At 39.2% G+C, this 137,066-nt stretch overlaps 4 protein-coding genes across 5 annotated transcripts; 2 read left to right on the top strand and 2 right to left on the bottom strand.

Moving 5' to 3' along the window:
* The first annotated feature begins 20,691 nt into the window (after positions 1–20,691).
* shroom1 (shroom family member 1) lies at positions 20,692–39,615 on the top strand. The gene is made up of 9 exons (XM_084729853.1): positions 20,692–21,297; positions 24,869–27,663; positions 27,772–27,958; positions 28,824–28,876; positions 30,088–30,744; positions 32,452–33,057; positions 33,870–33,978; positions 35,512–35,784; positions 39,087–39,615. The coding sequence occupies exons 2-9, from the start codon at positions 25,091–25,093 to the stop codon at positions 39,339–39,341; spliced, it is 4,713 nt and encodes a 1,570-aa protein (XP_084585979.1). The 5' UTR covers positions 20,692–21,297; positions 24,869–25,090; the 3' UTR covers positions 39,342–39,615.
* A 13,441-nt stretch (positions 39,616–53,056) lies between these two features.
* On the bottom strand, positions 53,057–55,076 carry sowahaa (sosondowah ankyrin repeat domain family member Aa). Its single transcript, XM_084730355.1, has one exon. It carries the CDS (start codon positions 54,974–54,976, stop codon positions 53,567–53,569), a length of 1,410 nt encoding a protein of 469 aa, XP_084586481.1. The 5' UTR covers positions 54,977–55,076; the 3' UTR covers positions 53,057–53,566.
* Positions 55,077–58,958: 3,882 nt separating this feature from the next.
* septin8a (septin 8a) lies at positions 58,959–112,884 on the top strand. 2 transcript variants are annotated; one of them, XM_084729851.1, is made up of 10 exons: positions 58,959–59,110; positions 74,584–74,698; positions 74,970–75,165; positions 78,986–79,172; positions 85,489–85,650; positions 88,001–88,097; positions 96,281–96,449; positions 96,620–96,752; positions 99,058–99,227; positions 112,602–112,884. In XM_084729851.1, exons 1-10 carry the CDS (start codon positions 59,081–59,083, stop codon positions 112,768–112,770), a joined length of 1,428 nt encoding a protein of 475 aa, XP_084585977.1. In that variant the 5' UTR covers positions 58,959–59,080; the 3' UTR covers positions 112,771–112,884. The 2 variants fall into 2 exon arrangements, with proteins under 2 accessions (XP_084585977.1, XP_084585976.1); XM_084729850.1 differs by lacking the exon at positions 112,602–112,884 and adding an exon at positions 101,756–102,368.
* Positions 112,885–118,757: 5,873 nt separating this feature from the next.
* On the bottom strand, positions 118,758–123,757 carry ccni2 (cyclin I family, member 2). The gene is made up of 5 exons (XM_084729852.1): positions 123,425–123,757; positions 121,732–121,888; positions 120,475–120,609; positions 119,656–119,730; positions 118,758–119,529 (listed from the first exon to the last, which is right to left on the bottom strand). Exons 2-5 carry the CDS (start codon positions 121,843–121,845, stop codon positions 119,311–119,313), a joined length of 543 nt encoding a protein of 180 aa, XP_084585978.1. The 5' UTR covers positions 121,846–121,888; positions 123,425–123,757; the 3' UTR covers positions 118,758–119,310.
* Positions 123,758–137,066: the final 13,309 nt, after the last annotated feature.

The following is a 137,066-nucleotide window of genomic DNA, read 5'->3' as shown; positions in this document are numbered from 1 at the left end:
ATTAATGCCATTATCGATTCAACTTATCGGTCCAGTTCGTTATCTACTCCTTTTATTGATTCCTGATAAAGTTAGTCTAGCCGACTGTACTCTAAATGAATACTAATGTTGTACTAATGTACTAATGTCTGCTGCTGGATTTTGCTAAATTGTTGCAATTGCAACTGTTTGCTAAAAGGTTTAGCATATCAACTTAAAGGTTAATATGTGAGTGTTGTGTCTGTAGGTAATTTCTGCTTCTCCCAGGTGATCATAAAATGCAGGTTTAAGTTGCTTTTTCTCTGTTACAAGTTGGTTTTATGCTTTGCTGTCAGTTATTAGTCTAAAGGGGAAAAACACCTGCATGTTCCCGTGAATTATTTCAAGGATGTGCTTGTATTCCCTCTTTTAGTCCTGACTTTTAGCAGCACCTGCATGTAACAGGTTGGATCTGGGTGCACTCTCTTCCTCCTCCTCCTCCTCCTCCTCCTCCTCCTCTGACTGACATTCCAGACATTGCGGGAGTCTTCCTCGCAGAGACAGCCAAGGCAGGAAACACACGAGTTGATTTCAAACATGGGCAAAACTATCTCCACCACACATTCACAGCCCTTCCAGCTGTCTTTCCCCATCTTTTGTGTAGTTTCGTCTTTTCAGTTGTTACTTCAGAGCTCTTTTGTGCAGGCAGGGCCAGGGGCCATTTCTTTTTTTCCTTTACCTGGGTTTGCCCACTCACTGGTCTGCAGTTGTGAGTTATTGTCAGACCCTCCTTCTTTTGTCAGAGGAACAGAGTCCTCTTCAGCTCCTATAGAGCAGATGGATGAGAAAGAGACTAATGGCTGACAGAGGTTATCGCTGGCTAATACGAGATCCCTGAGGGCAGGCTGAAAGTGTGTATGGTTGTGTTTCTGTCTGTCTGCCTATTCTGGTTATCTGACAAGACCACACCTATGCTATTGTTTGACCCTATAGGGGCACATTGGGATGTGGCAGTGTCATATGTCATGTGGGTATGTGTGTGAGTAACATATTTGTGTAGGTAGGCAGTAGGGCTGCAGGATATGGAAAAAAGTCATATTGTGATAATTTTGACAGACATTGCTATTAGAAATGATTCGCAGTTAGTGGCAATGATCATCACAATTTTCATTTTCACCGGAAAAAAACATTCAAGTTACGATGATGTGACATTTGCTGTGTCAACCAAACATGTTTTGTTACATCTGTAGAACAAGATTTGTAGGCCAGAACATCTCTCAGCAGCAGCACAGTACCTCAATATTTATAGTGCTTTTTTTTGTGACACATTTTATCTGGGGAAAAAACAACAACAACAACAACAACAACAACAACAAAAAAGGCTTCTGATATTTGGATATTGCACTTAATATTTTGATAAGTTGTGCAACCCTGCAACTTTTTCTGTACTTATAGAATAGGATAGACAAAACACAACTGTCAAGCCAATAAAGTCTTTAATGAAGACAATGTTTTTAAAAAGACTACAGTCATGGAGAAGATAAAGTTGTACTGTGGTGTTTTCTTATAAATTTCATATATCTACATTCAATGTTACATTATATCCTTAATTGTACCAAATGTGTTAAATTTTCTTTATTATAGAATATTTGCAAAGCTAATATTTTGAAACTTACATTGTTTATATGCATGTTTACTAGCTAGCAGAAGGACTGCATGATGATATCAGTATGTCGTCAGATTGGAATTGACCCAAAATAAAATTCTACCAATATGAGAGGCCGATAAGATGACACTTTAATTAAGGTAATGCGACTCAATTATATCTGCGGTGTGGAGGTTTTGGAGTGTCCCAAATGGATAACAAAGTTGCTGTTTGTAGTGATTGCTCAGTCATAACAGTCAAGTGAGGAGCAGAGTTGGAAAATATTGGCACATATTGAACATATATATATTTGAATATTGGCAAAATCCGGCATAGTGCATCCTTAGCAAGCAGTCTTCGTCCTGACTTTGCCGGCCCATTGGTGCATATTTTGCCACTGCCACCTGTTGAATGATGTGAAACTGCTGGCAAGACTGTACATGATGCCAAAAACAAAATGGGTATACACTCATAAAAAATCTGCTCCGTAGGTCTATTAGAGTCAAAAACTCCACATGGTTCCTGCTTTGTATAATTTGCCAGCAGAAACAACAGTTTGGTTTGTTAGTACAAGTTGCAACAGAATCGGTGGCAGAATAAGCTACCTGTGGAAAAATCCCATTTCAATCCTAATCCAAGCCACGCTGCTGGAGTGAAACACAAAAACATCACTACACCGATCACAAACTTTAAAGTTTTAAAATGTTGATGCTGAGATAATCAAAAAAGGAGGCTTTTACAGACAAGAAATCAGACTGTTTGGACTGTAGAGCAACCCTTCATCCTTTGTGTGTGTTTGAGAGAAAAAGGCAGACTGTGGGCTGTGTGTGTACTGTACCTATATAATACACCATGCTAACAGCTCTGCTGGAGGCCGTTCTCGGGTTTCATAGCCCCTGATGAAAAGGTGTGGGTGAGGGGTTGTCATTGAGACTTGAGCCAGCCATGGACGCAGTAATATGGCTGTGATATTGACTAATAAAAGAGGCATTTACAGCTGTCTGACATGGCTGGAAGTCGAGGCTTTATGTCTTCGTTGTTTTGTGTGTCTGTGTGTGTGTCCAGTTAGCGTTGCAATAGCTTCAAAACAGGGTTCATTATGTTGGACTTATACTGGGACTTTTCTTCTTCAGTTAAAGTTTATGAAACAAAACAGCAAAAGCAGCGAGTCAGGTAATTAAATGAAATGATGCAATTATGCATAATTTAGGGCTGCAGCAAAGGGCTGCAGGAGGTAGTCGAACCGGTGGCAGCTGGAGAAGACCAACAGCCACAGCACATGGGCTGCATGCTTCACCAACTGAGCCACAGGGCCACCCCATCGCCAATTACTTTGATATTCAGTTAACTGTTTAATTAATTTTCCTAGCAAAAATATTGTTTCCAGCCTCTCAGATGTGGATATTTCCTGCTTTTCTCTATTTTATATCATATTAATTATTATATAAAAATATTTTTCACTTCTTTTTGACATTTAACAGACTGTTGCCTGAACAGTTGATCAGTCAAAAACAGAATCTGCAGATATATCAATAATGAAAGTTAGTTGCACCCCTAAAGTAATTAAATGCATTCGTTCCAAGACAATAATTTAACATCTAGTCCGATTTCCACTGGATCTTTAAGCCCAATAATATACCTGCTTTGTAGAATGAGCCAAAAATCCACAAGAAAAATGTGAAAAAAATATAAAACATTCAGCCAAGACTTACATGCATAATTATTTAAGCTCAGTGAATTGAACACATGGCTATATTTTTCATTTGAACTGGCTTGGCATCATAGGAGAGACTAATGTTCCCCTCAGTAGTCGTACCAATGCTTCCTCCTCAGGCAGCACCACATCTGACTACCACACAGTTTTTTTTTTCTCCCAGGTTACAAAGTCCAGAGTCTGTTGCACTGTTTTCTGGTGAAGTTTAATCTCTGTGTGATTTATTTTACAGCCTCAACTCCCGCCCACCCCCTCCTTTACCACCCTGATCCCCCCCTCTCCTCCTCTTGCTCGGAGGTAGGAAACCTGCGCTGCCGGCAGTAAAAGGAGCCCATTGTGATCAGCTCCCCAAAATTAACCACGGTGGCAGACTCGGTGCCGGGAAACACAATGGAGATTAGAAATCACTTGACTCCTGAGCGTGACGATCACTGCTATTAGGTTACTGTATATGTTTCAAAAGCAGGACAATTAAAAGTGAACACAGAGAGGTGTTGAATGGGATATCATCTGCAGTCTATAGCCTGAGGTGTAGGTGGGACTAATTATCAGCACATTAGACACTTTTGTTCTTTCAATACACACAGACATGTTGTTAATTATAGTAAAGGTGGAGGTGGGATGACTGCAACATCACGATACACGTGGTAACAGTGCTGCGAGCTAACAAAGAAGCATTGTATTCTGGATAAAATAATAATTTTCTTTTTCATTGTTACATTATTTCCATTGTATAGCTTTCTGAAGCATAAAGCAAACTTCTCAGAGGAAAAGCGCTTACCAAGGATTACTCCGTGCGAGAGACTTATCAGCCTATTCAGGAAAAATGTGTTGGCCATGTTGCATTGATCATCTGCTTCATGATGGCCTGAAGGGTGACAGATCTAGCTAAATGTTAACTCAGTGTCCACCTGGAACACATTAATAAAATGTCAAAAGCTGTGGATGCTTCACGACAAGGCTGTTTAAAACCGTAACAGCATCAGTTTGCACAGCGTGTGCCAGCATGGAAAAGACATTGAGGAACATGTTGAAAGCTGAGATCTTTTGCACTCTAACATTTAAAACTGCAGTTTTGTTTTTCAAGTGCTAAGCTGTCCACTAAATCAAATTTATTCCAGGTTCATTTTACAGAAAAAAAAATCCCTCACAGACTTGATGTGGCAACTGAGAGGGTGAGAAGAAGCAGGAGAGAGGGAATCAATAATTTGTCAGTCAGATGTTTGGCTCAAAAAGAGCCTACTCACTCAAACTTTCCCTTTTTTTATGGGGCCCAAATGAAGACTTTTTATAGTTACATTGGGTAATACAGGGACTCTTGCAATAGATGTTCATTTAACAGTAACATCTAGAATGTTTTGCACCAGCTGCTAAGTCTTTGTTAAGACTAGGGCTGCACTAAAGACTATTTTTATTATATATATACCACAATTGATTGTTTAATTGTTCAGTCTATAAAATGTCATCAATTGTGAAAAATGCTCATCACAATTTCCCAAACAAGCTTCTTCAAACAAGCAAACAATCCAAAACCTAAAGACTCTTCATTTAGTGTCAGAAATAACAATGAAAAGCAACAAATCCTCACATTTAAGATACTGGAACCAGCAAATGTTTGACATTCTTGCTTGAAAAATGACTGAAACGATTAATCGATTATGAAAATAGTTGGCAACTAATTTTCTTTTGATTGACTGATTGCTACAGCTCTATTTAAGACACATCTTACTGTAGGTTGCACTAACCAAACTCAAGCCTGGTCTTAACTACACCTAGTCTTAGCAGTGCACAAGAATGCATGAATGCTCACACAACTATGGCTATTGCCCTAGCAGTGTGCGATGTGAGGATACATTAGATACAATCTCCCACATTATGGAGGATTGAAGAAAAAGAAAAAAAAAATTTAAAAATAAGTTTAAACGGTATTGCACAATATTTGGTGACCTGTCACATTAATACTGACACATATCTTATATCTCATTGGTATGATTAGTCTTTTATGTTGATCAGAGTTGTGATTAAAGGTTTGAGTGGGCCAAAAAGATTTTCAGATTCCAAATTGGGCCCTGGCATTCTTAAGTTTGGAAGTGTCTGGTCTAGAGTTTGACTTTACACCTGCCCCTCACTAGGAGCAAGATTTAGTCCCAGTCTTATGGAAAGGAACACTAGGTATAACTGTTATGCCAATTTAGAAAGCCAAGTTACATCCATCTAAGTGGAAGACCAGACATGAGCTCTATTGGTGCAACTGGACCTTGGTCATCTTGAGTAATTGACGTTCTGTTGTTGGTGCAGAGCTACTTCTTATTTGCATATCTTTTGGATAACATTTGGTGATATTTGTTTTTCTAAATGAGGAAGTCAGAATATAGGTGACAGTCCACCTAAAACCTGGAATTACTTGTGAGAAATTGACCTTGATCCAACGAAGTCCGTGTCAGTGAGGATATTTCACCTTGTGTGCACATAAATTTGAAAGCTCAGGCCATCAGAAAGGGCAGGTTTGGCGAAATCAGATACCTTGAGAGATGTGAACAAGCCATCTGTTATTTTGTATGCTTTGGGCTTTTTCCATATCAAATTGTGCCTCAACAAGGTAGGAGGCAAAATGTTGGCAGTGTTCTGCTGTGGAAATCTGCGACTGTCTGCAGGGTGAATTTCCCTTGTGTCTCAACAGTCTGTATGAACAAAAGCACTTGTTTAGACAAACAGAGAGCCAAAGTCAGACAGGAAGAGATCTCTGACCAGTAAGTATGATACCATGAGAGCAGTAAGTTGATTTGCCCTAGTTTTTTGTGTGTTTTACTGTCATGTTTCACATGAAACTGAACTGGGTAAATAAATGCAAAGTCAATATTTGTCTCAGGTAATTGATTAAGAGTATAAAAATGCAAAATAGATCAGGTCAAACTCAGTTGAAGCTGTCAGTATACCCCTTTAATGAATGAGTGGAGGATAGGCCTGCAACAAGTGATTATTTTCATTGTCAAATAATCTGTAAACTATTTGATCTTCTAAATTTAATCTTCTGCTGCCAAGGCCAATAAATTACTGGATTTTGAAGAAAAGTAATATGAGAATTATTCTGCATGTGAGAGAAACCTGTTACTCACAAGACGTCCTTATCTATCTGTTTAATTATGGATCATCACTTCCACTTGGATTAATCTGCCTAGTCTGTCAGCATGAAAACAAAAATCTGGAGAAAGTCAGACACTTAAATTTGCTTCATTTCACCTGATATTTGGAGTCTGTTGAGCAGACTTAAAAACAATGTGTTGTTGACGTCAGCGGTAGGTACCCATGTTGGGGTCAGTGGGGGAAGTGAACGTTAACCGCTCGCCCTCACACAGTGTCTCCGTCTGCCTGGCGGGTTCTTTTGCAATTCAAATCTCTGGTGCAACACGGAGCAAATGTTTCCCTGTTGTCCTGCCGCTGCTGCTCTACAGGGCAGCGTATCGTGTATCTTGCCTGTCCTTTTCATGCCTCTTAAAGCATCCTGGCAGGTATAAAAGGGGAGATTAGAGGCATGTCTGTTCACTTTCATCACGCCATATTAGATAGTGGACAGTGACCCAGTTTCTCACACTTTTGCCTCTTTATCCTCACATTTCTCTTTGTTTTCTGCGGTTTCTTCTTCCTTACCAGACATGATGTCACTGACGTGCCCATGTAACAGCAAGAGTGCCGTGCATGAATGACTCCTGCTGTCAATAGGCCTTTTTCCTCTGACGTCAGTGGACTTGTAGAATTTGTGGGTGTCTGCTGCTTCACGTAGAGCATGAGATGGTCATCCATTAAAATCCCTACAAGGATGCATGCATGACTGACATTTGCTCTGCTTATTAAACATTTTCTGCATCGATGGGAGGTGAAGGACAGGTTTTGATTGTATTTTAATCCACCCATGCAGGTTTTTTCAGTTATTCTGGTTGATTAGAGCACTGCAGGTTCATGTTGGGTGGAGCCCATGCTAGGAATCAGGTCACCAAACAAAGTAATCAGAATGATAAAGGTACAATACAAGTGAAGTCAATCAGACACAGTGTGTAACCATGGAGCAAAAATAATTAAAAACATCTGTGGTGGTGCACTATAGGTGTGAAGTGGCTTTATAATTCCTCTGTCAGGGAACTGTTCAACATTTTGAGAAATTGGTTTATTTGATTTTGAGAGTTATCAATTTTTGTACAGATCAGGCAAATAAGATAACAGACTGTTGATTTAGAGTCAGGTGTTTTTAAACTTTGGACTGAGTTAGCTGTTTCCCACTGTTTCCAGTCTTTATGCTAAGCTAAGCTAAGCATGGCATCAGTCTTCTGATCTAAATATAATACAACAAACCCTCAGCCACTTCCACCCTTTGTGGTACGCAACATATCATCAGTCACAATTTACACGATCAATAATTATTGATATCGACCAATATGAAATTTCGCTATCGTGATTTTTGGCCATATCGCCCAGACCTAGTGTCTTTATCAGCTGGTATATTTCAGTAAACTTAAAATACTATACACATTAAACAAAACCATTGCCGTTGTCTAAAGTTTCACTGTTTTCAAACTGTAAAAAGTAAGTCAACTAAAACTAGACTAAAACTAAATCAAAATTTGCTATTAAAATCACTTAGGAAAAGCACAGGTGTTATTAAAAACTATTAACAAAAGCTCCAGTCAAGTCTAGTCAAGTGTCTCAGTAGGTTGTGACAGTGAGCCAGAACAACACCCTGAAACCAAAGCAGCCAAATGGAATTCATCCATCATTAATGTTATTAGTCACACCTGTGCTTTTCCAACTGCGACATGTCAAAATGCAGCATTATTAGTGCAGAGAGTCCAATGACCCCGCATATTTTCCAGTTTAGATCAGTCCACCTTCTCCTCAGCAGGACCCTAATCAGTGAAGGTAACTGGAAACACCTGCAGGGTGCTTAACAAAGGCAAAGAGTGGTAGCACGGACAGGTGTACTGTCACTGCTTGATGTCTGAGTGTTTTTGGTAGCAGCAGGGGAGTCTATACTGTTAGAGACTGGAATGTGCTTTTTCCCTTCAAAACAGGTCCCCCTATAGGTTCTTTTACATTCTGTGGTCCAAAAATGTCCATTCATTGGCTGTAATTGCCTCATATTAGACGGGTCTTGGGGAGCTGTAAGGCCAGATGAGGAATGCTGTTGTCTTGGTGCTCAGCAGGTCATTTAGTACTGTAACCTGACTTTGGCCACTGCAGGAGGTCAAACAATTACAGGAGGGGGAAACACCCAGGTCGAATTATATAGTCTGAGTGTCTTGAAGTGAACAGGATAGTGTGTTGATGTAAAGACTCAGGATTCGTGTGACTGCAGAAGGATTGGGATAACGTTTTGTGTATTTTCCCACGAAATATGTGCAAATATCTGAATAACCCAAGGCTATAGCTTAACTTCCATCTGTTGCAGCTAAATGGATAAAATGAAGAAGGCCTTGATGAATTGGGCAACCAAATCTACTCTGTCACAGAGTGTTATTGCTAAATACTTATTGGCAACGCATGTGTTCATGATTGGTGCTTAGGCGTCTCTGCAAAAATCGCCCTTGGCAGATTATTACCTGGCACCTCTTCTCTTGCATATTCCCCTCACGACAGGATTAAATATCTAATGTCATTATGTAATGGGTATTGAAACTAAAACTTTGTCCTTGTGATATAATAAAGCCTCATGATATGAAATAATCAGGATGTTTTACGGAATATGACGTCCAGGCTGGTTTTTGCCGTCGTTACGTGACAAGCAAATGTCGAAAAGACAAAATAAAACAGAGCAGTGTTCCGGAATTTGGATGGAGTAAGGTGATTTACTCTGATAGTAAATCAGATGGACCTGCAATGATTAGTCTAGGAATCGACCAATGTTCAGCATTTTTACGATTATTGGAATCTGTTTTTTTTTTTTACCTGATTGCCTATAAAACAAATGAATTTAAAAATGCACTGCGTTGGCTCTAATGCATTCAAGCAAAAAATTGAAAAACTCAAGCATCCCTCAAATGTGAATATTTTCTCTGTCACTCTGCAACAAGTCACCACATTGCTTTATTGAATGTAACACCACAGGTGTGTATTCCTGTGATCTCTTCCTGTATGCGCAGTTGTTTGTTGTACCGGGAAGTGTCCTGCAGACTGTCCTCTTATCAGGTATATTCACCTGGTGTGTGCACAGGGCTTTATATGACTGGTGACATCACTGCACAGATGGGTATCGGTTACATAAGTGATATCTCAGCAGCAGTGTACTGTCTGTTTTAAGCACGAAAGACAATATTTGAGAGAAATAGTGTACAAAATAAGGAGGCAGGCTTATGTTTTGTACAAACAAACCATCCATTGCCTAATAACTACTTACCTAATCGAAGACTGAATACTGTCTGTAGATTGTGGTGGTGATATGTTTGATAAACTAGAGTATTAAAGCTGCAGCAGGCTAATTTTGATTGAAATTGATTGATTTGATTGAAATAACGAACAATATTCAAAGCTACTGAAGGGCGCTTTCATATTTTGCTGATTTTAGAACCCCCTGTAGGCAAAAGTGGTGGTGTTTCCACCATTGTAACCACAAAATATGTCAAAAATAAAATTATGTAAATAAAAAGCTCCTTAAGTGGCTAATGTGCTATTTTCTGTAACTAGAAGCCTAGAAAAGTGCATTTGCATGTTTGGTGCGTCATTTGGTGGGAGGGGCTTATCAGAGTGATAAAAGGCAGCAGAAATGAAAGGTGGAAAGTTTTTGCATTGTGTATGTTTGTCCATAGCAGCTTCATGTAATAGCAGGAAATTTGACTCTTTGAATAAGATTTGCTTATTTTGTTTTAAGCTGTCAAACTGACAGCTATGAATATAACAACCTGTTTGTTTTACCTGCTGTGCCTGTAGCTACTTATCAAGCACATTCCTCTCCATGTGCCTTTGTCCCACAGTGCCTTATCACTGATAGTTTGGCTGGTTTGGTTGTTTGGCAGAGCGCCATGCCGCCATAAAGTGTCAGGTGTTTGGCCTGCTTATAGATATTGTCAGGAGATTATTTTATGTTGTGGTTTTTATGTTGGTAGTTTTTTGAAGCTCTAAAGTTAAATTTCACTGTCTGTGACTTTCTCTTCTTTCCCAAAGACCAGAAATTGTGTGAAGAAAACACGAAGTAGTCAGTGTTATATTACCATATTATATATTATTTCCAGATAATTATTCCTGATGTAATAATTTGTAAGCAGCATTTTAATGTTATAGTTTGCAAAAGTTTGCAATTTTAACTAGTTTATATGCAGTTAGTTAGGTAGTTCTCCCTCATCAATGTATAATTTTAAAACATTACAGTAGGTTATCTGTGTAAAACCTTAATTTGAAAAGTAAACTAGCAAATAGATAAATGTAGTGGCGAAAAAGCACTTTAAGTAGTATGTTTTCCTCTTCAGATGTAGAAGAGTGGATGTAAAATGTTGCATAAAAGTTAAATACCTGCACTTAAATACAATGACTTTGTTACTGTCCACTGCTGATCATTACCAGATAACACCTAGAATGAAAAGAATGTCGAACAGTGATTAAATACAGTAAAAGAGAAGCTTCTTTGCCACTTTACACAAAGTGGTACATATATTTAATTTATCCGCATTGTCGTTTTCATGATATTTCTTTTCAACAATGAGAATATTAACAATAATGACAATTAACTAACTACAGGAATGCTACCTTACAAATTAAATACCTTTTATAAACAATAAATCCTCAGAGGGAGCAGTCGCTTTATGCAAACTCTGAAAAACTCAAGAAGGAAGCAGGTCGTATTGAGTGGTCTTTATTCCATTCTGTATAAGGTGTGATAAGTCCATTAACAGCTTTTGCCACGGATTTTGCCGGCATTAATACATTCCATGGGTAAAGATAAATACCTGGAAGGAGCGAATGTATACCGGCCTGCACAAAGACTTCATTGTTCTCAACACTGTAAGGTTTAATTGCTTGGATTTATTTCTTGACAGTCTGACATTTTGCTTACATTAATAGTGCTTAATCACTCATTTATTAATGCCATTTGTCCTCGTAGTTTTTCATATAATCAGTATTTGATCCATGATTTTGTTTCCTCTGTTCACTGGCGCAAATGATAAAGTGGGGTGAGTGAATAAAGATAGTTGAGATCATAAAATAGAAGTCACTGTATGATCGGTTACATTACAAGAACAATACATGGACTGTAAAGTCCCTGCTAAATCTCATGTGGTCCTGGTGAAGTCATGCAGTGTCGTGGGTGAAGCAGTACCAGCTCTGGGGCCACCGTGGGTGAATTCCTGCATCTGTTATGTGTCTGTGTGGTCAGCTGGTCGGACCACAGCTCGTTATATAACAGGTCAGAGATGTTACTGCAGCCTGGCAGGGCAGAGACAGCTATACGCAGGAGATGACACGGGCTGAGCTAACCGCTACGGACTCTCTGATGAAGGAGTGCCGTGGTGCTTTCTGGTACAAAGTGGTTCATACGTGTCTACATCATATCTGGTTTATCAGACACTGCTTTAGGTGTTCAGCACACACTGTTAAGTATAAACCAGACTTAAACATTAACATACACCATGCTTAGATGTCTTTGGTACATGATGCAAGATTTACTTATTGTTGTGGCTTTACTGACACCTTTTTGATTCAGTTGTTCAGTGTGGTATAATGAATATTTTATACCACTTGCTGCACCTATTTAGCTTCTCTGTATTAGATCTATGATGATAAGAAATCTGAATTTAACTTGCCATGATTATAGTTGTATTGTATACTGCAGAACTGAGCTTAACTGAAGCAATGAATACCTCAGTGCTGCTTTATTGACTGAGAAAATTGAGTTCACATGCTATAGTCCCATCTGTAGTTTTTTCTGCACCCACTGATGTCACAGTGATGCCACTTGATGCAGGAAGAACTACAGGCTATTTCAGCTTGAATTTGTAGTGTCCACATCTGGGTGGCCAGGGGGTGTCACCTATCACGCTGTTTTGACCATAGGCCATATAGCTATAGACTAGGGTGGTGATGATAGCAGCATGGCCATGGGAGTCACAAGCTTGCCTGCAATGCATCCTGGTGCATGTAGGCACTGCTGCACAGCTTCTTGAGCAGGTAAACCCAGTTTTTTTGTCAATATAGCACAAGCTGAAGCTTTAATTAAGTACATTTATCATCAACAGATTTTCCTTTAAGGACCTGCCATAGCTACAGTATGTACTTCTGCCCCAGATGTAAGACAGTAATGCATGTGTTACTGTATATACAGAGTGAAATGAAACACTTAATCAATTACTTGAACAACAGAAAATTGAATGGCAACAGTTTGAGGTCAAGTTGCTCAAATGGGAATTTTGTTTTGTTTTTTAGTACTCTGTGATGGTAAATTGAAATTTACCTTTTTTTCATTTTTCACTATTTTTGGACATTCAGTGAACTAAACAATTGACTGAAAACCACATACCTACAGAAAAAAACAAGGCTAAATTTCAGGTGATGATCAAACTGAGCTCTATATTATCTGTCCTGCTCTGACTGCAGACTGTGTGTCTGTAGGGGCTGTTGAGAGATGAGGCCTGAGCAGGAGTGAGAGTCTGGGGACCAAAGAACAATAGATATTTTTTTTTAAAGGATAACATTTTTCCATAATGATTGAGTCATTGAGACTTTTCCCACCTTTGAACAGGAAGTGGGTCATTTGTTATTGTGTGTTTTTTTTCCTGTGGTGTTTGTCCTCAGCTTCCTGCTGGGGCCGTCTCTTCTTTCTCACTTTCTGTTTTTTCTTTCTCTTTTCATGCATTCTTTCACCCTGGCCCTCTTTTGTCAGTATGGCTCCCTTGTTGGTGGTATCACACATTTGCTCTGAATAAGGTAATCTGCTGCTTTGTGGAGATGTTGCAAGATGCTGTTGAGCCAGAGAAAAATGTGATCCTCAAGCCTTGAGGTCGTTCGTACCTTGGGCACGGGGCTCAATATGAACTTTTTTCCTCTGTGTCCCGAATTCTACTTTCAACTGTCTCAGACTTTACAACCATTGTCCCTATTTAAGTTTTTTTTTAATTCTGCAATTGCTGCATATTAAACATTTCCTGAAGAGATCAGGTTGTACACAATTACAGAAATTTAACAGTGCAGTTGACCTCACCTACATCCTGCCCCTTTCACTCTGTGCCCCAATGACAGTTGAGCAAACATGGTACATCAGTCAAATTTCCTTCTTCTTAAAATGCTGTGTGCTAGGTTCAGCTTTGTTTAGAAGAAAACAACATTTTGAAGTTGGTTAAGACTTGACTGGGGGATCTGTAAAAGCAAGGTATATTCACATTTTAAATTAGTAAAATGTTAGCAAGTTAGCTAACGTTTTGGCAGTATTTAGTTAGCTGGTTAGCTAGTGTTTGGCTAGAGTTAGCTTGCTAGTTAGCTAATATTAGCTATTAAAGTTACTGCAAGGTGTTTCGACTTTTTATGAAACAGTCTGAATTTAATACTAGTGTCTCTGTATGACCTACATAAGTAAATAAGACCATCAGCTCTATTTCTGTATAGATATCCTTAATGCCTGCCACCGGGTCAGATTTTTATGTAGGCCTAGATGGTATTTATATTAGCATGTGCAGTTTGTCTGGCAGAGCTGTTATAAAGCAACATTGAATAATGCTCCATATTAACATTTTTACAGTGTTAAATTTTTGTGACCATTTAAACACAGAGCCAAATATTACATACCTCACTCCACTTACCAAGGGTGCAGTACGTGAGGAAAAGATTATCTATGAACAGATATCTGCATGTAGCAAAAAATACTGTCACACAGACGATGGACGTTGGATTAACAGTGTTATGAGTCGTGATAAATTTGGCATGTATTTGATCCAACAAACAGCACATATCTTAGTGAGAAATCTTTTTGAAACTGTGTGCCTCTCATTCGCACAATCTTCTCCCACTGAAATAGCACAGCTAACCAACAGAGGCTTGTAGGGAGCTGATGAGACAAAATCAAAAATGAAGAGTTTGTATTTAAATACAGGTTATCTTTATGGATTATGTTGATGCCAAATTGACTAGAAGAATGTCAGCATATGACGCCTTCTATCTTTTAGGACATTTGAGGGAATTGCAAATATATCATATTTCTTCAAGGGAGTTTGGCTCAATATTTTTCCCCAGAAAGCGCAGCAAGTGTCATTCAAACTGCTAATACTGCATTTTTTTTAACCTTTGCTACCATTACAGAGACACAAGGTAACTGCTTAAGTATGATAAGGCTGTCTGACATTGATTGCAGTTAGTAATTTGTTTGATTAATTTAATAATGTTTGTTTGTATTGATTACTGAGGGTTGCTGATAAGTCTAATTATCAGCTAATTGTACTGTTTTGTCTTCACACAGTGTAATCATCACTTATTGGTCTTGCAACATTGGCCTTGTGTTGTATCGGTGCTCTACATTTTGGCTTTGATGTTGCAATAAATTTGTATTTATCAAAGGTCAAACAGGCCTCGCCTAAAAATTACTTGATCCAGGTCTGTAAATGGATGGTATTTCTTCTGCAGGTGCTAGTAAAGTGCAAAACACATTGTTTGTTGCGTAAGCTTTATTTCACGTATAAAAAAGTAATGGCACTTTGGCAGCATTTATTTTGGTCCAGTTGCTTCCTCACTTGTCCCTTTATAATCATTTCACATCTGACTTTGACCCAGATCACTATGTTCTCTCAGATGTTAATGCACATACCAAAGCCTGAAAACGATATGCTGCAGTCATGATGAATTTGCACGGCCCATTTTCATCCCAAACACACCTACACACAAACAAAACTCCCATCGCCTGCAGCCTTGTACTATTCTAGTGCGGAGGAATTCCTACAGTATCCAGTTAAACTCACCATGACTAGATCATATTGCAGCGCCCCGGGGGGTCCTTAATACAAAAGTAATTGTCTCCTCAGAAACCACTTGCAAAGTAATAAGAAGTTTATCATTTGCAGAAGCCTGTGTTCATTTTTTTAAGCTTGATGCTGCTGGTATGCTGCAGTTCCTGGTTAATGGTTGACCATGGAGGATACAGAAAGTTTGACTGTTGTTTTTTTTTTTTATAGCAGAGAGTGTTATTAGTATACTCATATTGCAGGGTGCATGTTATGTTATCAATAATTGTTTAACTAAAACCCACATACAGATGGCTGGACTGTTAGAACTTTACATCTCTGCATACACAGAAGAAAAACTGTTGTAGTTGCAGCTGCACATGCATGCACCCAGTAGTCAGTTTCTTTAGATGCATGCAACTTATAGTAACAACATCAGTATTAAATCAAGTTGGTAAAACTGCAACATTTAATTCATTAGTTGTCACCTATGAATCACCAGCTATTTTGATGATTGATTAGTCAGTTTGAGTCATTTTTCAAGGGGGAATAGTTTGAAATTCGGTGACAGCTTTTTAAATATGAATATTTTCTGGTTTGTTCATGACAATAAACTAAATTTCTTTGGGTTGTGGGCAAAACAAGACATTTGAGGACATCATCTCAGGCTTTTGGGAACGCTGATCGACATTTTTCACCATTTTGAGATTTTATAGTCTAAACCAGGGTTCAACCTTAATATTTTTTTTTCACTTTTTTCACTATAAAATGTCAGAAAATAGTGAAAAAGTCCATCCCAGTCAAGTCCAAGGTGATGACTTTAAAAGTCTCATTTTGTTAGTCTAAAAGTTGCCAGATTTACTTTAGTGATGTGCCAATTTATTTGCCCTGGACAAGTGGGCGAGTCTTATTGTTGAGCCCTGTAAACAACTAATTGATTGATCAAGAAAATAATCAACATGTTAATCAACAATGAAAATAATTGTTAGTTGCAGCCCTAAATTCGACTTCACGTTAATATTGTCAAGTATAAAGGCCAGATCAGGGCAGGAATGCGGAGCTTATTAGAGTGTGACAGCTTGTCTTGGTCAGCTGTAGATTTTAGACACTGGTGTGAGCACTGCCCAGCAACACACGGTTTCTCTCCCCTGTCAGAACACAGACACGCTGAATCTCGTTGGTGATAACACTGCATGGCAACACAGCTTTCCCTTTCCCGCTGCCAGATGTTTTGCTCTGTCAGCGCTTGACACCCAGCCACTTCCACCTTTTGAAACACAGCTTCCTCTCCGTTTTCGTTTGATCAGGGACAATGGGAATGATGTGTTTTAGGTCCTGTGGGAGACGGGGATCATTTGTGATGCCTCCTTCATTCATTTAACCCTCACAGATTTTAAAAGATTTCTGATTTGAAGACACTAGGTGAAGGTCTTAAGTCTCTCCCACCTACTGGAGAGTTAAGGGAAACCTCAGTGGTATTTAACTAAAGACTATCTGTAACTAAAGATTGTAATGCTTCATAATGATGAAGGCACTTATGAGCCAAAAGGTCAGTGGAACGATTTTAATCCTATAGCGCAAGAAGCTTAAATCATTAACATGTACTGTAAGCAACGTGGTGTGTCTTGACTATGTGCATGTTTTTGTTTTTTGCTGCCCTATAAGTCACTGCTCTGCCCTCACAGTGTTTGGTCTGTTTTTTCTATGGTTGTACTTGTATTACAGCTCAAATATTTCCTAACACAATAAGAGTTGTGGCCCACATTCTGACAGTTGTCTTCAAGCTTGTTCCCCTTCAGCATCACTTTGTTCCCATCATGCATTGTGCTAGTTTTGACAGTACCACCCTTGTTTACATTTTTATAAAAAGTGACTGCTTTATATATATGTAATGATTTAAATATGAGGAGTTCATTTGCAATAACAGATGAACACCATTCTTAAAATGAGTGCACAAAAATAAATAAATGAATATGGACATATCTGTTTTGTGCAAATGAACCTTTCAGTTATTCTTCCTGCCTTGATAATTATTAGTTCTCCAAAAGTGTTTAAGTCAGAAGTAAAAACAGTTGTTTGAAATAAAATAGTAGATCTGATTCACTGTTTATGTTAGAAGGTTTTAAACATGTTTTATGGGGATAGCAGAAAATAAAAACACATTGTTGACCTTTTCTACAGCAGAGATTTTGACTAGGCATGAAAAGCACATGTGCAATTAATAATGTTAATGATGGCTCCATTTCAGTGCCTCAGAGGCAAGACATCAGATTGATATCTAAGTTCACGCTGCACAGTCCTTGACTTTTAGGACTGATTATGAGTGCTGACTATGAGTTCTTGGTAATATAAGACATGGCTGACGGAGGAACCACGTCAAACCACACAGCTACGATTATTAAAGCAGAAAATGTTTTCTGGAAGAATTTGACGGTTGAAGGGACACTTTACTAGCAAATTTCAGTGAGTAATAAGTGTGACAGCACAAAAAAGTTCCTTCAGTCACGCTCAGGATAGTTTCCGAAGGCAAATGAAAATGACTGACTATATCCTCACCAGTGTTGTCACGATACTGGGATTTTCTGTCATTTGCACATCAGTAGACGTTACTGACCGTTACCGTGGAAACATGGCCCTAAAAGTTAGCCCGGGGGTCGAGTGACTACTTTTACTTTTACTACAAATAACGATTATTGTCATTATGGATTAATCTAATTATTACTTAGTTGAGTAATCAATTTGTTGTGTGGTCCATAAAATTGTGAAAAATATTGATCCCAGGAAAAAATGTGCACAAACCAACATTATAAAGAAGTACTGTAGTGCTGTGGAGATGTTCTGACCTACAAGTCATGTTCTCCAGATGTAAAACAGCATGTTTGTTTTGGTACAAACCCCAACAAATGTCATATCATGATTTTTATTGTTTTTTTTTTCAGTGAAAATAAAAATTGTGGCACAAAAATGATAATTCCCACTAATCTTGAATCATACTGCAATCCTGTAATCTGTCAAAATAATCACAATATGATTTCTGTGTTTTTTGTTACCATATCATGCAGCCTAGTGTTAGTGTTTGAGGACACAACCAATCCTTTTAGCTCCTCAGTCAGAGGTCCGGAGATCCGTCAACCCATCATCATCTTAATCAACACACTAAGCAGGGCTAACAAGCTTATTGGTTTTGGCTTGCTAGTTGGTTGGCTGGCTACCATGGCATCAGCCACCGAAGTCCCTGAATTTCCTGTTTGTTTGCTTCCTCTTTCTCTCTGTCTCAAGTGTGTCTTCCCTGTTCATTCTTTCATCTTTTTTCTTGTGGTTCTGTTGCATCTTTTTATCATCCTGTCTCTTTTTCTCTATCTCTTAATCTCTTAATTACTGTCTTTTGCTTCTCACTCAAACTCCTGGTGGTCCGGTCTCGTGGCTGCACGGTGAAGGTCACGCTGGAACACATAATCGCCAATGAAAGACAAAAAAAAAAGAAAGAAAAAAGAAATCTGAAAGAATTTAACACCCCCCTCCCATCCTTCATTCCTCCCTCTCTCCATCAGCCCTCACCCCGTGTTTTATAAATCCAATCTTCTTTATGAAAATGTGTCCTTGCCTGACACCTTCCCTGACCACGCTGGATTTTTTGTATGGATTTAAAATTCTTGCGGTTCTTAAAGCATACTCTCTCCTCCTTCCTCCGCCATGATACAGTACTTAGCTCAGTTGCCGGGCAGAAACTGGTCATGAGCTTATCCTTGTTTACACGTCTCTATTTAATGTTGACCTCTGCTTTGGAGTTCTCTTGGAAGTTGTAATTATGTGTGGAAAGTGACTAAATAAATCCTGTACATCATTTTAAACACTACCAAGTTGGTGTTGATTGTCCCATGAAAGAATTTTACAACTTGCCCAATTCTTCTCCTTCTTCTTCTTCTTCTTCTTCTGCATCATCTTCCTCTTCTTCTGCTTCCTCTTCTTCTTCTGTGAGGTTTATTGGCACTTGGAAAACAACTGGTTTTGTTTCCAGTTGGCGACTCTCTACTTCTTCTACTCTGTTTATTACAGCCATGCCAAACATAGCCTTTATCACTGACTTCTGATGAAGTTATGCTTTGCAAAGTGTGGTTTATATGCACCACATTAGTTCATTAGTAAACCTAATCCTTTATTTTGCATCCTCACTGGTGACAGCATCATGAGACATTTTGTTTTTGGGTCGGTTTTGGCCTCGAGGATGAACTGATTCAACTTTGGTGGTCAAAGATCAAGGTCACAGTGATCTCATTTACGTTGCTTTTTGTGAATCTTGTATCTCAGGAAGGAAATTTTTTCAAGCTTGGTACAAACAACCACTTGGACTCAAGTCCAAGGTCAAGTCATTGTGACCTCACAAAATGCATTTTGGCCATAACCCAAGATTTCATACGCTAATTATGACAAAATTTCACACAAATGTCTTACAGGATGAAATGATGATGATGATGATGATGATGATGATGATGATGATGATGATGTGATGACATTTTATATCCAAAAGGTCAAAGGTCAGCTTCACTGTGTCATCATAATGTTCAGCTTTCTATCAGTGCTCTGTACTCCTCTGTTAAAATAGTCTGTAAGTGAAGACACTGGAAATTATTCACTGGAATCATAAACGTCAATGTAGTGATAAAAAACAAACACTTAATACCTTTTTTATTAAATTCTCTCAGTCTTCACTACATATTGTATGATTCTTGACATCTACATGGATGTAAACAACAACTTGACTGGCTGGTGGAGGCATACAAATCCAAGACGGTAATTCTAGTTATTTTTTGAGACATTTCTAAAAGTTTGCTTCAAATTCACTCAACAATTAGATGGAAACATGGCTTATAATAAAAGTGCTTGGCTGAAACCAACAACATTACGTCGATGCTGCTCTTTGCACCACTTTGTTTGCTACATAGTTGACCACTAGCACTGCCAGCCACAACAGAAAACAATAGAGAGGGAAACCAGGGTCTTTGTCTTATACTAGACAATCGCACAGGAGGTTTGAAAGCCAATGGTGTCACTGAGAGCGAGTTTGACTCATACAACAAACAGATCAGTAGTGTGAGATAGTGTATTTAAGTGCCAAGCATGGTTTATGGTCTTAGCAATTTGTTTGAATTTAGTGCTGTAGTTTTAGTTATTGATAACATACTTGTTACTACTAAATCATGATGTTATAACCCCCACCACCTGTCTATTAGACGTCCAGTTTTGCTCATTTATCATAATATGAATGTTTTTATCTTTGAACATTTGTAAAGAGACCAGTGATCACTGGTATGCCAATTACTGCATTAATTAAATTACAGTAATAATAACCTTCATATCTGCAGTAGGTTAACGATTAGCTGTGTAACATCTTTGTAACTGTTATTAACAGAAGCTTTAAAGAGTAGAAGAATGACGGACGACTAGTAGGTGTTAGAAACACGAGAGGAAGGGGGAAATGAGAGTGATGGTGGGGGATAGTTAGTCTTTGTGACTGTTTTTGGGGTGGAGGCTGGGAGGTCACCCGTCCACCCACCCAGCACCACCACCACTGCCCCCTCCCCTCCTCCGTCCTCCCTCCTGCCTTGGCTAGTCTCCATGTGCAGGGCTCAGGGCCTTGGGAATGAATGGCGCCCGGGCTCTGCTCTGTCTTTGAAGCCAGCCAGGAATGCGAGGCCTCTTTTTTTTTTTTTTCTCTCCCCTCTCTCTCTGTTGTTCAGGCGGCCGGCAGCACTAGCAGCTATCTGCGGCAGTGAAATATTCCCTCCGCTGCGCTCATTGTGCATCAGAGAGCCGGACGTCATCGGCTGGCCAATCAGTGGCTCCCGCTAGGCAGCCTCGGGTCTCGGTGGGGGGAGAAGGGACTCGCTAGAAGTCTTCCCTCTAATATCTAGCTCTCCTGGTTACTTGGTCCCTCTTTAGTGGAAGAAAGATGTTCTGAATGAGAAACAAGGACGGGAATCGTTCAGAAAAATCCTTATTTAAGTCGAAACTTAACGGAAACTATTTCTTTTTCAGATGGAAATCAGGAAGATCAGCGACTCAGATTCAAAGTTTGGGTGAGTTTTTTCTGTTTTTGTCTTGCTAACAGTGTTGCTCAAGTTGATGAATTTTCATTCAAACCAGTCTGCAAGTAGTCGATCTCTTGAGTAGTTCCCAGTCTGCCTTGTGACTGTTGATTCAACTTGTGTTGAGCTTTCCTGTTGTCATTGTTCACTTCTTCTCTTGTCTCTTGTTGTTGTGGTTTGCGTGTGAGGGTATTTGTCTGGGCCGGTCACCCTCTGCCTCACCCTCCCTCCCCTCCCTGCCTCCCTGCCTCTCTCCTCTCTGTACATTTTGTCACTGCCTGTCCCCTCCATCACTTCCACTTGAGCGCTCCCCTGTTTGGGAGCCTCTCTCTGTTCGCAGAGGGAAGAGGAGGGCTGCAAACCACACACACACACACACACACAGATGCACACACACAGACACACCACAGATCAGAAGGCCCTTCATAAACACATGGAATCCCCCTTAATACTGTAGTTTGAAAGGCTCTTGGGAGGTGGGTTTTGTGTGTATGCAAAACGACCACCTAGGATCATCTTTGATGCAGGTTTTTCAGCTCGGCCAGCAAACTTGGCAATACTGTGAAAATGTTGCTCATTGGAATTCATTATAAAGGAGTTTTCAGTTGTCCATCAAAGTTGCTAAGTGGTAATTTTTTGCAGTATTTTTATATTTATTGTTTAGGATAACTTTAAGCGGGTAAAAACACCAAATCAAATCAGCTGATTCATAGGGATGGGTACTGCACTTTGATACTTTTATGACACCAACCAAATTGCTCTACTGATTCATAATGTGGACAACATATCTTGCACTTCAGTCAGCGGTGCGGCCCAGTTTTCATACTGTAGTGTGAGAGTTGATTAACTGGTTGGTTTGTCTTTGTTTTATTGACCTTCTTGTCTGCATGACAGGTATGCAACTTCAACAGGTCATGGGAGAGAGAAGCCTGCATTTACTCTGTCATTAGAGGCAGCAGTAAAACTGAAACCTTTCATTAACTTGTACGGCCTGGTTTCTGTACTGAAGATGATTCTTGGGATAGCTGATGATGATAACAGGTTTCCTTGTGTCACAGAATTTCAGGAATGTTATCTCCTCAAGTTATTAAATTCTGTGTACCTTTACAGTGAATAAGGAAACTTGTGAAAAAAGTACTAAAGGATTTCGAAGAAACCCACCTTAATCTAGATCACCTAGCCAAGATTGAAGTTAATTGATGTCTGGTCATCAGTAGATTGGTCCCAGTCAAAACAAATGGAAAATAAGTAAAGTTTATTTAGCAGTAGCTTTTAAAACGTTTTGTCCACAAGCCAGAGACATTCAGTTTATTGTCATAGAAGAAGAAGAAGACCTAAGTGACTTACGGATGATATAAGGATGGAAGAGGTGAGAGATGCGTGCTGCAGCTGATTCAGTTTAAAAGGCCATATAATGCAGTAAGGCAATGTAATCAGCACAATCTGTAAAACCGTACAGCTCCTATCGCAGCATAATGGCCTTTAATGGTTTCCTGATAATGGTCTCAGTCATAGTGCTTGTGTAGTTAAGTAAAAGTTTAATCTCGCCCACAATTTAAGCAATTATTTGTCACGAAAAAGATAAAGCAAATGCTGATGCAAGAATAAGAGTAAAAGGTAGACAAGTCTTTACAGGTCGCAGTCCTGTATAACAATGCATTTTACTGTACATCTGTCACATTACTAATCCTCCCAGATTTCTATAGTTCCATATGGAATTCCTGACATTTTTTCATGTGTGTGCTGCAACGTGCACCGCCAACCTCAAGGCTCTTAATTAGAGGCCTTGTTGATGCAAAGCGGCAGACAGACTCCTTCAACAGGTGGTTAACTGTACTGACCTACAAAACCAAGCTGCAGTAAACTGTGTGAGCCAAGAAACCTCAAAACGACTCAGAACTGTATGCCTTGTACGCAAAATGCTGTTAATGTCTAACAAAACAAGGACTACAACCAGTGCTGTTTTTCATTATTGAATTATCTAAATATTTTCACAATTAATAATTATTAGTTAATCTTTTAGTCTATAAACTGTAAGACAAGTTTTGAAAAATTCAGAGTGATGTCTTTATATTGCCTCTTTTGGCCAACCAACAGTTCAAAACCCAGACTCTTCATTTTCCATCCTGAATGATAAAGAAAAGCAGCAAATCCTGCATTTAAGAAGTTTGACCCAGCAAATGTTTAACACTGTTGCTTGAAGAATGACTGAAACGAAAATAGTTGGCAGCTAATTTTCTTTCACTTGTCTTATCGATTAATTAACTAATCTTTGTAGCTAAAAACAAAACAAGAGAAAATGTCTTGGTATTTTCTGACATTTTACAAATCATTTAATCGATGATTGCAAAAAATAGTCAGCAGATCATAATCGTAAAGTTGGGCCTGTATTGTTCTACCTTGTTTGATTTCAAGGAGAAATCCCAAATGGATGAATAGTAAAATAACTCTATAGGGCTGCAATTAACGATTATTTTCAGTGTCCATTAATCTGTTGATTATTTTCTTGCTTAGTTGTTGTCAGTGATTATTGAATCATTGGAAACTTATTGATTAATCATTGCAGCTCTTAAACTTTATACAGCACCTTTCAAAATAAATATCAAATGTAAGTACTTTTGGAGACAGAATTAGGACAGTTAAATGGTTTTCCCCTGTGTGCTGCCATGTACCAGCACCTCCACCACCCTGCTGTTTTGGCATGAAGAGTTTTCTGCTGTGAAAAAGAAAAATTAACATTTTTTCAGTCATGGGGTATATGATTTGTCTTTACAACTTAATAACAGATGGAGCAACATTTCTCACAAGAGGAATTTGACCTAGAAATGCCAGGCAAAGATTTATCAGTGGATACTCACAGTTACTATTTTCTGGCATCTTAATATTATTGGAGCAGAAAGCACCCTGCAGAAATAGCCCCTTTGGAGAGTTTTCATCCACGCATACAGCAAAAGTGAAGTATGGAGATGTTTTGCTTTGATATGGTGGTGTGAGCTGTGCGTGCCATTAACCTAGTGGATTTGCCAAGCTGGTAATCTGACACAAACAGGTGTGTTTGTGTTAAATTGTCATGCTGTTGCAAAGCAGTCAAAAGAGCCATGCAGTGGGATGTTTGTCAAGACTACATCACGTGATGTACTGACAGTCACAAAGGGTTGATTAATCTGTCAGTCATTTCTCAATTACTTGATTAGTTGTTTTTGTCTATATAATGTTGATCACTGTCTCCTAAAGCCCAAGGTGACGTCCTCAGATGTCTTGTTTTGTCCACAACCCAAAGATATTCACTGTCATTAAGGAGGAAGGAAACCTGAAAATATTTACTTTAGAAGCTAAAGTAAGAGAATTTGGACATCTTTTCTCAAAAAATGACTCAAAACTTGATTGTCAAACTAGTTGGCAACTAATCAGTTAATTGATAAATTGTTGCAGCTCATGCTTGAACACATATTTTGTGTTACCATTTCATTCTTGAGCAGTCATTTGCCACAGATGTATATCTGGAGTTCTAAGTCAGGACTTCAGGCTGATAACCAGACTGTGTTTTTATTTTCTCCCCCAGGAGCTACTGAGCAGACCCTTTCAAGAGGCTTTGAACAAACACAAAAAGGAGGCCGGAAAATGACCTAATTAGCGACAAGCGTGACGGACAACCTGGTGCAGTTGTGTTGGTGGTAATTTCCCCAGTTTCACCCGCAAGGAATACACATGCATCAGCGCACATACTCGCACAACACATCAACAAACCCTGCCCTTCCCTTCCTGCCATCCGCCCCAGTCCTCCATGGATTCCTACAACTTCCACTTTGAGAGAATGAGCAACGTGGACCTGCATCCTCTGAGCCTGCCCGTCAGCCGGCTCTCCCCAGCCAAGTCCAACAGCAGCATCGCCGACCAACTCGCCCATCATCAACACGGCAAAGGAGACTCTGCCTACAGCTCCTTCTCCGGCGGGTCCACTGCCCCAGACTACCCATCTCCCTTCCTCCCAGACGACCTACAGTCCAGTTCCTTCAGCCACTATGCTGATCTTAAGTATGTAAAGTCCATTTACAATCCGACACAGGTTCTACAGTCTGACGCAAAAACCATGGACCAGCTCTATCGCTCTGTGGAAGCTATCTCACAGCAGTACCGCAACAATACTAACCTAAAAGTAAACCACCACAATGGCAATGACAATTTCCACACCAACAACAAAGCGCTTTCTAAACAAGAGGTGCCTTCAGGGGCTCCAGCCCAAGGTGTCCGTCCTCCTCCAGTCCCAGCACGCCTGGATAGTTTCATAGCCACGAAAAACTTGGAGAACAGCAGGGTCCACCGCCATGGTGCTGAGCCTCAACAGCAGCCCAGACCTAACAATCGACTCCAGGGTCTGAATACCTCAAGACTTGAAACGGCTAACCTAGATACAAACTTCAATTCTGACCCTGTATACTCAGTTTGGAGGGGCTCTCAACAGCCACAGGCCCAACAGCCACCAAGCTACCGCCCCCACCTCCAGCCTCATGATCAGACCAGGGTCCCGTTGAACCCTGAATACCTTTTCATCACGGATAACAAAGCTGCCTCTGAGCAGCAGAAGTCAACAAACATCTTAAGCCGATCACCTCCCCGAGGCACAAGCCAGCCTGAGCACCTGAAACCCAGACAGCCCTCGAGCAGCGGTGCGTGTAATGGAGACCATCACACCAACAAGCCCAGTGGTAGCAGTAGCCATTTTGAGAGTCAGCGCAAAAGGGCACACTCAGCTCATGATTGGGTTGGTCCAGAGCCAACCCGAGCCGCCAGCCCCTGGAATGCCAGTCAGAGTTTTATCAACAGCAGCATCCAGCATAAAGGTCAGTTCTACTTTGTCACGGGAGTGTGTAAGCTGTCTGAATCTGGAATGAGGACACACTCTGTATCTGTGTGCGGGTCTGAGACTGGCAGTGAGAGCTCAAACCAGCTCAGAGAGAAAGAAAGATGTCATAGCACAATGGATAATTTGTTTAAACCTCTGCAAGATGAGAGAGAGCTATTCACTGCTGTGCCCCAGGGCATGGACCTGTCCTCCAGGAGCCAGGATCAAGAGAATCGCAGACTATCCCTCACATCGATGCAGTCCTCTCGAAGTTTTGACGCCTTAGAAGAAATTGATATGATGCAAAGTCGAGATATTGGCCGCCACACTGCCAACAACCCTATATTCTACTGCGGACCTGAAAGAAACTGCACACAAACGAAGGAGATAATCAGTGAACAGCCCAACAAGAGAGAGGAGCAGGCAAAGAGAGGGAAACGGCAGCCCTTGGGGGATGTAGCCAGCGAGAGGATAAACAAAGAGACGACCCCACTTCTGTACCACCTCACTGGAGCCAACAGGGCAGCATTACAGCCTAAAAAGAATCCAGATTTCAGTGCAAAAGGCAAGGAAGCAATCCTAAACAAACCTGGTCACGGAGATGATAAAGAGAGGCCTCTAAAAAGTGACACAACCCAGAACGATAGAGGGGAAGCCTGTAACACCTTGGACGACTCCTTTAAAAAGTACTACAAAGAGAAATTGAAGGATGCCCAGACTAAAGTCCTGAGGGAGACATCTTTTAAAAGGAGGGACCTGCAGCTGTCATGGCCGCACCGCATCAGGCAGAAGACTGAGCTGAGGCCAACAGTGATTCACGCTTTCTCCTCATCACAGGACTCTGAGACGTCCACAGACACACTCACTCCCTCTGTGACCTCTGAGGAGACAGAGAAAGGAAGCATTAAAGAGGAAGTTGGGGAGAATCAGAGGGAGGTGGACAAAGAGACAGAAAAAGAGAACGGGAGACCAGCAAATATGGCACAGCCCCAGGTATCACGCATAGGAGGCAGGAAGCGATTGACCCCAGAGCAGAAGAAGATGTGCTACTCCGAACCGGAGAAACTCAACCAGCTTGGTGGTGGTGCTCCCATCCACTCTGCTTGCCGCTCATTTGGTAATGAAAGTGACAACCTGTTTGCAGTTGAATGTGAGGGAGAGGAACGTGTGCAGCAAGGAGAGCAGGGGCTGGTTGCATCACGGAGAAAGATGTTTGAGACAAGAGGCAGAGCACTTTCAGCCTCCAGCGCTTCAAAGACAAACTTAAAACATCTGCAGCACAAGGCCCTGGTGGAGTACATGGAGCGTAAGACAGGTCAGAAAGTGGCTGAGCCACAGCAGCCAGCGCCTCAGGTACCACCTTCATCCAGACAGAGACACTCTCTGGGGGAGAAACCGTTCGACTGGGGTCCCAGGCCGCTATCAGCAAATCCTGAAGGAAAAAACAACAAGAAGAAGCTCCACAGACCACACTCTGCAGGCCGCATCCTTGACTCCTCCACCAGCTCCATCAGGTAAGAAAAGACAAGCAGAAAGCAAGAAATTTGATTGATGTTTTTGTTGTTGTATGGATCAAAGATTTTAAGTACTCTGTGTTAATTTTATGCAACTTTTTTTTACAGGTATGCCCAGTTCTTCTCAGCTCAGTCTTGTTCAGGCCAGTATGCTGGACAGTCGAATAAACCCAGATGGAGGGAGAGCCAAGGTCCATCTCAGGGGAAGTCTGCCTCAGTGGAGAGTCTCTTGGACCAGCCAGAACCACCTAATTTTTTCAGGAACAGATCCACATCCACACCACATGCACTTGAGGTAAGTCGGATCAAACAGAGATACTAACTATACTTTAGAACATATATCTGTGACAATAATATGTTGCCTGACCAACTAATTGTCTTCTGTTAACAGGTGTGTAACAATGTATCACAGGAATAAAAATACCATAATGGACTTTGACAATATCTAGTGTGATATAACATGATTAATTGTTTTTATTTTATAAATTAATTAATAATTATTATATAAAAGGACTTGTACTGACTGCTACATTGCTTTTGTTTTGCAATTATACATATATAATTCATTGCAAAAGACAATCCCTGCCAATTTCTTGCACATAACCGGCCGTGGAGGCTCATTTTATTTTGTTTTGTTAGAGAAGGAAAGCAAAAGTCCTTTAAGTTAAAAGGACAAACTCATTTTATATAATGAAAAAATGTACATGTCAGATTTATCATTTCATAAAAGATGCTTCTAAGGAGGATGCTTTTAATGTTCACATCCTGCGCTGTCACGAGCACAAGCCTCTCCTCCATGAGTAGATGCACACTTTTTTCTGATGATGATTTTTGGAAAGAATCATTGCTATTGAGTTTTCCCATTTTTTTTGTGAGTGCCGTCTTGTGCCATTATATTGGCGAGAAGGCAGACATCTCTACGGCAGATATTGCCAAAACTCAGTAACTCACATCAAAACTATTTAAATAAAGAGCACTACAGGCCAGTGAAAAAATATGTGTTTTTTATTTTAGGGTGAACTGATAAAATACATAATTAAAATACATCTGGCTATTTCTGTAGTATTTCACACTTTTAAACATATTAAATTTAGACAAATACATTCAAGGGTGTACTGGTTCAAATGTAATTCCTCTGTTGCTTTTTGGTTGTTCTGCAGGCACATGACTTTGAAAAGGATCCATTACCAGTTAATACTATGGAAACCTCGAGGTATGTACCAGCACTGCAGACAAATTGGGACATTTTTATTGGTTTTAGGTCAGGAGAGTATTAGGTCAGTGATGTGTGCGCTGTGGCACAGACGATAAATCTCCTCTTGATTCATTGTGGCACTGGAAAGTCAACACCCACCTGCTCCAGCAAACCAGCATTCCTTCTAAAAGATTTATGCACAGACCGTAAAAGAGGAATCATTGACTGAGCCATTTTCAAAGAGCTGGCCTATTTCTCAAAACTGCACTGTGGTTTGTTGGAATATCAAATTATTGCTGCCAGTCCTGAGGTAAAATTTTCCAGAGCCCTTGTATAATGCATTTGTGTATGCCTTTGAATTCTTCCACTCTTGTTTTTTTTTTGGGGGGGGGGCAGGAGATCCTTAGGGGGAGATCCAGCAGCTCAGCAATATAGGCCATAGAAGTTGTATACATCATCTAAAAGCTGGGAACCTGAAGATACAACTTACAACTTAATTGAGATTTTGAAATTTAAACGTTAAAAATGATAATTGAAGTATATCATTATGTCCTATGAGGATTGTCTGGGTTAATGCCATTTATTGCACCGATTTGACATGAGAATTGCCTTAAATGGTCCAAAATCCCTCCAGAGTACTAAATTAAGACACCAAAACCTCATGGAACACCATAAAAAAAATCATGCTGTGATTTGGTTTAAAAACACTTAAGTGGTCTCAGGTTTCCAGTCAGACCCAATTTATGATTTTCAAAGACAGTTCAGGGACGCCAGTATACAGAAATATGCAAATAGAATAGATGGAAATTACATGTGTATACTGCATGCAAAAAAGGCATGCTCTTTGTCCAAAACTCTTGAGTACCAGAGTCAAGGGCATGCCAGTTTTTGCCTTGCTCAAACTTAGCCTAACTTTGGAGCTTTAATCAGCCAACTTCCTGACATGTTAGCGTGATGGGTGGGTGGTACCAATGGATTCCTTAGGGCTTCTTGATTAATATGATACTATTTGAACTGGCTTTACAGCCTTTGTAAGAGCATAATGTTGCCCAGGGATGTGGAGTTGAAGAGGTGAAAGAAACTGCATATGAAAATGTGACACCTAAAAGTGTTGATTTAATAGTTTTTGTTTTGATTTGAAGCCCACAAATTTCTGTTCTAAAATATTTGTAAGTTTGTATGAATCAAAGACATATGCTATGTATTTAAACGCTGCGTGTCAATGTCAGTCCCCAGAAAAATGCCACTGAGGACTTCTTAACAAAGCCAGCTCCTGAGGGCCAGCAGCGTGTCCGTGTGGTCGCACAGAGGGGAAAGTCCATGGAAGAGCTCGGGGCATCAAAGTTAACAAGACCGTCAGCCCTGAGTAAAAGTTCTGAGCAGCTGGATCAACTGGGGAGGTATTCTACTGGAGCAGGAGGACCAGACAGAGACAAGAGGAGTGTCTCATTCTTCGCTGAAGCCAGAGAAGCCCAGGGGCAGGATAGAGGGAGGAAGAAACAACATGTAACAGAGCACGCAGCAAAAGAACGAGAGATCATCGGTCAGAAGAATACTCAGGGACAGATGCAAAACCAAACCCAGAAAAGGTCTCTGTTGAAGCAGAACTCAGAACCAGCGGAGGATGTCACAGCAGGAACAAGGAACTCAAGTAGATCCACCTCTCCATCCTCTTCCTCCTCCTCCTCTCGGGCCCGGGTTCACTCTGGACCTCCTGGATGTCACGGCCCTGTCGCAGATGTGCTCAGGTCCAGCAGGCCGCCCAGTGAGACTTCATCTAACCCACCATCCCCCAGAGGTCAAGAGACCGGCGAGAGGGAGATCAAATCCACCTCGTCCACCCCCACCCAGACAAAGCTGCCTTGTGAAAACAGGCCGAGCTCCAGGTAATATTAGAGTCTGGACCAGTGTAGTGTTTGTTTTCTATGTGAAATTATTTGACTAATGGAACATGCCACACCAGTTTCTGCCACAACTTTCTGACATTCATTGTATCGTCATCATTTAAATACAGCTGTGTTTGAAATCACATACTAACACACGACCTGTTTCATACTCAGTCAGTATGTACTTGTTATGGCCTACTTAATGAAGTATGCCATTAATAGCAGACTGTTCACATTGACAAGTGTTCAACCAGTATGCCTTCTCTGCATCACAACATTATCAGTCCATCCTACCATTATATATGAAAATGGTACATCACAAATATAAACCAGTATTACCTCTTCCACTCAGAGTCACATTTTCCAGTATTATGGTAAGGCAGGTTAAATAAAAAGGTGGCAGTAAAGGCTTTTGTTTGTGGTGCATAAGATTAAATCAGACATGTATGGGGAATTTAGCAGCTACCGTCGGTATTCTTTACAGAGGAGCAGAAGAGGGGGCTGCCGAAGTAACCCTCTGCTTTGAAGGTATTTAAACTGGTAAAAGAGGACTGGATTGGTTATCATCTAAGGCAGAGTCATAAGGATAATTGCATGAGAGATCATTTCTTTATTTTATAACCTTAAAGGTAATAATCCATCTGTACATCATGTTTATTACAGTGTAGTTTCCAAATAAAGGCTTAAACAAGGGTAATAGACATACCAGATACATATTAACATGAGAAACAATACTATAGCATTGCCTACAGCACGTGAATGTCATGCCTGATTAAAGTTATGCTAGAACCTCTGAACACAATAACAATTACAATCTCATAAAAACATGGATTTTGCTATCACCACAGACATAAATTTATGTGTGTGCACATTATGACTATTTGATCCAGGAGAGGTTTAGCTTGCCTCTGGTTTTTCCCAGTGGTCACTCACAGTATTGCAGTGAAAAATCCCCCTGTAGCCCAAAAAGCATTTTTCCCCCATGAGCCACTATTATAAAAGAGACGTCTGTAAAACAGTTGACAGGACACCTCAAACTGCTGACAAGGTTCATTATGACTCCTTCTTTTTGTATGAATTTTTCTAGAACTGAAAAAAGCCTTTTAAAAATTGGTGGTGTCATTACAATTTCAAGGCTGAGCAGGAACTTGCAGGTGGGCATTGTCTTTGTGTAGTTATAATACATTATGACTGTAATGCACTACATGCTTACATCTGACCGATGATTATTTTCATTATCGATTAATCTGACACTTAATTTCATGATTAGTCATCAAGTTTATAAAATGTCAAAAAATTGGAAAAATGCTCACAACAATTTCCAGGAGCCCAAAGTGGCATCAAATAGCTTCTTTTGTCCAACTAACAGTCCAGAACCCAAAGACTCCTTGATTACTATCATTAATAAGAAAGAAAAGCAGCAAATCCTTAGATTTAAGAAGCTAGAACCAGAAAATCTTGCTTTGCCTGAAAATTGACAATGACGATTGATCGATTCTCAAAACTGTTGTCAGCTCTTTTTTTTTTTTTTCAATCGACCAATTATTGTGGCTTTAAATTTGACACCATACGTGAATAGTATGGATAGTGTGTCAGTAAGCGATTCTGAACACAGCCTGTATCACCATTCAACAATTAACTTGACTAAAACAAACTCTAAGAGGTGTTTGTGTTTTATTCTTAACCATAATTTTTATTCACTTCCAGTAGAATCAGGACTTCTCCTTCTGTGACTGGATCAGAGAGGGAGCAGTCGGTGGATGAACCCAGCGATGACATCCTGCCCTCTGATTCAAACCATGAAGTGTCTCTGAGCTGCGGCGTCACCACAGATCCATCGCTGTGGATTCTCCCTCCTGAAGATGAGATCAAAGAGGAAGCTGAGACCTCTCAGGTGCTGATAGACAACGTTTTTGATGACGAGTCCACCGGCTCGGCCCCTCTGGCACAGACGAGTGAAGCGTCTGTGTCTCCCTGCACATCCGTCTCCGATGCAGATGTCAGTCAGCAGGTGGACGAGGAGAAAACTCCAGAAACAGAAGAGGAGAAGAAGTCAGGAGAAAACCAGGAGATGGAGGAAAGGGGGGCACCAGAGGGACAGACGGAGAACCTGGAGAGGCCCATGGAGAGACCTCAGTGGGAGGAGCTTGTTGAAGCAGTGGTCAAGGCTGACCAGTCACTGGCCAGAGTGCTCTACCCACTGGCCAATCGTAAGACGGCACTGATGCTAATGGAGCAGCTGCTGTCAGAGGACACGCTGCTAATGGAAGAGCACTACAAGAAGAAGCAGGAGCAAAAAGGAGCCACAGAAAGGTGAATGTCAATGTCCTCAAACGGTTGCACAATACTCATTAAGTTTTCTCCTTAAGTATGACATGTAAGGCTTCAATTCTCCTCAGCTGACAGATTTACCTCAGTGTGTTGTATATAATCCTGTAAAAGTTTTCCTAAGTTAAGGAAAGACCTTAAAAAAATGAATTTTTAACAGAATGTCCTCTGTACAGTTTTTATTTACACCCAGAAAACTCAGCGATGTTGCTGTGAAGAGTCAGTCAGAGGTACCTTGCTAAGGTCTTTTTTGCGATGGCTTAACTAACTTCAATGGATTCCTCAATTCGTCTTGTGCAGTCAGATTTATTTAAAGGAAACCTTTAAGGAAAATAGTCATGGATAAAAATAGTCATGAATAAAGTCACACTAGTTTCCACTGACCTAGAATTGACATTTTTCTGGTTTATAGTGTTTTTACAGTGCAGGTGAGGACGAGTTAATTAGGATTCCTAGTTTAATGTTTCTCTACGACACTTGATACTGGTTTTTAATGGCCAAAGAACTGAGCTCCACCAGTGCTGTGTTACCTTTTGTTGCATCACATGCTCAGACACACCTGGCTATCTGCTTTCTGCTGTACTTGCACTCAGGTTTCTGCTGGTGTAAGCACACTTCAGATACAGAGAGAATGTGCAGTTGCATTTCAGTGTTTTGTAATATGTAAATAACAGTGGCACTTTGCTCTGATTATAGTCCATGTGTAGATGTGAGATGTGGCACAGTTGCAGTATTGTGATGACAGGAATCATTGCAAGAAATTGAGCTTGATCTAAACCCATGTTTCTTTTTTCTAGTGCTGAAACAGTCGAAGGGGCTGAACCTTCTCCTTGTCCTTCTGCTCCTGACAGCCTTAAACCTCAGTGTGCAGACCTGCAGAGCAAAGCTGACATCACTGAGAAGAAGGTAATTATTAATTTATGTCAAATAGTGGGTGGTTTTTCCTCTCACATCACAAGTCATGTGCATATTTAACCATTTTAAACAATGAAATCTTTTACTTAATTGACCAATCCGAAGAAACGCCCTCCCTCTGGTGACTGTTGCTATGTTGGTTTAATTCAGCAGTATGACATCTTAACCAGTGATACTCAACTTGCAGCAACCCCGATAAGGTGCAGGAGGCCCTTGACCACTTTCTAATTCACAATCGAAATAAATTCACCCTGTATTTCACAGGAAGAAGTGACAGATATGCTTTGTATGACGCGACAGGTGAGGCTGTTAGTGACAGAGACGGCTGATCTTTGTGTGACGGCCTTTCAGGCTCTGCAGAGTGCAGCAGGATCAGACTGTGAGCTGTGCAGTGGAAGAGCAGCAAAAGTTACACAGAAATTAGGATAATTCTTTTTGATATATACTTTTTATTTATTGGCATATTTCCGCCATTCATGTACTTTGTTCGCTGTGCTGCAAACTCAATATCATTGTGCAGTATCAGTTATATCAAGACAAAGAACATGAAGAAATATAAGCATCCTATATAGGTTCAATATCAATATTTTTTTAAGTGAAAAAAAGAAAAGAAAAGAAGAAGAAAGAGAAAACAAACACAGTAGTAGTAGTAGAAAAATATAATAAAATAATAATAATAAACGTTATAACAGCAACATTACAAAATATTATTATCATTATTAGTACCTTTATCACTGTGATAACCATCGTCACTAATAATAATAACAACAATAATAACTATAACAACAATTACAATAATGATAATAAAAAATGTCAGAAAATGCTGCTTTAGTCTCAAATATGGAGTTTTCCTGCTTTCCTTTTATTATCACATTAAACTGATTATGTTTGGGTTTCAGACTGACAAAACAAGATGTTTAACAACATCAGCTTGGACATTTTTCACTATTTCCTGACATTTAATGACATTACAGCCCTAGATTGAACATGACAGTCTTGAACTTAAGTCTGTGTTATTTGATAACCGCTTATAAAAACAATTTGTACAGGAAAAAACTGACTTCTGGCAAGTAGATTTCTGCTCCATTTACCCAACCATTGAAAAAAAAAAAAACATTAGCGTTGAACCCTGTTGTGTTGCTTTTTAAACAGGAACTGTGCTGGTGATTTCCTATTGATATCATCTCAGTGCTATTTGGCCTTAAGTGGACTCATTTCAGACTGAGATAGTTGTGTTTCTCTTATCACATGATGTACTGTCTACCTCTTATCAGTTTCTCCCACTTGCCTAATGTTTGGCTTAGCGCACAGCCTCCCCCTCCTCCTGACTGCCTTCCACATTCACCCCTGATACTGTGCACTTTTATCCATGATCCTATGACAGCAAATATGAAATAAATTTTTTTAATGGTTCATCTGCAAGCTAACATTATGTGGTCCACATTTTTTTGCGTTTGGCCCTGTTTCAGCGTGCGTCATTACCCAAAATCTCTCACACACCACCTGCTCTGCTTTAATCAACAGCGCCTGTTAGTGTCTTATATTGAGGCGCGTCTGCGCTCACTGGAGGAGATGCGTGGTCCCCTCCAGACAGAGATTCAGGAGAACGTAGCCCACGGGCAGGCCCTGGAGGCGCTGGTCCGTGAGCGCTGTCAGCCCGTGGAGCTGGAGAGGTACAACCTGTTCATAGGAGACCTGGAGAGGGTGGTCAGCCTGCTGCTGTGCCTCTCTGCTCGGCTCGCCAGGGTGCAGAACGCCCTGAGCACCGTGGACCAATACACAGACGCTGAGGAGAAGGTGAGGAACCAAAACTTTTCTCTTCCTTCTTTCTTTCTGAAATGAGTGTTTTGAGGTTCTGAGTAGGGCTGCTGCACCTAACTTAAAACAATTAATCTAACAATCATATTTTGATTTGATGACAAATTTATTGATTATTTTTAACTTATTTTTATTTTATTACTCAATAAATATAACAATTCATTTACCCCAAATAAATATCAATGATAACCTTTATTTGTCAGGTGCCTGAAAACAAATAGACCTATAATTGACAAGAATTGCTGTGATACGTATTAATTTAATCACTGTGTCATTTTCTTTCCCTTAACTATACTTTCATTACCAAAGACAACCCATGTCAGGTTTTTGCACACTTAAGTAATGGCTGGTTACATTTATTTTATTTTATTTTAATTTAATGTAAGTAGGAAAGTAAAAACACGTAAAGTTAAAAAGGAAAAACAGATTTCATACAAATAAAAAATGCTGTGCACATCAAATTTATTATTTAATAAAGGACATTTTTTCAAGTCACATTTTTTTCTTTGTTTTTAATATCATGATAAATATCATATTGTATTTAAAAACTTTCCCTGGATGAGTAATTTATTGCAGTTAAAGATTTAATGCTGTATTCTTTTATTGAAGCTGCAAAATGATCTAATGCTGGAACACTTGCCAGCAGGGACTGAAAACTTGTTAGTGCTTTTAATGATCTGAAAGCCGGTATTTCTCCAGGTAAAGAGAGAAACCTTTTTTAATGCAAGAAATAACCAAATTAGCATAATCATTTTCACAAACATCCTTTTCTTGCCTTTTGTTTGTCTTTTGGATTTTCTGTCTGACTCATGTAACTATTCACATCTTACATCACACAAGTAAGTAAAGCTGCATTATGAAACATTTTCACATTAAAACGTCTCAGAGAAACTCAGAGAAATCCGTAATTTATTCCATGTAACAGGGCAATTCCTCCTAACAACTAGTTGCTATAACTTCTTGGAAAATGCGGCGGATACACCAAAGAGTGAAGAAGGAAGTATGGGGATGTGATTAAATGTAATGTGAATAAAACTTTAATATCGCTTCGTTCACGAACATGATTTCATATCAAATTTTCATCGACAATGATGGTTGTTTAACAATGAAAACGAACGAAAAGTATTCCACACTTCTTCACGACATCATCATATCATGCATTTCATTTTTGTATGTAATGAAAAACGACATGCAAAAACTTCAGGATGAATAATTAACTGCTGCTGACTTCTGCAACTGTAGAGGGATGTTGTTAATGCAGCAAATAACAAAATTAACATAATGCATGTGTAATTATTCACATTTCACATCACGCAAAAGCAGGGAGCAAACAATGACTCACTGTCCATCTGTTTTCTGCTCAGTAGAGAGCACTAATATTATGCATGAATCTACTGTATGCTATTGTTCGGATTTCTGGGGTTGAAGGTCAACTGAATCGGTTAAATAAGATGTGATAAAAATCTACTGATGCACCATCATGTGCGCTGTGTCATGATACAGTTTGCCCTCTTTTCCCCCTGAAGCTGTTTACATATACACGCTAGTAAATGTGAGTAAAAGCATACTGCTAGCGACTGCTGGGGGGGGGCGGGGGGTAAGGTCATGTGACTTCACAGATCTCATGATTCATTGCAGCTCATTTGGAGCTTCAGGCGTAAAGACGGCCATGAGCGTTAGAAGTGTGCGGCTGCTCCCATGCCCTCAGCTATACTCTCTCGTTCTGTTTGCTTTAGAACAACAAACATGCCACTTGAAGCCAAAAGTTGAAGGGCGACATAAATGGAGTCAAGGTTTCTCACTGTGTGGAATGCAGAAAATGCCGTTTATCTGTGTTTAATGGCCAATTTTTAGCTTATCTGTGTTTGAGCCGAACGCATTATCGGACACTTAAAGATTATTTTTGATATACTGCAGCTTGATAGGACTGCACTTTCTGATCATGCTGCATCTGAAGTAGCTCTATTAAAATATATTTATTGTCAGTCCTTTAGGCCTTTATGACAAATATATTTTGATTCCTTTAATTGTGAAGTAGAGCCATGAATTTGGTCTCAAACATTATCATGAGTTCATGAGTAGTGTCACAGGATCTGACTTGAGCTCTGTGCTTTTCTTTGTTATCCCCTCTGAATATCTTGTTTCATTGTGTTTTCAGCATCAATTTATGTTTGCATGGATGCATTAGATTTCTAGATTTACCCCTTGAAAGGGCTCCTTGTTAGTTTGTCTATCTGCAGAAAGCTCTGGCCAGAACGCGCAGCATACTGAGGGCTTGTTAGAGGCTCATTTGTTTTCTTGCTGTTATCAGCAACACTGGTATTTACACTGACTCACCGAAACTCCAGCCTGGTTTCGATGACATTTGTATCTACCCTGCCCTCTGTTGACATAAGGAAACACTGCACCTCCTGTCCTGAAACATGATCACGCCACTTTCACAGCTCTCCTATTGCATCGGCCGACATATTAGCTTTCAATTAAACAAATGTATAATCCAAAATATGACACTTGGGGGTAAAAAACTCAAGCGTTTTCGGTAGTCTTCCTAAATTCTGCATTTGTATGATTTTCATTCATTTCACATGCACAAAATGTGTCTTGGCATTATTTTGTTGAAATAAGCTGGGACATCTCTGAAAAAGATTAATGGGATCTTCACATATGTGCAAGTTACCCATGCCATGGACACCATCACAGCCCCATACAATCACAACAATCTGGATGGTCCTTTCCCTTTTCAGCCTAGAGGACACGATGTCCATGATTTCCAATTGCATGTTGAGAAACATTGTTCCTAAACTTTTTGACTGTTTGCCCATGCAGTTTTTCACAAATTGGTGCACCTTTCCCCATCCTTGCTGGTGAATGGCTGAGCTTTTCGAGGATGCCTCTTTCGTATCCAATCGTGACACTATCAACTGTTAGCAGTTAGCATGTTTACCTGTTGGATGTCCTAAACGGGTGTTTTTTTGAGCAGTCTTTTGTTGTCCTTGTCCCAACTTTTTTGGACTGTGTTGCAGCCATCAAATTCAGAATGAATGTATATTTACAAAAAACAATGAAGCTTATCAGTTTGCACATTAAATATCTTGTCTTTGTGCTGTATTCAGTTGAATATGAGTGGAAAAGGATTTGCAAATCATTGCATTCTGTTTTTATTTACATTTTACACAACATCCCAACTTTTATTGAGTTTGTTGAGTTGTAAGATAGAGAGGAAACTTAACCTTTTAAATATATCAGATATAATTTATCTTCTTTTTACTCTCTGCACTCAGCAATCTCTGGACAGTCGCCACCGTCTGCTGTGCAAACAGAGGGAGGACGCCAAAGATCTGAAGGATAACCTGGACCGCAGAGAGAACATGGTCTCCACTTTCCTGTCTCGTCAGCTGTCCGCCGAGCAGCTGCAGGACTACCGGCGCTTCGTCCAGACCAAGGCCTCGCTGCTCATCCGGCAGAAGGACCTGGAGGAGAAGCAGAGGCTGGGAGAGGAGCAGCTGGAGGCCCTCAACAACAGCCTGAACCTGTGAAGGGAGGAGGAGCAACAAAAACGCTGATCGCTCCCTTTCTTTCTCTCTTTCATGACTTGCCTTGAAGGAGAATGTTTAAGAAAGACACATAGAGAGGATTTGTCTGTACACTTTTAGCCACATAGACACAGGAGACTTGGATTATAAGTGATCCAGCTGGAATCTCCAACCCTTTGCCCCTGTCAGGACTTTGTTTTGTCCTTTAAAAAAGTTTGACAGGACTACTGGGTTCATGAGATGAGCAATAAAGACGGTTAAGCCTTTCTGTCATTTACCAAGGGTGCCCAGGACGCTCACTCACCCACTCTCCGCCCATTGTCAGTGTGCAAGATCTGCAATGTGCATCTGAAGATTTTCCCCGACATGTTGTACGTGTTTCCATTGACTCTGAACAGACGACTGAACTGTTTTTCTGTGTGCCTTGATGTTGGTGTTGCTGTTTTTCCATTAGAGCTGCTGCTGGGTGGAAACTTTGCGTCCCCTGTTAGCAATTCAGCAACTGTCCTTCACTTTTCGTTAAAGGGAAAGTTCAGATTTTTGGGGGTAGGGTGATATTAGCTACTTATCCATAGTCAGTGTATTAGCCACAGTAAATGTTGTGCCGACCCATCCCCAGTTTGGAGAGGAGTACCGGTATAGGAAGCTAAGCAATGTACCGCAGTGTGCAGGGTCAGCAGCAAAATGTAGTTTAGCCACCTAAAAAAATCAGTATCAGTTTATATTAAGATGCTTTGAATATTTTCAACACTTTCCCTTGCCATCAGACAATTTTTTCCAGTGGAAAATTGCTGTTGAAAAAGTGAGATATTTCTCTCTCCAAACCAACCAAACTCCATTGGAAAAATCAGTAGTTTTACCTCACAGATCACAGGAGTTGCTGGTCTACTGCTGCCTCAATCTTTTAGTTTGCTTGTGTTATTGCGTGACTTCAGTTTTTTAAAGGGTTAGTTCAGATCACTAAAACACACAAACTAACCAACTGTGGCAGTGGTAAACCAGCAACTCCCATTGTTCTGCAAGGTAAAATAATTTCGACAATGGAGTTTGGTTAATTTGGAAAGTGCAATATTTAGCTTATATAACAGCAGTTTCCCTTCACAAAAAGCTGTTTGACTCCAAGGTAAAGCAGTAAAAATATTCTAAATATAGCATACACTTAAACTGAGATTTTTTTTTGGTATTTAAATTACAACTTCTTACATAGCTTCTTCTTCTTCTTCTCTGGCTGCTTCTCCAAACTGTGGGCGTACCGACCACCATCTGCTGTACGTAATACACTTATTTTAGATAAGTACCTCATAAAAGTCCATGTCAAAAAATCTGAACTATCCCTTGAAGATGGTAGTACTCCAGCCCTGTATCTGCACCTGTGGAAACCTGTTATAAGCTTTAAGATTGTATTTTGACCAGTGAGAAGGCTTCAGTGAAAGAGAGTAGCCTGAGAGGGGGGTGTACTGTATCATGTCAGTAAAATGTACAATAGATGTAATAGATTTAATCTTTTTTTTAATGTTCTTATTTTAAATATGTTTCAAATTAAGGCACTAAAAACCAAAAAGGGTGAATGAAAAAAAGCACTTTGTAATACATAAATGCACATTTCTTCGAATCAGATTTGTTTTCAAAATAATCTCAAGTGAAAAAGCCTTACTCCATCCATTTAAAAAATATTTCTATTTTACTTCTTTTCTTTTTTTTGTTAATTTTAAATAGGAATGTTGAAATAACATTTTTCAAAAGGTACATGAGCAAACCCAGCAACATTAAGGATTGTGTACAAATACTTTTCCAGCTAATTTCATACTTAATGTCATTACGTCTTGATGATTTCATGCTGGAATGGTTCCTCATACGGAGGTGCTAAACCTCTTTAAAGCAGATTATAAGTAAGCAATTATGTCACTGAGTATTTTCTCCCAATGTCCCTTTGTCACAGAAGTGACACGTGATACTTGAAATACTTTTTTTTAAAGAGGAAAGTCCACAATCTTCACTTCAGGTGTCTTAAACTAATTTTCTATTCTCTACCTCCACGGCGTAGACACTTTTAGACACATGTAGCCTTTAAGTTTATTTAAATCTACACAGCTTTTCTTAGGTAGCCTTGAATGAAAACATGCTCCTGAATCAAATGACCTTTCCCTCTTAATTTTTAAGGAATCTCACATTTTAAAAACTTTGTTTCTACATTAATATTCATCAGTAGTTTTTCTAGCTTTTTCTTTTTACTGAATCTTTAACCAGACACAGCAGAGAGTTTTGGGATGTGGAGTCATGGGAGAGCTATAAAAAAATCTCTAAATGAGAAAAGAAAATAACTATGGAAACATAAAGAGGAATAACAAAATAAAAAAGAATAATTACAAGCATTTTCTATATTTCCATATATTTATGTTTTAAACATATATATGTATACTATACACATAAATTACTTCATTTTTTTCTGTGTATTTTTAGATTGATTGATTTATTTATATAATGTTATTTATTTATTTTTATGCTTTTATTTTTCCTTATTCTTTTCTCTGTTGCTTTTGCAATTAAAGAGCAAAGGTGTCAAGCAATAAAAATAAATAAATTAAAAAATATACAGAAAGAAAGTAATTTATATGCAAAATTACATATAATTAAAATATATAAATAAAAATAAACATAATATGTGAAAATAAATGAAAATACTTAGAATTATTATTTTATATTTTGTTTTTTTATTTTATTTGTTTTGTTCTTCTACAAATTTATTATTTTTTATGGCCCTCCTGTGTCTCCACAGATGTGTGCTGTTTCTCTACATCAGAATAAATGCAGTGTGCTTGTGTGTGTGTGTGTGTGTGTGTGTGTGTGTGTGTGTGTACACTCAAGATCATGAATGTCTTAATTACTTGTACGTAGACATTAGCTGTTCAGCAAAAAGACAGAACTCCTCTCGGTGTTTGCTGTGTACGTTTTCAACGAAACTCCTATGAAGTCATGAAGTGATCAAATCGTTATCGTCCCTCAGGAAATTCTACCTGAAAAAAAAACCTGATCCAGTGTATTGGTTGACTGTTGTGTATATGATATTTATGTATGTAATAATGTCCGCTAAGAGGCGGAGCATCATTAGCAACCTCCGCACACAAAAAAAAAAACATTATTCACTAACTCAAAATGTCAAAAATAAGTGGAGTGTTTTTCTAAGAAAGTGGAATCCCTCCCCGGACAAAAGATATTTTCATGTTTTTTCACTAAACAGTTTCTCCACCTCTGCTGCCACCAGCCCTTAACTATTTCTCTGGAGATTTACGACTCTGCCCGCTTCAGTTTGCTAAACAAATGTATGTTTGTTTTGGCCTTTGTGCTGACGCAGGGCTGAAGGGTTAGAAAGACTCTCATGTTGTTCCCTGCAGCCTGCTGGAATTCCTAAAGTATGCAAAAGACCAACATTTTGGAGAAAGAAAGACATGAGGGGGGAAGAAAGAGTGGAAAACACTCCCACAAAGGAGCAGCACATGGATAAATACTCATTTTAGTTCTTACTATGTGTGCATACTAACAAAACAACTTCCTGAGTCATTTCTTGTTTCTGTCATTCAATCAAAGCAGTGTTTTTGTCGAGGTTGCAGGAAAGGGGGCCTGTGTTTTCTGAAGTAGGATTATATTTGTTTAGTTGAGGATTTTGTTTCACATTCTGCAGACGTGCGACATCGATACGGACAGAATGTGTTTAAAAGCCAAGAAGGAAAGACATAATTCAGTGAGTCCCAGCTGGTGGTATGACAGCGGAGACATTTCTCAATCCACTTTTTCTGCTATTTTATTTCACACCTGTTTTCGGTTGAGAGTTTGAGTTGTTTTATGTGCCTGTTTGGAGTTGTAAATTCCATTATGTTTGTAATATTGTGAATAAATTAAGCTCTCCCTCTCCTTCCTGTGTTGCATATGTTTTCCCCTCAATTAAAGTCAAAAGCATTTTTACTAAAACGACATTTACCAACATATATCCAACCTCAACAGTAAAATACAATTGGTACAGGAGCATCACTACATATGCAAGATACTATACATAGAGCGACAAATATAGGCTACATGAAATATTTATGGAAAGTATGTGTAGTATGTATGTCTTACAGTATTCAAGCTGTAAGAACAGGTTACATGGGGTATTTTGTCACATTATTTCTCGTGAACTTGTTTTATTCGGTTATTCATCTTATTTTGAAAGTAAGAAATCTGCAGTTTTCTCACTGGTTGAGGCTGTCCTCTGTTGGTTGTTCCTCTCAGAGATCATCTCTGCCCTCTGCAGGCACATCAACACACTGCTTCTGAGAGTTCAGTAATTAACTGTCACTGAACTGAGAGCAATAATTTACATTTTCTCTTTTGACACTGTATGGAAGCCATGGTGGAAAACAAAACAAATAATTGCAGCCAGGGATTTAATCTATGCTTTACTAGTGGGAGAGAGGAATTGTACAGAAAGAAGCTGATGGAGATGATAGAAAAAATGGGCCATCTGCCTGCCAATGGAAGAAGGAAACCTTTTTTTTGCTTCTTTTTTTGTGAACTGGATTTTGGGAGCTTTAAAAATGAATGTCAGCAATGTTTGCCTCTACAGTAATCCCAGTAGTGCTTTATATAAAGTGGGAAATTTGGTCACACAAGCGAGCCCTGCACTGCAATGAGTCAGTCCTTCTGTACTGACATGTTTCATCACAAAAGAAATGCTGAGTTTAAATTCAACTTGACTCCATGTGTAACTGGAGTGTTAAGACGACCATTAGCGGCTGGCGTTGCAGTAATGACAAATGAGGTCGAGGATCCCAAGCATCTGGTGTTTATTGACAATTTACAGCATCACTGATGGAATTACAGCAACCCAAGTGAGGTCTAACCAGCAACACAGATAGATGGGAACTGGCGCCTTAAATACTGCGTCCCTGGTAGACCTGATTGGAAGATACCATCAGCAGGTGCTATCAAAATCCTTTTGCTGTGTAAATGTGTCTAAACCATATGTAAACAGTGGCAAATTCTAAATATATACAAAATCCCATTAAATGTTGTTTAATCGATTAATAAACACCCAAGCCTAATTAATATTAATAAATATTTACAAATACAATCCATTTCCAAACCCCCCTCCCCTTATCTCCCTCCTTGGTTCCCTCCCGGAACGTTTAATGTGCCCCTTGTAGCCGGGGGGACTCTTTTGGCCGTGCACCCTGGAGCGGACACAAGGAAGACAGGTAAGTAAGACACAATGCAAACAATGTTTAAACTTATGCACTAGTGCACGCACTTGGTCCTAATATTAGCACATCTGTATTTCTGCACAGAACTCAGCACAGAAATATAATTGTTATTCGTCAACCAAAACAAACCGATGCACGATACTGTCGGAGCCTAATATCACTCCGCCCGTTCAGGTAGCGCCGCGTATCGATCGCCGCATCTGCCAGAAAACACAACAATCACTCATGGTTCAAAATGACAATAATACCAATAAATAGAGCAATAAATATGCTACCAAACGTGCAAATATGCAATGTGCAAATTACATTATTCTGTGCCAATTCTGCTAATATAGTGCAAATATCGCTGACAAAGTGCCAAGTGCCATTATAATTATGCATAGTTTCATTGTTTGCTAGAAAGTGCAATTAATTCTGACCCACATTGTGCCATATTCCCGAGACCAAAGTCATCTGTCCACCGTAACGAAGTGCCCTTCGTTACATGGAGTGTCAGTATCTTGAAACAAGGTGAAGTAACACTAGGAAATTATACCTGGGTTGAAAAATATTACCATATTTATGTATTACAGTATTTTTCAGGAATAGTTGGAGAAAATTCTTGCTTTTTTTGCCACAAGTTACATGAAGATCTGTGCCACCCAGCTAGCAGCCAGCTAGCTTAGAGAAGTTTATCATAAAGACTGGAAACAGGGGGAAACAGCTAACACTAACCAAAAACACTAACCCACCTACGGGCACCGCCACAGCTCACTAAACAAACACAAGTTTTACAAGAGATGATGAATAGGACTATTTTTATTTTTTTCCACAGCTTGTTGTGCAACGTCACAGTAATAACAGCACTCAAGAATGTCACCATTCCTAGCCATAACACTGCTTTTTGTCATTTTTATCATTTCTTTTTGTACAGATTAAACAAAGGAGATATTAAGTATTAATTTAGAAAGCCTTAGAGGTGTTCTGAACACAGCCAGGCTAGCTGTTTCCCTGTGCTTTCAGTCTTTATAGTAAGCTAACTGCCTTGCCAGCATCATATTGAACTGACAGGTACCACAATCAGGTAAAAGAAAGTTTTTGAAAATACACTTAAATGTTTTCTTGCTGAGATCTAGGTCCACTGTCATGTGCATTAAATGAGAAGCCGGAGTCACGAGGTTAGCATAGCAAAAGGACTAGTAACCGGGGAAACGGCTTGCCTAGCTCTGTCCAAAGTTATTACAATCTGCCTACCAGCACGTCTAACACTCACTAATTACTGTTATATAATTTTTATTATTATTTACAAATACCAGAAACAACAAGTCATAGTTTTATGGGGACTGTGTGTAGGATTACTTTTTGGAGACTCAGCTGGTTGCCTGGCAACATCTCAGTAACAACAGGATTCCAGTAAGCCAAGAAATAGTTTGGCACACCACAACTTGTTTTTACACTTTTTTGTACACATTAAATATAAAAATAAAATATTAAGTGCTAAGTGCTTAAGTCCTAATAGCCTCATACTTAATATAAAGAGATGAGATTCACATTTTAGGGCTAAAAACAGGACAAAATAATGTGCAGAGGGTGATATATTTCTGCAGCTTGTCTTCGTCTCTCTTGTCTCTTTCATGCCCTCGTTTGCTCACAGTGGAATGCCATCCATTTTGCTTGTCAGCAATAACAAATGCTTATTACACAGCATAGAATGGACTGAGACAAAAAAAAATACATTGGCAAGTGGCAGAGAAAACCCCAGGAGGGCAGTGAGAGACACCAGACAGCACTTAGTGTACTTTACAAAGTAAAAAACACTTTTAATCAGAGTCCCTCCGAAGACAGTCGGGACATAAAACACAACTCAGGGAATGCTAAACAAGTAAGATCTTTGTCAGACACTAATTGCATGGTAATTAGGTTTAGTGTCATTACAGAGACAGTGTATGTTTCAGTGCATTTGGTGGTGGTGTATGCTGCAGACAACAAGCAGGAGGGAACAGGACAGCCTGAACACTGCAGCAGCACTTCTGTCACAGTGCTGGGTATAATGAGGAGCTTTGCTGTTGATAATCACTGACTGTGTCCTCCTGTCTCAGAGAAAAAGAAAATGGTGGATGACGCATGAGCTCCAGTTGAGAATCAACAACATGAGGGGGCACAGACGTTTGTCTTCCACAACAGTTGCTAATTACCTGTTTGGTCAGCAACCTAAACCAACTACTTTATGTTACTTTTTGATTGCCTCAATACCAAATAATTAAGTTAATTGCTTGTCCAGCTATTCCTTCCTTTCTTATGTGTAAATGCACATTTAGATTAATAGCAGAAATTATGGGCTTTTAAACGTACTCTCAGTCTGGTAGCTAGCATTGTTAGCACATCGTTCTGTGCCACTGATGTGAGCAGTTGTTCTCTGTAGCTGACGTTAGCGGTTGTTCTGTGAAGCTAACATTAGTTCTGAGTAGCTAACATTCGTGGTCGTTCTGTGTGGCTAACATTAGTCATTGCTCCAAATAGCTAACATTAGCGGTTGTTCTATGTGGCTGCCTTAGCGATTGTTCTGTGTAGCTAATATTAATGGTTATTCTGGAGCAATGATGTCAGCAGTTCTTCTCTGTAGCTGATGTTAGCTGTGGTTCTGTGTAGCTAATATTAGCTTTTTTTTTGATTAGCTGTCATCAGCAGTTGCTCTAAGAAGCTAATTACTGGTTGTTCTGTCTAGCTGACGTTAGCGGTTCAAAAGAATGGTGAAATTCTGTGTTCTTTATTTTAGGATGTATTTTAAAATTGGAGTCCTGCTAATAATCACCATTTTCACCAAATGTATCTGTAATCTGATTATGTCTAATGTGTAATGTGCAATGGAATAACATTACATTTTTTAAATCATAATTACGTAATTCTGTTACGTGTAATCTGTTACTCCTTGAGCCTGCCTATGTCACTAAATAACCATCAACCATGATATACAGTGTCTGTATGGTTCAGCATGTCAGTGACTCAGTGATTACTGTGCAGGTACTCAGATTAGTGGCTTCGAAGCTCACTTTTCAACCTGAACTCTGAACTCTCCGCCCGCAGGAATGTTTAGCACACCTTAAGTCTCCTCCTCTAACCTCTGGCAGTCATTACACTGCTCAGTTATGAAGACTAACGAAGGCTTGTTCTCAAGCCAAAACACTGAGTTGTATTTCCATCACCATGATTTATCACCTCTTTGTTATAGTACATATCTGTTGAAGTTCCACTCCAATTAAGCTCATTTAAACTGTGTTCACAGCAACCTGACACATATAAGGGATAAATAGTTTACAGGGAAAATGCATTCCAGACATTCCCTGTTATACTGCCTCCTCCGTCGTGATAGGTCATCAAAAGAAATCATAAAAATAAAAATCATGACAGAAATATAGGCCTGTCTTCACCAAAATATGGCTGGCAGGCCTCACTTTTATCACCTATTGTTAGGTTTTACTTCACAAATACAGACATGGCAGATTTACACTGGACTGTGTCCAATACTTGAGTAAGACGAGCGGACAAGTTAAATCAAATCCTCCTCAACATCATATCAAAGGGATCGTCACTTTCTTGCCAAGAGTTAGATGACGTGATCAATACCACTCATGTCTGTAGGACATTATGAAACTATAGCCATGTGCCAGTTAGCTTAGCTCAGCATTACTGGAAATAAAGGGGCACAGGCTAGCCTGGCTTTGTCCAAATGTAACAAAATCTGCCGGTTGCCAGGCAACAACACAGTTCTTCAGGTGTTTGTAGTCAGAGCCTCAAGTTAGCTGTTTCACTCTGACCCAGTCTTTAAGCTAAGCTAGGCTAACTTCACATAACTCTCTGCTGCTTCCAGTTTCATAAGAGAACATCAAAAGAAATCATAAAAGTAATAATCATGGCTGAAATGTTTTGTAAACCAGCCATCATGTGGGCCTGTCCTCACCAAAGTAAGGTTGGCAGGACTCATTTGTGTTAATTTCACTTCACAAACATGGAGACCGCACATTTACTCTGGAGTGTGTCCAATTCTTGAGTAAGAGGAGAGGACAAGTTAAATCAAATTCCACTCAACATTAGCAGATGTTAAAGGGATGTTTCAACTTATTGGGAAATACACTTGTTTGTTTTCTTCCTGAGAGAATGAGAAGATTGATGGCAGTCTCATGCATGTGGGATATTTATGAAGCTACAGCCAACAGCCACTAAGCTTAGCTTAGTATAGCACGGGGACTGGAAACAAGCTAGCCAAATGTCACAGAGTCTGCATGTTGCCTGGCAACAGCATGGCTGTAGAGGTGTCGGTAGGCAGATTTCGTAACAGTTGGATGCATTTTTTTTTTTTTTCCCCACCAGCGTTCTGCCAAGACCCACCTAGACCAGACCCCTCTGTGGCTCTCCCTGAGGTTTCTTCCATTTTTTTTTCTTGTTAAGTGTTTTTTGGGAGAGTTATTCCATATTGAATACATTTGAGGCTCTAAAGGCCAGGGAGTGTTGAACAGTAAAGATTGTAAAGACCCTTGAGGCAAATTGTGATTTGTCATATTGGGCTATACAAATAAAATTTGTCTTGACTTGTCCTGCCCTATACTGCCTCTGATTGGCTTACCCTGATATTCTTGCTGTAACTGTAACCCAGTCTCACGCAGCTTGCCTTAACCTACCCAACCCAACCAACGAAAGAAAATCAGTCAAACGCAGAGTAGAGCAGGTCTTTGCGTAATGCCAGTGAGAAAAAAGAGCCAGGTTAGCTGTTTCTCCCTGCTTCCAGTCTTTAAGCTAAGCTAGCTGTGTATCATCACACTTGATAAATGAGTGTCTGAGACCTTTACAGCATCAATACGATTAATACTTTCCTGAATTAGCTGTTGTGTACATCCTGAGACACGCTTTCTGCCCTCTGGTGGATTATCAGTGCACTGCAGGCAGTATCCATCCTCTGAGTGCAAAATCCAAAATGGCTGCCTTTAGGTAGTGAGTCACACATTTTGGCAGGAAAATATTTGCTAATTTTGACAACATGATGGACTCCCTCGGTGGATATAAGGGGACCTTTAAACCAGTATCTCTACCTTTAAGTTCACCACTCAGATTTCCATATTTTCATTTTAACAAACACTTTACTGCACCAACAGTTTCCCCTCGATATTGTAATTTAACATAATGGTATTGCTGCTGCATTTCTCTAACGGGCTTTTTCCACCTCTCTGGCTCTTGTTCCTGACCTTGTGGTGGCTTTTCTCTTCACAGCAGAGGCTGCAGAAAAGAACATTTGCTAACTAAAACCCCCGAGGCTCGCAGATGAAACATCATCTTGACGTAAAGACAATGGATGCTGCTGGGGAAGTGACATCATGAGACATGAAAAGAAACAGAGGGAGCCAACTCGAGGCGGGGGACAAGACCAACAGTCAGAGAAACACTTCTTCTTTTTTTTTTTTACCCATTATTCATTTACCTCCCGAGAAAGTTTCAGTTCAAAAACTTAATTTTATTCTTCTGTTTTTGACTGAATTGACAACACACAGTCACATCCGTTGAGGAATATGAACCAGGACATACATGCTGTGATATCATTAACACACTACTGTCAGACACACACATGCACACACATGCAAACACACACACTCATTCCTCGTCAGCTGCGTATCCGGCTGAGTCACAGCTGTCTCAACAAGCCAGGAGATGGATCCGAGCCATATTGTCAGAGAAGTTTTGGCACGAGGGGGGACTGTAATGATTTATGAAACACCTGCACACTCCTTGATTGACACACCCCTTTATATTTTCTATTCAAATTTATTGTAATTCAGTGAAATCCGGCATTTGCCTTCTACAAGGGCATTTCAGTGGGCTGTTTGCTTCTCATAAATAATAATTTATTTAATAATTAATCTGTTACAAAGTGAAGCGATGATGAGGAGCCAAGTCCTTTAAATCCTCCTCAGAGGCATGAACATTTCTCAGGTTTTTATTTTTATTTAATTAATTTAATTGCTGCCAGATATTTGATTCACTCATAAGTCGGCACGTGCATCCTCAAGTTTTATTTTTGGCATATTTGCCTCTGGTAATCGAAAGGCCACCTCCCTCCTTACTCAGAGGTGAAAACGCATCAGGAAAGTTGAGTATGAAGAAAAACATGATATACTTCCTTGAACACGTCCCAAAATCCTACAAAAGGATGAATCATATCTCTTTCTTTTGGATCTTGAGAATTACAGTACTTAAACAAATAAGAAAAAAATGGGAACCTCCCAAGATAAACACACGGTTGGTAACAGTGCAGGATATAAAGTATGTGTATATGGAGAAGGTAATTTACAAAATCAACAAGAAGAAAAAGTTGGGCTTTCTGTAAATTTAAAGACAGAATATGAAACATTTTCCTAAAAATTATAATCTGTTCAATCACTTATGAACCACTGGAAGTGTGATGATGTATCTATCTGCATTCCCTTATTTTCTCATTATGTTGCTGTGCTTTGGGGCGATTTACCAACTCAAAATGTCGGTATCTGGCAGCTCTATACTGTGTTTACAAATTGCTCAGATTTATGTAATGGCAATTGACTGAATACATATGGATTATGCTATGATTTAATGAAACTGTAATAGAAACTGTAGCTTTCACTATTTCTTTTTTTAGTTAGTTTTTTTCCATTTAATTATGTATATGTTTATATATATGGGTAGATATGTGTGTGCTGTGTATATGTGAATGTGGACAATTATTCTGGTCATACTTTATTGTTTATGTATGCACTGTGTCTTGTGCATGGGTGAAGGATAACAAAAAGTAAAAATGTCAAAGTTTTGTGTCAAGACGTTTAAATAACAGGAAAGGTATCAACATTATTGACAAATTATTTTATAAAACAGGTGAAAACACAGGCAGGTGAAGTCTTGATGTCTCTGCTAAATGAGTCGCAGTAAATCAGATTGATTTCCTGTGATTCATTTTGATCAGACACACATTAAAAGAGGACATTTTTGAACAGAACAGAAATTAAAAAATCAAGTTCTTGATGCGTGCAAAACTGTAAAAAGAAGAGTTATGGAGTACAGTTCATTAAAAATCACAGTTAATGAGGATGTATGATACAACTTTGCAGGTAGTGGAAGCTAGATGACAAAAATTAAATTAACCTCATTTGTGAAGCTACGTTATTGGTTGTTAGGTTTTAGGTGCAGTTTTGTTTTACTTAATCAGTCATTAAACATGAATGGATATTCAAGGTACAAGGTAGATTTATTTATCATCATACAATACAGGTTTGTATGATGAAATCAAGTTATAGTTGCAATTTTTTGCTACTCATGAAATGTCATATACAAAAATTAAATACAGTAGAGTGGTTGAATAGATACAACATTGTATCATCAAATAAAATAAATGATTTTGCATGATGGAGTGCTGAGGAGGAATTAAAGTTTCACAGCATGAGGGATAAAGCTGCTCTGTAGTCTGGTGTTGTTGATAATGATAGTGTTCTGAGTCTGAGCCTCTCCTCAACGTGAACAGGCGGACAGAAGAGATGATCCAGACATCACAGACAGTGAGTAATCTGACAACTCACAGGACCTACTGGAATATTCTATGAATCATGTTTTATTCACCTGTAAACACTCCTTAAGATACCTCAAAAAGGACCAGTGAGTAGGATTGCATACACCTCGTCTCACTCTTCCCTTCCAAGTGTGTAGGACACAAGGTTTGTGGAGGTCACAAACTTGACGATAAAACAAACAAACAAACAAACAAAAAAAAAAAAAATGAAAGAAAGAAAAGAAGAGAAAAGAAATCTGTCTGGAGCTGCAACAATTAAATTCTCTATTTTCCTCTGTGACCTTTTTTTTTTTAAAAATTTAGCATCCAGAGGTAGCCTCAGGAGCATTAACACTAGCCACAGGCAAAGTTTAGAGGAAAAGACGCTGTGCCGTAGATGTAGGCTACGATTCAGTGTGTAGACCACACATTTTTACAATTGGATAATTGTTTTAGGCCTACAACAACGATACATTTAAAAAAAAAAGTTCCATTATTTATTTCCATTAATTTTTGTGTCAGAGCCCAGGGACCCTCTGAAGGGAGACAAAAGAGCCAGAGGTTTTTATCCCCCATTGCTGGAGAAGCTACATGTTTGGAGGGCCATGAAACGCACACAAAAATCAAACAGCTGAATCTAGAGCCAGTGTTTGGTTTGTCTGTTCTAGGCTACTGTAGAAGCGTGGTGGCACTTCCACTCTGTGGAAGAGGACCTGCGTCCTCTGTAGGCGGCTCATTCTAAAGCAACAAAAAAAAAAAGATTTTTATTTTCAGGTGATTATAAACTAATGAAAACATACTTATGAATATTATATTCCATTTGTCATAGTGAGGTCTCTCCATACTGTCTCAAATATAATGGAACTAAATGGCCATTGTGGTGCTTAAAATACAAAAACATACATACATACATACATACATACACTTAAATACCTGAACATTAAATGTCTCTTTGCAGAAATCATGCTCCGGTTCCTCAAAGTAAATTCACAGACTTTGTTGTAAGCAGTTTCATTTAGGAACTATTTTTTTCTGCAGTAGAATCTATTGGAACTAATGTCTTTCTACTTGAAAGAAAAGACATGAACTGCTCACAGGAAGGTCTGTAGATTATCGTGAATTACCAAGTCATGATCTCTGGAAAAGACATTGCTAGTGGGGTTTTCAAATGTATTCCAGTTCCATTATATTAGAGAGAAGTCAGACATCTCTACAGCAGGTATCTCCAAAACTCTGAAACTCGCACAAAAACAATTTAGATGGATAAATAGCACTACAGGGCAGAGAAAACTGTCCCGTTAAGTCTTTGATTGATTGTCCCTTTGACCACACAACCAAACTCTGCATATCATGTATGATAACAATTTAATCTTTTTTGATTTTTGGTGTTATTAAAGAAGTCCTGAAAAGGAGGAATGTCAGTTGATTTGTCATGAAAAACAAACAAAAGATCACATAAAAGCCTCTGACATAGTTCTCTGTCTGAAGCTCCTGTTGTCTTCTCGCTCCTCGCTGGGCTCATCGCTCAGGGAGTACAACGATGGCCTCTGCTTGTGCTTCTTCCTGTGGCCCGTCATGTGGGGCTGGAACAGCCGGCTTATCGAGTGCAGGCCCTTGGAGAGCTCCGGGAACAGGTCTACCTCGTCTTTCTCCTGCAGGCTCCTCTCCTGAACCTGCTGCTGGACTTTGGGTTCCCCCAGCATCTCCCTCACCATCCCAGAGATGCCCTTGTGCAGATAGTGGTAGGGCCTCTTCCCGCAGTTGTCCCTGATGCTTGGGTCGGCCCCGAACTCCTTCACCAGCATGGTTATGATGTACTCCTGGTCGTGCAGGGCGGCGATGTGCAGAGGAGTGTATCCACCGTGTGTTTTTGCGTTAATGTCGATGTCTACCCCTCCTTGCTTGGATAGATCGATGATCTTCAGAAGCATCTCGCTGTTCCCACACTTGGCAGCCCAGTGCAGGGCGGTGAACCCTGACATGAAGTCCCTCTTCTCAGCCAGCTGGCTGTCTCTCAGCAGCAGGCCGTACACCTGGCTCCAGTGGCCGGAGGCGCACTTGACCAGCCACTCATGCTCCGACTGCTCCAGGGGCACCAAGGAGGGGGCTCTCATCTCTTTGGGCTCCTCTGACACCTTCTTCGCTGCCCTCCTCAGCTGTGGGGAGCTCACGCTGCCGCCCGACTCCACTGAAGGAGTCCTCCTCTTGCTCCTGAAGGCGTCTGGCGTCGGACTTTCAGGCGAGTCTTTTAGTTTGTGGACCTCAACTCTGGTGGAGCTGGCAGGGATCCTCAGAGGCAGGGCATAGGGTTTGTTTTGAGTGCTTCTGGAGCAGTTTTGTTCAGTTGTTTCCGGCGTTTGGACCTCAAAATTCAGACTTCTTTTAATTCTAATATCCTTAATTTTGCTCCTTTGCAAAGCCAGCTGGATAGGAGAGAGTAATTCAGTAGGATTTTCATTACTTTCATTACTTTCCTCTTCCTGATCAGCTTCAGAAACAGCTGATCTCCCCCCTCCTGGCTCCTCGCAGCAGCTCTCTGTCTGCTCGCTCTGCGCAGGTGGGCGCTGCAGCTCACCTGTCAGCTCGGTCTCTTTATCCTCACTCTTTTCCGCACTCTTCTGGACACCGTCCACTAATAAATGCTGGTACATTTTCTTGACAACGACGTACCGGACACCGTCGATTTCCCTCACAAAGGCGACGTTGTTGACAAAGGTCTTGAACAGCTCTCTGTTCCGCTCTTTCTCCGCGGGATCGTCGCTTTCTATTGAACCTTTGAACTTCCCCACCAGGTCGGACTTCTTCACTTTGCCCCCCTCCGTTATCAGCAGAAACAGGACGGATTCCTGCGTTAAAGCCATCGTGAAAACTGAGGTCTGCACGCGGATTGAGGTATAAACTTGTCTCCTGGTCCACCTTTGTCCCGGTGACAGCACCTACAGTAGCCCTCCTCCACCTGGCCAGCCGATCACTGCTCTCCTCCCTCCTGGAGGAGTGTTTTTTTGCCGGGGAAAGTGCAGACGTGGATACGATTTGAATAATATATGCAGATGTTTCCCTGCAGGCAAACAGACTTTTCAAATGAACAGTAGAAATGCATCAAGTTGTTTATTGTTCTGTCATAATAAAAGTAAAGAATCAGGGGAGACCTGGGGCCAGTGTAACATATTTTTTTTTAAAAAAATCCTTCATAACTAACAAACTATTGAAGTGCACCATTCATTATTTGGTATTTGTTATAATTGTAACAGTGGTTGGGAGCAATTGTAATTCTAAAAAAAGGTCACATTAACTCAGTGTAAAAAAAAAAGTAATCATGTTCTTGCTGTAGCATCTAATAATGTTCCTCTTTTGTATTTATTTTTTTTTTGTGCTTTTTATTAAACAGGGATTAATCAGTGCACCTTAAAAAACATTATTGTGAATGTGACAGAGTCAGCCAAGAGGCCATTTTTCATCTGAAGTCCCTGGACAGATGTTACAAAGCCACCCTAAAAACAGAATATAGAATATAAGGTTAAATTTACAAAGTTGTTCATCATTTTTTATTTATAAGCACACAGAACAAAAATAAAAAGGAGAAAGAATATTAAAGTTGATAGAAGCATCATTCATGACACCCTAATACTGCATTGCCAAATATTATTTAATTTAATATATTTAAATATATCAGCACAGACAGACAGAGGACAATATGGTGCACTTCTGTTCTGGTGCTGACAGCCATTCTTTTAATGAGATTTAAATAAACTGTGTGCGTCCAGTTTTCTAACAGTTGCAGGATGGCGTTCGATTCCAGATAAAGAGAGAATGCAGACTGACTGAATGCACTTTTCCCGACTGGGATTATACAGTCCCCTCTTGCTGCACTTCTTGTGAACTGATATGCAGTTGTTCTTGTGTTGCCAAACTGTCTGAGTGGAGGAGAGGCCAAGCCACATCTTGTACATGAGACAAACATTCACATATTTAATCATGTTTTCCCAACTCAGTAAGTTATGTTTTTTTTTAAACATTGGTTAATGATGAGAGCAAACTGATTTTTTTGTTGAGGATTTTGGGTGTTCTTTTATGCGATGACTGAGTAGTGGTGCAAGCCTTTGACAAGGTTGTTTAACAGTAATTGATATAGGAAATGGGCTCTTTGTAAAATGTAAATAAAAGCAGGATGCAACTAGAAGAGGTCACTCAGTAGGGTGCAGATTAGTGTGAAATGTTATCATGATTAGCACATGAATTTGGAGTTTTAGCCAAAAAATGTGTTCAGTGAGGTCACCATGCTTGCAACATGTTTCAAAAAAAGTTGTGACGGGGGGATGTTTACCACTGTGATACATAACCTTTTCTTTTAAAAACACTCACTCAGTGTTTTGGAACCTAGTACCATAATTGTTGAAGCTTTGAAAGCAAAAATTCATTCCCAATTCTTGCTTGATTCATGACTTCAGGTGCTCAACAGTCCAGGGTCTCCATTGTACTATTTTGTGCTTCTTAATCCACCACACATTTTGAATGGGATACAGGTCTGGACTGCAGGCAGGTCAGTCTAGTACCTGAACTTTTTAACTACAGAACCATGCCGCCAAATTTGCTTTGGCTTTGTGTTGAGGAGTGTTGCACTTCAAAGAAATGGTACACAAAACATACATTGTCATGTAATGTTTAATCATTAACATCCCTAATATCAACACAGACGAACAAGGTGGCCATGTGGGGGCAGTTGTAACACAGTGTAACTGGCAGCAGATGGAGGCTGGCACAGTGAGCTGGGTGAGGTGGTCAGGGGTGCCTGTGGTCATTTCATCCTGTGGTAGAGGGTTTCTCAGGGATCGGGATGATTGTGGGGCATTTGAAGCCAGAGGACACTTCACACATCTCCAAGGATGTGTTGAAGACCGGCATGAAGACTGGGGCCAGCTGGTTAGTGCAGACTCTCAGACAGAAGGGTGACAAGCCAACTGGGCCTGGTCTTCTGTCTCTGAAAGAGCTGACAGATATCCTCTTCACAATACAATAATGATAACCATAATAACAATAATAATGCTACAACTTCTACCACTAATACTAACCATAAAATGATAAAAAATAACACAATAATGGTGGGCCTATTTGCTCTCACCTGTGACATGCAGATTGACACACAAAAATACTATTATGCTCACAATTAATATAATCTGAGCAGAACATTTTAATAAACAAACAGATTTTAGAATGATCAAAAAATGTTTGTTCGGCCAATCATTACCAGGCTTTTAAAACTCTAAAACAAGCCTATTTGATTGGCAGCCTGTGGGCTAAATTTCACCCTGTAAAAACCTCAGTCTGGCCCTTTGATCATTTATAAATATGTGAAAAAGTGTTAAGATTAATAATATCTTGGAATGAGAGACTGCCTAATTAGCTCATTATAGGGAATCTAGTAGAATCAAACTGAGCAAATGAAGATGCTGAATGTAACATTAAAACAATAAACTGCAATGTTTTTTTCCTGTGTCTTATTACATTGTTACCTTTTCCTATTATGAATGTGAGGAAAAAATAAAAAGGTTTATTGTTTTGCACATTTTTGGCCTGCTCCAAAGCATCAATATGACCCTTAAAATCCAAGGTCAGCCTCTAAAAACACACATATAAGCCTAGACAAATTTTATAAATGTTTAATGTAAACCAGATGCCAGCATAAAGCTGAAAACTACACATCCCCAGGGCACCTAGGCTACATACATGTTCAAAACAGTGTAATACATACAATATAGATACAGTGGTTTTATAACAAGAGTGAAATAGACGCAATATTGCAAACATTATCAGATGGCCTGCTCTGATTGGCTGACTCGCACTCTAGTAAAAACAATCTGTGACCTCATTAATGTATTTAAATATGAATGCCCTGTCTTGTAAACAGCACATCTGCAGCTGGCTACACTTGAAGTGATGTTGAGGTATTTTATGATCTCCGCTGCTGACACACATATTTCTGCTCTCCCCCTGTCGCTCTGCGTTGCTGCTCGCTCCTGTCCTGGCTTGCAAATGTGTGCAGCATGACATTCCTGGACTGAATGGGAGTTCCTGAGAAGTGGCCATATTGGAACGTATCTGTCCCGCCCAAAGATGCTACCTGAACGTCAAGATAGTTAACGTCCTGCTTTGGCGTGTCTACAAACGTTGACCGTTACACCACATATAAACGCTTCGATGCGACTTTAGACTGCTTCATATTCAAAATACACCATCTTTTATTTGGCATGTACGATTTTTAATTAACTGAAACATGTGCTAATTTAAAAAGTCGTGTGAATTAATTAAATGCATGACATCTGCATAGTGCGCCTGCGCAAAACTTGAGTCTCTACTGGACTCGTAACAGCTCTGTTTGACGACTTCTTTTTGTACTATCCCGTGCCACATAGGTAAATTAAATCGAACAGAATGTTTTGTACTCTCATGGAGTCGCAGCTAAAGTCGAAAGGAGGAAAATAAACGATTTATCCTGACTGAGCGAAACAGATGCGAAGTAACAGTGAGCCATCTTGTCGCCTGGCTGGTGGCCTCCCTGCCCAGTTACTGGCGTTCGTGTCTAGAAGGGATCCCCAGGTCCGCGAAAGAGCTCGCGAGAGCAATTATTTTAGCATAAACTATGGTCTTTTCCCTATCCACAACCAAATGTTTTCTGTTCCTAAACTTATTCAGATCTTAACCACAGCGTTGTCATATTATTTAACGCAATTAGGTTGTACAACACGCGCAAAGGAGAAACAACGTGTTGAAACATCGCGAGAGTTCCACAAGTCAACGGTTCCCCTTCAAGACACGACAGGTTACTAGCTCTTCTCCGTCTTGTGTCCCTCTCTTCCTATCTCTGTCAGCAGCTCAGTAGTTTAGCAGGCTAGTACGGAGAGACGAGGGCTGCTCCCTTTCGCCTCTGCTCAGTCTGCCCAGCACACCAACACCATACATTCCGCACCATGGCTGCCACGGACGTTGACGTATTTTCGGTAAGTAAAAACCACAGCCTTTCGTGTTTTTTTTTTTCTCTCTCTCTCATTTGGAGCTGAAAACATTGCAAGTGCAGCCACGGGAATGCTTGGTTGTGATTAGTAAAAGTGTGTGTGTGTTAGCTGGGTATAGCTGGCTAAGCCTCCCCCGCTTTTGAAGCCTGTAATGTGGGCTCAGCCGAGATGGTGGAAATGATTTGACTGTGATGGTGACTGGGTTTGTTTTAGTTTAAGGCAAATGAAGATGACGCTGCCATTGTGGAGTATTTTTTTGTCGTGACTTGTAACGTTTATTTTCTCTCGTAACGTCTCCAACGTCCCTCATGTGTGCGTTGCTGATGGGTGTAACGTATGGCACCATTCAGCTGCTCACTGTTGACGTTTTTAGAAGTGGCTGTGAACACTAAACATTTTGGTATCATATCCCAGTTTTGTCATTAATTTACATTAAAAACAATGACTATCTAGCAGATAAAAATGCCTAACAAACTTTTTCATGTTATGGCCCCCATCAATAGGTGCACAGACCACAATTTGAGAGACTCATCTCTGAGTAATTTTCTTTTCCTTTTTTTTTTTTAGGATTGAAGATAACCAAGTCGTCATTCTAAATCCATAATCAACTAGGATTATAAATTACAGTAAATCAAAATGACTAATCATGTTTCTTCCTTTGTTGTTCATACTTCCCAAAAAAATGTACTAAAACAACTTTCTTAAAGACAACTTTTGGTCCCCAGACCCCAGTTTGAAAACCCAAATTGAAGTAGGGCACCATTGCTTTAAAGTCATGTGCCACAGACACGCGTCAAGTGTGTAAAATTAACTTTTTTATCCTCTGGCTAAATGGCAAGTGAATGTTCAGATTTTACCAGCCACATAATTGATCAGCATTGTTTTTTTCTGGCTGGTGAGTGATAGGACTGCACAGTTAATCGAAATATTATCAAAATTGCATATGGCCAAGTGCAATGTTAAAATTGCAGAAGGAACGATAGGGTGATGAAGGAAAATGTCTGAAAAAAACAGCATTAAAATGAAGAACTGTAATGCTGCAGAGATAAATTGGACGACAAATGTAGTTTTCCTGATTTAGGAAAACATGTATTTGTTTCGCACCTTAACAAATGTCATATCATCATGATTTTGATTGTCTTTTCAGTGAAAATGAGATTTGTGATGCAAAAATGAGCATCCCTACTAGTTGTGAATCATATCACAATCCCAGTATCATTAAAAATAATTGCAATATGATTTTTTTCAAGTATCATGCAGACCTAGTGATTGCAGCAAATCTGTGCATATTTTACCTGCTGTAAGGTGCTTAACTCATGCTGCGTTCATATGTTCCTCGAATGGTCCCATTTCCCAAGCAGAGAAGTCGTTCTGACGATTTTGGTGTGTGCATGAGCTGTGAAGTTGCAGTGTGGAAACAGAATGGGCACTGTACTCATACATTTCCTTAAACCATTAAAATATTGCTTTACCTGACTTGTTATCAGACTTAATGCTAATAAATAACTTTTTAAACAAATCTAGGTCACTCTTCATGGACAGCAACTGAAAGCCTCAACCTAATACAATATTACAAATTACATGTGAGCCAAAAATCAATATGCAATACATGAATCAATAAAGAGTTACCCACCAAACATTCACTCTTGCGACTTGCTGAGTTATTGTTCCAACTTGAGGGGGCGTTCATGTGAGGGGAAAAGAAAATGTCAGTACGCTTGAGTATCATGATATTATGTTTTGTGACACCCCTAACCACTAGATAGTAGGGCTGCTATATATCTTCACTGTTCTGATTGCATAGAGAAGTAATTATTTAAACTCAGATTGTATGCATATGGTGGTATGTTCTTTATGACATGTTTTTTTTATGACATTTCCTAAAATCAGATTAAAAAAATAGCAATGTGTAATAATATATTGAATTGCAACCCCTGTATCTTGATTCAAATCATATTGCCACATTCTTACCAATTCACAACCCTAGTTCATGTGAATTTTTCCAGTGGGAAACACATTTCAGTGATTATTCTGACAGCACATGATTGCAGTATAATTTTTTGCAGTTCTGTTGTGTAAAACTGCAATACTTATGCATTTGGATAGCAATAACACAGTGACCTAAGTAAGTTCTAACAATGTGGTCTCATTTTAGTTTCCTGTTCAGGGCTGCAAAACTTAACTTGTGGTTCACTTTCTTGACTCATAATGTGATATTTACACATAAGGCCATGTCAGCTTGACCAACGAAATGCTAAACAAGCTGTGGAGTGTTTCTCTATACACCACCTTTGGGTATTACAGTAGTAGATTATGCGTACTTTGAGATGAGAGTGGAATGTATCCTGCATTTTTTTTCATAGTTACAAGCCCTGTCAGTCAGGTATAGGGGTGATGAAATACAGGCTTAAGAAAATACCAATAACATACCAAAGAATTTACACAACAGAGCATGTTAGGAATGGAAAACCAATATTATGGTGACGAAGCGATTGCACAGGAGGGGATTTGAATGGGGTGATTAACTTTTTGGCAGATGCTTGAAGAGATCCTTGCGGTGGTGAATTGGACAGTAAGCAGCACTGAGTTGCAGGGATAAAGAGATTAAGAACACACTATGGGCCACTCCTACTACCACTTATTGGTGCAACACATGTCTGCAAAGACAGGAAAGAATCCAAAAAGAGGGTGCACACAGTCACAGGATATTGCGCACTTAGCATTTCTTAAAGTTAGGAAGGTGTCCAAGAGGGGGTGCAGCAGGTTGCAGAGGATATTGCAGACTTGTGATTTGTAAAATGTCTCTTTTGGAATACAGAATTAGAGGATTGATTAATGAGAAAAATGCTGAAACAGGCTAGTGGATGGACATTGTTTGCAGCAGCACAGTCTGTTGCCTGACTGGCTGACTTCCTGTCCTTACTTTTTGGAACTAAGTGAGACCATATTGAACAAACTGACGTGCTCGTCTGGCAGTTTGTGTAAAGGGCACACTGTTAATTATGTGCAGCTATTGATAGGGATGTGTGGTTGGTTGCGTTGTTGGTCAATCCCATGCTGCTTTGGGTTAACTTTCTAGGCCAGAGCCACATGAAGCAATCAATGGAGCCAACTGTTGTTTTCACTCATTGATTGCATTAGAGTGTGTAGCGTGTATATGAAAAGATGTAGTTCATTTAAATGGTTACGTAATGAAATGCCCTGTAACATATTTTGCATGTACAGTGCTTACTGACCCTGAAGTGCATTGTCTTTCCCATGAGGCCTGCATGCATAAAATGAAATTAGCTTCATAAAGCGCTTAAAGGCAAGAGAAAGGAATGAGGAATTATGGGGCAAGTCACTTGCACTTTAAAACTGCAGCTTTGCTTGTTTGTGCAGATGCTTATGTTAACTTTTGAATACATTATCTATATATGCGCTCAAATTCAGTCTATATTTGTTCATTTTTAACACATTCTAGCACTAAAAACACCATTGCCAGTGCCTTTTCCGTGGTGTTCAGTTGTATGTGGCTCAGGTCAGCCCGCAGGTTGAGAATACTGTCTGTTGTGTGTCATCACCACTGATGTAAGCTGTATATAGAACATACAGGCCAGCACTGCCTAGAGGCAAACTTGTCAAATCCATTGTTGTAGATGAATATTTGACAGCTGAGCTGCAGCCCCTGTTTTGATGAGTCAATATATCCATCTATAGAATAGGTCAGGACTTCTCAAATACCAGTTCTGAGCCTGAATTATGATGCTTTCTAAGATTAAAATAGCTTCAAGATAATGTTGGCAAAAGCTGAATGAAGCGTTTGAGGCAGTAATGATTGTTTTGATGTTGTAATAATACACTATCAGCATGCTTCTGTTTGAATAAAGAATGGGAAGTTTGATTGTTGTAGCACCCAGTGAACCCATCAGCAGTCATGTGTTTTGTTTTAAGTTTGGCTCAGTCTGCAGCTCAAAGTACTCTAATTCTAATGTCTAATTTTCTTCACATGGGATATAGATGTGTTGTTTTATCGGTATGAACAGGAAAAGGGCTGCAGGGAGTCACATTTGTTCACGTCTGATTTGGATTCTGAACCATGCAGCTTGCACGAGGCATGTAAGCGAATGCTCAAATCAAGCTGATCTTGGCTTATTCACCCAAAACTAACTTGGCAGACAGCTCTAGTAAGGCGGACAACAAGAGAAGAAGACAGCAAATAGAAAGTAAAAGAAAGTGAAAGGCATTAATCTTGTACTTTGTACTTTACCTTGTAAATTCAGTCAGTCGTGATGCCTGTAAATGTCAATGAGAAAGTCACAGTGCAAGAAATCTCTCCTGTTACTTTCTCTGATTAGTGAGTCCAACACATGAAAACAACACATTTACTGCATCCAACAGGTCATAAAATAACAAATTTAATCAGATCTCAGATGTACATGTCAGATTTCAGTTAGTATCCATTGTTCCATTGATGCCCCATAGTAACCCACATAAGATTTTCTATTACTTACCTAAAGTGCTCTCCACTGGGATCCACATTTTTTAATTAAAGATTTTCCTAGTTGACTATATATTTTTGGGGCATGAAATGGTCTACCTGTTAAATGCTTATGAGAAAAGTGATAATGAGTCTGAATTTTTCAGAACAACCAGCAAGGAGACTGAACATTTTGTTAATTTACTTATTAACATGAAGGTTGATGTATAATTGCAAATTACCTTGCTACAAACCCGGTCCTCAGCTGTTTAATGTCTCCTGTCCCCATCTGAACCCACTGTGTTTTCGTCATGTCTCGAGCTGTGCTCAGCCCTGACAAAATGTAGCAAAAACTTTATTGAACCAATCAGGAAACGGTGCAAAACATTTTCAGATTGATCGTGCCCCTGGTCAAAGCCATTGTAAAATCACCTTGGTCACCCTGGCCTTTGTCGACTAGTAATTAGGTTACTAGCCAGTGGCAACAACAGCATAGCTAGAAGCAGTGTGCTGGTGACAAAAGGAAAGGTCTGTGTGCAGCAATCCTCTTTTGTCTTGGGCAGTAAGGTGTAGCCCCCTAACAAAGTTTGAGGTGGTTTAGTTTTGTGACTTATGAACAAAGACTTGGTCGACTGAGACTCTTCTCACTGGCTGACAGTTAAGTCGACTCTAAGGGGGCAGCCATAGTTAGTGGTCTGTGATCAAATCAAGTAGAGCTGCAACTAATTTTACTTTCATTATTGAATTAATCTGTGGATTATTTTCTCAATTAATCAGTTGATTGGTCTATAAAAATTGCTTTGGATCAGGTGAGCTCACCTGATCCAGAGAAGTTTTACTTCTAATTCATTAAAAACCCACAAATATTTTGGCTGGATGCCAATAACAGAACAGACAGAAATATAAAAATTCTTTCTTTTAGGAACAGACATTTTCCTCCACAGTTCAGTGATAGTAAGGAAACTGTGTATTTTTTGAAAAGCTCTGTAAAGATGAGTGAGCAGTACATCTGTCTCATAAAATGCTTCCTGTCTCCTCTCCCATCTGTCTAACTCATTTTTTGTCTTTCCTGTTCGGCATAAATGAGGGTGAGCAGTGATGTGGTTATGCAATTGTTGTGTATGAATGTATGAGAGAGAGAGATGGCATTTCGTAGATAAAAGGGAAAAAAATATTTTTCTCTTTGTGTTTGTGGATTCCTGATGGCACACAGTTATCATCCAGATCTAAACGGTCAACATATTTACCTTTACAACGTCACGCCTAGTACAGGGAGGGGAGGAGAGCAACCACAGTAGTACTCGAGGGCTAAATCTGTAGGTGTGGGTTGAGTTGACAATATTGCACAAACATTTTATCTATTAAGTAGACTATATTTCTTGTTTGATCACGTAAGGTGAGATGTAAAATCCTGTTTGCTGTAATTCATAATGAGCATTAATACAAAAAACCCTCTCAGGTCTCAAAAGTCTGATGCACCTGTACATGATTAAAATTGAAAAGACAACAGGCACTTTTGTAAATCCATTTGACATTTATTGGACAGGAAACACCAGCCAGCTCATTTTAAGAGTACTGAAAGTGTGTGTGGGTTTGTCATTGAGGCTATCATGTGGTCTCATCCTCTCACAGATGCTAAGTTGAATTAGGCCTATAGTGTCTCCAGAAGCCCCCACACCCATATCCGTTCTCAGCACTAAGTGAAGCTTATGTTGCTGCCGATGAGAATGCTTCAACAACTGCACACTTTTGTCAGACAACCACAGCAGGCCAGTGGGATGACTCATCCTTCAAAGCCAGTCGAGTATTTGTCAAAGAAGCCATGCAGATTAGGATACAAGGGCACATGACTGTTGCCAGTGTCCAGTATTAGTGTCAAGTACAAAATTTAAAAAGAAATAGGCAGAACACGAAGAAACAAAATATCTCAAATGGGGCTGTACAATGAATCAAAATATTATCGACAATGGAAAATGGAAAAAGTACAATACCCAACAGCAGAAGCTGCAATAAACGAAAAATGTGTGACAAAATAGCATTTTGATGAAGTACTATTGCCCTGGCCTACAAATCTTGTTCTCCAGATGTGAACAAACATGTTCATTCCTGTATAAGCATATGCATGCACCCTGTGCACAGGTTCATGTCAAATGCTGTATGTTTGTGTCATATTGTATGTGTTTTATATATTGTCCTTTGTGTTTTTATTCTTGCTGAAACACAGTTTGACCTCTGGGACAAACAATAAATTTAAATTGGACTGTATATGTATATATGCACAGAGACATACACATATGACCACATGCATGTTTGCCAGAATAAGCTACGATTATAAGAAATCTTTACGATAAAGGTGAGTTTAAAGAGCTACTTAAAAGACGTGCAAGTCTGAAATTCTGCGGCAGCTCATCCCACAGTAATGATGCCCTGACAGAAAAAGCTCTGTCCCCTTTAGTCCTCAACCTTGCCTAAGGAACCACCAGGAGGTTACTGGCAATGCATCGCAGCCCAATGTGACATCTTTAATTTGCACTCTGTCAGACTCTAAGTCCAAAACACAAAGATACAAATAGTCTCACAGACAATTTACAATCTTATGACACAGAGAAAAGTAGCAAAACCTACCATTTAAGAAGATGAAATCAGCAAATGCTTGGTGTTTGTGCTTGATAAATAGCTTAAATGATTTATCTATTATCAGAGTAGTTGATTTCTGTTTCATAAGGCCCCCCTCTGATCTAGCCAGTAAGGGTTTGACACTAAGCAGTCAATACAATACATGACATCTCCAAAAAAAGCATGTATCCATTGTAAATTCTGTCTCAGGCTGTTTTGATTATAAATGTCTCAATAACAATAAATATATTACATATAGGAGGTGAAAAATCCTCAGTGAAGTGATCAAAGGAAAAACATATACCTTTGTCAGACTATAGAATACCACCTAGCACCAAAGCCCCTTTAAACTTTAATGTGAAAACAAGACATTTAAAGGAAACCAGTCCTACACAAAGTGCACCTCGAGTTATAGTAAATATTTGAAGCCTTTTCAAAGGCCTTTCCTCTGTATTTCACCACATAAGCATCAGCTGCAGCGGTGTGTGTCTCCGTCTGTCAGGTCACTGCTGCCTGTCAGGTGGAGGCTCACTGAAGCAGACACGAACTGCAAACACAAGTCAGGTGGGAGCGGAGGCCAGAAGGCGAGACACTGGGAAGCTGAAGAGTGGATAGAAAGACAGCACGAGGGGGTCTGCAGCAGGACAGAGTGACTGATAGGAGAGTTTCAGGTCATGTTAGGACTGCTTACCAAAAAATGTTCCTGTGGAGTGAAGGGTGCTTAAAACAGATCTTTCTTTTTCCCTCAAGTTTATGTCAGTTTGTATCTGTGTCACATGTTTATTTAACCTTTCGGAAGGTTGATGTCTCAGCTGATGCCTTACTTGCCTGCTGCCAGGGTGCTTACTCATTTTTGTGATGTTTTAAGTGCTTCTGTTGGGTTGCAGTTTAAAGACTGGGGTAGCGCTGAAACAGTTAGTTTAGATCAGAGGTTTTCAAACTGTGAGTTGTGTGGGAGAGTTGGAGAGGAGGGCGGAGGGAGAGATGTGAGGCAAAGATACGGTGCGAGGTGAAAGGGACAGGTGTATTCTGGTGTTCTGAAAACAAGAGGAAGTCAGTTATTGCAGTTTGGCCCATTGATTTGGCCTGCTTATCAGCAGGGTCAGCAGTTGGAGCTGCATCAATGGCTGTGACACACAGCTCATGGAGGCAATTAAAGCATGTCAACTAGAATAGAATATATCTTTGTCCACCAGGGTGGAAATTCGTCTTTGCCTTGCCAAACACAAGAAACATAAAATCCTTAAAAACAGCCTAGCAGTTATTTAAACAAACACATAGGCAAGGTCACATTACACTTTAAAAACTGTTCATGTCTGTGGCTTGAATCTCATCACACTCTGTAGAATTAAGAATATTGATGGAACTTGAGCTGAAGGACCTCTTAAGTACATTTTTAGTTGCCACAGGAACTGTAGTGTCTCCTGAAGTTCAAAGGCTCAAATTGGCTGAAGAGAGAATGGGATGTCTGCCAGGATACTCATCACCTTGTTCCATGTCCTTTCTGTAAAAAGTTTAGTCAAAGGCTTTTGCGGTTTGCCAGTTATTTTGTTTGCCACTGACACAGTCCTTGAAAGTTTAGCCTATTCTTAGATCTACAGTTCAGGTAACCATACCAGACAGGAAGGTAAAAAGTTTAAACACTCTCAACAATGGGTATGTACACCAGTTCTAAAATCTCCTGACTAATACAGATGCCACTGAATTTTCTTAGTTACTGTCAGCATCTTTTGGAAATCTACTCTACTTTTCAGAGAAGCTCTCTCCTGGGAGTCCAGAGATGTACCAAAGTATTTAAAGTTTTCGTGAGGTTTAACATTTTGGCTATCAAGTAAAACTGGCTCTTCTTTGGGTCATCATAACCCAGTCAAATTTGAACACAAAAATGATACACATATTTCTAGATTCAGTATGACTGAGGACTGGTTCATACCCTTCAACACTCCGACATACACTGGCATACGCTGACATCTGCGGACACCATGGATACTTATATTAGTTCTGTTAATACTTTTTTGACTCTGCTGTCACAACAAATTGGGAGAGTGTAGATGTCCACACAGAGCCTACGCCTACACTCTCTGATGATTACATTTATGTGACATGGACCCTTACACACTTGTGGATTATTCTGGCATTACACTTCTTGAGGATATCATCTGCTATCTGTTATCTACAAAGTCTAAAGGAAATAAACCTCCATAAAAAGAAGCTCATTATAACTCCAGACCTTGCCAGACAGTCATCACTTTTGAAGTGTTGTTCAGTATCAAAGTAAACTTGATACTGTTGAATGGTTGTATGCACATCCGAGGGTAAATTGCAATCAGGAAATGCTAATAGCTTATTCAGCAAACTGTTAATGGGATCAGTTTTTCCATAATGTAAACAAATACAAGCTATAACCCAGAGTGTTACTCAGTGAATCCATACTGCAATATTATACTTACTTACTCCCCCCACCAACACCACAACATCGCCACCACCCTCAAGTAAATTAGGCCAAAATAAAAAATGCTCAGGTAAATTGTGGCATAGGTATTTTAACAATTTCATGCCATTTTATAGACTAAACCATCAATTATATAATCAGAAACATAATGGAAATATTAATCTACAATGTAAAAAAATAATCAAATGTAGCCATTGACTGAACAGGTTTCTTGTGCTTTGTGTGTGCACTTGTGCTTTTCCCTCTGTGTCATTTCAAAATACTTTATGTGAAAAAGGCCTGTTAGTGACAGAAACAAGCAGTTCACATCAGGCAGCTACAAACACACAGCGTTGTGAACTAGCGTATATGGTTTCCACCTCATTTCACTTTGAGCCACCTGGGGCCCCTGTGTATGCCATTTCCTGCTGGCTGGGTGATGCGATGGCCCGAGAACTGTGTTGTTCCTCACCCTGGGACAGTTAACCAGAAGCTTCTCATTCCTGTCATACTTAACACTGCTGCTCTTCTCTTCTCTCAGCTAGCCTCGATAGGTGGACAGACAGATGCCTCAGATGCCCTTTCACTAATAGATCTCGTCTTGTCTGCTGGTTGTGGTTATAGTTTTGCCATTAAATGCTGTAGAAACTAAAATGATCAGGTTTATTTTTAGCTTTGCGATGCATTGTGTGTGTGATGCAGTTTGTTTTGAACAGAGATGGAAACCTTTTTTTTTACACTGACTTCTGTAATCATTCAGCCATTGTAAAAACGAGGAAATGACCAAAAATGGAGATGTTTTTACATGACAATAGTGATTAGCTGTAGCTGTCACATACTGTACATGCATTACATGCAAGCTAAGTCTAATCACTGATATTTCATTCTGTTACTTTATACCTCTCTACTTTTCAAAATTTTAAGTTATTTTGCAGGTTAATATTTTTCATATAAAACTTGTAATCTGGTTCTTTAACGTGCTACATTGTGCACAAATCTGCTTTTGTATCAAAGTTTTATTTTTGTTTTAAAAAAGTTTAAAAACCTTCCAGTGCTGCCAGAATATTTAGCTTTTTTTTTCAATGCAAATCAACTTGTTTCAAGTATTTTAGGGTTTAATTTTTCCTAATAATAATACAGTCATCTGCCCTATTCATTCATTTCAAGTAGAGCTACAACGATTAGTCAATTGATCAATTACATGATTGAAAGAAAAGTACTTGACAACTAGTTTGATAACTGATTAATGGTTTCAGTCATTTCTCAAGCAAACAGACATTTGCTGATTCCAGCCTCTTAAATGTAAGGATTTGCTGCTTTTCTTTGTCATTTGTGACAGTAGGTGAAGAGTCTTTGGGTTTTGGACTGTTGGTTGGACAAAAGAAGCCACCTCAGGGTCTGAAAAATTGTGATGAATATTTGCCACAATGTTGTCATTTTATACGATTAACCTTGAAAATAACTGGCAAATTAATTGAGAATGAAAATAATCATTAGTAGCAGCCTTAGCTTGAGATGACACACACTAATTTCTAAAGCCTGTTTAAACAGCTTGATGTAAATTTAAAAACAAAAATAACAACTTTTTAGGCACCCATTATAGCATTCTCCTGTATATAGGCTAAGAAATACAAACATGTACACTTTCTGCTAACTAGGTACTTTCAGTTTTTATCCTGTGAATATATTTTGCTGATAATACTTGTGTACTTTTATTCAAGTAAGACTTTAATGCAGAATTTGCATTGTTGTATTGCATGTTTTATTTCAGTAAATGGTCTTAGTACTTCTGTCACTACTGAATCCTGTACACACTCACATATTCAGTCAGTTAAGTCCCAGCTCGGTCAGTTTGTGTCCACGTCTGCACTTCTATTCTGTCTGATCCTTAAAGATAACACTGTTGGTCAGGTCTGCGTGCTCTTTTTGTAGCCCTCAGTCACAGACCGATCTGCCTCTCATGATTCACACACACAGATTACGTACTAGTGACAGCTTGTCTGGTGCAGTGTAGGAGGTCAACCTAGAATTATCTCATGTGTCAGGATCTTTGTTATTTTTCTGAATCGAAGAGTGTCACAAATGTGGTTTGGTAAGTTTGGAGACATGTCCACATAAACAGGGTTTATATGGTCATAGAAGCCCTTGATATGGAGTGTGACACAAGTTTGCTCCTGATTTTGACCATGCTTTTCTGAAGGCCCAGATATGTGCTGAATAGTCACAGTGGGTTTCCAGCTCTGTAACTTGGAAGTGTAAATTTCCAGACAAAAAATAATTCCCCACTCGCACAAAAAATGTAGTAAAGGTGCCCTTGAGCAAGATGCCTAATCACCGACTGTGTGCATTTCGGCAGCTGCCACATGTGAAACCAGGGTGTTGAAGGAACACAAGCATGCAGGCCTTTATTTATCCTTCCCTGGATAAATAAAGGCTAATATAAATTGTCGACTTCTCCTATTTTAAACACCACTGAGGAATCCAGAGAGTCATTGCATTGGTTTCCTTCCAGCCAAGCTCGATACCAGCGGTCACACCCTCCCCCTCCAGCAATCTATGTGAATATCTCCACAAGCCTCATTCAGCAAAGTGAATACCAGAGGGAAGCATAAATGTTGTTTGACAAGCTCTGAGTGTACAGTGACTAACAAACAAAAAATGGCCTCTTCCTCAGACCTGTAAGAAGCAACTTGCACTAAGTTCATTCAAACTAAAAAGGAACAAACGTCATCAAAACTAGAAGGAAGTGCACCCGATAGCGCTTAAACCTTTTTGAAATGTTTTGTCCCTCATTTTAGCATCTTGATGAAAGCTATAGCATGTAACATTTCTGCATTAAATTATCTAAAAATGCTATAGTTCGTTGATTTGTGTACTTACTTTATCTCAAATTTATTCAGCAATCTTCAAGCATAGAGAAATTGTGAGTTAGCCACCAGTTGCTATAGCCGCCGGAAAACATGGATAGATTAGATGTGTCAGTGAGGAAAGAAGTCGGCGAACGTGGCTTAATGTAACATGAATAAAACTTTACCTTGTCTGTTAACATGATTTGTGCCTGAGTCATGTCAGATAGATTTTCATCAGCTTTGGTGGTTGTTGAGAAGTGAAAAACAACTCCCATGATCTTACAGGAGGGGGGACATGCCTCCCAAGAGAAACTAAATATTTTTATCAGTTTAGGCTATTTACCTAATTTATATGCTCTTGTTAAGTTTCAGCTCATTGTGTATCTTAATAATGTTTTGCTGTCATGTACAATTGCTCTGTTTCTCTCTTTTCCTCTGTTTCCACCCACAAACATTAAGCATAGCAGAGGAAAGACAGGTGAAGTGATGTTGTTGGTACCAGTTACAAACATATTTGGTTGTAAACGACACGCTAACTTGCAGGATTCTTTGTTTTTGTGCTTTAATTGAGCTAGACTAAAAAATATTCTGTTTAAACATACGGTTTTGTCCTCATTGTTCTACATGAAGTTTGCCTAAAGTTATGTAATTCAGCGCAGCACATCTTTAGCGGGGTGAGCACTGTGCTGTTGTATTCTATTTTAAAAATAGTCTTCCAAATGGTACATTGCTTGTCAGCAACTGGTCATATGGTAACTTAAAAGGCAATTTGGCCTGGTGTGCTTGATTAATTTGGCATGCAGTTAATACACACAGTCATAATTTTGTTTTAATGAAAACTCAGCTCCTGGCATTTGCCCCTGTTGCTGTTCACCACTGTTTTGGAAGAGGAAAATAATAGGAGCAACAGGCGCACCAGTTTTAAAAGTGACATATTGTCTTTTTAAATAAGCGCTGTGCGGGAGATCTAATTTTTACAGATGTGAAGAGTGACTCATGGATTTTAAAAAGTAGCTGATGAGTGGTCTTCAACAAGTCTACTCTGGCATGTAAGCAAAGAAACTTTTAAGTGTAAAATTTGAGAACTTAAGTTTATGCATTCAACCAAGGGGAAACACTGAATTGTTCCTCTTATTTAATGAACTATTGCTACTTTTAGCCTATATCTATGAATACACATAAGTTAAAAATGAGAAATTCAAGTTTTTCACTCTGGCTCTGCTACTAACCTGACTTATCATGAATCACATCCCCTCAGCTTGGCTGGATGTTTTACAAACATCACATTTAAAACACTCAAAGTATATTTACAGCTTGTATGAATTTTTTTCTTTGACTGAACACGAGTGTTAATGTAATGTAATGTAATAAAGTCTTGGTGAGCTGCAGCTCAGCTCAGTATTGCCTAGCTCAGCTCACGTTGGATTACTCCAGTGGTGTTGCCTGACACATTAAGCCCCATTGCTCTTTTTTCCTGTTACACTTACAAACATATACACATAGAGCTCATCTTTTATTGTGCAGTTTGGTCAGATATAAGTCATCTGCTATGTATGTATGTGTAAGTGTATTTGTGTATGTGGAGCCTGCCTCCACCTCTCAATTCACTACAGTCGGGTTGCATTCAGCTGAGCTCTGCTCTGCTCTGCTCTCCGGCTGCCTGTTTTTCGGTGACATCAGCCTTCAAGTATGCAGTCCGTCGTGGCTGAGCCAGACGAGCTCGGGTGGCCCCATTCATCTCAAGGTGCTGTCTGTTCCCCCTCCTCTACAGCTCTAACACACTCTCTTCTCACTGACTGTCTCTCCTTCAGACGAGATGGGTCAGATAAGGAAGATCAAAGGTGAAAACGCTTACAACCCAATAGTTTTGTCTTGTCTGTCTTTGGCTTGTTGTATATCGGTAATCTTTGCTTGGAGTTCCAAGATGCTCTCTCCTAAATGCACATTGATTGCACAGGGGTTATGTAGTCTCTGTAGATGTGGTGATTGTACATCATTTTTGGTTTTGTTTACAAGGTTTGGGTGGTGTGGCTTGTTGTACTCAATTGGTTATACTGGAAAATATGATTATATGACGGATAAATCAAGATAAATGGTTTTGTACCATGTATTCATGTTGCTTGTACTCTGTGGCTGCTTTGTTGACCCATCAGTGCTGAAGTCAGAGAAAGGACTGGCTATGAAATGTTACGGTCTTGTCCTTGTTTTTGTTAAATTGTTGTTAAATTGGCTGCCATCTTTGCTGAAAATTGCAATAAAAATGCTAATTTTTATTTTTGTGCACCAACACCTTTGTGCTGACTTTCCCACAGTGGTGAAAATTATGATAAAAATGTTTTAAATTGGTTCCATGTAGCACACCCATTTTGATTGCTAATGTTGCTAATGTATAATTAATTTATTTTTACTATAATTTTACTATATTTGAATAGAACATAATTGCAGTTTTTTCAGTAACTTGTGACCCAGGAGAGCCAGGAGAAAGAAATGTGCACAAAAAAATTCCACAATCCAAGTGTTTTAATGTTGACTCCTGTACTGAATTAAACAGTGTCATTTGTCACAATTTTTGTTTTTTTTATTTTTCTTGTTCCATCTTATTATAAAATTGAAATCCCTATGGACGCTTTCACTGTCAAGTCATAATTTTGTCAGTGAATTGCACTGTGCGCACCATGTATGCCTTGCATATTCTCCAGTCTTTGTCACCCTGGTCTCAAAAACATCCAGGGAAAACCCTGCTTTATGGGTAGCAGTGAGGATATGCTTATTTCCTGTGCTTCCATATTACATGTCTGAATGAGTTCATTCCTCTGCTTGCATCTTATAAAGTGTATCTTTTCTCTGTGTGGAAATGCTCCTCAAGCTTGTGAAGGATTATTCTTGAATCCTCACTTCAGGCCCTGATTACTTAACTCATAATGTTAGGCGGCAGGTTTTACATCTGTAAAACGTACCGAGGAGGGTCTTTAATGTTCATTTGCATAGGAATGTGAAGGCTTCAGCAAGCAGCTCTTCCTACCTCTGACTAATGTCTTCCCCATGTGTGTTTTCCTCACATGCAACCAGGCTTTTAATGTTTTGTTTTGTTTGTTTCCCTCAGAATGAAGAGAAGCGTAACCTGAGTTTGGGTGGACATGTTGGGTTCGACAGCCTCCCTGACCAACTCGTCAGTAAATCGGTCACACAGGGATTTTGTTTTAACATTCTCTGCGTAGGTGAGTACCAGTTGTGCAATGACTGTGTTAAATATTTTATACAATTAGCAACTCACGGAAATGCCATGCAATAACTACTTAACATCTGTCCCTGGATCAGCAACAAGCAGCAACATTCTGTTGTTTTCCCCTCGCATGAAATAAATGCACTTGTGTTGCAGCAATAAAAACCTCATGTCTGAGAGCTGATGAATTACTCTCCAGTGACTGAATGATTTAACTCTCTCTCTGTCTCTCTGTCCCGTCTCTCATTGCTTCCTACCATCCTCAGGGGAGACTGGTATTGGCAAGTCAACGTTAATGAACACACTCTTCAACACCATGTTTGAAAACGAAGAGGCGAGCCACTATCAGAATGGCGTGTATCTGCGGCCGCGAACATACGACCTGCAAGAGAGCAACGTCCACCTCAAACTGACGATTGTTGACACTGTTGGCTTCGGTGATCAGATCAACAAAGAGGACAGGTGAGGAAGCTGAAATGATAATCAATGATGTTAAGACAGTGACATGATTAGATGGTTAACAATAATGTGCAGGTCAAACATCTTTTGACCTGCACATCATCTGTACTCTGTTTGATTAAATAGTGAAAGTTTTCTATAAGTAAATAACCTGTCATACACTCACTAAATTTCAGTGTGTAATTGATCCTAAGTACATTTTAATCTGAAGTCATTGCTTGAGGCACTTATTGATAGTCAGTTTAAGTGTACACTTTATTAATTTTATTTATTTATTTATTTTTTCTTTAGGTGGACCATTTTTTTAAGCGTGATGATTTTAAGCTGATCTTGTACACAACAGTATTTTGCTTAGCTTCTGTGCTTGTACTCCTCCTTGCTTCTCCATACATCAAAGTGTGTCGAAATCTACTGTAGGTAATACAGACTGTGGAAAAGTACTTCATACAATCCCACTTCAAATAATCTGACCTATCCCTTTGGAATAAAAAAGTACCAATTGCCATTTAAACCCTTACTTAAATAAAAGTTCAGAGTACTTGTTTTGCAGAAAAATAATGTGATCTATACTGTGTATGACACTATTAGTTTGTTAGTATCGATGCATCAATGTGGAAGCAGCAGTTGGTTGAGGTTTTGCTAGTTTTAACTTCTTAATACGTAGTTAAAAACTGTATTTTAGTGATTCAAAACCACACATGAATTAGGCCTCCTCCAAATGGTAACAGGATAAATCTGAGAGCACTGTGAGATGATTATTGGGAGAGGAAAGAATAACAAACAACTTCAGTTACACCAATTTGTATCCGTTGTTTGAGCCTTTCTCTAATATTTGCTTTTTTGTTAAATATATCTCTCAACTTTGAACAGTTATTTAAATGAAACAATATGAGAAGTTTAGAGAGGAAATGTCTCTTTGACGGAACTGCTAACAACCCATACACATCTGAAACATGACAAGGGGCCTCAACAATGCTGCTTTATTATAAAAGTTAACAAACCAAAACGGTTGGGAACCATGGCTTTGATTTCTAACAATGTATTGTATTTTGCAAGCTGATCATATGTTTTTTTTTAAAGTAAGATTGTAATTTGAAAAATAAGATGTAACTACAGCTGTCAGATAACTGTAGTGGAGTAAGAAAATTTGTATTTTGTTTAAAATTATTACAGTGATAGTATAAAGTAACATAAAATGGAAATACTGAAATTAAGTTTCACCACTTGGTCATTGAAAAGGTTTTGAAACGGTGTATACCCACAACTCGTTGTCACCAAATTTAATTGAGTTTCTGGCCATTCTCTTGATCTGCTAATCGCCAAAACCAAACAGTCTGTGGTTTAAACTAGGCACTAGTCAAATTTATATGACACTGTATAAAACAAAACTGTGGTCAGCTTCACTAACAGTGCCATTTACTGCAGCAGGATCATCTCTCACATGCATGAAACACATGCTTCAGAGTGTTTTCCATCTGACTCCTGACTGTTGTAACGACAGATTTTCCTGACAATCCTTATCCAAACCCTCCTTTCTATTTGCAAGATGACAGCACCATAGTTTTGCCCAAATTAGGTCAACGTTGCCTAGGGATACAAATGAGAGAAACAGACAATGTGAGTCCAGGTTTCCTGCACAGTTGGGTTCTCTCTGTAGGATGGAAATAAGACGAGGTGGGACAGCAATAAAGAGGAAATAGTTTAATTTTTTTTTTAACATTCAGCTGTGGAATGGAGTGTTCTTGCTGTGACCTAGCCAGCGAGCAGCACTCTCACGCCCTTTGATAGCAGCTTTCTCTGTAGGCTGTATAAACCAACATGCTGAAGGACAGACCCTGCAGCGGACTGTAAATGCACACTGGGAGAGAGAGCTTCAAAAGGTCAGAGTTGGTGCATTCCACAGAGAAGATTGAAGATGGATATGAAGGGAGAGGACAGATGACTGTAAACATGGCGCTAGCTGAGGATATAGAATAGATTTTTGGACTTATGTCTCACTCTGAGCTGCAAAATAGAATGTGGGAAGACTTGCTGTTGAGACTTTGACAAGATTTAGATTGATGATTTGAAGAAACAGAAACCCCTTCAGATTGAATGGCTGCTATTCATAATACATTACAAATCAATGGTTGGTTAAATTAATGGCTAACTAGCACTTTAGGTAAAAGGAAAAGTATTTTGGTTTTGGGTTGAAATGTCCCTATAAGTCCCTTTAGTTAAAAGCACACAAGGAAAGTGCTGTGTCTCAAAATTAAACATCTTTTGCTTTATACCCCTGAAACTGTACAGTTTGGGCTTTCTTGTGGGTGGCTCAGAGTTTGTTCTCACTTAAAAGGGTCAGAATAAGCTCTTGTTGATCATAAGAGTTCAGGGTTGCACTTCAGTCACTTGAAGCATTGGGTGTCACTGTGACTAATGCGATGTTATGCTGGTTCAGGAAGTGTTTCAGAGGTTTGACATCTGTTTTCAAATGTGAAAACAGAGGTGACACTAACTGCAACCAGTGACGGTGAGGTGGTCCTATGGTGGCCAAATATAGCAACATAACATGAGCATTTATTTCGGATCCACAGCTGTGTTTTTGTTTAAAACATTTTAGGTATAATTTGGAGGCAAGGTTGGTGGAACTCGTAAAGGCGAACAAAAACATTTTTCAAACAGATTATCACAACCAAATCAACCCAACAGCACAGATATGTGGTCTGAAAATGCCAAGTGGCGTCATGACAACTAAAATATGACCAAGAGACTTGTATCCATGTTGATTAATAAGCCACAACCTCACTTGAAAGACCCTTGAAGTTTAGGCCACTGTGATGCAGTTTATTAAATATGTGGCTGACTTGTAATGGTCTCTTCCAAACTGAACTAAATGACTTAAAACCGCAGACTCAGATTAACTGCTTCAAGCAAGCTTGTAGAGAATGTGGCATTAATTATATTCAGACTGTCTTATGACCGAACATTATTAGGCTGGTGACCATTTGGGGCTTGAAAGACACTAAAACAGCTTGCAGAGCTGCATTACCAAACATATTAAAGGGCCTTTCATATTTCTTGACATTTAACTGGATAATCACTGCATTGAGAAGTTTGTGCAGAATCAGAGGCACTTGTTTCAACTCCTTATTGCTACTAGAAGAATGTTAGAGTGCATCCAAATGGAAAAACTGAAAATCTCTCCATGAAGTACGAGCTGCAGTAGTGGAAACGTGTTAATGTCATGTTAGGAAAAATGATTATATTTATACCATTTGTACTGGTGGATAATGTTTTCCAATGCAGAAATCTGAGCACGACTCTGTTAGGTGAATCTTAATGGAATTTTGTTCTGGTGACTTTAGTCAAATCTGCTTTGAAAAGATCAGCTGTAGTGTCTGAAATCTAAGCTTTGTGTTGTGATTTGTGTTGAATTTGATATACCTTTCTGGTCTTATGAGCAAATACTACAAAACTTTGATGTTTCATACCACACATTCCTAAATTCTTTGATTTACTGGTGACACTGTAGACGGTGGAGGCCATCACAGCACTGTGAGAGAGGACAGGATGTTTTGCAGCCTCTGTGATTTGTTTCAACCAGACTCCCATAAGCCGAACACAAATTTCATGCAGCACTAAGCTGTACAGCTCTAAGCTGAGATCTTGGCATGGAATCAGATCACACAGTTACTGAAAACATAAGTGTCTCGGTTCATTTCCCCAGTGACAAGTTCATATTTCCTTTTCTATTCATTACCAATGCATGAATAAGAAGACAAATATTTATGCTTTTTACCCACAGACATAAATCCTCACAGTCTGTCTTTGGCTGTCTCCACAGTTACAAGCCCATCGTTGACTACATCGACACTCAGTTTGAAAACTATCTCCAGGAGGAGCTGAAGATCAAACGGTCACTGTTTAACTACCACGACACCAGGATCCACATCTGCCTTTATTTTATCGCCCCGACAGGACATTCCCTCAAGTCTCTGGACCTCGTAACGATGAAAAAACTGGACAGCAAGGTACACTCAGCTGACACACAAACACCACATTCATATATATATCTGCTGTGGTCTGCACAAAAAACACACACTCCCCGTCCTTTTCCCCCATTGTCTGTGAATAACTATCAGTGTTGCTGAAATTTGACCCCCCTTTCACTGTGAGCAGTGTGCATTTCACTGAGACGTGAAGATCCCTCATCTTTTTTGCTGGGGTGTGAACTCTGTGTCCCAAAAGAATTAAGTGAAAAGAAAAACATTGGAGTGACTGTGCACGCTTCCATTTCAGGGTGTAGAATTTCAAGAAACGTTCACTTGGTATTTTTTGGAGTGAAGTTATTTGGCTGTTACTTGGAAAGGGTTAAAGGTTCCGACTTTAACAGCCCAGAGTTTTGGTAACACTTGCAAAATATGAACTATCCCTTTAATGTCCATCCCATTTTCTGAATATACGTGTATAGATGTTGTGAAGTGACATATTTTCAGTTTACATGGTAACAGGTCAGCCATACACCAGTCAATAATTACATTCAGAATCGCATTGATTTGTTAGTTTTTCATTGCTTCTGTGTGAGTATTACTACACAGATTTATTGGTCAGTGGATCTATGTTTTCGCCATATGTCTGATAAAGGGCAGCTCAGCGGAGACACAGTCACTGGCTTGGCCTCAATTAGACAACTGGTGGAAAAAAAATCTCATCACAACAGCACTTGGAGCGTGAAAGAAGGGCAGGGGGGGAGAGAGTGAGTTTAGTGGGGAAGGAGAGAGTCCTAGAGGGAGAGTAAATGAATATTAAGGTTGACGCCATGTTGTATTTGTTAAGATTTTATTATTTCTATTTTAATTTTGGGCAAATCTCTGGTGATAAGTGATTGTTCCTGAGGTTTTCCTTAAATTTTTGACCTTGCTTTGTCATTGGGACTATTACTGCTTATGCTACCTACTAGATACTTTTGTTTGCAATCCAAAAAAATAGTATTAATACATGCAAAGGATTGAGATAGATGGTTTCTTTCTGCTTGACACGAAACACACTTGAATAAAATCAACCTGTTGACATTTTAATCAAATGTTTTTGAAAGCTGCTCAGTGATAAACACAGCTGAAACCATTCAGTGGTTTTTGATCCTACATGTTGGTTTTGAAGTATGGGAAGTGTGGAATTTCAGGATGGGAAAAGATCCTCAAAACATTTCAAAGCACAAGTTCACAAAGCCCAGAAGAGAAAGAACGACAGTGAAAGAGGCAGTTAAAATGCAAAAGTGAAGATTTATGTCTCCAAATCTGTGTGTGCTTGTTTGACCTGAGGGCAAGAAGGATTATAATGACATCTTGGATATCTGCAAGGTTGTAAAGCTGTATGAGAAAGCTGCATGTACTTAGATGGTAAAATATCATGAATGTCTTTATTTTAACATTAGGCATGATTTTGGGGATGTCTGCATGCTAGTTTGCATCCTATCACAGATTTATTGATCATCAGCACCATGACCCCTGAGGAACTTGAACATATAAATATTGATGAAGTGGATGCTTTAGCCCTGGTTATGCCTTGTGATGCAGTGATAATGAACAAAGCAGATGGTCAGCTTGTGACCAAAACCTGCTGTCTTACCTCTGCCAGCTATCCGTGCACTGAATGCATGGCTGTGCAACTCTGCCAAATCTCCTGATACTCTTCAAAACAATGACTGGATACTTCAGGCAACTGTCACTCTCAGAGGACAGATAATAGTTTTATGAGGACTTGGTTTGTCATTATTACACAGTGGATTTTAACCAGGTTTTGTAGGTCTGGATGATGTAATGATTCATGAAATGTAAATGTTGCTTTTAATATTTTTCAGTATTTTAGACTTAATTGTTCCTAAAGGTAAATTCCTTGTACAAATCTGGTAACAAATAACACACAATAACAATGGTCAATAAACAACAGTATACATTCAGTTCAGTTCAGCCTATTAGTTAGGGTAGCTATGGCTGCAGGGATGGGGCTCAGTGCTCTGTACCTGCACCCAGAGGGCAGAAAGGTCAGGCCTGTGTTATGGAGGTTGCAGTGGCTTTATTGTTTCGCTCTGCAAACAGTAAAGCTAGTTATCCTGGCAGCTGTGTTGGTTATGCATGTGAGTTTTCATTAGTAATGGATAATATGTTAAAGAAGGAGGTGGATTTCTAACTGTGAAGCAAGGAATCTCTGTCTTCATGTATGACACTCTCTTATCTTGAGAACCGTTCATCTGATCTACCTTAAACATGGTATGTATGTTTCTGGGGACCCCTATGAGTGTGGTTGTCATGGTAACATAACCTTACATAGGTACCAAAATGCCGTTTTATATTTTCAGTTGACTCTGCCATATATAAGTGCGAAAATTGCTTAAACTAATCTTAGAGTACAGACTGTGACTGTCTGTAAATTGTTTATTTTTCCTCACACAACACTGATATTTGCCAGTTATATCGATATATATATATATATTGACATATATGATATATATTAACATATTAATCCAGTGAGGAAATAAATCCATGTCATGACTGTTTTAGGTTAAATACTTACAGAAAATATTGAGTCTATTTAGGGAAAAGATTTTTATGACATGCAATAATTAAATTTATCTGTGTCTGGGGTGCCCTGGTAGCTCACTTGATAAAGTGGGCACTGCTTTAGTACATTTAGTACTTCTGTTTTCTGAGGAAAAGTAGATTACTGTTGTGTCCTGAGAGGAAACCTACACAAACGACATATCACATAGAAAAGGCCAAGATCCAAATTCAGCACTTTTCTTGCTGCGAGGCGACAGTGCTGACCACTGAGCCTCTGTGCTGTCTTTACCAGCCAACAGAGTGATCAAACCCTGGCAGCCTACGTCTGCCAACTGTCTCCTGATCCCATCCAAACCACCACAGCATTCACAGCCAAATCTCTGTACCCCCCGCCTTGAAGCAAGACATGGAAGCTTACCTGAGCTAAATATATTACCTGTATCACAGTATTTGAACCATAGTAGATCAATTTACATCTGACGTGTTTGCAATTGTATAACAGCTTACCTGCAATACATTGCCCTAATATGAGTGAAAGCACAGCAGCTTACCTTTGCTAAATCTCCCAAAGCGTTCCCATTAAGTAAACTCTCCAATGTGGCAGTAAGGGACATTTTACTCACAAGTCTTTTTCAGTTGCACTGTGCCGGAAAGTGTAAAAAAAACCACCAATGCTGGTGCTTCTATTCAAAGTGATTTACAGCCTCGTAAGTGCAACAGTGGGTGGCCACGGTGAACACCGCTCTGACCTCAGTGGCTCCGTCCCAGCAATCTTTCCACTACGTGAAATATGACCACTGTTTTATCTGAAAGCAAGCCAGTGTTGAGTGACCATGGTGTGGATGTGACACTGTTTTGTTTTACAGGCTTGACAGAGTTGTTTATGCAGTGGTCTCTTTCTAGATAGTATAAATATGTTGCAGGAAATATTTACAGCAGCTCCTCACCACACACTGTCATTCTTTGGACATTTTGCAGTTTTATTGCTATAATTTGTGAGCTCTACATGGCTACAGGTTGACCACAGAAAGTACCTGCTTTGCTTCTACAAGCCAAGACAAACCTGACCCAGTCATAAAAGAATTAGGGCCTCAGCTAACAACTGTTTTCATTGTTGATTGATCATACTGGTTATTTTTCACTGTACTGATTTAAACTTTGATGTTTACATGTCAAAGATACTGAAAAATACTCTCCAATATTTTCCCAGACCCAAAGTAACAGCTTCAGGTTTGTGATTTCTCCAAACAACACTCCAAAACCTAAAAGTAAAAAAATTGTGAAAGCTGAGAAATTCTGATGATAATTCATTTAAATTCATCAACAAATTGTTTCAGCGCTAAAAGAAATTGTGCATGGGATGTTTTAAGTCGAAAACTCCATTAATATTCTGGTCACCATGAATACGTTTCATTGTGATGAGAAGCCACTTCAAAAGTGGCTCCATACTCACGAGTCCATGGTCACATTTTTACTTTTTGTGCTGACTTATATCCATGTCAAGCATGTGTGAATATTAACTTTTATCTGGAAACTAAAGATAAATGAGCAGAGCTATCCTGTCTGCCAGATAGCCTTGTCTGTCACAGGAAAAACCAAGCAGACCAGAAACAACTTTTCCCTCAGTGTGTAGAGCTTGCTGTCAAGGCTAGACAATGGTGTTTTTCTTGTACGAATCACCCCTCCCTGTAGTGGATGGTTGAAGGCCCACCACGAGAGTGAGTGTGGTTTGTGGTGGATGAAGGCAGGAAGAGAGATAAGATTGTGCAGGAGACGTCCTTTTGTTTCAAACGAAGATGTTTTTCTCAAGTAGGAGGAAATCATTACCAGTTAATTGTCTAATATTATGATGTAGAGGTCATTTGGCAAACAAGGATTGATATTTCCTACTAACCTCTAAAATGTCTCATAATGTGCACTATAATCAGCAAATCTACACATTTTCATGATTTGTAATTGACTATTTTCAGATTATACATTTTGGTTAGATTGTTTGGCCTGTTTGCACAAGATCAGAGGTTTTCAAAGGAACTGCAGTCTGAAAAGCTTGTGTAGTTTTTGTAATGGCCCTCCCCAGCAAATTATAATGGCTTACAAAGCTATTTTCTCCTAATGAAACAGCAGTGATTGTCTGACGAATGAGAATTTGGTCTGTCAAGAGCATAACGACCAACAGAAGGTGTCAGCCTTGACAATGTCTGATGTCCAGCATAAATAAACTTATACAAATCTATTCAGATATCAAAGAAAAAAAGTAATTCTTTATAACTTCAGAACTTGCCTGAGAATCATTACTCTTTTAAGCTTTTGTTAGTATCACAGTAATCTAGTGATAGTTCTCAGGAACTCCTATCAGTTGATTTTGCATACTTTTACTGGTACCAGTTTCCCAAAATGTAAATAGATATATGCTAAAAAGTGGGCTCAATTTGTAGCCCATAGTTAACTGACTCCATGGCAACATTGTATATCCTATTTATCTTCCCTAAAGCCTCCAAATTATGGGAACTTAAATTCAAAAACTTCCAGCTGAGCAGGTGATTGTTCACCAAATTAAAGTAAGATAAAGAATATTAATGGCATCTGTTAATACTAACTTTTTTATGTTGAATTTTAAATACTTTTTACGTTACTAAGGCTCAGAATGAGTCAGCATGGTTCTTATACTGTATCCCTTGCATGTAGAATCTGTGAGCATACATTTATATACACATATTTGATCTGTGTCAGATTAAAACAAAAAGCACTGGAAATGTCAGTCTGTGTGAATTCTTAAAAATGTTTATTTTACATGTGACCTGCTTTTATGTGGTTACAGCTACCCATCTGGTGCTCCTAGTTGTTCAGAACAAACTCTGGGAACTATTTGGGAATTCTCTTTGGCCAGCTGGGAAAACCCGGCTGTGGGAAGTGAACAAATATCAATGTCCCCTCCCTCTTCACTGGCCATGATGAAACACACTCATCTGCCTCAGTGGCTAAGCAAGGCTGTTGTCAGCACTGGACTAGTGATTAGTGAACTCAGTTTGTTAAATAAGGGTTAAAACATGATACTGGCCGCCCTGCTGTAAATTAATGATCCAATAAAGTATGATGAGGCTGTAATTTGACTCCTAACAAGCTCAGGCTCTTGCTCTGAGGCACACAATGGAATTGATGAGTGAATCAATCCGTGGGGATCCTCCTGGTCCTCCCAGTTCGCGATTTGGTTAATGCAGTCGTACAGAGGAATGCAGAAAAACTGTGTGTTTATTTCTGCACATCTGCTGCTGATTGGAGATGGAGCCTAGTTTGTTTTCATAATCACTGTTTGTTTTTTGTATCTGTCGGGGTTCTGACTGAGCTTAATTCACTGTACAGCTTCGTAGCATATGGTCTTGTACACTTCCTCAGACGTATTTAGCAGTGCACTTAGTTTGGTTTATGTTTTTAATTAAGTCTTCAGTGTGTTTAATTGAGCTGAATGTACATTGTTTGTTTGTGACCTGCTGACAAAGGGAAGTTAATTGCTGTTATCTGTAACTCATTGAAAACACTGGTTCACTCTCTGTGCATCTTCTCTCATCATACTGAGCTCGACAGGTACATTTTGTCCTGTCATGATGATGCATGTCAGACCAGGCTAAACAAAACTGTTGCATAATAAATGCCATGTATACAGTTTAACACAAAGCAGCTTTCAATACAGTCATATGTTCACATTTTGTGGCAGACACAACCATTAAAACAAGGACAACACTTTAGTCTGCACTTTAATTAACTTTTCTTTTTTTCATCCTCTCCTCAGGTTAACATAATTCCCATCATTGCCAAAGCGGACACAATCTCCAAGAGTGAGCTCCATAAGTTCAAAATAAAGATTATGAGTGAGCTGGTGAGCAATGGTGTCCAGATATATCAGTTCCCAACAGACGATGAAGCTGTCAGTGAGATCAACGCCTCCATGAATGTAAGTCATGTTGTGAATCTCCAATAGTCACACTCTCTTAAAATCAGTCTTTCTGTCTTTTTTACATCTTTTAGATATGCTGTATAACATACACTTACACTGCACATATTATGCTAAAGACAAGAAAAAGGCAGATGTGTTTTTGTACACTCATAAATGTGTTGAAAGTAAAAATGATAGAGTTCTCAAATGGATAGTTCATATTATTTGAAGTGGAGTTGGATGAGGTAGTTATCCACAATTATTGTAATACTTACAGTAGATGGGGTCAACACACCCCCAGTTTATGGAAGTAGAGAGGATTACCAGTATGGAACCTATGCAGTGCACTGCTGTGAACAGTAAAAAAAAAAAAATCAGCATCAGTTCAAGGGTACACTGTATTTATGCAAATATTTCAACACTTTACCTTGCGGCCAGACATCCTTTTCTGATGGAAAACTGCTATTATATAAGCAAAATATCACTCTCTACAGAGCAGCCAGACTCCTTTTGGCAATATCAGTAATTTTACCTTACAGAACACGAGTTGTTGGTCTGTCACTGCCTTGATCGTTTACCCTCTGTCTCATCTGCAAGCAAGTCAGAAGCGTTTTTCAAGACATAGGAACTTTTACCTTTACTGCCACAAGACAACTTTACTGCTAAACTTTAATCCCTCTGCTTTGATCGCTACCGTCCATCTCCTCTGACTGCAGTTACACACACACAGCCGTGCTTATGTCACAATCATATGCAATGCATCGTGTTAATGGAAAAATAGATCAGGAATATTGACACACATTGAAGGAAAACCTGGAAAAAAGCTTCCATGACGTTTACGATTATGACAAGGGGTTAGTTTGTTTGCGTAACTGTGGAAATGGCTGTCTGATGGCAAGATAAAGCAGTGAAAATACTCCCAATATAGCATTCACTTAAACTGATACTGATTTTTTTAGGTTAGCCTTTTTTTAAGTGGCTAAAATATAAGTTGCTGCTGACTTTGTCAACAGCAGTACACTGCTTAGCTTTCCATGCTGGGACTCCTGCTGCTTCTTTAAACTGAGGGTGTGTTGACTGGCATCCACTGTAGATAATACACTAACTTTCAAAGTGCCTCATACAACCCCTCTTCAAATAATCCCAATTATCTCTTTAAGACCTTCGACACATCTGTGTGCCTACTGGCTTGTAACATCATGTCTTTAGTGCTGCATATGTTACACATCTGGTAGCTGGAGCATATGTTGACAACATTTTATTGCTTTTAACCAGTGCAAAGCTGTGACTGTGTGCAAGGAAAACACTGCAAATATTTGCAAACACCAGCTGACCCCTGAGCTTAGACATACAGCATATACAAGAATTATAGGCTACATAGTTTTAGACAAAATTATTTGAGTGCTGGCTCTGTTTTATTGCACCAGGTCTCCATTCCTCTTCTTTCCATACTTAAAAAGAATTTATAACTTTGATAGAAGCACATGCTTTCCCAAAATTCGTTTTTATGTTCATTTGTATATTTTACCATTGTAAAAATAAAGTAGTTTTTGAGAAATGCTGACAGGAATATGGATGTATCAATATAACTGAACATCAGCTGGCGACTTGCTCAGGCAGCATGCACAATTACCTTCCTCAGAATATTTAGCCTGTTGTAGTTCCAGTTTTATAATAGAGAGGATGTATAATCACACCGTGCTCAAACACACACCCACACATGTTCAAAACCACAAACAGTAAATTCTCTCTTGGATAAATAAGACTGCATTTGGTTCTCCGAGTCACAGTCCTCGTACTGTATCCCTATCTATTCATAGTCGGTTACATCAGCGCCCACACTCACCAGCTTGTTCCTCTGAGTTGCAACCAGCCAGCTGGTTTCAACTCCCCGCCTAATTTTTGAGGTTGCATATCGGGCATGTTTTCCCCGTGATGCCTCGCTGTCGATCCTAACGAGGCGTAGTAACTCTCTCTGTGTATGTGTTTAATCACTGCAACAAAATAGGCCTCTCAGCCCCAACTGAGCCACATATTAAACTTAAAAGAGAGCTCATATGTCAACATGGCTACAGTCCTCTCTGGTGTGGTCTGGTTGTGAAAGATAAGACAGACGAAAGCCACAGCGACACAAGTTTTAGTTGAAATTAAACACTCATTTTCCTTTTATCCTTTTTTGTTGTTGTATTCATACATAGCATGTTTGTGTCAAGTGAAATTTAACCTGTGAAATGGTTCAAGAAACTAGAAAAAAATCATTAAGAATGTGTAACCCAGAAGAAAGATGGAGCTGTGAATCGGTTCCTGGTAGTGGCTCCAGTTATGACCTCTTGAACTTTTTAACACTCTCATCACTTTTCTGGTGCAGGCCCATCTGCCGTTTGCTGTGGTCGGGAGCGTGGAAGAGGTCAAAGTGGGAAACAAAACTGTGAGGGCCAGACAGTACCCCTGGGGTGTCGTGCAAGGTGAGAACAAGCGAGTTAATCAGGGCGTGTGTGGGTGAGTGTTTGTGTTTCTCAAGCAAATACAACAATGAGTGCATTAAGGGGTCAGAGAAGGTTTAAATCTTTTCTCTGGACTGCCACAAAATTAATGTTTTTAGCCATAAGGCAAACTGTGATATTGGTACTGTGGTCCTTTGTACAGATGTTAAGGCTGAAGTGTATTATTGATGTAATATCAAGTTTGATCAACATGTACTCAAAGTTATTAGGACAGCTATGAAACTCAGCCACTTCCTGTTAGTCAGTGTGGCGGTTAAGAAAAATGCTGATTTTAGTCATGACTTCCCTTACCTCAAACCAAGCAACAGAAAGGTCTTGAACAGCAGTTGCCTTTGTCATTGTCCTCACACAAGATGATATATTTAACAGCTAAACAGCATACACAAATACAAAACTAAGATTTGTAGTTATTAGAGCTGACCCTAATGCTTTGACGTTTCTAGTAACAAATATAAAGATTGATGAAGTGATAAAGAGTGAGAAGTAGAGTTTAACTAATGTATGCACATAAAAAACAGGCACATACATGTGATATTAGCACATGAAAGGTGTCCATGAGCTGAAACAAAATCCTTGTGAGGGAGCATTCATGCTCACATGCACAAACGCTGAGCTATGATATGCTGAGCTCGACCCTCCCTGCATCCTCACAACTACTCAGCACTAGCTCGCTCATCACGTTAACGTTCGACTTCTTAGACAGTAGCTGATGTCTCCCCTCCTGTGTCCTCTTCTCCACAAGTTTGAGGAAAGTATGAAAGATATAATGACTGCAAGTTTGAGAAAAATATTATTTTCAATATGAGTGGGTAATTCTCACTGAAGCTGCGAATGCCCCGAAATGATATTCAGGAGAGTAGTTATGATTACTCATAATTAATTTTTGCCCGGTATAAATCTGATGATGCTGGTTAGTTTATATATCCCCTAGCTGTTGATTCTTTTGTAGGTTGCTAGGTTACAGGTATTAAAAAGGTAAATGAGGTGGCGCATGTGGTACTGTGGGAGAAGTGCTATATCATGAGATAGTGGTACTCATTTGAATGCCTCTCAATGCATCAAGGCACAATGTCAGTACCTGAACTGTGGTACAAAATTTATTACGCCATAATATGATTTTATAGCATCGTGAATGTGTGTCACAGTGGTTGTATTATTTTTGAGGAAGTACAGTCTCGCTCCGGCCCCTGTAGCCTTGTTCTGTTCTCTGTGCAACTATTATGATAAATTCTAAATAGTAAATGAAACATTCTTGTTTTGTCAGACAGATCAGGCAATTTGAAGATATCACCTTGGGCTGTGAGATCTTTTCATGGGTGTTTTCACTACTTTGTCATTTTTCATAGTAGGGATGTTGTGATATACTTTTACTGACTATAACCATGATCTTTAAAAAGTAAAATATTCCAGTGCCTCTCAAATATACTGTATGCTCCTAAATCATTTCCATTTCTTTCTGAACCCCCGCCCCCAATTTTTTTTTAGAGATATCACAATAATATTGTTATCCTTAATTCTTGTGGCCACAATAATCGTACAGTGAAAATTAGACATTGTGACAGCTTTATTTCACAGACTAAAAAATGAATCAAGAAAATAATCTATAATGAATATAATAGTCAGTTGCAGCCCTAATAAACACCCAGTAAAGATTTACCGAATGCCACTTAACCGTATACAGAACCACACACACAGGACAAAGGAGGAAACATGTAATTAACTTCCACCTTTCTACTTTGCAAAAATATGATATAAACTCATACGGTTTATCATCAAGAAAAAAGTATCAGTGTAGGATCTGTTTTCTAACACATCCTGCTTGTTTCGAGCATATTTTGTGCTTATGGTGACATAAGCGCATCATATAACTCAGCGAGGCTTCTGTTAGTATCCATTGTAAGAGATGTTTTACTGCTCACTGCAGTGTCGAGTGTGTCCCACAGTTTGCCTGTTTATTTATACCCTCCCTCTTATTGCGGAGTACCCTCCACAACTGCGAGTGTGACTTCATGCGGAGTGACAGTGCGAAATGAAGGGCGAGTGGGCAGAGATTGTTTTGGGGAATTGCCAGTGTGTCTGTGTGCTTGTGATGTGCATGGTGTTACACGTCCCTCTTTTGCGTGCATGTAATATATGTTCGTCTGACTTTATGTACGAGCATGTATATGCATGTATACCATGGAGACATCACTTACTGTGTCAGGGATCTTTCTTGGGATCTTAGTTTCCCACAGCTCATTCTCCCGTGCCTCGTCAATTAGAGTAATCACTTTAATTTAATAATGTCACATAGACTTGTGCTGTGAGAATTTGACCGCTCAGATGGGAGTTACACTCTCTGTCTCCTCCCCTCCAGCTCTCTCCCTCTCTTCCTTCCTTTCCTCGGTTTATTGCTCTTGTGTCCTCACCCTCTCTTCCTTTCCTCTCTCCATTATCCACTGACCACTCTTCATTCCCCAACCCTCAGAGGACACGCTATGGTTATTTATAAAGCTGCATTGTGTCTCCTGGGGACGGATTCCTTTGGACTCCATCAGTCACCATGAAGCTATAGTCTAGTCCAGGAACAGACGGAATAGTGCCGTCTGCAAAAAAGTTATCTCAGCTTTACTGTCAGCTCATTTATTTGGGATATTCTCCTTGTTTTGTCATTGTTTAGCAGCAATTAAGAAGTGGTAGGTGTTCTAATAATAATAATGATCATTTCATTTGTATAACACTTTTTAAAACACACAGTTACAAAGTGTTTTACATGGAATAAAATGCAGACACACATACACAAGTATGTGCCAGCTTCAAAAAACATACATTGAAGAAAATGACATAGATAAGGAAGTAGGTAGGTAAATAGATTAATTGATAGGTAGATATTACCATTTTGAGTATCAATATCAGCTTCAAGACCTATTTTTGACTGCCTGCCTGTTAAAAATATGACAGCAGTTAAAGAAATAAAAGAATAAAACAAATAGTAAATGGGTGTAAATAATTAATAATAAACTGTGGAGTAAAGTTTTTTTTTTGCCATTTTCTTTTTTGTTCTTTGGTTTACTTTTTTCTACATGTCATTATCTTATCTGTGTCCATCTCTGCCTAAAAACAGAAATCCTGACCGATGGGAGGTAATACAAGCGAACCACTTTGAATTCAGTCAGGCTGGCTTGTTAACGGATGCTCACCATTCATACAACAGACTTTGTCACAGTATCTGGGGATCGGGGCGGAGGAGGACAGAAGTCTCAGTGTTTTACTACTCTTGGCCGACTGAAAGGAAGGCCTGTGTCAGTGGAAACAGTTTGTAGAAGCCAGATGTCATATAGATGGGTTATGGTAACCTCTCGAAGAGGCATGAGAAATTTCCATTGACTTGAAGGAAGACAGAGGGAGGACTGTCTGCTGATAAAAAAGACTAATTGAAGGGGGCTCTGTGTGTGTGTGTGTGTGTGTGTGTGTGTGTGTGTGTGTGTGTGTGTGTGTGTGTGTGTGTGTGTATTTGTGTGTTTATCTTGCCTCAGGATCTTGATGCTCTGTTATCTCTCCAGACATCTGTGACATATAGCAGATCCCTGGTATTTATTCTCTGCAAGCTACTGTGTGTTTGTTCAACTGTGTACACACATTGTAGTGGGTGTTTGTATGTGAATTGTGTTATTAATCACCAACACTGCATTTGAGTCTTGGTTGTTTTCTTTGGATTACAACATTCGATTAAGGTTAAGGATGGGCATTAATCATTCAAGAAGATAGCACAAAATTACCAGTATTTTTCTAATTTTAATAGCACGACTATTAATTAATCAATATCATATGTTATATTACAACCTTCTTGTATCAAAAAGTTTAAATAAGTACATTTTTATGTTTTAAGTTTAAAATTATTACTTCGGCCAAAATGAACAACACAATACCTTCTTGATATGATTCCTCTGAAAGCTGCCAAATGATGATATTGAAATATAACTAAATTTTGGGTTCAGTTTGTTGGTCAACTTGCTTGTTAGTTAATGAGAAAATCAATCAATCAATCTAAAATCATCCATGGCACTGTTTACACATGGCATTACCATACATCTTGAGTAAGGCTACAACTAACTATTATTTTCATTATTGATTAATCTCTCAAATATTTTCATGGTTAATTAGTTAGTTAATATCAGAAAATAGTTAAAATGCAGAGGAATGATTCCCAAAGGTCAAAGTGATGTTCTCAAATGTCTTGTTTTGTCCACAATCTAAAAATATCAGTTTACTGCCATAGAGGAATAAAGAAACCAGATTTTTTTTAAATTAAAAACAATTAAGACGATTGCGATAACAATGAACGATTAAAACAACAAGAAGAGGTCACAATAACAGGCAAAATTGATTCTGGTGGATGGTGTACACAAAACATGCTGTCTGATTTCCATTTAGGCTGAACAGTCAGTACAACTGAGACTGGATGAGGTCTTTGCAAACTCCTTCTTTAAATTCCTGGCAGACGAGGCACAGGAAGTGCATTGCTGCCTCCTGCCAGTTAAAGACAACAACACATTTCTTTGCAAGTGGAGAGGATTTGCTTATAGAGTGGGGAAGTGAGATCAAATCACAAGTGGTCACTTGAGACACATGTGGGGACATGGAATTGATGTACTTAGAGCTGTCCACTGATCAGATCACCCAAGATGCATGCTAATGCCTGGTGTAAACAGGGCCCATGTGTCCTCAATGGCTTTTATGCATGAGAGAAAGTCAGCCCTGGACTTTTGCCTCAGTTTAGCCCATCAAAACCCATTTGGATGATAATACTTAGTAATTCTTGAATAAATAGAGAATAAATGAATCTTTTTTAAAAAGAAGAATTCTTTCTTGAGAGTAAGGAATATCGTAATTGCAAAAGTAATATGCAAATTAAGATGCTGAGCTCTGTAATTCAAAACAGTCTTCACTTTTAGCCATGCTACTGGCATGGCTCTGTGGATTGCAGTGTTGGTGTTCTAGTTTGTTGATTGGTCCACCAATTAGGTAAAAAGTGAACTATTTTGCCATCACATTTCGTATAAAGATTTATGGTCTCCAGAGGCTGAGTGGTGACTATTCACCTATAGTTGCACCAGCAGGTAGACTTTCTGACATATTTTGTAAGAGTGATTGTCTGGATTTCCATGAAATGTAAGACAAATAAGACAAGTCCTAATTACTCTATTGAACCCCTGACTTTCCCACTAGAACCACCAGTGTATCCAGTGAAATATATCAACATTGACTGAATGGATTGGCACAAAATCAGACATTATCGTTTCCCAGACGTCTCTTCATGACTTTGGAGATCCTTTGACTTTTCATCTAGCACCACTACGAGGCTCACATATTTTGTTTTGTGTGTCAGACACTTGGGTTGCTTGCATCAGCCTTAGCTGTACTTTGTGTTTAGTGCTAATTAGCATGCTAACATGCTAAGCTGAAGTGTTAACAGTATACCTGCTAAATAGCACAGAGCAAGTATGTCTGCAGGCTCATAGTCTTGTTGTTATATTGTCTGCAAATTTTGCTAATATCTATCAGAAAACTTCCAGATATGGTTATATTATTCACCATGTAGCTTTGGAGCGGCTGCTATCATACAGATAAAGCTGTTTGCCTGCCTCTAAAGCTGTAACAACAGCATAGGAGCAGATGATCAGCCTGAGGCACATGGTTCATTTTTATGCTCGGTGAGATGACCAGGCTGTCTGCAACATGGTGTTTTATCCGGTGCTGTATGTTCATTTTACACATTTGTCTATTTTCATTCCATTTCCATGTTTGAATAGTGCATTCAGTATTCAGTCTCCTCCAAACTCCTCTATTTGTATGTGTCTGTTCGTAGCCCTGTGCTCAGATATCTTGAGGGCTCAGTGCTGCAGTCCGTCAGAGGATTGGCCCTCATTCAGCCCTTAGCAGGGGGCCAGTGCAGAGAGACTATTAGATGCCAAACAAACAGGCAGTCTTAGTAGCCTGGATGCAGCCCCAGAGAACAGCTCATTTCTGTTTTTAACTCGTATATTCCCACTAATGATGTGTGGTCAACCAGCAAATTTGAGTAAAAATAAGAGTGAGTGATTCCGACAGCTGCATCACAGCCACTGTTTCACATCTTTTTAGAATTTATTTTGGGGCCTGAACCCTTACAGTAGAGTAGATCAGGGTGAGTTAGTGCTTAATTACTTGCTTTTTTGTCACAATCAAATGAAGCAAAGTCTTTTTTCTTTGGGTGGGATGTTTGCATAGTTCAGGCACTTTGACTTTATTTTGCATTTTCTTGATACTGTAGTGTTTTGCTATCATACACTGCAGGCTGCTTTTCCAGCATTTTCCACCAGGAAAAGCTAAATGTCATACTAATTGGGCTTTTCAATATAATTATTGCTTTCTCTTTACATCCTCAGAGCTCACAGCTTGTGGTGGTATTTAAACACAACATATATACTAGTCTCTACCACTGCCTCCCCAGGGTTCATGGCACATGCTCCAGCTCCTGGAAGGCCACGTGCCTACGCTCTGCACGCACAACAGATGTGAGACGACAGAAAAACTCTTTGTAGCATCTTTTTGAGGATAGCTAACAGGTTGATCACATTAACTACTTGAAAGGGGAAAGTATTTTTTTTCCTCTGACAACACATGTCCATTTTAACGAGTCATTCTAGCTTTTCCCTGATTAACCAGCTGATATATCATTTTATACAGCTGCTCTGGGTTGCACTCCAGGTTTTTAGTACTTAGCATTTTTGGAGGGGATTGAGCATATCAAATAATTAGCAGTTTTCCAAGTTTCCACATGGACTATGAAGGTTTTATCAAGCCTATAAATGGAGGAAAAATCACATGAAGAAGGGAAAACTTTATTTTCAAGGGGAGGAGTGATTTTTCTTGATTAAAAAGGAAGAGGAGAGCCAGCAGAAATTATTCTTGGTAGTAACTGTAAAAAAAATGATACAGAAGCTAATAATTACAGGCTCTGTAGTATGACTAGTTTTTCATCATACTTTAGCTGGTATGAAACAGGTAAAGTCCACATTCACTGATTTTTGAGGCACATTCCTGCTAAGTCTGCGAGGGTTTTGGGCTATTCCACGGTCAAATCCATGAGTCCATGAGGTCTCTCCGGCAGACATTTTGAGCCCTTTACGCACCCTTTCCTGGGTCTGCAGAGTTTGCCTGAGGGAATTACCCACAGTCCATAGTGTTGTGAAATTTATGAAATTTATGTCACTCGGACCTCAGTGGACCCTCACACACTCACAGACGCATAAAGAACAATACCAGCTTTAGGGAGGGGATTGGATCATATTCTTTGCGGGGCTAAAAAGGTCTTAACAATCTTCTTAAATTTCACTTTGTGAAACCTTGTGGCTAACTACATCTTGCTATATTATTACCGTTCGTTTTACCACATTCTCAAAGACCGATTCACAGTACAGATGGGCTCATTTTACTTTCAGGCACCCCTTTTCACTTCACCCACATCGACCTTTGCCAGAAGCCAGAACAAAAAATCAGCGATTTTATTTCCAGAAGAGCTCATGTTGTTGTGATGGAGTAAATGAGGTGACCTATGAGTAAAAAGTCTTCATCAGAAGGGAAATGACGCCCAGGGCACACCCCTACATGTGCTGTCAGCCTGTCAGGCAGGAAATGCTTCCTGCTCTTTCCCCATCATGGAGTCATTTAAGTGTGAGAGTCACTCAGTCATGAAACTAAAGAGAAGTTGTTTAAGTAGAAAAAATGACCATGAAAAAAGCAGAATAACTCAAATTTATCAACCCCTGCTTTTCCATGAAATGTGATTTGTGATTTGGTTTAATTTAATTATGCCAAATGTGATTTATCGAGTGTGTTCTGTGCAGACTGCTTCACATTCCTGTAGAGATGTGGTATGATTTCCTGCTTTGAGAGCGAGATAGAGAGGAAGAGAGAGTAACAGTGACAGATGGGGTGTTAAAATAAGTTGGAAGCAGTGAAAAAGACACCGAATGAAAGCGAGAGGCAAAGACATAACTGCATATTTGTAGCTCTGGCGCTGGACAAATTTGTCAGAGTGTATCGTGTATTGGGAAATAACTAAGATGATCACCTATACCCTAACTGATGTCCTAATTCTAGTGTTTTTTTTCCCCTTTCAGTCGAGAACGAGAGCCACTGCGACTTTGTAAAGCTCAGAGAGATGCTGATCCGGGTAAATATGGAGGATCTGAGGGAGCAGACCCATGCCCGCCACTACGAGCTGTACCGACGCTGTAAGCTTGAAGAGATGGGCTTCAAAGATACAGATCCAGACAGCCAGCCGTTCAGGTAGAGAGTCAGAGAGAGTGAAAATACACACACACACTCGTGTACACACGAGATCCAAAACCACAGAGATTCTCAAGTGTCACCAGCAAGGAGAGTCTCTATTGTTTAGAGACAATGCCTAATCTTTTCCTGTCTGTTTTCACTCTGTCCTGTCTTTTCTTCTCCCACAGTCTGCAAGAGACGTACGAGGCCAAGAGGAAAGAGTTCTTAGGGGACCTGCAGCGTAAAGAGGAAGAAATGCGACAAATGTTTGTCAACAAAGTAAAAGAGACGGAAGCAGAGCTGAAAGAAAAGGAAAGAGAGGTCAGTCTCATGTGAAGTTATGGTTGTAAGTCAAAATGAGTAAATTTTATTTATCCTTTATTTATTTACTCTCAAGGGGCTTTACAATGTGCACAGCATAATAAACTACTAGCCTTAAACCCTTTATTCATATAAGGAAAAACTCCTCCACAAAATCCATTTACTGGGGAAAAAATAGAACAAACCCCACAAAAAATAACAGAGGAGAGTTGTAGAATTATAGTATGAGCAATCAGGATATGGTAAATACAGTCTATTTGATATTTCAATACAATATATGTGATTTTAAATGGTCACTGATATGGCCACATATCAACACTGCAACCTCGGAGACAGTTTCAAGCAGTGTTATAATTTTGCACTTGTAGCCTGATATTGCCTGGAATTTCTCAGTTCATTTTCAGTTTCTCCACCAGTAAAGGCTAATGCCTCTCAACAGACTTACAACCAGTCAGAGCAACAAAATGTGTGATGTAGCGCCGGGGTGGTGCCTAGTCTATTTTCAATTCTAAAATGGCAGCCTGGTCACACACCTTATCAAATTACAGTTAAACAGTACACTAAAATGTATTTTAACAACATTTGAGGTGAAAAAAAAAGGCAATGCAGAAACAGAATTTTGATTCAAATTTAATCAGCACTGCCTGGTTTGACAGTTTGACGTATCACACCAGCCCCATATTAAATAAACGCTTGTGATTAGAACCAGGGCTGATGGAAATCTGAATCTGAACTGGAGGGAAGCCAGAAGTATCTGCCAGAGCAAATAAAACATCAGCTTTCAGATTCGTCTGGTTCCCAGGCAAAGCATCTCAGACAGAAGTTCAGGATTTGTGGCTTCAGCCTGTTGCACTTTTGACATTAGACAATAAACAGGCCTGCTCTGTCTGGTACAGATCAATGTGTATTGAAGTATACAAGCATAAAGCAGTAACACTACTTTTATGGTTGCTGTGCACAAACACATAAAACACCCTGCACTAAAGTTTTGCATCATTTCAGTCAATGTGAACAGTGTAAATACATGATAACATGCCTTATATATGAAATAATTTATCCAGTAGACATGAGGAACTGTTTTCAAATATCATTTAATTTTTAAAGTTTCGCCAGTGAGAATTAGCTTCAAGGGTAACCTTAGTATTTTTGGACCTGGACCCTATTTCCCCACATTTTGTGTCCAAGTGAGTAATGAGAACAACAGTTTTTGAAATTGGTCCAATGGTATCCCTCCACACTGCACATTGTCAGTCCACTAAAAGTACTTATTTTGCCACTGACGAGCTCAGATTGTATTCAGCATATCTGACAACATGATGTAAAGGATCGCTACAGACAGAGACCTCTTTTAAATTGAGATATATTTTGTTTAACCAGAAACGGCTGTTTTATTGGTCTCACCAGATTAACCAGACTCTCTTTGCAGAAGAAGTCATTTTAACATTGTTATTGTCGAACTTGACAGAAACAACTATTGTGGTTTAGTCAAAATAATCCCCTGATGCACAGCATTATTTGTGAAAATACAGACTGTACACACAGTTTCTCCCTGCTGCGTCTCTTTATGTCCAGCTTGCCTCTCGTTCCTCTCACAATATTTTCACATCTAGCTCAGAGAATTAAGGGCTAATTTTGACCAAAACAGGGTTGGTGATTTTTGGAACAGTGGAAAAGATGAGTCAAGATGTTTGAGGTGAGTTTTATTTTGTTTCTGTCAAGTTTGAATGAAGATGACAAGAAGTTGCTTCTTGTTATTTCTGCAAAGGGAGTCTTGGCGAGGGCAGTTAAAAAAGTATCTCACTTGAACAAAAGTTCTGTTTCTGTTGTGACCTTTTTCATGATATTGTCAGGCATTTAGAACAACAATCTGAGCCAGTCCGTGGCAAAAACAAGCATTTTTAGCGGACATACTGAAACAGTGCACATTTGCCTGGAGGGTTGCATTGTAGCTAAGTTTTGTCCTCACCTGCTGCAGTGCTCTCCTTTAATACTGGACCAGTTTCAAAAACTATTGTCCTATGACAGACTAAAAGGCACCGCAGAACTGAAGAAAAATGCAGAACTGTGTGAAAATTCTCTGTGGTTTTGTCACTGTCAACATCCACTTTTACATTGCACATTGATCTATTTTTAATTAAAAAAAACAGTGCAGTGACAAATTCAGTTCAGAAAGGGTGTTCTTGTTTCTGTTCTCACTTCTGGTTATCTTTCTTTCACCTGTCTGCCTGTCTGTCCTCAACTCTCCCCTCGTCTCCTCTGTCCCCGTCCTGTCTCTCCATCACCGCCCTCGTCTCCTCCCTCGCAGCTGCATGACAAGTTCGAGCAGCTGAAGCGGATGCACCAGGAGGAGAAGAGGAAGGTGGAGGAGAAGCGGAGAGACTTGGAGGAGGAGATGAACGCCTTCAACAGGAAGAAGGTGGCAGCCGAGACGCTCTCCTTATCTCAGCCCCTCAAGAAAGACAAGGACAAGAAAAAGTAAGCCCATCTCTCCTCTCTATCATTCACTAGTCTCATTCTTCTTTCCATAGCAGGAAGCTGCTCCTTTTCTTGAACTAATCTTTTCATTCTGTGCCTTAAATCCTCAAATGTTTTTTTTGTGTACACTAGCTTTTCTCTTCCCTTCTCTTTTTGCCTTGTAACCTGTTACAAGTCTTTAAGCAGAAGGCTCACATTCTGCTGCGTCACATCAATGAGACTTTAAACTGAATGTGCCGTGCAGTTGTCTCCCAACACACAAGTATTTCAGCTATTATTAAAGGCCTGGCATGTGCTAAGGAAACTTCCTCCCCTCTTTGTCCTGCCCATGCGTAACATTTCCTGTCCTTTCACTCTTTCCTTTTGCCTCGCTCTAATTATTCAGGATACTCAGGGAGGAGACACTGAGCTTGCTTGCCGAGGCAATCGAAAGCTTGTGGCTTATAAATTCGTGATGCAGAGTACAGCTCACACAGGGCAAGGCTAATTTTCAATAGGTGTATGCCGATGGTGCACATAGATGTACAACTACAATACAGACATTTTCTGATCATCATCATGACCCCATATTTCACTGTACTGCAGATTATTTTCAGTAGATTTTCCTTTCAGGACTGGGTATTTTAAAACCAAAAAAGTTATTTGATTTTCATTTTAAAATACAAAAATTAAAATAGAAATACAGGCCGTTTTCATTTGTCATGGCAAAAAGGGAATGAGTGAAATTTGAAAAGTGGTTTGGATTTTCATTTTCATTTTTTAAATTTAGCTCATCCCTTTTTGGCCATGGAAATAATGAAAAGCGCCTTCTGTTTGTAGCAGAAATCTAATAAACACTTGTTTTGTCTTTTTTAATACCCACTTCTGAAAGGAAAATCCAATGACCAGAAGATTGACTGAGCCAGACATCTACTGGTTTCTGTTCATTTTGGTAGAGACAGATAGCAGACCAACCTGTCATTCAGTAACTCATCACAGTGAACATCATGTTGCATTTATTTTCTTGTCAAAACTGTCTTTAACATGTGGTGATGCAGTTTACAGTCATTTAAAAATTCCTTGAATGAACCTGCAAGGAACCTTCAGCTTCTTCTGGTTATGTTTCAGCAACAATGTGAACTATGTGGCCAAAAGTGTGTGGACGGTCCTGTTCATCAGACTTCTATAAGGATTTTTTTTCCTCGTTTGGTGTGCAAGATCTGTTGATTATTTTCATTATTAATCTTCTAGTCTATAAAATATTTAAAACTGAAATCATCACAATTTCCCAAATGTAGATGACAAAGAAAAGCAGCAAATCCTTACATTTAAGAAGCTGGAACCAGCAAATGTTTGATCTTTTTGGCTGAAAAATTAGTGAAATGATCAGTTGATTATCAGAATAGTTGGCAGTTAATTTTCTTTGAATTGACTAATCCAGAGATTTTCAAAGTGGGATGCGGGCCTCCCCACAGAAGCTCCAAACAGTTTCAGGTTTTCAGGCTCGGTGAATGGAAGTGAAGAAAATATTGCATTAGTTGTCAAAACGAGATCTTATACTATAGAATAACCTAAATGTGTGTAATTTGGGTAAAGAGAGTACAGAGAGACAGTGCTGGGGAATTTTACTGTTTTTCCCAGTTTCCTGGTGTTGGAAACCAATAAGGAATTGAGCAAAACTAAGCAAGTAAATTAAGGATAAATAATAATAAAAGATAACCAAAAAAACATAAAGCCTAGTGTGTACAAGTAGCCCTTCATTGAAGATCAAGTAACCAAATACCAAATATGAACATTAGTGCTGCAACCACTTATAGCACTAGAACCAAAACTAAGGGCAGGGATGACTGTGAAATAAATGCCAACAACAACAACAATACCTCTTTTCACCACTGCTACAACAAAGTTACATATGAAACACTGAAGTCCCTGCAAGTTCATCTTCAAGCTGTACTGAGAATCACTAAATCTAATGTCTGTCTGGGAGCTTGGAAGTGATCTGAAAACATATGCTAAGTTTTGGACAAATGATCTGCAGGGACGTGAACCGTGCATGACTTGTAGTCGATGTAGTCGGAGTCACACCATCTGACGCCCGGAGTCTGAGAATCTGATGTGAGGACGTGTGGCTCCATCTTGTGGCTGCTCACACACTTTACTGACAGAGAGACAGATCTTCCATTTTGTGGTTTCGTGAAGGCGATTCCACAGAACCTCAGTTTGCTTTTTGTGTGATTCATTTACCCTCTCAGGTCTTGACACAAATTAGGAAACATGTTGATACTGAAGTTTATTCTTGCCAAGATGTAGAATTTCAGAGGATAGACTCAGGAGTAAGTCAGAAAAAGAAAAAGTAGAGCTGCCCCCTGCTGACAGATAAACTACATCACATTGACTGTAGTTGTGATGGCACTTAGTATTGTTTTCTATACACTAACACAAACACTGCTTTGTCTGTGGAGCTAAAATCTGTGTTGATTTATAATTTCCGTACAGGAGTTGTTTATTCATTCAATTTATTTTGTTTATTGTTTGTCATTGTTTTTCAGTTAATTTATGGGCGCTGTATACCCTCCCACACACGACCATGGATTTGTCCTCCATCACCATTGCAACGACAACACCTGTTTATTTTGTTTGTTTGTTTTTTGTTTTGTTTTGTTTTGTTTTGACATTCCACCATGACATTGTGCACATGGACCAAAGACACTGAGGATGCTGATGATGATGATGATGAAGCCACAGGGGAGACAAAACAAAAGAATGAAAGATGGTGAGATATAATGAGGAGAAATGTTCACTTGCCAACAGTGGCCATCTCATTTATTCAGGATCTTTCATTCTATGGTTTGATTGTTGGGTTTTTTTTGGTTACTTTTTATATATATGCATTTTGTTTTTCTATGTTGTGATTTAAAGAAGTTCTGTTGTTTTTCTTTTGTGTTTTTCCATCAACTATTGACACAGAAACGAGAGGTTCAAGCCCTTCAAAACATTTGGGTACTGCAGTGTAACAAAGTGGACAAGTCATTTGAAACCGTTAAGTGTGTATTTAAAAAACATAGGCTGTGTTTAATTTTATAGGACTGGCATTTAAATTAGTAATTGAAGAGATCAGATAAAGGTGCAATGTGTAAGATGTGGCCTGAACTTTCAAACATATGCATTGTATTGCAGAAATACTGAAGTTAGCATGCTAAACAGCTAGCCCCTGTCCATACTGTCTAGTAAATCCACTTTTTGCCTCATAAGCGATTTCCAATTTCCCCTTAGTTTCAGATGGGAGATGTATGTGAGTGGCAAATTTGCAAACTTTGTTAGTCTTTATAATATATAAACAAAATAAACTAAAAAAAGTCAAGAAAGGAAATATTCTTATGCCTCTTATTCATAATAGATCATCCAGCTTCTGAATTCAGCAGGACTGCCCCCAAGTAATTATTTTCCTCAATGACCAGAGTTCATTAGTGAAAGCTATTAATCAAATGGACATCGCATATTTATGATATTAATTTAATTATACGAATATATATTTTTGGGACATGATGCAAGCTGTCTGTTAAATGCTAACAACAAAAGTGGAACCATTAATGATTCTGAATGTGTTGTAGCAACCAGTAAGGAGAAGAACATTTTGCTTTGCTTTTTTCAGCACAGCATAACCTCGTTCAAAACACAGGAACCTATCAACACTTGTATGCTTACAAATTACTCGCTTACGCTTAAGTTACAAACTCGCTCCTCACACCTCCTGCCCCCGTAGATGATGAAGATGCATCAGGGTCGTGGTTGACCAAGTCTCATCTCATGGCAGTTTAGTGGACTATTGGGGCGCAGCCCAAGAACTAAGATGAGCCTTCATAAAACACACTTCAAGGTTGACAGAAACCAAGTAAAATTCCAAAAAGCATGCAGGTTAATTGCACACTGTACAAACTAGTTATGTTTTATGATGTGACAAGGCTGTGGTTTGGGACAAAAACCCCATGGTTAGGAAAAGATTGTGGTTAAAATGATCAGGGTCTAGGGTTCCCTTGATACGATCTTTGCTTCTCCCGTTTGTTTGGAGATACCATCGCCATATTTTACACATTGCCCCTTTAAATCAACACGTTGCTAAAGTTTTTTCTTAAATACCTGAGCTGTTTGAAATGTTGTCCAGGTGTGGTGTGTCAGTTAACCTTTTTGTATTTCACAGTAGAATAAATCCCTGTATCAAATGAGCCCAAATAATACATATAAATAGCAATAATATGTCAAGCAATAAAACTGAGTACCTGTATACTGTATATATCACTGCATATACATAGGTACTGACAACTTAAAACTTAATCTTAAGTCTTAATAAAAACTTATGCAATACTCTGGTGCTGTTTCATATTAACTCAGTAAATGTATGTGAATATTTTCTAGAGCTTACCCAGCTTATTATGCAAAAATGTACTAGTTTTTGACTATGATATTATTGTAAGAAGCACATATGACGGTGTACATTGTCAATAAGTGATGTAACTTTATTGTAAACCATGAGTGATCACCATGATGTGAGTGTTGTGACAATGGACACACACACAAACATGAAGCCAGTATAAATATGTACACACTCATACAGAGGATTCAGGAAAACATACAAGCCTCAGCTCGCTGTAGAAGAGTTGACACTCAGAGATGGAGAGAAGAGAGCAGCTGTATTTACTGTCTGTCGTTGGAAATAAATGCAAACCCCCCTCCCCTCCCTCCTCCTGACTTTGATGTGTCTCTTCTGCTGTGATTTGTTTGACGATATTCATCCGGGAGGGAGATGAAAGTGAAACACAGGCAGGTGAAGACACTTATTCCCTCACACACACACACACACACAAAGAGAACATGCAGTGACTGTCGGCCTCAACTGTAACCCAAACAGCTGTCAGCTTGAGACGCAGTGTTTCCTGTTTAGCGATCCCTCAACTGAAGAGATGTTTGCTCAGTCTGCACACAATCCTCCTCGCTTTCACCACCGTGCTGCTGCTGACCTCAGCTGGGTGTGAGTGTGAGTGTGTGTGCAAGACAGCACGTTTACAGTGTGTCTGCCAAAGGTGGAGGAGAGAAGAAGTGTGTGTGTGTGTGTGTGTGTGTGTGTGGAAAAAGAGAAAAATGTGTTGACTTTGTATGTCTGTGGGGGAAGTGTGTGTTGAAAGAGAGGCGATGTTGGTTAACGGTATGCTTATGAGTGGTGGGTGTATACAGTATGCAGGTTAACACAAACTGCAGCCGGCTGTTGCTCTGTTAAAAAAAACACATGACTGCATTTCAGCACGCAATAACTACAGAAGAGTTTTAGTGCCAGGTGTAAAAAAAAAAAAAACTGAAGGAGGAAGAATGTTTTTATTATTTTAAATTTCAAAAATGAAGTTGAACTTGAAGTATAAGTGCCAGACAAAAAGGTATTTTGACTTTATTGTCAACATTTATACTTTATTTCCCCCAAACATCTTGACTTTATTCTTGACATTTTGTCTTTTTTCCTCCAACTTTGAAACCCTTTCAAACCCTGATATTGATTAATCTCAATTAATCAAGTAATTGCTGAGTCGGTAAAACAGAGCTGAGCTCAAGGTAACTTCTTTAACCTCTCAGTTTCTTTGTTTATTGTAATTTCCTGTATTATATTTATTTAATTACACAGAGATCCTGTGTGGTTCACTGGAAACAGACAGAGGAAGTCACAGCACCGTACTGAAATCTCCCCATACTAATGGTTTTCTGTTTACTGTGAGGACTCTGCCAGCACTATTATTATTCTGTCCACCACCTGCAGGGCTCACTGGATCTCATCCAGCAGTACAATCTGTTCAGAGCTCTGTCCCGTTCTCTCTAGCCTCTGGTACACAGACACACTCAGAGCTCAGTGATAATGGCTCTCTGACAGTCTGTTCTACATACAGGACAACATGGTGCCACGTACTGAGACTGTCATACAGATCTTATAGGCTTCAGGTGAAGTGCTGTACAGACAGATTTGAGAGGTTGTTTGGCAAGTTTTTAACCACGTATCAGTACTATAAAGTCATACGGAGCAAACTTTATCCATCAAACTGCTGATGTAGACATTAAGTAATGGAGTCTGGTAATAATGGAAGCCCATTCTTGCCAACAAAAGGAGGTAAAAGTGAAATATTAGGAAAGATGGAAATGGATATAGTCAGTAAGTCAAATTATAAATCAAACATCTGATTTGTTGAAGTTAAATTATAAGATAGTATCTTAATTTTGATTTACTATCTAATACTGTCTAACCAATCTAATAATTTCAAATGGATGTAATAACTTTAGAAAATTAGGTAATTAACTGTAAGTCAAAATCTTTTTGTCAAAATTATTACATAGTCAAAATGTTGATCTTCTACCACGGCTTCTAAGTTTGACTTAGAAGAGAAATAGGCATAAAGGAGGAAGATTTATTTTTATTTAGCCATTTTGACTTTACTCTTGAAATGGTAATTTGACTTTATTCTCAACATTTTTAACTTATTTGCATTAATATAATAATAATAATGATTTTCCTTTTTTATTTATTAATTTTCTTATTTCTGGGACTAATACTAAAAGTTTCACTTTAATCTTGATATTATGATTTTATCCATGACATGTCAACCTTATTCTCCAAATGCAAGATTTGGAGTTTAAAAAAAAATCAGTCTTCTCTCATTTTTTCTTCCTTTTATCTGGACTTATTACTTTTTGATAGACTCACAAAAGACACTGACATAAATTTAAAAAAAGCTTCTTTTTTTCATGCATTCTTTTCCCTTGCCAAATCATGGTGCACTACATTACCCACAATGCAATTGCTGAGAGTTCAGCTGGAGAGTCAGGTGTGTTGTGATTGTAGCAGCTATTGAAACCTCAAGGCACTAGTCTCAGGCAGAGATGAGCAGCGGGATACAGAGGTCTGGTAAGCTCACGTCTCTCCACACTCCCACACCTGCAGATATGTTTTCATTTCATCAACATGTAATCTAGTCTTCAGCTCCAGTCTCAAGTGACATCACTTGAGGCAGTTAATCTTCATGTCATGTAACTCCCTCAGGGGCCACAAAAGGCTTCAGAAATATGCTACAACTTCTTTTGCACAAATGCAGTAGTACTCAAGAAGTAAACCGGTTTTGATGTGTGAAATACTAAACACAGGTGTTACTACTGATGCTGATTAAGGTCCTGTTATATTCAGGTCAAACAGAGTCGGGGTGCTGCTGTTGTACATGTCGACTGCACTAAATGAAACAGGACCTTATCTAGTATCACTGATATCACCTGTGTTTACTGTTTCACATCAATATGGCTGCTGTGAAATAGATCTGTTGGATTAGTTCCTCTTTTAGTTCCTGATTTAGAAAATTCAAATTTGAACTTTGTATTTTAGAGTGTTTTTCTCACCCTCATTTGATTTTTTCCTGGTGGTAACAGGCTTCCACAGTTAAATCAGAAAAGGCCCTGCACACCAGTACAGGTGTTATCAATTAGTCTGCCTGATGAGACACCTGCTGTGTCCAAAATCACACTCTCTTAGTGCATAGTGTGTGAGGAAAAAGGTGAGGAGGAATATATATATATTGTTTTTAGCATTTTGAGAATTATATCAAATTGTTTCAACTTTATTCTCAAAATGTCAAAAACTAAAAATAAAAAATGACCTCTGTCTGATTTTTTTTAAATACCTGGCACTAGTACTGAAAGTTTGACTATATACTTGACATTTCAACTTTATGCTCTATTTTTTATTCTTCTGGCCCTAATACTCTACTGTATTATAACCTATACCAGGCATATTCAATTACTTTTTTTTCTCTTGGCTTAACAACAGACATAACTAATGAATTGTCTCTTTCTCTCATTTGAATCGAATATTTCTTTTTTTTTTTTTTTTTTTTTTTTTTTTTTTTGCATATTTAGAAATGATGAAAGGGCTAGATTGAGGTTTTTTAAGGATAAGATTTGGCCCACAGGTTGCCAATAAAACAGACTTGGGATCAAATTTAATCTTAAGTATAATTTAAGCAGGAAACCACAGTTTTATATTATTTATAGTATTTAGAAAACCTCACTTTGACATTACAGCCTGTGGCATTAGCTTTATTAACAGTGTGATAGGAATGATCAATTAAAGGTGTGAGGAATTAATTTGAACAGACTCCAAAGCTTCATGTTGGCCCAACGGGGTGTTGGGCTCTAGTCTCCTCCACTATTGCCATGATCTCATCTTCCAAAACATTTGCTTTTCTACTTTGGTCCATGATTATTCCTGCCTGTGCTGAATTATAGAAGGGGAATTTACTGATTGCAGAGCAGGTGCTGTCAGTCTGAAGTTAATTTGAGATTTACAGATCACACGTGCTTAAATTACAAATTTTCTTCCTGCTAAACGAGGTTTTTCAAACTTAAGCACACCATCAGAAAGTAACTTAAGACTGAGTACAAATCTAAGAACAGTTAGCATTATATATGTGCTAAGATGCAAATCGTGTCTCTATAATTGTATGTTTATAGGAACACACAAAGCAAATATAGACTTCATATAGACCTCAAACCTTTTTGAAAGCGACAAACCAGAAAATGAGACTTTAGACTTTTGAAGTCGTAGCTTTATTTCTGTGGATGACCAGACAATAAGATATAGCTGCCTCAGTAAATGGAGGAATATGGAAATTAAAAAAAAAAATTAAAACCTTTACATTGGTCACTGGTGTTGCATCGAAGCGGACTTGACAGCTGAGAAAACAGACAGTAACCAGTTCACATTAAAGATAACATATCAGCAGCGTAGAGTCAAAGAATAAAGACCAAAACCTGTTCAATGTCTATAGGCTTCAACTGTGCATCGACCAGCGTTAAATACAGTTTAAATGAAACAATATTCTGTCACCATTTCAGTTTGCGCAAAATAAAACAGGATACGTTTATCCCGATACTTCAGTATCATATGTGACAATATTTAGGGTGTGATCATTGGTGCTCTCGTGCAGTATGTTGTAATAAAACTTTAAATGAGAACATTGCTGCTAATCAGGTAATCTCATGATGTCAAAATGACATTTTTTGTCATTCTGCTCTAGTGTTGAAGTAATCTCCCAAAGGTGCTCTTGTTTGATATGTAACAACAATTGCATCAAGCAAAAATTAACACAGGCGGAAGCGTTAATGAAATAAAAACATTTGCAGCATTTAGTCATGAAATTAAAGCTTTTTTTGTAAATAACTGGTAAATAAACACTTAACACAGCACAAAAATGTTTAGTACAAAGTAAGTAAGAGATTAAAATAATAACAATAAAAAAGGTTGTGAAAAAATATAATTATTTGCATTAAAAAAAAAGCTTGTCTTTAATCTCAAAGTGCTATGTGGCTCTGGGGGGAACCTGAGCACCAAGATACCTCACCAACAAAATCAGGATCGACTCTCAAACATAAAAAAAAAAGCCTTTCTTGGCCTTAACCACACGAGTAATAAAAAAAACACACACACTTCTTATTCTTAACCTCCAGCTTGTTAAACAAAATAATCTGTGGTGGATGTAAAGGACAGGTAGGTTAAAAAGTAGAAAACAAATGACAGTAATAATAAGTAGAGAAGTTAAATGGACCGTTTGAATCTGCACCAACTAGCGACATTCAAATCTCAATTCAGTCAGAAGGGTACGACTGTTTCCCACATTTTCTTCTCAACTGCCTGGCTGCCAACGCAGAGAACTATTATGGCATCAGAATTAGAAATAAAGGGATAGTTCAGGTTTTTTGAAGAGGGGTTCTATGTGGTACATGTGTGTATACAGTCAGAATAGATGTCAGCTGGCACACCCCGAGTTTGGAGAAGCAGCAGTAGAATCTGTGTGGGAAGCTAAGCAACGTACTGCTAAAATGTATATTAGCCACGTGAAAAAAAACAAAAAACAATATCGGTTTAAGTATACAGTATATTTAGAATATTTTCACCACTTTACTTTGCTGTCAGACAGAATTTCTTAATGGGAACTGCTGATTATATAAGCCAAATATTTCTTTCTCCAAACCAAATTCCTTTGGCAAAATCAGTTATTTTACCTTGCGGAACACAGAAGTTGCTGGTCTGTCACTGCCTTGATCAATTAGCGTGACTTTGTATTTGTTTTAAAGGGTTAAATCACAGTCAGTCAGCACCTCCTGTGTTCTGCATGGTAAAATGGCTGTTTTTGCTAAAGGAGTTCAGAAGCTTTGGAGAGAGTGATATTTGGTTTATATAACAGTGGTTTCCTGTTGAAAAAAAAAGCTGCCTGATGGCAAAGTAAAGCAGTGAAAATATTCTAAATATAGCATATTCCTCAGAGGACACAGACTCCTTGTGCAAAGGTCTCTGGACAGAACTGGAACAGCCTGCTCATCTCTCCGAGCCAGAGGATCATTTGTCAATATCCTGAGAGGCCAAAGGAAAGTGTACATTATGTTTAGAACATTTTCACCACTTTACCGTGCTGTGAGACAGCCTTTTCCAACTGGAAACTGCCATTACTTAAGCCAAATATGAATAGAAATGCAGCTTTCTCCAAACAAACCAAATCCCCTGACAAAATCATGAATTTTACTGTGCAGAATACGGGAGTTGCTGGTCTACTGCTGCCTTGACAGGTTATTTTTTTGTGTTATTGTGTGACTTTGGTGAATCTGAACTAACCCTTTAAAACACTAAAGTCACACAATAACACTAACTAACTAACAGATCGAAGCAGCAGTAGACCAGCAACTCCTTTGTTCTGTGAGGTAAAATGACAGATTTTGCCTCAGGAGTTTGGTTGGTTTGGAGAGAGTGATATTTGGCTTATATAACAGCAATTTCCTGTAGAAAAAAAAAGCTGTCTGACAGCAAGTTAAAGCAGTGGAAATATTCAAAATATAGCATACACTTAAACTGATATTGGTTATTTGCTTTTAAAAACACCTGACCTTTAGTCTTTAATTTATGAAGTCTTTCTTGGGAGACCCATTTTTAAGTGGCTGAAATACATTTTGTTGCTGACCCTGTCCACAGCAGTTCATTACTTTACCTCCCACACCAGTACTCCTGCTCCTCCTCCAAACCGGGGGTGTGCAGATCGCTATCTACTGGTGTTAATACACCTCATAAAAACCCACTTCAGATGACCCGAACTCTCTCTTTAACTCAAACACTGATCCATACACACCTCCAGTGTGTAGAAGTGCACAGAAGAGGCTTGATATCTAAATTTGACCTCAGTCAGGCCGTAGAGAACTTTTTTTCTGCCTTTTCTTGAATCTTTTGGCAGGTGAGTAACGTCTGAATTTAAGTTGGTTATTTCGGTGCCCCATGAATTTTACGATTCAGGCTCTAAAATGTGCTGAACTACAGTATTCATAACATTCTCACTGTGAAATGGGAGCACTGTGCACCTGTAAGAGGTGGGCGGTGTCAATAAATATCTCAACTAGTTGACAGCGGGGTGCAGTGGCGGGCAGGGCGAGACGTTTTTCTGCAAACTGACACCGTCGTTCCCCTCCTCCATCCCTGGAGTCGTCTCCTCGTTATACAAACACCCAAAACCGTCGTAATACTCGTCACAGTCCCCCTGCTCTCTGCTCTCCCCACGACGCCTCCTGGCCTGCTGGAGGCGCTGCGTGGGGCTCCAAGCTCGCTCTTCCTCGTCCTGGATCTGGGCGCTGTCGAAGATGTAGACGGCGTTGGTCGGCAGGGAGAACTCCAGGCTGTGTAGGTACTCATCCACCATCTCTTTGCAGTGGATGAGCTCGCCACTGTCGACCTGGAAGAGAGAAATGGGTCAAATGCTGCTAGTTGGAACTAGATAAACATAGATGCACAGTTTACCTTTCAGATTATTTAAGATTGAATTCTAAGATTGTGGTCAGCTGATTTTAATTTTTTTCTGTACAGTGACATGTTGTTTTTCAATCTTCTATATCTGATGACACAGGAATGCCTTTTTTTTTGCAGGTTTATGCTCTATCACTTTAAGTTGTACAATTTAAGTTGTCAGTGTTCATGAAAATATCCTTTCCTTTCTCTTAGTTTCCTTCATGTGATCATTATTCTGACAGCGTTGGACCTCTAGAAGCTTTACTCAAAGATGTGCGTCAGTTTTTGGCAGTAGAGAGCATCATTTCAATACCCGAGTGTGCCAATATGTGCCTTTTAAAGCTGGCGTAGGCAGTTTATCTTTGGCGTCACTGGGCAGAAGTTCCATTAATATCCTTCAAGCATAATTTAATTTAAGTGGTCTGAGAGAAAATTAGACTTCTGCTCCTCCTTTTGGCTCTGTTTTCAGGCTGTAGTAAATATAGCCTGTGACAGGAGACTTTGGCCAATCACGGGTCCAAAAGATTGTTGATTTCTCAAAACGTCAGACCTGGGAATGAGACTCAACTGTCTTTGGAGAAAGACGATTGATGAGTCTCATTCTCAGATTGTGACACTACTGATGCTTTGGATTTAGTGGCTCAGAGTTGGTTGCTGCACCTTAAATGTGGTGCCTTCATTGAAAGCGACTTCCTGTATGAAGAAAAATGCTAATTCTAGACTGCAAAAGGTGCAAGTTCACAAATGAACGGGGGATGAGAAATACTCGGGTTTTGAAAAACAGTGTGGTACATCTAAAGATAAAAACAAGGACTGCTTGCTTACAAAAATTTGAAATCCTTGATGAATCGGCAGTCAGGAGATCGTAAACATTTTATTCAAACCTTTCCAGCTTGTATTAAATCAGTTGTTTCCCAACCTTTTCTGGCAAACTGTTATTTTCTCTACATAAATCATATTCAATTAACTTTATTTAACTCTTTATTTAATTCCCTCCCTTAAGTGGCCCTATGTCCCCCAAGTTGTCCACCTCCTATTTTGGGCACCACTGTATCAAATCAATACATAAATTACTCTCATGACTGGAGGCATGGGGATGTATTATAGATTAAGAAATATTTTAAAACTGTGCATAAATACATAAATTAGACCCTCCAGGAATTTGTGATGTTGCGATTGCAACAAACCCCCCATGAATTCTGCACGACCATCCAATTATTTATTGACATTTATCAATGTTAAAATATTTGTGTTTTTAAACATAAACCCTATAATTGTCGATGAGATGAGAATGACTTAAATATGTATATTAAAGAATTGTAATTAAAATATGTTCTCAGTGAGACATTTTACAAATGAAAAACAAACCCATCACTGCTCTCTGGTGGACAAACTATGCAATGTTTTTAAAATGACCTTTAACTTGTCTTTGGCACTTCTGTACTGTAATGTCTTGTTATTTATTGACCGACATGCTGATTCTAGTATATCCCACAATAATCCTGGAGAAAAAGCCTCTGCCCCTGCATTTCTCTTACTTGTGCTTTCTTCAGCAGAACGGTGAAGACGGAGAACCAGTCGGGCGTGAGCGCCTCCAGCTCCAAAGTGATGATGGCCAAGGCCAACGTGGAGCCCTTGAACTGCCAAAGCTGGTGGCAGGCCATACAGTGCTGCACCTGCCTGGTCCACAGCGCCACCTGGAAGCCGGGAGGCCTCTTCTGATGCCCCGGCCTGGCGGCTAGCAAACCGGGGTCTGTTGCCGGGTCCCAGCCGACGCCGGAGCCGAGCCCGATGGACGGAATGAGGTGAGGGTGGCCGGAGACGAGCAGGGCGTGGAACTGGACCGGAGATGAGCAAAGAAAAGAAAAGAGGAACGAGACCAAAACGTTAGCATAATGATGTCATTGTTGTCTCATTGTCCATCCATCCCTTTACCTCGACTACTTCATGTCAACATCAGATACACATCCACCCATGCATTTCTGACAGAAGGTCAACACATCATTCATCCCTTTGACCCAAACTTCATCTTCATGCACCAAGGACACTTTCACTTTACAGTCTGTCGTTCTCTACTGTTCTCATGTGCTCATTCCTGCATTTAAAGCTACAGTAAACCTGAAGCTCTGTGCAGGAGGACGCTTTGAGCGACAAGTTGAGAATCTCACATTCAGGTTTTTACTAATGAACACCCACCCGATTGCCTGAGGAATCATAGTAACCTTGTTCGTATCGTTATTGTACGTGCAGTGCTTTTCTGTGTTCCCATTTGTAGGCAGGAACTGTAAATCACAAGCCGAGTGGTGGGCTCAATGTTACAAACGACACTTTGAATTTTAGTTGGATCATTTCTTCACAGTCACGGCACACAGTGATTAGAAAACACCTGCTAACTGCATGTTAGCAATTGAAACCAGAGGACTCAGGCTAGTTAGCTATTTCTATCCTTTGGTATAAATAAGGAATGCTAAAGTGATTTCCCACTTGTTAGCTAGCTAACTAGCTATGTGTTTGATATAGTTAGCTTAACAGCTTGCTAACAAGCTATGTATTTGATATTTTAGAGATTGAGATGATTAAATATCAAAATCATGTCAAAGTTTCATGGTAGCTTGTTAGCTAGCTATCAAGGTTTGGTTTAAATGAAAAATGTTTAAGTGATTTCCTGCCATGAAACTTGTTAGCTTACTAATTAGCAGTGTTTTTGATATTTTTGAAATTATTTTCATATTTAATCATGTCAAGTGTTATGGTAGCTTGTTGCCTAGCCATACTGAGTTTAGTTTAAATGATGAACTTTAAAGTGATAGCCCACCACACAGCTAGTTAGCTAGCTGGGGCTTGGGTTAGCTAGCTAGCTAGCTCTATCCTTGGGTTTAAATAAGGAAAATCAGACTAGATTTTGAAATATCAAGCCATTATTCTAATGTTTGTTACACTCTTTCATTCATGTTGTGTTTAACTCATTTGCTTTAGTTTGTCTCTTACTCTGTAGCAAAAATAAGCCATGGGTTTTTCAAGAAAGTGGAATTTGCTGGGAGGTAGATTCAGCAATATGATGCCAAAATCAAAAAGTAATCCCTGAAACCAGTTGCTCCCGACTTCTTAAAACTCTGTAAATCCCTTCTCCCTCCCCATGTTTTCCTTCGTTGCTCCATTTTTGAAAATGTAAAGAATTCAGGGTGATGTAGCAGACAAAGAAAATTGCGCATTGTGCGTCAGATGGTTAAAGATTTGATCATCACATTGCTGATTCTGCCTTTCAAAAAGAGTTTTACTTGGATGTTGGAGCATATTGAGAGATAATGACAAGGCATCTCTGTAAATCCTCTTGTTTAACCATATCAAAGTGTCATGGTGGAGAGTCTGTGACAAATTATTGATAGATTTTATTGATTGCTGTTTTATAGACAATGGAGAATAACACTTTATTTAGGAAAGGGAAATCTTCAGGGCAGGGGGAATGTAATTGTGAGATACTTACAGTATAGGTAAAAAGTATTTATTTGAATAGTATAAAAAGAGAAAATGTCTTTATTTTATTATAGTTTTTATTAATACATTATGTCTCTTTATTTTAAAAGTCTTAGGATTTTTGTAATACCTAAAGTGAAGTTCTAGGACAATAATAGATTCACAACAATAACTCCACACACTGTAAACCTACGACACTAATATCAGTCAGATCCCTGTAACAGGAGGGGAAACTGACGCTTTTAGTTTACAGAATTGGTCCAATACAGTTCACGTGCCAAGATGGGGACAGCTTATGGTTTATGGCTTTAAAAAAAAAAACAAAAAACGTATCAGTCCTCCACCAATTTCAATACCACAAACAAATCTAACGCTGTTATTTATTTGTTGAGGGAACGTAGGTTGACCTTTGGTCCGGGATGAGATTACTGACTCACAGACAAGACTTCACAACTGGGGGTATTTCTAGAGCAAGTAAATAAATATCCTCTGCACTGTCAGATTTATTCTAGAGAAGATATGTGTATCAGGATTTATGGAAAACTGAGGAATTTGTCTCAATGGAAATCCTTTCAACTGTGTGGATCAACACAATGTGTTGACTAATGCAGGGCTGTATTCATAAAAGCACCAAACTGCGACGACCTGTTTTGCCTCCTCATTCATAGTTAAATGTAATTTTCAGCCAAACTGCAATTTGTTTTGCTTTGAGGCAAAGAAAAAAAAACAGGTGGAATTCGGGGCTATCCATCTTCCAGAAAGTCTAATTTCTTCATATAATGTGAAACTTGTGCTGGACATTAACTCAATATCATCTTTCCTGACTTTCAGTGTAATATTATCATCATATGATAATCATCTTGTTCTGCTAAATTCTGTCTGAATAATTCAGTCCAAGCAAACTGTAGTTAACAAGACTAACCGTCTACTGCCACACTGCTGTATTGTATTATATGAAAAGATAAAGGGTCACCAAAGTGATCAAATTTAGTCCTGAAGGAGACATGACTATATGTGCCAAATTTACTGGCAATCCAATTCAATTTCAAATATAGCTGTTCTCTAAAAAACAAAAAATGTGAACCTGCTTGTTGACGCAGAGGAAAAATCGGGGGATCACAAAGCCGGCTTTGTTCAGCCTGCAGGCAAATCAGATTTTTAAGACAGACCGTCTGTTATATACTGTTTGTGTGCCCAGACATCGCCAGCCAATCTGCACGGGTTGCTGTGGCAATGACGTAGGCTTCGATAACTATGGACACTGGTGACGCCCTCCAAACAATCACACTGTCAAGTGGGTGTACAGAAGTCTCCCTCCAAAGTGCCACCAGACAATTTATTTCAGCATCTTATTTTAGTGTCAGTACATGGATTGTTGTTCTCAGTTTTGCCCTCCATCTCTCTCCAAATAGTTGGGATGCTCTGTAAAATGTTAATACAATCAGAATGCACTGTTTTGAAAAAACTTGTCCACCTATTTTCACTCGAACACAGTACAATGACAAGATGTTTAATGTTCAAACTGATTAACTTTGTTTTTTTCTTCCTGTAAATACACACTTACTCTGAATTTGATGCCTGCAACACGTTCTAAAAAAAGTTGTGACAGAGGCATGTTTACCACTGTGTTACATCACCTTTTCTTTAAACAACACTTAGAAAGTGTTAGAGAGTTGAAGACACTTTTGAAAGTGAAATTCTTTCTCATTCTTGCTTAATATTTCATCTGTAGTCCGGGGGCTGTGCTTTTGTATTTTGTGCTCCATAATGCAACACACATTTTCAGTAGAAGACAGATCTGGACTGCAGGCAGGTCAGTCTAGTTTACTATGAAGCCACACTGTTGTAACACATGCAGAATGTGTCTTGGCATTGTCTTGCTGAAATGATCAGGGACGTATCTGAAAAAGACGTCATCTAGGTGGCAGCATATGTTGCTCCAAAACCTGTATGTACCTTTCAGTATGATTCTTAAGCCTTCCACAACTTTCTCAGTCTTTTGTTGTTCCTGTCTCAGCTTTTTCGAAATGTGTTGCAAGCATCAAATTCAGAAAGAGTGTATATTTTCATAAAACAGTTCATCAGTTTGAACAGTAAATATCATATCTTTCATTTAACTACAGTATGTATTTAATTGAATACAAGTTGTCAATGATTTGTAAATGATTGCTTTCTGTTTTATTTAGTTTTATACAACATCTCTACTCTAGCAGCTGCTCAGCTGCTGTGATGCACTTCCGTTACTCTGGATTTTATATTGTTGTTCTGTCTCCTTGCAAGCATGGCTGTAAGTAACACAAAAGACACTTTCAAATCTAATTTGAGCGACTAGACCGCCTGTACCGAGGTGCATCTGTAGACTGCTAAATGTGGCTTGGATCTGATTCACCAAAAAAACAACAACCACAAACATTTCATCCAGTAAGGTCATTCTGGATACAATCTGGACTTGCCAAAAGTGGATTTGGACTGGCAGTCTGAACATGGATCTGTGTCCCAGATTTTATGCCAAACCATCGAATTATTAGAGATACTGGAGTCGAATCAAGGTGTTGGACAGACGTTGACATCCATAAAGCCATGACTAAAAACCACTAACAGAAATAGAAGTAGAAAACTGAAGTTTTGTGTTACGTTGGTAAAGAGTTCACAGTTTAAATAAAAAATCTTGATATATAGATATTGAATATCACCCAGCCCAGAGTGAAGCCCTGCTCAAACTGCTGCCATGGCAGTAAAGATACTGATCTTTAATCATGACATCCTGGCTGACTTGTTGTTGTTAAAGGCGTTATGAATACAGCCCTGGACCCAGCAGCATGAAGGGACCTAAATGATGTTTGTGTGTGTGTTTGTTGACGGTTCAGTCAGTGGTTAAGGCTTTGGGTAATTATGTGTGAGGGTTTAATGATGAAACTTCTGTAAAGAGGTCCCTGCTGTGAAACAATATTGTGCCATAAACAGAGTTAACACAGTGTGGGATTTTTAACAGACCTTCCATTGACATGAGTCTTTTAACTATTCACAGCATGTTATAGATTCCCTAATGACCCAAATCGTCTGTGTGTCTGAAGGCTTTGGGTATCCACTGTAGGGCTGCAGGTGTGAGTTAGTCAGAAGTGCCTTGGCCTGATATGCAACACGCCTGTTATTTTGCTGGCAGCTTGTAAATGCAGTCTTATGTGGTTTGAAGATTCTCATACAGCTCTATATTCAGACGTGGCTGGCTGAAATGCGTCTTTGTTGCTTTTTGTCCACATACACGCATTTCGGGTTATTGGCCTGGGATATACTGTAACTTGGTTTTGTCCAATATTATCACTGACAAGGTTTCTGCAGGTTTCAACACGACCGTTATGAATGCATAAAGACCTATATCATGTCCAAACTGACAAAAAAGTATAAAGGAAATTAAGGAAACTCTCTATATTTGTTTCATTTTGTAGTTAAAGAAAGATCAGGACATTTTTATTTTTAACAAAAACACTTCAAAGTGAGACTGAAGTTAGTACAATTTTATAAAAGTTAACATTATAATCCAATCAACTTTTCAGACCGGTCAAAATTCAGATTGGATTTTAGACTTTTTAAAAACCTGCAGAAACCCTGCATTTAAGCTGCAGATAGCGGAAAATCTTTAAATAGAGTGGTAATGGACCTTTACTTAGCATTTAAACAACAATGTCGTACTAAAGCAGTGATATTTTTTAAGTTTAGCAGTTATTTAAAAAGGGATAGTTCATCCCAAGGTCAAAAACACATACACAGTATTTTTCCCCTGGCCTGTGGTGCCGTTTATCCATCCAGATTTTTTCGGTGTGAGGTGCAGAGTTTTGCAGATATCGGCTGTAGAGATGTCTGACTTGAGTGTCTCAGTTACTCTGCATAATGGTTATCTGCACACCTTTCTCTTTCTATTAGAAAGAACATAGTTCTGGTAGATTCTACTGAAGAAATAAAGTAGTTCCTACATGAAACAGCTCACAACGAGGACTATCTTGAGTGACCGGGTCATGATATTTAGAAAGAGACACTGGTTTTGAATTTTTTAAAATCTATTTCTTTGCTGCTTTGAGCACCACAAGCTGAGTACCATTTAGTCCCATTATATTGGAGAGAAGGCAGACATCTCTATGGCAAAACTCTGCAACTCACTCCAAAAAAATCTAGATGGATAAACAACAACACGGATGAGGGGAAAAATATGAATTTGTGATTTTGAGGTGCACTGTCCCTATAAAACAATGTGATTTATTCCATCTGTTACATTAGATCTTTAAAACTACTGAATCAAGTGTGCCAAAACAATAAAATGTCTTTTCAGGATTAGTAGACTATTTATTATAGTTGAGGTCAGACAACACTATATTACAATAATGATAATTATTATTTAAACCAACATTTACTCAGATTTTGGTAAATTTTACTGATGAGAAAACAATCAGACTCTTTGATTTTGATTCGAGGCATGTTTTTATTTCCCCTTCATGGCTGTGGTGATTATTAAAAGGGGAACGGCACATTTTAAGCTGGACTGAACGGAGTTCATGATAATGAATGGGCACAATGAGTCAAATCAAATAAATGCACAATCTCTACTAGGACCAAGTCTTTACTGTGTGGGGGCAGGGGGTCGTGAGGGTAAAACACCATCCTGAAGCAAACATGATGCAAGCATGATGGTTTAATGTGTGCTTTTGTACTGCTGTGTTTTAAAGGCAAGACCAGGACCTGAATTCACAAAGCATTTCAAAGTCCAGACAGCTCTCTCTGAGATGCTCTGACTGCTCAGGTCCAGTTTAAAAAAAACAAAACAAAGAAAAATACTGTTTTGTTTGCCTGTCTTTCTGCTGAATTCTGACTTACTATGTGAATGAAGTCGACTGGTGTTGCGGTGTACAAGTCCCAGTGCAGCTTGTCTAGAATGATCCTCTCCATGCGAAGAATCTCCGCTGTTGAAAAGTTGCATCCGCTCTGCACCACCAGGTCTTTAACAGAGCCTATTACCTGTTTAAACAGACACAGACAAAGGGAAGCAAATAAACGTATTGTTTTCAAGTAGCATTGGAGTCGGTGTCTTTGTTTATTTATTTATTTTACGGCCCTTATCTGACCTTATTGATAAGATCTTACCTCATCTTCCTCGTTGATTTTGGCAGCCAGGACCAGTGAGGTAAAAGCAATGCATTTCAGGTATTTTGGATGGGCCTAAAAAAAAAAAAAGATTTAATTTAGTCCTTAAGAAGCAGAAAGGTCTATTCATGTGAAATCAGATGCTTTTTCCACTGCTTTAACAGATTCTGACAATCAGATTGGGACATGGGAAATGAGCACATTTAGGTTGGTATCTCGGTTTTATTGGCGATGACAGATAGGAAGTATCAGCTGTTCCATTAAATGTCCCATTTTTTTTTTTTGCTCTGTGCAATAATAACAGTTGAGCGAGCTTTGTACCCAGCAGAAGCTTGAGAAGAGATCACTTCCTGGATTAACATATTTAACTGAACCCAAACCACGCTCTTTTCATGTAGTTTTGCAGGCTTAATGCAACCTAACTGGAACTGTTTCAGGGCTGTGTCTTGTCGTAGAGGCGTCCTGTAGCGCTGCGTACCCGCAGTTAGACCAAAGTCAGAAACACTGTCAACTTCCTCCTTTCGTTTGAAAGTCAAACACAATTTACATACACTTACATACACTTTAGTCTGATTTACTTGCAAATTTGACTGTATAAAGTAAAGGCGTGATTGTTCATGATTCACTGTGCAGCCCTATTCAGAGTACAGTCTGATGTCAAATATGGATGAACTGAATCGCTTTAATTGAATACAGACTTGGATCATTAACTCACGGGTCAGTGGACCAAAGAAAAACAAAAAGAATGAGATGCGCCCACTTCTTCTTCTCTTTTATTAATGGGGATTTTAACTTTTAGATATCGTTGTAGTGGTCTACCTTGACGGTGGACAGCAGTCGGTTGAGGACACACACTCCCAGTGCAAAGGTCTCTGGACAGAATTGGAACAGCCTGCTCATCTCTCCCAGCCAGAGGATCATTTCTTGGTGTTGGGATGAAGAGATGTCAGCACCCTGAGCGGTCAAAGGGGAAAAAAAAACATTGGTTAATAAATGAAAAATTAGACGTCAGGCTGAAATGTTGCAGATATACGCCATTAAAAACGCGTCACCAGGACAAGCTTCATCATTTTTATGCGTTGCCACTATGACTGCGTGGAATCGATAAGAATAGAATAAGTAGCGCTAATAATTAATTTTCTTTCACATTTACACATAAAGACTTTTAGACGCCAGTTTCATTAAATTAATGGAAGACTCCCACCTGCTGTAGGAGGTTGAACAGCAGTTACAGTATCTCCGGTTTGCCTATTACTGTTAATCCCTTTTACTCACCGATTTTATGCTCTTACTTTAGATATTCAACTCCATGTCACATCAAGACGTTTTGAGAGCTAAACAAGGGCTCATATAATTTAAAGGGATAGCTGGATTTTTTTGAAATGGGGTTGTACGAGGCACTACTGATAGCTGGTGTATTTCTTACAATAGATGGCAGTTAGCACAACCCCAGTGTGGAGCGGCAGCAGGATGCTACATATCTACATTCAGAATATTTTTTCAGATTTATCTTGCAGTCAAATAGCCTTTTATGATGGGAAACCACCCTTATATAAGTAAATATTACTCCAAACCAACCAGATTCCTTTGGCATAAACAGTAATTTTTCCCCACACAGAACACAGTTGCTGGTCTACTGCAGCCTCGATCGGTTTGTTTGTTTGTTATTGTGTGACGTCTGTGTTTTAAAAGATAAGTAGTCACACAGTAACACAAACTGATCGAGGCAGAGGTAGACCAGCTACTCCTGTGTTCTGCAAGGAAAGGTAACTGATTTCGCCAGCGGAGTTTGGTGACGGCAGTTTCCCATCAGAAAAGGGTGTCTGGCTGCAAGGTAAAACAGTGAAAATATTCTAAATATGGTGTACATTTAAACTGATACCATTTTATTTAAGTGAGCCTAATTTTAAATTTTTTTAAGTGGCTAAAATATGTTTTGCTGCTGACCCCGTCCACAGCAGTGCATTGCTTAGCTTCCTAATTCACTGACTATGAATGAGAATCTCGTACAATCCCGCTTCAAATAATCCAAATGTAAAATGACCATCTATGCACACACATGTGCTTTTGTCTCACCTGGATGCATCCGTTCTTGAAGACTGGTACCTTCCAGAGGCGAGCCTCCCTCACCAGGGCGGCCTCCAGCAGGACGACCAGCCGACGGCTCTCCGCAGCTCCTGGGTTCTTCATCGCCACCACAGCACAGGCCAGGCTGCACCCAGGGCACACACACCTGATGATGATGAGGAGGAGGAGGAGGAGGAGGAGGAGGAGGGGGAGGAGGAGGAGGAGGTTACAATGGGAGCAGGTAAGAGTAAAAATAAGGATTTTTGATTTTCTTTTTAGTTATGCACACACTCTTCATATAGACTTGAATTCACTCAGAGGTCAAACAATAATAATAATCATCTCTTCATTCAGCTGTTTGATGCACATTTCACCTCCAGTGTGTTTGATGAGGATGCAAATTAAAGTACTTTTGTACTTTGAGTATTTCTACTCTGCCACATTCTGCTTATACTCCATTACTTGTCAGATGTGTAGTTTTTACTTCACTTCATTTATTTGACAGCTTTAGCTACTTTGCAAATTAAATTTTTACTCATAAAACATGAACAGTTTATAAAATATAACCCGAGGAACGATTAGTCAAGTGACTGTCAATTTTTCTAACCATTTACATAATTTTTCATGTATTCAGCTCATATGTAACGATTTGCTGCTTTTCCTTTGAATTATTAGATTTTTTTTTTTTTTATGTATTTGTAAAAAGTTTGAGGTTTGGGACAAAACAAACATTGTGAAGGCGTCACTTAGTAACTTTAATAACTTCTGTCTTTAATACTTAAAGTCAGGGCATAAACTGATATTAGGGAGTGAGAAAAGTGATATATTGTTTACATAACAAATAATATATGCATTTTTTTCTAATGATCCCTCAAAAGTTGTTAGACTAACAAAGATATTTAATGGAGCCAGGATGTTTTACAGTTTAACAATATACGTCATTGTCCAAAATGACTTCAGGACACTGAAACAGTTAAGCTTCACTGGTATTTTTAATATTTACTACTACACATACATAAACAGAGACAAATATATGTACATATCGAACCTGAATGAATAAATAATGATCAAAATACATGCCAATAAAGCTTAAAAAAATAAAAACAGTCTGCATTATTTATGAAAACAAGATTTTCAGTGCTGGACTTGAAAATGAGTATAGTTTTACTGCGTGGTATAAGTACTTTTACAACCTGAATACTTCCTCTAACACTGTTTACTGAGAGGTACAAACAAGAGGTAAGACATAAAAAAAAGGTTTAACGAACAGAAAAGGTCCAGACTTTTCAACAAATGTCGCACAAAACAGCAACCTGAACATCTCATTTAAATTTCAGACGGGTTTAAACGAATTTCCCGTTTTGCATCTGGTCACTTTTGGGCGCTAAATCTGGTAAACAGTTGATGAGAGCAGCTGAAGGAGTCGAGTATGCAGCAGGAAATAGACCATCGCTCAGTTTGAGCAACAACATCGCCATTTTTCCGACTTTGCAGGCAAGCAGCGCAGAATTGAGAGGCTACATTTAATGCTAAATGTTTCGGTGAATAGTCTGTGTGTGTTACTTTGTTTTAATCTGCTGTGGGTGAAATAGCGCAGACACAGAGGGGACACAGGCGGGATAATGGGCTGCAGCTGCTGCAGGCTCGCAGCCTTTTGCACAGTTGCTGCTGCAGCCAGAAAACATTTGCGTTGCAGACTTACCTCTTCGATTTTAAAACCGGGAAATCTCCTCGACGGCAGGTGCATTTATACGGTTTTCTTTTACAGTTAGTCCATATTCAGCGAAAGCAGCAAACAGGCAAACAATAGTCGGATGGTGTTAAAGTATAGGCTTCAATCTCGGACAGAAACGCGTTTTGGAGTGAATGCACGGGAAGCGGCCGCATTATACTAAAAGAAAAAAGTAAAACAAAGGGCAAAAAGCGCGAATTAATCCAAATAAGTAGGGCAGTTGTAAATAATAAAAAACAAGCGCAAAAAAAGAGGCAGGAAGCGAAGAGGAATCAAGGAGGATTGAGGGCAGGCTGTGTTTTGAACGCTCCTGGCTCCGCCCCCCCGTGACGTAAGCCCGTCTGTCGAGCAGAAATGTGTTAGTGGGTCAGACATACGGGACCCCTCGCACAAAATGGTCGAGCTTTCACTGGAAATGGAAGATTTCTGCTGTGCGCGTCCCAGAATATGTTTGTTCAGGTGCAGAATCTGTGATATAACGGGGCTCCGTCCGGGTTTTCTGTGAATTCATCCTGCAGCTGAGAGTCAAGACTGTATGAAGTCCAGCAGCAGCACTGAGACGATTATTTCTCTTTCATGCAGGCTGATGGTTCCTATAAATTAATAATTTACAGAGGAAATTTCAGGCTAATTCACTCATCATTGCAAAGCTTTCTAATCTTGAAATGAATCATTTCTGGGGTCTTATGTTGTGCTTGTTTGACACGTTTTAGTCTCTGATCACAGGGATTTATCAGTCTCTCCAGGATTTCACTGGCTTTTGAGGGCATTTCTGCAGCCTAAAATGTTTTATTTCACAGCAGCTATTCCATTTTTCCAAAGAAATGGTGGGAGAAAATGAAAATTGATAAAAAAAAAAAAAAAAAAAATAGGTGCTTTTGGGGCACAATTTGTTAAAAATCAAGGGTAGCTTGTTACCCAAAAGGATTTGCCGTTTCAGATTAATCATAGTTCAAATTAATGCCGAATGTTTGCCAAATGAGTAAGTGTATGTTTATGAGTCGTAAGAAATCACTAAAAATCTTTTAGGAGACGTAGATGTTTATAATAGTTAAATTGACAGGCAGTGAAACAAGCAGTCACCGCCCTCCAGCTCTTTTTGGAGCAGTGGGCTTTTGTTTTCAGGATAACGGGCTTAGCTTTACATCAGTAGACAACTGACAGTTTTACAAACAACAGATCAGCTCACAATGTAGGACTCATCGTCACTTGTTATTATCAGTTTATGATGTTGCACTCGGCCTGTGCTCCTGCAGTGTTCCTGCAGCCTGCCTGAGCTTCTTTGCATCTGAGGAGGAAGGGGTGGGTGGAAAAAACTCGCTTCAACCATAGACTGCATATTTAAACAGGATTTCAACCTAATTGACATATCATCTATGGCCCTAACTTGCTATTTAGACTGTATAACTAATTTTTGGGTCCACAGTTGCTACATGTTGCTCCTTTAAGACTTGGCTGACTTATTACCTTCATTAGGTTGTTAGGTTTAGGAAAAGATCATTGTTTGGCCTAAAATAGACTGTTAAATACACATTTGCGTTATGATCTGTTCACACATTAGCAATACAAGGCGATTAATTAATTGCTTCACATATAATACCCTCAGTAGACTTGAAGTGCTTTTTCCCCTTGAGCTGTATGAATGCGGTTTTGGGCACCAAATCTCACTCTTGGGGCCATGTACAGTCCTGCAGCCTGACGGTTGTCTTTGATTTTTACTTCCAAGCGTTTTTCACTATAAACAATATGTCTAGTCTCTGTTTAGACAGCACAGATGGAATTAATAAGACATGTCAGGTCCAGAACATTGCACCATGGCTCCATGACAAGACTAATGGGACACTTTTAGCAGAGGCCCTTTGTAAGTTAAAATGTCTGCCATGGAAAAATCTATTAGGCCTAAAAAGAACTGTTTAGATTTAAATTTAGATTTAGATTAGCATTAGCATTGCTAGAACCTGTGTGAGGCTGAGAAAACCCTGGGCAAACTGGGCTACTCTCCCTCGAGGCCCCCAGGTTTTTCATTTGATAAGTTACTGTTTAGTTTGGTTGTGCTGAATGTGTCACCAGAGAACAATGTAACCTTAAATGATAACTGGCAGGTCACTCATTTTGACTTAATCTTGAAGCCCTGACGTTAACCTTTAATTTGGATGTTTCCAGGGCACCACAGCCTGACCTAAACCTGTTTGTTTGTACTGTAGTTTGCTGCACCCAGTTTCTCTGAATGTGTCACAAATTCTATCTCAACTGATAATAAAAACTAAAGTTGAAAATGTCACCACCCGCAGAATAACAAAACAAATGCCAGGTGAAATTGCAACACAGAGGAATGTCGCAATCCTTAGTCAGAATTGCCCAATTACTTCTTTCTTTCTTTTTTTAAAAACAGTAGCTTATTTTCCCTTATTTTGCTCCCCAAAATGTATCTGCAGCACACTTGGTTATAGGAATTAATGGAAAAACACACCAGATGCTATGGTATTTTACTAAAAGGCCAGTTTTTTCAGGCTTTCATGTATCACACCATATATTATATGATTTTTTTAAGGAAATAATGACTAAATGCAAAAAACTGCTTTCCCTATTGACAAATGAAATTTAAATACGTGTTTAGATACCTTTTAATGTATAAATAAACTATTCTTGGCTTCTTTAGAATTATAATAAAGACAGATCTCTACCATTCATTGCTATAACAGTAAGCATTCACACAGAAATTCTCTTTAGCCACTGAACGCCTGAGAGCATTCATCAATATGTCACTACAGGCAGAGGATTTGATTAATCGCAGCCAATAAGCATTTCATCTGGTCTTCACAACACGGATGGATGATTTCATTATTGTTTAGTGACAGTTAACTTGTGAGCTCCCATTTACTTGCTTTTCTTTAAGGAAGCTTGTAATTCAGTGAGAGAAGGTGAGCGCACATCCTTGAGTTAATCACTACTGCATCTGTCCTTTTTTAAAATGTCCTTGAGTTAAAGTAAGAATCTGAATTTCCCAGCAGAAATGAATTCAAAGCTCACAAAAGCTCACTAGAAAAGTGAGTTTAAGGTGCTACAAAGTGATGACAAGTGCTGCAGGGTTGATATATTTTTCCAGGCCAGCCCAGAAGAGGGCGTCGCTCTGGTTCCCACAACAAAGGCTTTGGATTACTGCAGAAAAATAAAATCTGAGGCAAACAAAAGCCAAAGAGACTTGCCTGTTTTGTTTAGCAAATGAACGTCACTTTTATGATTTTTGTAGTGTAAATCGCCAGACGTAAAAAAAAAAACAAAAAAACACACAGCTGTGTGGATTCAGCGCCACCACCATGTTTGATGTTTTAAAAAAAAAAAATGACTCGGAAAAATAATCCAAGTACAACTGAGGCCTTAAAAAATATGGTGTCTCCCTGCTTCAAAGCAGGAAACTTTATGTAAAAAGCAAATGCAATGCAGTTTGCCTTATTATATATGATCAATGTTTATTCAGGGAAAACTGACTGAGCAGGAAACTGTTTTACAGGAACGCCCTGAGTTCACATTCATACAGGCTAAAGGGACATACAATGTATGATGATATATGAAAAATAGAATGATGAAAAAAAAAAGTAAAGCAAATAGAGATACTGTCAATAGAACACAATGTTACCTGACACATTCATTATTTTGTTGTGCTTGGGACACTTTAACAACAACAACCTACTGAACAAACAACCAGGACAAATCCTGCCGATTCTACCTTTAATTAAAAGCTGAAATTTTGTTTTGTCGGATTCATTTTTGTATTTTTTTATTGTTGTAAGAAATGCATTTTAATAGTCACTAATCTAGCCAAAAGAAAAACGTTACAGTAATGTTACATAACTCGCTAACACACATTTTAAGATCTCACCTGCCAAAACGTTCAACGGTTTAAGGAACTTAGAAAGATCATCCTGGCAAAACCTAGAGTTGTGTTTTGTCCAAATACTCCCAGCATGCAGTGTGCCTCTAACCTAATGTATGATGATATAAAAACCTCCTGAGTAATAATTAATGTTGGACCTTTGCTCTAATTACCCAGCTTACTCACTGTCATTGTTGAAATATGAATGTTTTATTTATGTCAACTACAGGCCACGGAGCTGAGCCACACACCTGCCAGTGATGTTCTAGTTCCTCTGCACCCCCAACTGAGGTCAACAGAAGGTAATACACTCGTAGACATAAAGGTGCTAACTAGAACCATGAAGGGTTCTTCCGCTTGTCCTCATAGGAGAACCCCAAAGGGTTCTACCTACAGCCCTCTGTGAAAGGTTTCATCCAGAATAGAGAACACAGAGAACCCTTCTAAGGTTTACTGGATCCACCCAGAAACCACCAAGGGGGTTCTATCCAGAGCCGTTTCACATTCTAAGGGTGCTGACAAGAACCCATGGGATTCTTCAACCCCTTTTATATTCTAGGGTTTTATCTGGAACACACCCGGGGGTTCTACTGAGAACCTCTTTATATTCCAAGGGTTTTATCTAGATGCCACCCAAGGGGTCCTACCAGGAACTTTTTTTTTATTTTCCAAACATGTTATCTAGAACACACAGGGGGTTCTACTGAGAACCTTTTTTATATTCCAAAGGTTTTATCTAGAACACACACAGGGGGTTCTACTGAGAACCTCTTTATATTCCAAGGGTTTTATCTAGATGCCACCCAAGGGGTTCTACCAGGACCTTTTTTTTATTTTCCAAACATGTTATCTAGAACACACAGGGGGTTCTACTGAGAACCTTTTTATATTCCAAAGGTTTTATCTAGAACACACACACTGGGTTCTACTGAGAACCAAAAAGACAGCTAAAACCCTTTTATATTATGGTAAACATAACAAGGACTGTTGGACTCTGTGAAGAACTCTTTCATCTGAAAAGGGTTCTTTGGAAGAGAAGCGTTCTTAATTGAACCACTGGTCTTACAAAGAGCCCTTGACAAACCCTTCTTCAATAACAGGTTCGTCAGAAGCAAATAGTTCTGGGTAGAACCTCAGCCTCGAAGAAAGAACCCTGTTGGAACTTTTATTTCTCAGAGTGTAGACTCCTTCTTTCCACTTTATCCTGACTAACCTTTGAGGATCAGGCAGCTCGGTGAGCAGACTCTGCAAAAGTGCATGAAATAGATCACAAGGACTGACTGATGCTCAGAAAATCAAACGGCACACAAAACATGTTTGTGTTCCACAGTTTTCTGGCCGCTTCTGTCAGGAGAACTCAGAAATTGACTCTCAGAGGCACTGGACCTCCTCTGTCCATATCTGCAGTCAACAAACTTCATCCGTCGGCGGTCAACAGACGTGGACGGAACGTGTTTGCTTTCCACTCTCAGTCACCTCACACAGCTGACTGACTAAAAACAAAGTTGACCAGCGAGTCTGAGCCGAGGTCACGACAGGAATGTTGATAAGGAGAGAGCGAGTGGCATATCTGCATGTTGACAGAGGATAACGAGCAGTGGGAACACAGAGGCTGTACTGCATCAGCTCAGGTTGTGTTTGACTAACACTTCTCGTTTGTTCTGCGCGAACGTTTTTTTCATAGAAAGTTTTTGAACTCTGTCCATCTTCCTGTCTCACCGTCTGTCTCTCCTCCTTCATCTGGATGGTATCATGCAGAATATCATGCTTGCTAACTGCTTAGTGAGCGGACTGTTTTGTGTTTGCACAGTCGCGTGTTTACATTCCATCGCTCTCCAGTCACCGGTGGGAATATGACTTGGCAGAAAACTGTTGATATTCGTGGTTTTGAGTATTTAGCTGCTCCCTGTTGGTACACAGAGGCAACATAAGGGTCTGTATCACTCGGGTCAGGTTGTTTTTCAGAGAAGGTTTGTGAGCTGTAATCTGAGAGAAAGGGCATGAACACTGCTGATACAGAGTCAGGCTAGAAATGAGCAAACTAATGGTATAATACAGTACTAAAAGGGAAAAACAAAAACAGCCAATATGCTATTATTTTTGGTGTGGACAATTTTTTCAAGCGAATTAACTTTTTAAACTTTTTTCCTCACATTTTTGTGTTTAAGTTGAAGCTGGTTCAGTACTGACTCTTGGAAACTGTGCACCATCTAAGTATGTCCCCTTAAAGTGCCTGTTTTTGCTATTGACAAGCTCAGATTGTGATTTAAGAGTAAGATACATTTTGTTTTACTATAAACTATCCAGACTCCCTTCACAAAAGTGTGTAACCTTTTAACTTTCATCAGCATCTTCCTTCAAACTTGTCAGAAACAAACTAGAACTCACCAGAAACCATCTTAGCTTGTCTTTGCATTGTTCCAACAATCACCATCTCTGTGTAAAAAGTTGACTTAAAAAGCAAATTACAATTCAGTGCCCGTGTTTCAGGTAAATGAAGCAACATGTCAGTCAGTGCAACAGTGAAGCTCACTGATGTGTTTGTAATACTTTCTGGACAAAGAGGAAAAACAAGTCATCTGGTATCAGCTGAGGCACTGGAGCATTTACTACAGAAAGCATCCGCACACTCAAATCTTTGCAAAAGTCTTTTTCATTAACAAGCTTTCAGTTAGAGATGTTATACCTGTTCATGCCTTGAAGAAGGTCTCTGACCAAAAGCTCGCTAATTAAACATTTTTTTGCACAGATTTGAGTGTGCGGATGCTTTTGTAAATCTTTGTTTGATCATTTTTTTGCTGGTTTTGGTCTTTTCATGGGATTCATTGATAATAATTGACGTTGATAAATTGACGTTATCCTTTAAGTAAGTGGTCTCAAATAGGAGGGAAAGTTTTCATTTTAATTAATTTTAATTATCATGATATAAAATAGTTAATAACATTCTAACTTAAATCTTCCTCCTGCCAGTGAAGCTACAGAAAAATGTCAGCTTATTCCAGTGGACAATACATGAAGACTTTTAAGGGGTCCCCGACTGTGAAAAAATTGAGTTCATCTGCTGGTGCCCAATACGCTCTGCACATCTGTTGGATTGATGCATTTGATCATTTAGATCTACATATAATCAAATCAGAATCAAAACTGGTGACAGAGTTGAGCAAACCTCAATTTTATAATTCACAAAAAAAAAAACAATAACACAATATGATTAAATATGCAATATAATATGTTTTACAATTATAACTCAATTTGCAGATGTGGTTGGAAGCTGTTAATTGAGTGTCTGACTCTTGAGAATCAACCTTTTTACATAAATGAATATATCATTGTAAATAAAACATTTTGTTATATTGTGAGGAGAGCCCAGATCCGTGTGAGATCACACCTGATCCGACCCCAGCCGCTGTCCCCTTTTAGTGTTTTGTAGTTACAATAGCAAACAATTCCAGACTGTATTGAGCCTATGTAAATCCACTCAAACAGACTTATATTAAGTGAGTCTCTCAGAGGACATCACTCTGGTTGACTCTCCCAGTGTACATCTTTGGGTTCCTGTAAAATCTGCATGTAACCTGACAGAAACTCACTCTAGTCTGACAGATTCATGCCACCCTGTTCTGAGGCTGTCTTCACTGCGCACTGAATAAAACTCATCTTAAAGCAGCTGAAGAATTTGGACCTTTTTTTTTTATTCTTCAAAGTGCATAGCAAAACACCTTTTATTATATTTTGGTCAAATTATAATGGCTGGTGGACACAGCTTAAAATTACTTGCATTTCTCTCTTTCTTGTCATTAGAATTAATACTCTGTGGGCTTTTCTTGGATCCTTGTCAGACAAAGGAAGACATAATTTAGGCATTGGTAACGTGATTAAAGACGCAGGATGTGAATTTACTTCAGCTGATTCAGATAATTACCTACTTTTAATGGCTGATATAGTAAAATAACCAATAATTTCACATTTTTCATAACCTGTAGTTTAGTGACACCTGAGGGCACGGCTAAGATTATAGTGAGCAAAAATGGATGACCTAATATTTCGTAGCTATGACGACAAAAACGAAGAACAGTTCTGACTCTGCTTACAGTAAATTCAAATTAAATGCAGACATTTATCGGCTATTGTTTCATCATCCGAATTATAATCATATAAATTTCCCATTAGCCACAATATTTATCTTTTTTTTTTCCTCCAAATTCCTTTATTTTTTAGATTTAACTTAATAAATTATTAACAAACTAAATATTTAACATAATTAAGTTGATTAAACATTCACATTTAAGTAGTATCAGTTTAAGCCATATTTATGATGGTATGCCTCACGTGTGGTGGCCTCACATGAAAAAGGAAGATATAACATTCTGCATAAATATTTCCTTAAGCACATAGTCTCTTATTGTATGAAATGGTAATGAGAAATCAATAAAAACATCCACACATGCCAGTTTTAAAAGATGAAACATTAAGCATGAACTACCCATAAGGTATACATATATAATCATATACAGTATATTCAGCAGGGAGTCAAGCTGGACTGCTTGTACAAGAGATGAAAACACTCACAGAGCCTCGGGGGTAAACTGGCTTCAACGTCTTGGATCCTATATGAAACAGACAAGGAGACTCTACATGTTTAGCTTGATGTCTCAGTGATGGTTTGAGCGCAGTCCGCTCTGATCAGTTTTAACAAGAATTTCCAATGTGTCTGCAGACCCCCTGTGTGTCCCTCGTCTGCACCCCCCCTGTACCCAAAGAATGCTCAGCACCACACCGTAAATCAATGTCAACCCCGAACCAACTTTGTCCTGTCAGGAAGGCTTTGTGCACTCGGCTGAGCACATTATGTTCCTGGAGTCACATCTGATCTCTGACTTTGATCACTGCCTGTCGAGCCAAACTCAAATGGTTTTTCTTTTCTTTTTATCTTGTGAGGCCCCTCTCGAGCATTGTCACCTCGGAATTGGCTTAGCTAAACTCACGTACATGACGTGCCTGCAGTCCACACACGGCTGTTCATTTTTTTTTTTTTCAGGAATTCACTGTGCGGACATAATGTTCTGTAATGTTCTGACTATACACTGCTCATGGTACAGATCCCTATAGAAATGTGGTTCTCAAAAAGGGTCTGTGGCACTCTGCCAGGGGGTCTGTGAAAAGGGTGTTCTGTGCAGACACGGTGCAGATGTACACCTAACTATGTAGAAGTGTTAAGAAAAAATAAACTATGTCAAATGATTCCAAGGGATATGCACGTGAAAACTAAAAAAGTTGAGAAAAGGCAAAATGTTGAGGCAATTTACCTCAATTTTTTTTTTCTACAGTGCATGAGGGCTTTGCTGGGAGAGAACCTCTGCTACAGTTAGCTTAAAAGAACATGTTTTTCAATCACACCCTAAGAGGTTTTATACCATCAGTGTACCAAATCTATATTTAAAAAATAGATTTTTAGAAATGTGGTATATTTAGGCATGCTACTGTAGTTCACTGGATGACAATGTTGATCTGGGGTCAGTGAGTTCGTCACTGTGGTGCAGCCTGAAAGGTCTTGACCACTGACTCTGCTGCTACTGGATGTATTGGCATGAAATGTGTACGTGTCCATGGTCTCCAGAGGATGAATCCTGACTGGTGTCACCACAGGGACATTTTTGCTCTTCGGTGAAATATCTTGACAAAGATATACACCCTCCTGGATGACCCTGGTCATCCCTTAAAGTTTGAACTATTTCACTGTTATAAGTTCTGCACAGTGATTTAGCAGGTGGATTTATGGGTATCTTTGTGTCAGTGTTGTGTAAATTATATTCTTTTTTTTTTTTTAACATTTGGCTGATTTATCTTAGTTAGGTTTAATGTGTGTCCATGTGTATTTTCAGACATATTTTAGTTTTTGAAAAAGAAAAAAACAACCTAAAAAATAGCAAAATAGTAGCCAGGCTGCTCTTACATGTCCACTGGAAGGGCACCCTATAGGGTACTTTCTCATATTTTATCTACCATAGGGGCATTTAAGAGAGCTGCTTGTCCACCACCCACACATTTGACCTCCATGCCAAATTCCAACAGACTGATAGGGCAAAGTGTATGGTTGTTGCTAAAAATGGCTTATATTCTATTTATTGATCAAATATTCTGTTTCTAAAATCTGGACCTGTACAGTGACCAATTACTCCATCTGTAAAATAAATGTAGTGGAGTAAAAAGTACAATATTTCTCTCTCTTGTTTGAAAGTAAATACTCAAACAAAGTGTACTGTGATACGGCTGTGCAACACTTACAGGTCATTGACACTGCTACAAAATAATATTTCCACTGTGTCTCCTCCAAAAATCACCGCTTTAACGTGATGGATGTGTTTGCACGTCCATCCTCACACATTAGCATTTGTGTTGTAAGTGGGAGGAGCAAAGGAACGATAAGAGACGCTTAAAAAAAGGGATTTGAGAGTAACTCCCAACACATTAACCCTGAAGCAGATAAGAGGAGTGAAACATGCAGGGGTGAATCACATTAGCACGGATAAACCAGCACCGCATCACATCACAGCACGTGTGTTCATGTGTGTGTGTTTAACAGGTCCAAACTGAGGCTGTGGCTCTCATTTGCCCCTCGGTATCAATGAGGAATGTTAATAATACTTTTACTCCGAACACGAGGCGCTGCGGTCATAAAAATAGAAAGGCAATATTCAGAATGTCAAGGTACAATATTCTATTAGCGGTTATACTGACAGCTATGAGAAAATGTGAAAGTATATCCACGTTATGAATATTTCTAATATGCTGTACATTTAATTTTGACAGTGTTTTACATTAATCTTGGGATATGAAATACTAATTTTTAATATTAAGCAATAGAATAGAAAAATATCCCCACCATGGCTAAGTGGGTTGATTTTTAATCCCATAAAACAATGTGATTGTACATTTTAAACTGCACTGAGAGGACGCTCCAACACTATTATTACAGCAGGATCTCAAAAGAGCCAACGCAAAAATACCATCCTGCTACATCTAAATAACCACAGAGGAAAGAAGGAATAGCCCAGCAGTTTGGAAACAAATTAATAAAGACATGATTCATATACAGTGTAATTAAGCAGAGAATCAGCTGGTCTCACAGAGTGGACAAACTGTCTTTTTTTGTCCCATCTGTTGGGGAATTAGCAAAAAAACAATCCGATGCTTATCTAACTAGATTAAAGAAAAGATAATTTTTTGTAAAGATTAGGACAAAGACATCTTGCAGTACGAGATAGACTTTCTGCCATAATATTGTCACTTCCAAATGTCACCACTCTAAAATGACTCAAATCTTACATTTGCAGCCATGCAGTGTCTCATTATTATTATTATTATTATAGTTAGAGAGAGATCTTCTCATATTTCATAGGATTTATATAAAAGTTTGTATATTCATTAGTTTATATATCAATGATTTATCCACATTATGTCTAGTAGCAGGTTTAAGAACCACTCTGTTAAGGTACTTGATGTCAAAATGAAACTTCTCAGTCTTCTCCCTCAGTTACTGTGGATCAACATGTGACTTTCACTTGTATTTTCCCTGCTTTTATGTTATATTATACTAATAACGACTATGGATAAGTACCTCATACAACCCCACTGCAAAAAACCCGAACTATTCCTTTAATGACTATACACTCTTGAGAAATAAGGGTTCTGAAAGTGTTCTACCTGAAGAACCCCTTTTTGAAAACAGGGTTTGTCTTTGTAAAACTGAGGGTTTTATTAGAACCCATTTTATCGTAAGAACCCGTAAAATCTTTCTTCCAGTGTTCTTTGTGCCATAATATAAAAGGGTTCTCAGTGTAATCCCCTGAGTGTGTTGTAGATAAAACCCTTGGAATATAAAAGGTTCTTAGTAGAACCATCTTGGTGTGGTCTAAATAAAATCCATGGAATATAAAAAGGTTCTTGGTTTCTCGCTTTCTGGGTGTGTTCTGGATATGTAAGTTTCTTTGTAGAACCACCCTGGGTGGGTTTTAGTGGACAGAACCCCCAGAAAAGATTCTGGGTGGAACCAGTACACCATGGACAGGTTGTTTGTAGAACGTGTCACAGGGGGTTCTGGTGAAACCTTTCACAAATGATTTTAGGGATAGTTTTTTATGTTACGGTTCAGGTAGCGCTCTCTGGAAAAGTTCTCCCAGGCACCAAAACGAGTTCTCCTATGGGGACAAGCTGAATAACCTTTTATGGTTCTATTTAGCACCATTATTTGTGTATGACAACATGTAGTTAGGACCTGCTTAACATCGGAATATAGCCAATTATCCCAACAATTTTAGCAGAATGTAGGAATCACTTTAGGTCTGCAACAAAGATAAATGAATTAAATTGCTAAAAAACAAAGAACCATCATTCATTTCCAAATATTTTTTTGTCAAATCCAGAGGGAGCCTCTGCAGAGGAGCAAAAGAACCACATGTGGCCCCAGAGCTGCAGGTTTCAGACCCCTGCATTACCCCAAACACTTGGGCGAGAGACAGCCTGAGAGGATTTATGCAGTTTATCCTAAGTGAACCCCTTAGCTGAGGGAAAAATTTTTGTTTAGGGAGAGGGACGGAAGAAACAAGTGAATGCTGATGAAACTATACAGCTTTTAAAGGAAGCCTCGTTAAATCCTTTAAGGAGAAGGTGCGAGCGCACGATGCCTTTAACCATATTGCGACTCTGCAAAAGCTTTTAGTTTGTGTCTATGTGATATTTTAAATATTCAGCCTTCCTGTTCAGCTGTAAGCATCTGCTGTACAAATACAGTAAAACCATTTAAGCAGATTAGCAGATGGCTCCTGGCCAGCAGACCTGACTGACTGTGTATTCTGCACTTTATCCATTGACCCTCATAGTGCAGATGCAGGAGGAGTGACTGGAAGTTGGCCATCGAAATGCTGCTGGAATCATTAGAGGCAGATAGTCCTCCTTCCTGCCAGCTGACATGCTCATTAACATTAATCGCTTGAAAGATTGTCGGATCTACCAGCCGCCACTGGAGGGAGACAGAGGCCACATCATAGCTGTTGAGACAGCTGCTGACCACTCAACAACTTCTCTTAACCCCAGTCATGTCTTGTTCTTCATTTTCTTCATCGTCCCTGTGATATGAAGATGAAACGGTGAACTTCACACCCATTTGTTGCTCGTTTTTAAAAAGTAATTCCCGTCTTTCTTTGTTCCTCCTTTGAAGCACCCCGCTGTGGTTGGCTCTCAGATGTCAGATTTCACCCCTGCCTGCCTTGAAAAGCTTTCGTGGAGGATTTCCAGAGGGGGAGACTTCACATCGCTCGAGTTAGAGAAGAAAGAAAGCGGTGAAGGCGTGGGAGCAGGGAGAGCGGCCCCATAGCTTGACCATCACCTCCAAGTGGGTCTGAATAATGCAAAAAACATGGTGTTCCTTTCTCCCTGCCTTCATGTCTTTATTAAAGGTTGTACGCTGAAGGTGGAAAACATCGAGATAATAACATTGAGGCCGCCTCAATCAATTTCATGGTCTGTTTAATGGAAAAGTGGCAGGTTGTCCTATTACTTTGTACAGTCAGTGTGTCTGATGTGGCATAATAGATGGAGATAAAACAGTGGAAGGTTACATCACCGATCCACATGTCTTATTAAATCCAGAGCAACAGGGACTTGAAACAAATTTAAATCTCAGCATAAAATAGGCAAGCCATCACTGGGGATTCTTGCTTCTTTTTTGGGGGGGGGGGT

This window comes from Lutjanus erythropterus, chromosome 11, assembly GCF_056507025.1.
Source record: "Lutjanus erythropterus isolate fLutEry1 chromosome 11, fLutEry1.hap2, whole genome shotgun sequence".
Taxonomy (NCBI): domain Eukaryota; kingdom Metazoa; phylum Chordata; class Actinopteri; order Lutjaniformes; family Lutjanidae; genus Lutjanus; species Lutjanus erythropterus.
The sequence above is the reverse complement of the archived record's forward strand: the minus strand, read 5'-3'. Positions and strand labels throughout refer to the sequence as shown.

Coding starts and splice junctions, on each gene's coding strand:
- shroom1 (XM_084729853.1), top strand. CDS start 25,091: ATGGATTCCTACAACTTCCACTTTGAGAGAATGAGCAACGTGGACCTG. Junction 33,058..33,869: donor CAAAAAGGAGCCACAGAAAG/GTGAATGTCAAT, acceptor TCTTTTTTCTAG/TGCTGAAACAGTCGAAGGGG. Junction 33,979..35,511: donor CTGACATCACTGAGAAGAAG/GTAATTATTAAT, acceptor TTTAATCAACAG/CGCCTGTTAGTGTCTTATAT.
- sowahaa (XM_084730355.1), bottom strand. CDS start 54,976: ATGGCTTTAACGCAGGAATCCGTCCTGTTTCTGCTGATAACGGAGGGG.
- septin8a (XM_084729851.1), top strand. CDS start 59,081: ATGGCTGCCACGGACGTTGACGTATTTTCG. Junction 74,699..74,969: donor TTTTAACATTCTCTGCGTAG/GTGAGTACCAGT, acceptor TACCATCCTCAG/GGGAGACTGGTATTGGCAAG. Junction 99,228..112,601: donor AAAGACAAGGACAAGAAAAA/GTAAGCCCATCT, acceptor TGCTTTCTTCAG/CAGAACGGTGAAGACGGAGA.
- ccni2 (XM_084729852.1), bottom strand. CDS start 121,845: ATGAAGAACCCAGGAGCTGCGGAGAGCCGTCGGCTGGTCGTCCTGCTG. Junction 120,610..121,731: donor TCAAGAACGGATGCATCCAG/GTGAGACAAAAG, acceptor TTGACCGCTCAG/GGTGCTGACATCTCTTCATC. Junction 119,731..120,474: donor GACTGCTGTCCACCGTCAAG/GTAGACCACTAC, acceptor TTTTTTTTTTAG/GCCCATCCAAAATACCTGAA.